This window comes from Capra hircus, chromosome 6 (genome assembly GCF_001704415.2).
Source record: "Capra hircus breed San Clemente chromosome 6, ASM170441v1, whole genome shotgun sequence".
NCBI classification, from domain to species: Eukaryota; Metazoa; Chordata; class Mammalia; order Artiodactyla; family Bovidae; genus Capra; species Capra hircus.
The window spans coordinates 113,423,330-113,545,225 of record NC_030813.1 but is presented as its reverse complement, the minus strand read 5'-3'; the positions used below and the strand labels follow the sequence as shown (position 1 = coordinate 113,545,225).

General features: G+C 49.9%; 1 protein-coding gene across 7 annotated transcripts; it reads right to left on the bottom strand.

Annotated features, from left to right (window-relative positions):
* KIAA0232 (KIAA0232 ortholog) lies at positions 225–84,286 on the bottom strand. Of its 7 annotated transcripts, none has more exons than XM_018049760.1 (9): positions 84,211–84,286; positions 51,082–51,580; positions 35,158–35,295; positions 23,091–23,157; positions 21,795–21,876; positions 16,170–19,479; positions 9,651–9,762; positions 5,178–5,275; positions 225–2,788 (listed from the first exon to the last, which is right to left on the bottom strand). In XM_018049760.1, the coding sequence occupies exons 2-9, from the start codon at positions 51,310–51,312 to the stop codon at positions 2,609–2,611; spliced, it is 4,218 nt and encodes a 1,405-aa protein (XP_017905249.1). In that variant the 5' UTR covers positions 51,313–51,580; positions 84,211–84,286; the 3' UTR covers positions 225–2,608. The 7 variants fall into 7 exon arrangements, with proteins under 7 accessions (XP_017905249.1, XP_017905251.1, XP_017905250.1 ...); XM_018049762.1 differs by having other exon boundaries at positions 9,651–9,759; XM_018049761.1 differs by lacking the exon at positions 84,211–84,286 and adding an exon at positions 66,101–66,604.

Here is a 121,896-nt window from a genome sequence, read left to right as displayed (position 1 = left end):
ACTCCAGGAAGAGTTAAATAACCTTCACCTGGAATTTAACACATTATTAACTGAGGGTGATCTCTGTGGAAATTAACACCTGTGGGTGTTACATCAGCGGGCGTTACATAACGGGATTTGTTACATAAGGGAATATGGACTTGGTTTCTGGTCAGTAAGTTGCTAAGAGGAGGCTGGTGTTCTTTTATAAGAGAATCTTTGCTGCGATAAACAAAGACAACCAATGGCTTTTTAACTTTTTTATTTGGTGTTAACTCCACAAGAAAACAAAACAAAACAAAAAATCGGTTACTCTGGTGTACGTGAAATCAGAACGATACAACCACGGGAAAAGAGTCTCAGCCCAGGAATGGGAAACTGGTGCTTCAGTGCAAAGATGTGCAACGCGCTTCATACCACAGTGCGTTTCAGCGTTTTGCCAACTTTTTAAAGAGATGCTTTTTCTTTGTGATCACTCACTTACAAAACTGAAAACCACAACTTTCAACTCTGTCGCTGAGAGCCTCCGGGCTTCAGCCACTTAGCTACGAAAACAAATAAATACGTAATCTGTTCACTCCCTCGCCCACTTGTAATCCCTTCCCGTTCCCGTGGGAGGTGCGTCGCCTTCCCACCAGCGTGAGGAAGTCTGCACGTGACCACCTGGAGCCTTTTCATGATAAAAAAAAAAAAAAAGCAGCTGTCCGAAATCACCGAGCTAAAGGTTGTGTCTGAAATCTATTTATTTGGTCTCGGCTACATGAGCAACGATTTCTAGAATGATCGTCACTGTAGTGATTTTTTTTTAGGAATTTTACAACTTCCAATTCTTTTTTTGCCTTTGCTGTTAAAAATTATATTTCAGTGCAGATGCTAATCAATTTTTAGGAAGCTCTGGAAGAAAGAAAAATACATAAACCCTTATAAAGTCTATAAATAAATAACAGCAACATAAAAACCTTACACACGCACACACACACACACACACAAACCCACTTTAAAGTGTCAAAGATGTGCTGTATAAAAACAAACCCTGACGTGTGGTGAGACCAAACCCCACGGCCCATCAGGTTTCCCACAGTGAGGACAGAGAGTGCCGGGGGAGGGGGTGACTCCACGGCCCTGGAGGGAGTTTCCTGTGTCATCATGAAGGCAAGGCAATGAAACCCAATGCTTGAAGCAAACCACGTATTCTCGGCCAGCTCAGCTCCCAGCTAGTACATGTTACGGGTCTAGTGCCCGCCAGAATTAGTGGTGGAGCTGTTTCATCCAGTTAAGACTTCCCGACGTTACAGACACGCTCAACTGATCTCACACGTCGGTTAAAAGAAGAAAAGTAATTTTAAACATTTAGGTTTTGCAAATATTGCTCCTTCTAACTTCAGCCTGTTGCCTGGCGGCGTGAAAAGCTTGAGGAAGTGACCGCTGTGAAACGGATGGGCCTGGACGAAAAGGACCGAGCCCTGGCTTCTGGATGCCACTGGCGGGTGGGCCCCGCGGAGCCGTCACAGCGGTACGGGAGAAACCAGGACTCTGCCCCCGGCCCGCCACACACACAACTTGCCCAGAACATTCTCTCAAACACAAAAGGAGATCTAAGCTACGCTAAGTCAGAGCCAGGAGCGCAGCCAGCTGCTGCAGCCAAGGTCTCTTTGGGGTCGTGAGGTGGCCTACGTTTCAGGTCAGACGTTTACAATCTCAAGTTCTGGGGCGGAGGTGGGAACGGGGGGTGGGGGGCAGCTTGGATTCCATGTCGGTCACTGCAAGAATCTCACCCGCAACTCAGGTCCTCACCGAGTATTGCCAAGACTCACCGCAAACAACCCTGACTGGTGTCTGCGGGGGTCAAAGAGACTGCGATGAGAGCGGGCCAGGGTGCCCCGCCCCGCCCTCCGCCCCACCTGGCCTCACATGCCACCCCACACCTCCAAGTCCTTGGCTGCCTCAGCTAGCGAGGAGGTCCCCGACCATGGCACTGTCCATGGTACATACTCTAGGGGAAGATCCTAAGATAGAAAACACAGTATTTTTGTTAAGTCTCTAAAAGCACACCCTTGCAGTTCCTACGTTAAATGTACATGAGATTTTTTTTACTGAATGGAGACCGGGGATGAGTCACCCGGGCTGCCCTCTGGCCTCCGGAGACAGGCACTGACTCGCTGCGGGGGCATGCGTTCACACCCCAGTTCGGAGAGGACAGAGCCTGCGTGTCCCCGAAGCTAGAGTCTCTGAGGAGTGAACGTGGGCGCTGACGCTGCGGTGCTAGCAAGGGGGGGGCGGTGACGGACTGCGGCTGGAAGTGGGGAGGGCTGCGGCAGCGAGGGGCACGGGAGGCAGTGATGCTTCCAGACGAGCACATGCGCACAGGTTCTAGTCTAGTTCAGAGAGCCAAGAATTCTAACAGCTTGGAAGGAGAAAAAGAAAGAGAGAAAGAAAGAAAATCTTCAACAGGACAGCTGTCCTCAACTCTAAAATAAGCAAGAGAAAGAGAATTACTGATCTGAACCAGTTAATTGAAGAAGAAACCTAAGTTGTTGTTTTAGATTAACAGGCCTCACAAAAGGGTACTTTCCCCCCTCACATAGCAATTAAAAAAAAATAACTTGTACTGCTCTGCGGGGGGGCGGGGTTAGAGATGAGTTCGGGAGAAGAGCGCCTCCTCGCCGGGGTCCGCCCACTCGCCTCCACCTTCCGAGCCTGAGTCCTCCGCGGCGGAGCCTGCGCTGGAGCACGGCGTGCGGTGGAAGCCGTTGGGCTGGGCTCCGGCGTCCCGCTCTGCTGTGCACCTCGCTTCATAAACAGAAGACACCTGAGGGGAGAGGGACAAGGAACGAGTTTTCGAAAGGTCACCGAAGGGCCGGGGGAGGCGCTTTTTTTCACATAGAGGTTAAGGAACACACTATTGGTGGATATTTTCCGGTGGAGAGTTACCAGACTCTGAAGTTTTCCTGTTTGAAAGCAAAACGAACAAGCTCTCCCTCCTGACCTATAAAGGACCCCGGACCCTGATTCTCCACGTTCCCGCCTTCTGGAGTCTCAGCGCCGCCTTGCCCTCCTGGGGCTTCTGTTCCAGGGGCGGACAGCAAACAGACCGATCGGCCCACACCTCTGCCAGCTTCCTGCTGCGCTGACCAGCTGGGGTGGGCAGGGAAGCGCTGATGGGGGTCCAGACAGGAGTGGCGGGGACAGCGGTTCTTTTGAGGAGATGCTGAGAAGAGAGCTGGGCCACAGAAAAAGCAGAGCTGGCAGGGACCCTGGGGGCGGTGCTTCTGAACCGGGGGCCCACTGGCATGAGGGGCGTTTTAGAGAAACTCTTGGTTGTGTGAGGCTGCCCCCCGCCCAGCAGACAGGCAGCTTCCTGGCCCTCGGGACACTAGCTGCAAGTGGTGGTCCCTGCCCAGTCACAGTACCCAGCAATGCTTCCCTGCACCCGTCATGGTTAATTAGCCACGCCATCCTCCCCTGACAGTGGCTGGGTAGTTCTTCCCGTTCCCCCAGTGATGAGCAATGCCCCTCATTCATAGTAACTAACAAGCCGCCCCCCGCTCCAGTGGCTAGCAAAAAGCCCCTCCCTCGCGGTGACCAGCACCCCCTACTTACTACAGTAACTAGCCATGCCCCGCCAGTCATAGTGGCTTAGCAACACCCACCCCCTGCCCCCACCCCCACCGCCAGATGGCAGTACTGTCCCTGGTTCAGAGCCCCCCCCTCCCCGGAAGGAGCACAGAAAGACTGCCACACCAACGGGGGAGCAGAGGGTGTGGGAGCAGAGGCGCGCGAGGGCAGACACACAGGCCTGGCAGGGAGAGCGCATCCACTCCGTGCACAAGGGCGGAAGGACGTGGGGTGGGGGCGGGGGGGGGAGGCGTCGAACTCGGGGCTGAGGGCGCGGCTTGATCGACACGCAGGCTCTGGCTGTGCGACTTCAGAGGCGTGTTTGGAAAATCTGTGCTCTTGTGTGCTCGGCCGTGTTGGACTCTCTGTGACCCCATGGACTGAAGCCCCCCACCCCCGCCCCGCTCCTCTGTCCAAGGGATTCTTCAGGCAAGGATACTGGAGTGGGTTGCCCTGCCCTCCTGCGGGGAGAAATCTTCCTGACCCAGGATCGAACCTGCGTCTCCTGCCTGGCAGGCGGGTTCTTTACCCCCTGAGCCAGCGGGGAAGCCCCTCGGCATCTTTCCGGGCCTTCAGTTCTCTGCAGACTGGCAGAACAGCACCCGCCTCCTGCGCGACTGAGGTAACAGAGTAGGGGTGCCGTGCCTTGTGGTGTGAGAGACGGGGGTGGAGGGGCAGGTGGAAGCAGGAAGCCCGCTCGCGAAGCGCAGGCAGCGGGCGGGCGGCAAAGGGGGGCGGGGGGGGGGGTGTGAACGGTGGAGGCGGGAGAGCCCGGAGGCCTGGGGTCGGCTGAGAGGAGGGTGGGCGGCGTGCGGAGGTGAGGAGGAGGGACCAGCAGCCAGGCGGTCTGGGGACTGAAGCTGGGGCGGCGGTTGAGGGCAGAACGGTCACGGAGCTGGATGCAGAGAACGCTGGGGACGCCCCAGACGCCTGTCTTGATGCGTTAAGTCCAGCAGGTCCACGGACACAAAGACCACGGGGGCGCTGGGGGCGGGGGCGCTCGGGGCAAGGACGACTTCCACAAGACTTCGACTGACACTGACAAATCACGCCGAGAAGCCAGCGGGGCTCCTTTGGACTCATTCAGCTGCCTGCCTAACCAGGCGAGATCCGGGCCCTCCCTGAGCTGACGCCCCAAAGAGCTCGGGCAGGGCAGAAGGCAGGGGCGGCAGACACACGGTGCCTTCAGCTGCGGCAGGGCCACAGCGGAGCTCTATGGGGGCGGGGGGCGGGGAGGTGGGCAGGGCACACTGTGAGGGGGGGCGGAGGGCAGGTGTGAGTGGAGGGGCTCCTTTCTGCTGTGCATTTTGAAAGATGGAAAGGGTGTCCACCCGAGCATCTTAAGGGGGAACCACGGGGTCAGACGTGTGTGGGGGGCAAACACACTCTGGCAGGAGTGAGGGACGGACTGCAAGGAGAAGGGGGCCGGGGGGAGGCCTTGGCAGTGAGTGGGAGGCAAGGCAGACCAAAGGGTCGCAGCCGCAGAGCTCGGTGCCGGGAGAGGCAGCCGCGAGACTCCCGGGTTGTGCGTGGCGCTGGCGGCTACTGCGAGTTAGTAGTAAGGAGGAGGACAGTCCACTTACCCTATTAAAATCTAACAGACGCTCTTCATTACTGGGCATTTCTTTAACATCTGGATACTCTTCTATACCATTCTCTCCCTTGGCATTTGTATAACATTCTTAAATCATTTTGAATGGAGAAGGGAAAAGAGGGAAAGGGGGGAGATTGCATTAAGACACAGTCATGGAACATACCACTCTTGTTTCATTGTTTTTGCTGAGCAGTCAGATCACGAAAAGCAGACATGGTCAGCATCAGCTAGCCAGGTGTGCGCCAGGAAAACGTTAGGCCAGTTTAAAAAAATGTTTCTAATGAATTGTTCATGGAGTAAAAAAAAAAAAAAAAAAAAAGAGGCCAACATAACCTCACAGTCTTGTTAATCCCACCACGAGACACTCTCTCAACACCATACTCACACCTCTCAAGTGACAGGCCCTGGTAACACAGGATTAAAAAGGCCCGCAAGGCCCCGGGGGTGGACGTGGTGTGGAGGGAGATGGATGACGCGCCATGAACACGCTGCTGGACAAGGGGACAAACGCATCTCAGACGAGACGAGGGGTGACGGGAGAACACAGAGCAGGCAACATCCTGTCTGTCTTTCCTCAGCTCAGCACAGCCTAAGCCATCTGACAGGGAGGGGCAGGAGGAGGGGGCTCGCAGGCTGACTGGGGGGCTTCGGACTGCACGCTGGGACTCGAAGGCATCAAGTGCCAGTCACCTGGTCCCATGGTTCTCAACCCTGCGTTCCCGTGCAGATCACCTGGGGAGCCTTAAGACCAGCCTGGAAGCCCCAGGCCCCGCCTGAGACTTCACACTTGGTCTGGGGCAGGCTCTGGTTTCAGCTGTTTCCGGCAGGGCTCCCCGGTGATCCTGATGCATGGCCAGGGCTGAGGCCCACCTTAACTCAGATCAGCCCCCAGGCACCTTCGCTGTGTGGGAAGGGTGCAGAGGAGGAGACCTGACCTCCTGTGAGTCAGCATCCTGCCAGCCGGCTGGCAGTCACTGCGCGGCGCGAGATGAGACATACCCGATGAGACGGGGACCCGCAGGGCCCATGGCGGCAGGGCCAGCTCGAGGACTGCGCCCTCCCACCACCCCCGGGGTAGGGCCTGTGCACCCTGTTTGGCCTCCCCAGGAAAGGCTGCACTCTCCGCAACCTTCAGTTCTGACAGCCTGGGGCCCTCAACCAGCCTGGGGCCCTCAACCTCCCTGGTGCACATTCATGAGAAACCCCAGGCTCTGTGATGAGACAGGCTGTCAGCTGACTCGGGGAGATTCTACTTAACTGTGCTATAACTAGGGGCTAATTACTGAAAGAGCCCCAGTGCTCTCATCTCTAGAGAAATTTCTATGCAAGTTAAGACAGGTGCGCGGCCTCAAGTGCAAGGCTGGTACACACGGTAAACGTCTTCTCGAGTGCTGCTACCCAAAGCCTGGCTTTGGGCCCACCTGCCTTGGGACAGCTGGTTAAGACGCTCCACTGAGGCAGGAACCCAGCACCCAGCCCAGGCCATCAGCTTTTCTCAGCTCGCCTGCCAAGCTCTACCATCCCGATGCCCCACGGCACTCGGCTGCCCCTTGGATGAGGTGGGAAGGTGACTATGTCCTTGGCTGGAACGCGCCAGGAGGTGGAGTGGGTCCCCCCCAACCCATCGCCGTCCCGTTCTCTTCCTGCTTTAGGGTTCTATGCGGACACAAGGGGTCAGTGGATGCCCCAGGCATCAGGAAAGGGCAATGCTGACTGTTGTCAGGGTTCTTCATGGTATCCATGGCCCTGGTGACCACAGGCCAGGCCAGTTCTGGGCATTTCAGTCTTTACAACTATTCTCTAAGAGCCATCTCTTTCAGCCTCTTTTTACAAATACAGACTGTGGAGCACAGAAAGGCTTGTCGTCACCTGAGGTCTAGCAGCTGGAGAAGGGAAGCAGTGGGTTCCAGCCCTGCTCTGTCTGCTGAACCCTTAACCGTCACCTGCACTGAGTCCCTGCAGGGCCCTCTCTCTAAGACCAAAAGAACACGCACACTTTTCGAACTGAGTGTGTGAGCCCTGCAGGCGGAAGCTCGGGACAGCCCAGGGGAGGCACACAGTCCGCTTGGCCCTCGTGGCCAGGGCCCTGGGCACAGCAAGTGCGCTTCTGCTCCCGCTGGCAGGCGCCCTGTGCATAGCAAGTGTGCTCCTGCTCCCCGCGGCGGGCGCCCCGGTGGGCACCTCTGTCCACAAATGGTCTCGGCTGTCACACGCCACCTGCCCCGGCCCCTGTGTGGACTGCGCCTGCAGCTAGTCCCGGCTTGGGTCCTGATTCCCTGGGGTCCCTGCATTTCCAGCGCCCAGAACAGCGGCTGGCATGAGATGAGTGTGCAAGAAGGCTTTACCAAAGGAGCGTGTGTGTGGACGCACAGCAGGGCAAGGGAGGGGTTCCCTCACTGCCCTCCAGGGTCGTGCTGCTGCCCTCCGGGGTCTCCGTCTCCCGACTCGCTCGGAAAAAGGGACACTCCTCCTCCCCCACAGGGAGGCTGGGGCTGCCTGGTCAGGCCCTGACTCAGAGCTGCACGGGCTTCTTATGAGGCATGAGCGGCGTCAGAAGCTTCAGGAGCGAGGGGAGTCGGCAGGCCTGGCTGCTGAGCAGGTGAGAGGTCACTTGCTCTCCGGGCTGAGCTTCTCCTCAGACTGTGCCCCGCCCGCCCCCACCCCCCACAACCCCGCCAGGCTGGAAGAACTGGGCTTCATGACATCACCACCAGGGGTAGCTGGGAGTGGCAGGTCATCTGAAAGCCTGGCTACCATGCTTTGTCCACTGAACATTCCTGCACGCCACACCGCAATTACAAAGAGCTCTGTGTGCCTCAAGCCGCGTGCAGCACCTACAACGCACGGCACGGAAAACCACAGGCCAAGAGCTGGAGCGGCTGCCTCGCTAGTGACAGGAAACCAGGCCGAGGCCACCAAGACGTCCCCGTGGCCCAGGGAAGCCCACCCGGGGTGCTTAGGGGTCACCCTGTGCAGGCCCTCACCCACCCCCGCTCCGGGCAGGCGCGTCCTGGGTGCGGGGCCCCCTGGCCCTCCTCATCTGCATTCCCCACGGCTGCAGCTGGGACTCGCTCAGCCAGGGCAGCCACTGGACTCAAGTCAGGGTCCAGTCTGCACTCCTATTGTCCCTGTATCTCCCGGGCGCCGCGTGTGGAGGCCGCTGGAGAGCACGCTTGGACCTCAGGGCTACAGCCAGCACTCAGGCCTGGGCTGAACAGCTGGAGCCGTTCAGATGGATGCACCATCTGAGGCAAAACCAGGCTTTCTGTGGGGGCTGTAAAGACTGAAGCACCTTGGAAATAAGGAAGAGTGGCTAAATATTAGCTAATGGCAGAGGAGCCGGCCTTCAGTAGAGGCTGTTAAATAAAAAAGATGCTGGAAATGAAGACTCTGCTGCCCTCATGACCCTGGGGAGGCAGGGGTGGGGAGCCACTTCTGTGCCCACAGGACAAAGAGAAGACGCGGACAACCCCAGGTCCCCCGGTCGGCTGAGGCCAGGCTGCGAGGGCACTGCCCCGCGGGCGGGGAGGGGAGACGGGACGCACAGGCGAACATGCGAATACCAACCGGAGCCCGGCCTCCTCCCAGGGCCCTGAGTGGAAAGACCTCGAGACCAGCGCTGCAGCTGGCGGGGCCTAGGCGACCACGGCAGGCCGCACAGGCTCAGCCCCGAGCTGACTGCTCGGCCGCCTCCTCGGTTCTCTCCTCCCTGAGAATGGCAGGCCACGGCTGTTTATCGCTTCCGAGGAGGCGCCCCCACCGGGAGGTTCATGGATGAGAAGCCCTTTCCCAGTCTGCCCCCACGTCCCTCTCCCTGGTCTGCCCAAGCACCCTCCCACGGCTCGCAGTCACAGAAAGTCACTCAGCAAACTCTGGCCTCCGCCACACAGCCCCCTGGGGCTGCTCTCTGCTCTCCTTCCCCCCAGGGGCCTTTATCTTGTCATACCAGACGGTGACAAGAGGCCAGGAGCCCAGCAGGTGCCCTCCAGTCCTTCCCCACTCCGATTCTCTTGCTAGAATTGCTTTAGGAAAAAAACGCACCCGACCTGACACCCTCCAACGTGAGCTCTTGCAAGCGGCCCTCTCCTTCCTGTTCAAACTCCACCTAACGCGGCAGAACTCATGAGCCTGCTGACCAACTCAGCTCATCCCCTGCTGGTCTCTCCAGCCTCGGCTGGGCCCGGGGGCAACTCTGATTCCCACCCTGACTGGCCACCGACTCTCCCACCTTTGCCCCCCTCCCTGGGGGCTTACGTGTCTCCACGGCCCACCCCGCCCTAGGCTGCTGGTGGGTGTAAGAGTGGTGTCCAGCCCACGCTCACCTCTTGTGTCCCCAGTTGCCCATGACCAATGCCTGTCACACAAAATGCTTCCGGACCGATATTCACAGCGAAAGGAACAGACTTCTCTTTAAGGAGCTAAGAGATCTGAGCGGGTGAAGGGTCCTGCCAGGTCTCCTTACCTTCACACTCCGAGGCGGGGAAAAGAGGCGAGTACAAGGCTTTCTCCCACCAGGTTTGTTTCTCTTGACTCCGGTTCATTCCATGCACATCAGTGTTCAATACAGGGAACTGCTTAGATTAAACCAAATACAGACCAAGTTTATAAACTTTCAAGATAAAAGGGAAAACTCAGACATTATTAGCTAGTGGCTGCTAACCCAGGATTTTTTAATTGGTGACTTTATTTTTTACTATTTTACCGGCGTCCCTGGTGGCTCAGCTGGGAAGGAACCCGCCTGCAACGCAGGAGACCCTGGTTCTGATCCCTGGGTTGGGAAGATCCCCTGGAGAAGGCAAAGGCTGCCCACTCCAGCATTCTGGCCTGGAGAACTCCACGGACTGTATAGTCTCTGAAGTCGCAGAGTCAGACACGACTGAGTGACTTTCACTTTCACTGTTCTACTAGACAAGGTGAACAAAAAAGCCACGTTCACAGCACATAAAGGAAGTTTTTCTTAAAAAAGGCACTGATACTGCAAATGGAATACGAAAAATACAACATTATCACAAGACAAAAACAGCAGGAAATAGCCTTGAGGAGAGCAAGTTTCCAGATCTTGGAATAGCAGAGCTAGTGGGGGTTGGGGGTGTGTGTGTGTGGCCCTGAGCCCCTTCTTCCCACTCAAGTGTGGGGAGGACTCTCTTCTCCTTCACACACTCAGGCAGGAGGGAGTCAAAGAAGCAATACCAACCTAATGGTCTTTACAGCAATGATCTGCTTCAGTGAGAACCAGAAGGAAGCTGAGGCTAAAACCAAATAACCAAACGGACAGTAATTCAGCTTCAAAACAGGAAACGTACATGGACACGAGAGGAAAGTGGGACTCTGGAGCACGGGAGAGACCCCACATCCTCTGCAGGCCCCAGGCCCTGGCACAGCGGAAGCTGCCCATGCCGGGGAGGGGGACCAAGTCCAAGCCCAGGCCCCACCCTTCACTGGCAGAGCTCTTGAGCTCCAGCAGGACCTGCCCACCATCCTGGGAGGGGCCAGCTGCGGCCACCACGGGTGCACCCTGGGATGCTGGGGACAGGGCAACCCCCCCTCCCTGCTCCTTTCCTGCTCAGCCTGACACCGGGCCCTCCAGGGTGAGGCCCGCTTTGGGCATCTCCGCACCTCCCATCGCCCCTCACAGCCTCAACAAGGGCCTGCTGGGTCGATGCGCATGCTCTGTGAACGCTCCACAGGCCTTTGTTTCAGAAGATGTTTCATCACAAGTTTAGACCCTGATCTGTTTCAGCAACCGATGATTTTCAATTCTGATAGGATTTTATTTATTCTGAACAAACAACGTAAATCACTTTATCAAAACCTTTTTGGACTCAGGAATGTGTGTTTATTAAGCTAAAGGGGAAATATATGTCAGCTCCTGATTTTCGTTTAACTTCTCAGAAACACTCTTCAATCAGAAACTGAAGAGGATTTCGTTCTGTCCACCCAGAGCAGCCACTCAACTGCCACCATTCTCTCTTGCAGTGTATTCCAACAATAACGATTAGAAAGCTATTAGACAAGTAGACACCAAGGTGAACTGCACCGATGAGGCCGGGGCTAATGCAAATGAAGCCAGCAACGTGCCAGGGCTGCGGTTAATTCGAGGTGATGATTCCTGCATTGGGCACGCAGCTCACAGGACCGGAAGGCCTCGCTGGAAAGCCTCAGCCTTCTCTGCAGGGCACACCTGTCTGCATGCAGATCCTCAGCGCTAAGGACGGCTCCCTGGACAAACGTGTCTCCATCACCCAAGGCACTACCGAGAGGCGATGGATTCAAAGGTAACCAGCTCCTACCTGTGAAAGAAAAACACCTGGGGCGGCCGTGGAACGATCGAGTGTTTATTCAGGTGGGCGCAGCTGGCCTGCTTCTCCTTTAATCCCTTCCCGGATTCAGGGCGTGGGGTGAAGAGCAGGAAAAGGGACAGGACCCGTCAGGACAGACAGGACAGGTGGGGAAGAGCAGGCTGGGGGCGCCAAGGGGCAGACAGGTGGCTGGGCAGCAAGGACAGGAGGAGATGAGACAGACACAAGCCAACCGGACAGCGAGTGCAAGGGCAGGAGCTGCGTCTCGCTGACAGGCACCCCTCCGGGAGAAGGGCTGGCACAGAGTGGGGACGCCACGGCCGCTGGCCTTGAGAAAAGCTCCCCTCCCGGCCGGAGGCCCTGATGGTCCAGCACACCGCTCCCGCGGCCCTGATGAGACCACCGTTAGTTGCGTCGTTCAGTTTCTGCCATTGTCTTTAAGTTTTTTTTTTTCTGCATCCTTCCTTCGAGTATCAATTCCAATGGCGAGGACTTATTTCTCCTGTTTTGTTTACACTGAATACGTGGTCAGTGAATCTGCATTACGTTATGACATTTTTCCACTTAGCTATTTCCAGCGTTGAAGCCTGCACGCCAAAGATGACCAGGAGGCCTTGCTTGACTAATGTCTGCTTAATGTACTAATTCACCTTCCGCAGTGGCTGAGCATGAAAAGGATGAAGACAGGCTGAAGGAGACGGAGAACAGAATGGGGCACGGCCCTGGGCGCTCCCGGCAGCTCTGTCTCAGCTCCGCTCCCTCCCCTCCAGGCTCACTGGCTACCTGGACCCCTCTGACTCTGGGGTCCACTGGGCACACTCAGCACCCGCATCCTGCCCCGCCCGCATCCGCCCCGCCTTCCCGTGGCCAAGTGCTCTAACGTGCGTGTAGCGTCACGCTGCTTATGGAATGTACCTCCAAGGATGCAGACCTTTCTCTCTCTGGTCCTTTATACCCGGCACCCAGAGCAGTGCCCAGACAGAGTGGCTCTCAACAAATGTGCGATGGATGAAGGACAGTAAAGAGGGAAGACGCGAACACTACCCAGAAAGCCTAATCGAAAACATCTGTAGCAGGAGATGTAATGGTCAGTACTTCTTCAGGAGATCAAAGCTGGGTAAATGCTCGCTGCTTTAAATCTGCACTGAACACCCCTGCATCTGGTGACCAGACTGGAGTCCGGGGCCCCGCCCTGGGTTCTGTTCTGCGAACAGAGTGCTGAATGGTGCCCTGGGTCCCAGCCAGCTCCCCTTATTCACGTCACGAAAGGAAGAGGAAGTGAAGAGACGCCCTGCGCCAGAGCGCCCAGCAGGGCCACGGCTGTCCTAGTCCTCCTTGCTGGCCGGGAAGTGCGTGGTGGTAGAAGGAACTCCGGCTCTCCCTCACGCAGGGATCCGGGGCAGGTGGCCCACCCTCCACGCCCACGTGCCCTGAGCCGTCCCGGGGATGGGTGGGGAATGTCACTGCTGGCATTCGGTAGGGGGGTGGTGGCAATGGAGGGCACAGCATCTGGCGCAGGTGGGCTGGGCCCTCACGTCCTCCGCTCGTCAGAGCCCCTGACCCCCACGGCACTGCTGCCTGTCCCAAGGAATGCCTTCCCCTGCTGGACTGCAAACTCCCGGAGGCACGATGAAGCCTCTTGCTGCTGCTCTGGGCCTTCGAGGGCACGACAGGGAGTCAGCCATCGAGCAGACACTCCTGCCACAAGGCCACGCAGAGCTGGGCACTGAGGCACACGGCTCCTCACCTGTCCTCACCTTTCTCTCACACCTCAGCTGCCACAACCACGTGCTGGCTACCACCCTGCACAGGTGAGATGCGACCGCTGCTGCTTCTGCCTGGCCTGCCCCGCCTCCTCCCTTCCGCCCTGGACATTCAGGTCTGTGCACCAGCCTCCTCCGTACTCGCAGGCTGGGTCGGTCCTCCTTGGGTTCCCACGCCTCCTGTGTTCACCCTCCACAGGCCGTCACCCCTGCCACCTCAAATTATGTGGGCTTGAACACCCTCAAAGGACTTCCTTGTAGCTCAATCAGTAAAGAATCTGCCTGCAATGCAGGAGACCAGGGTTCGATCCCTGGGTTGGGAAGTTCCTCTGGAGAAGGGAATTGCAATCCACTCCAGTGTTCTTGCCTGGTAATTCCATGGACAGAGAAGCCCAGCGGGCTACAGTCCGTGAGGCAAAGAGTTGGACACGACTGAGTGACTAACACACGTAAACACCCTCAAATGTAAGGAACCAGCTAGGAAATTATAGTACCTCCAAATGATGGAGAAAATGCAGAATATGCAGAAATAATATGCAGAAAATAAAGAAGGGTGATTCTCAATAAAGGGTCATTTCAGTCAAAAAAGAAAAAAGGTCAGACAAAAAAAAAAAAGTATGTGCTTCCACAAGCATGCAGGGTCCTCAGAGGCAACACGCTGGGACTCACACTCGCGGCTAGGAGGGGACTGGTATGCGACAGACACGCCCTCCTGGAGCGCCCGAATTGGAACCACGGCAGAGAATGCCCTGCGCGACGGAGAACAAGTCAGCTGCTCGCAGACTGGTCTTCAGGACCAGGCTGAATTCTCTCAGGACAAGGACAGCCTCTGGTTCACTCAGGGCACCTGCTGCAGGGATGCGCCCAGGACGGGTGAGTGTTTAATAAATGTTTGCTGAACTGAACTCAACTAACCTTTTGAAAAAGATCGTTAATTCATGCTCCTGGGTACCAATTCTATCAGAAATCCTACATTCTAGACCACCTGTGCTCTAAAACAGACGGGCAACTAGTGACTTTAAAAAAAAAACAGAGGCCTGCCCTCTGCAAAGATTGCCCTCACTCAGGGAAGTGGGGGGAAGATGACCTGGCTGGAGATCTCCGAGATGGACAGGCAGCATGAGAGTGAAGAGGCAAGATCCTGGCCCCAAACTGGGGCCTTTCGGGCCACCCTCAACCTTTCTGCAGCTCAGATGAAGCTACAGGGTGGGAGCTGTAGGCGACGATGCTGAGAGATCAGGGCTGAGAGGACTGGTCACGGCGAGGGTCCTCCGAGGACTTAGCTGGCGCCCCAGACCTGTCAGGTTTGCTGGGAAAGATCGAAGGCAGGAGGAGAAGGCAGGACGACAGAGGATGAGAGGGTTGGATGGCATCACCGACCCAACAGGCATGAGTTTGAGTAAACTCCGGGAGTTGGTGATGGACAGGGAGGCCTAGCATGCTGCAGTCCATAGGGTTGCAAAGAGTCAGACACGACTGAGCGACTGAACTGAACAGACGTGTCAGACAAGCCAGAGCTCTGATAACACACAGAGACGCCGACACACCAGGAGGTGGAGGCCTGTGGTGGTGGCTGTGATGCAGACTCGCTCTCACTCTTTTTCTTCCTTCTCCATCTGGTGCCAGGCGAGACACCAAGTACATGAGGGAACTTTTAAGGATGAAAAGTGGGGTGACCAGCAAACAGATGAAGGCTGACAGCGTTATACTCTTTTGCCGTCCTGAGCAGCTCAGATGTCAGGGTTTCAGCGGGATTCAATTCGTGGCTAAAGATCCCTAGGCAAGAGCCTCAGAGAGATTCTTGGGTTGCTTTGGGGACTTCCCACCATTACCTGCACTTACAGCCTCACCTAGGCACTGACCGGACACAAATGAGATGTCATCTGAATCCATGAGGAGCTCACAACTTAACAAAGAAAGGACACCGTTGACTCAGGAAAAACGGCAAATGCAACTAAGCACATGAAAATTAAAAGGAAGGAGAAATGATTTCTGCTGTGGGTGGAGCAGCGAGGAATGGGGGACATGGGAGGGAGGGGCGCCTCGTGGGTCCAGCTGGATGGAGCCATGTGAAGGCAGGTGGGCGGAGCATGCAGGACGACGGAGGCGAGGAAGGGATGACCCAGCTGCTCTCCAGCCACAGGTGGCCTGACTTATCGACACCTCCACCTGACTTTTTAAAAAGCTGCCCCTGGAAAAGGGCCGGGGGGCGGGGGGGGGGGGTGGGCAGAGCCACAGGCTTCTCCTTGGAACCTTCACTGTTACTTCTTGTACAGTTTAAAATCAGATAACTTCTCAGCAATAACAAATGGTACAATGACTCCATTAACAAAACTATTCCTATTAACCTCATTTGATAGACTGACTCATACAGTTCAGGTAACTTCAGGAATACATACTTCATAATAAGCAAGGGTACACCTGCAGGGGTTCTATGGAAGTTATTTGTTACATTTGTATAGAGGATTCATTGCTACATGTACCACAAAAAATTTCAGAGAACTCTACAGAGATGTAATTTATCTTACATGTAAAGTGTAACTTTTAATAAACTAATCAGTGTTGCAGAGACAGTCAGACAGGCTTCCTACTTCAAGAAACCCTTCGCCGCCATTTCTGAGGAGCAAGCGGCCTTCCGAAGAGTGAACAGCCATTTCTGGATTCATCAGTTGTGAAAGCTTTGCTTTAAGCATAGCACACACATGTTAAGATCACTCAGAAACACCTCATACTCCGATTTATTTAAAAATGTCAACTGTCTAGTTCAAATTGATAAACATCAAATCCAAGGATGCTAAGTTTTAAGACATTCCAGGTAAATTCCCAATAATTTAACCCTATCTTTCCTTTGCCTGAAATGGCTGTTCTTAAAGTCTGATCAAATCCTTTCACCAAGTACCGATCCCCACTGACACATACCTCTTCCAGCTGTCCTGAAGAAACTGGATTATCTTCATAAGCAGGGAGCTGGCAGCCTGCTCTGCAGCTGCAGGGATGGTTAGTCTCTTCCTCACACTGTGCCATTATTTTACAGTTCGCTTCTGGGCTTTCCAGGCCTGTCTCCAGAGGCCCGCTCATGCTGCACTCCAGACACGGGCTCCGCTCTCCTGCCGGCAGGACCCCGGCCGACTCCTCCTGGGAATCCAGGGACGTCTGGGCACTCTTCTCCATCCCAGACTTCTTTAGCCTGGGGAGGAACTTCCCAGACTCAAGCTCGGACTTCCCATAGTAATGGCCTTCTTTCTCTGCGTCCTCTTCCAGCGGTTTGAGATCTGCCTGTGGATCTTCGAATGCGTCGACTTGAGAAGGAATGGGAACATTTGCTTCGTCTCTCTCGGATTCAAATTCTGACTCGCTTCCTCCTCCGGGGGAGAGTTCAGATGCAGAGATGGGGCGAAAGTGAGTCCTGGGGGAGATCCGGATAGCCCGGTACTGCGTTCTGTCGACGTCGCATATCCTGGGGTGGAAAACTTCGCTGTCGGAATCGGAGCAGAGGATCGATTTCGGTTTGAAGCTTGGACTGAAAGACGCAATCCCTTCAGGTTCAAAGGAACACTCTACGTGGAGAACCTGTGAAAATGGATTGCTTAAGTCAAAGGAAGAGAAGGGATACTCGAGTCCAGGGTCTTCAACTTGAAAGTTGCCACAAGCTCCTAGTAAGTCTTCATGGAAGATGAAGGAAAATCCCTTATTCAATCCGTTTTCCCCGCTCTTCGGCTGGTCGCTCTGTTCGAAGGACACAAAGGGCTTCCATAACTGCCTGTGGCCAGGAGCGAAGCTGTTTCCGGGGGTCATAAAGACATCTGTCCCCGCTATGGTCACCACGTCGGAAGCGGCACACTGCAGCAAGCTCCCTTTGGCGTGACTGGGCGGTACAACTGCCCACCCCCCATCGCTGTTAAAGGTTTTGAGCTCCCCATAAACTCCTCCCAGGATGAATGAGTTCTCTTTGTCTTGGGCCACGTCCCAAGGTTTCGAGGGGGTGGTGTAGTCCCCGCCATCCACCTTGGACAGCTCGCCGGACACAAAGGCTCTCTTCTCCAGGGTCTCTTTCTGGCCCTCCCACAGATGGTATTCTGATCTCTGCACGGCCTTGCTTGGCTCCTGGAGGGGCTCCATTGGAGCCTCAGCATCCAAACAGCAGCAGTAGTTATTTACATCTGTCGGAAACAACTCATCATCAACGCTTTCTATTTCTAGCAGAGCTGCAGAATTTCTATCTGCCATCTTTGTCCAAATGTCTTTCATAACCCCTGAGCTGTAGCCATCTCCACGCGGACTGCCTTCACCACACACTTGCGTAGTTTCGAAGGCTTTGTTCTCTGTTTTTTGTTCTAGCTGAATACCACAGATAGATTCTAGTTTCGATTTTTTTTGGAAAACTAACGTTGGGATTTCTCCTAAAGTCCTACTGTTTTGCTGGCAAGTTTCATCCTGCAAAAAATCTAGGAGTTCTTCATCTACATAATTGGACGAGACTCTAGGAACTACATAATTAATGTCCTCTGCGTTAAACTGTGTGGATTCTTCAAACTGGATATTTAACGTCTCATTGTCTGAACGTGTTTCTTCTGAATGGGACCACGGACTGCAAGTTCTTGTTGAAAGATTAGAACAGTGTTCATTTTCTTCAAAGGCACTATTTTTGGTCCATATTAGTAATCTAGACTGTGTTTTCCCAAGCATGTTAGCACTAGAATCTGTATTTTCATTTCCCAAGTTGAGTGTTTCAAAAGAAAATGGTAAAACAGAATTACTGCATTGCACTTCAAACACTGAAAAACAGGAGTTTATACCAGATCCTTCATTAATATCTGAAAAGAGCTCTTGATTGCCGGCCAGCAAATGCGGATTGAGCACTGTGCTGTCTAAGGTCGGGGAGAGTCGAACCGGGGAGTCTCCCGCAAAACTCTCCCCGTCGGCATCGCCAGAGCTGGACGAACAGCACTCCCAGAACTGGGCCAGGCTGCCAAGGTCTTGCAGGAGAAAGCCCTCAGCGCCCACAGAGCTGGTACAGTCTGCCCATATTGCACGTTCCCCTTGCAACTCCATTCCATCTAACACTATGCAACATTCTGCCTCAAAATCTGTCTTCTCTTTGCTTTTTTGTCGAATCATATTTAAAATCCGACTTTCTCCTTGCGTGGTTTCTGAGGCACCAGGATCCAACATGGATTGGTCAATATCCACTTCGTAGAAGTGTGTTAATTCTGACAGATGAATATCATCCAAGTATTTGTCGTCCTCTGGCAGAGGACAGAATGAGGTCCCAGCGAGGTCGATATCCTCATTTATGACTGCAGGCATTTCTACAAAATGGCCATCGATGAAAGTACCTGCTGCGAGGTATGTTTTATGAATATTATTGTTGCTGATGCAGAGGCCGTGCACTGACTCGGACAGCTCCTCCACAGCCGCTGAGGTCGCGTCGCCGGCGTCTTGCCTGTTGCGGTATGTGGTCTCCAGCTTGCTTTTCCTGCTCAGAGGGACGAAGTACTCGGCGATGGGCTCGGTGTACCACAGCGGCTCCTCCTTGTACTCCCTGTCCGTCCTGCTCTCCAGGAACAGGTCTCTGCCCTCGGCGCCCCCCGCCTCCTTCCTGCCCAGCTCCTTCAGCGGCCGCTTGCCTCGCTTGCACAGCTGTCGGAAGGAGCCGCCGCCGCCGCTGCTGCTGCTGCTCCCGGCGGCATGCGGGCTTCTCTCTGCCTTCTCGCCGCGCTTCAGCGAGAGCCGGCTCTGCCCGCTGCGCGCACCTTTCTTGTTCCGGATCTCCCGCACCTTGTGCCTCAACTTCACGCACTTCGCGGACGCCTTGGGCTCCCCCTGGTTCCCGCTGGAGCTCGAGCCGGCTTCGCTGGAGCCGGATGACCAGGAGCGCGGGCGCGGCTTCCCGTCTGGCCGGTGCCGGCTCTGCTTCTTGGACGGCGGCGGCGGCGCGGGCCGCTCTTCGCCGGGCCCGTTCCTGAACCTGTTCTCCTTCTCGCTGTGGCCGCGGCCGCTCTGCGTTCTCTCGTGCAGGCTGGCGGGCGGCGCGTCGCCGCTTCTCTCCCGGATGACCTCGCCTTCGCTGTTGCAGTCCTTGGGGGAGGGCGTGTCTGTGCTGGCTGGAGGGGCTGTGGACGAGGAGGACGAGCTCGAGTAGGAGCCGACTGCGGACTTGTTCCACACGGTCATGATTTCCTGCAGGCAAACTGGCTTCTCGGACAGCGGTGGAAACGCTTCATAGTACCTGAAAAAAACAAGGAAGAGATTTCAAAAGTGGGCGCTCAAGAAGTCATCCAGTATAGTAACACAGCATCACCCACCTGAGAAATGGGGCATTTCATTTCAACAGAGTCAGTGTTCACACGCCATCCATGAGTTAGCAACTTAAAAAACTGACAGTACAGTAAAACCTTTAAACTTAGGTCCGTGGATCAAGCACCTTCAAAGTTCAACACCAAGATAAGCACTCCAGAAATACTTAGAGAATATGTTAAGCTGACGACTGTAAACTCTGGATTTTAGTAAAGTCACAAAGTACAAATGGGATGCTGTGGGAAAAATGCTAACATTCTGATAAGGAATGTCTGGACGTGAATCTTGGCTCACTTCCTCTGCTTGTGAGGTTAGGCTACTCGTGCAGGGCCACGGGCTGCTTCCTCACCTGGAAAATGGGGGTACCGTGGCTTCTCTCGCAAGGCTGGCGCACGCGCTAGAAACAGATGCAGGTGAAGAGCTGGAGAGCAGAGTAGTTGCGAGCAGGCGCTCTGAAGCCACACTCCCTGAGCCTGAGTCCTCACTCTGCTATCTGCCAGCTCCGTGACCTTAGGCACAGGTCCTAAACCTGCGGCCTAGAAAACAGGCTGACCACAGCACCCACCTCACAGAGCTGTGGAGAGGGGAGGAATTAACATGCACCACGAATCGCTGACTGTCACTGTGCCTCCTTCTCAGAAGCCAATACCACGCCCAGCTGGCGAAGCAGGCCGTCAGAAATGGCAGCGATCGTGGGATTCAAGGGTTCGGGAAAGGGGATGGATGCTGGCGAGGCCCGGAACAATCAGACGAGGTGGACCACACCTGAGCCTGATGCTCCAGGCACGCTGCGGTCTGGTGAGCGCCGGCTGTGCGGCGTGGGAACCAGGGTGAGGATACGAAGACACCCGCCCCATGCCTCGGGAGAGCAGTGGCTCCTGCAACACGGGGTGGGAAACCAGGAGGCTGGCGTCGGAGGGCTTGGAAACAGGGCTTCGGTTTGCTAGGAAACTGGTAGCCCCGGAAGGTTTCAGAGCGAGACAGACTAGACTGGCCAAGGAAGACTCGGGAGAGCCAGACTGGCTGCCAGAGCGAGGACTGTCACTGCGGAGGCCAGTCAAGGTCACACATGGAGTGATGCAGGGCCGGGTTCTCAAGGGCCTGCGCTGGACTCTCCTCCTCAGCCTACACCACGCTGTCTGACGGAAGCCTACTGTGGGCTCTGTAAATCATTCTTAACGTTCTCGGAATCCCGTTAGAAGCGTAAGAAGAAACAAGTGAAATTAAGTTCCACAGTGTATTTTACTTAGCCGAATATATCCACATGATCATTTTACATATACTCAATAGTAAAAATGCTAATGTAATGCTTTACATTCTTTTTTATATGAAATCTTTGGACTCTGGGGGTCAGGACGCAACCCACGCCAGACAGCGCATGCCGCCACTCTGGACAGCACACGCCACACCACACCCCACGCCCAGCACACGCCCCCCCCGCCCCCACCACGCCAGACAGCACACGCCACACCAGACAGCACACGCCACCAGGCCAGACAGCACACGCCACGCCAGACAGCACACGCCACGCCAGACAGCACACGCCCACGCCAGACAGCACACGCCACCACGCCAGACAGCACACGCCACCACGCCAGACAGCACACGCCACCACGCCACAGACAGCACCACGCCGACCACACGCCAGGACAGCACACACCACCACGCCAGACAGCGCACACCACACAACCAATGACATCCCTGCCTTTCCCGCCTTGGACAGATTTACCAAGAAGCAAAAAAAAAAAGATTGTTGGAAGATTCCAGTGACACATATGATAAGGAAGTCTGCTTACAATGCGGCCAATTTAAATACAAACCATTTATGAAGAAAGCGGAAAAGCATCTTCAGGAAACAAGTCTGACATGGGTTCATGGCTTGCCCACGTTCCCTCGGTAATCAGCAGTGGGAAGCTGGCTTCCTTATGTGTAAAACAAAGACAATCCTAATTCCCACAGCTGGCTCAAAGGACTGGCATTGAATTTCAAAGGCCATGTATGAACGGACCATAAATAATAAACTTGTTCGTCTTATCAGTTTCACAAATACTGATTCAATGTGTGTGAAAAAAAGACAAGACCATCTCATTCACCTCTGCGTTCTCTGTGTCAGGCACACAGCAAGCGCTCAACAGAGTCCTGAGTTACAGAATAGCAAGCTAGAGCGCAGAGGCCAAACTAAACCTGCGAGCCATGCAGCAGGGCGGCCACTGCTGCGGCTCGGCCACGGGGCACAGTCTGACGTACATTTCCACTTGGTCCTTCGCTGCGGGCGGTAGTTCTGCCTCTGCAGAGGGAGACCCCTCTAACTTCTTGTGAATCTTCTCTTCTGTTAAGGAAACAAGAATTCAGAACGATTTGTCTTGTATCAAGCCGGTAAATGCTTGTGTTTTTAAAAGTTTCTCAAGTGAATTTAATCAGAAATTACACAGGCTTCTGTGGCTTAAAAAGAACTCTACACCAGTTTATCTTTTTAATAGAAATCTATTTCTTCAGGGACTTCCCTAGTGGTCCAGGGGTTAAGACTCCATGCTTCCAATGCAAAGGGTGTGGGTTCGATCCCTGGCCAAGGAACTAAGATCCCAAATGCTCCGTGGCATGGCCAAAAAGAAAGAAACCTCTTTCTTCAGTGAGCCAGGGCAAACTCTGCTCAGCCACATTAACACTGGGCTGAGATCTCTGACCTCATCACTGACAGAGCACGCTAGAGGCACTTAGTTATGAGACTGAAATCCCCTGGGTGCTTATTAATTACACCGCAAGGACAGAACATCTGTTTGGATTCCAAAAATACTTTCTCACGTGATTCCGCACTCACGGACTTTGTATCGCCTCTTCCTGAGTAAAGCTGGTATGTAAAGGAAGTTCCTACAATTAGCTCTGTTACTTAGCATGTAGGGGAGCAAGGGCTGTGTTTCAACTCTTAGCTCACGATCCTGCTCTCAGATGAGAAACAAACTGTGCCTTTAAAAAGGCTCAAGACTTGGGGGCACGCAGCAAGATGACCATGAAGGGGACAAGCAAAAGAAAGACCCTTAACAGGTAATTCTCACTCTATGGGCCTGCAGAAACGCTGGGGAAAGAAGCTGTGAGAGTTCACAGATGACAACAACTCGATGGGCCTGTCGAGTCTGCCTTCCCAAAACAGTCAAGACTCACGGCAGAAGTTCCTGTGGCAACCCTGAAATGGCAGGTCACACACCTCTGCAGGCCTCACTGCCACATGGGCGAGTGTTAGTGTGGGATGATGGGGAGCAGGGGGAGGATGGAAAGACAAGAGATGATTGCTCCAGATCCAGAGCTTCATCTCCTCTCCAGGAGTGCTCCGGCAGATGAAGCCACTCCTCTGAGACCAGGGACCTCTCTGCAGAGGATGGCCATGGGCTGACCAGCAGCCTTCCACAGCCAAAGACGGGGCAGGACACCGGCTTGGCGACACGCTAGGCACGAAGACTGCGGTTCCGTGCTCTCTCTTTCCGATCGGTTCTGAAACCTGTGCCCTGCGTGGTGGACGTGGACAGCCCACAGGGACAGCACTCTCACCTTGCTGGCTCTGCAGGTCCTTCAGCCTGGAGCAGAGCTCCTCCACTAAAGTCTCAATGCCAGAGCTCTGTGGGGACAGAAACGCACACGGTGAGTGCCAGGTATGGAAGAGTCAAGCTTTTGTACGCTGTTGTCTTAACAGGAAAGCTTTACAAATCTTTCATGTTTCAAAAGAAATACATTTTCCATATTTAAATGAACATAAGAGTAGATTCAATCCAGTAGACATAGTTTACTAATAAAGCATATTTACCAGCATTTGCTGATAGAATGTAAAAACACTTATGAGACTCCTAGAGTGGCTCTGTCTTCCTGGGGGTACAGCAGCTTGCTCACGGGGGAGCCTCAGGACCTAAATGCCTGTCTTACAGCTAAGAGTCTGTCACTATCAAAAAAACATTATTCAACATCTGTAACATCTGTGTGAGCAAAGGGCTTGTACCAGGCTCAATACAAATTAAAATCACAAAAACTGCCTTCTGGTCCTCTTAGCAGTTCACGGTCTAAAGAAAACAGGTGATTTCTTTTTCTTTTTTTCTCTTTTAAAGTGAACACTCATGACTGGAACAGAAAGAGCAGATGGAAAACATATGTCATCACTGTGAACAGATGTGAAAGCTGCACTGCACGGGTCATGGATAGGGTAGTGGCCTCTGGACAGAATCAGGGCAAAATTTAAGGAGAGGGCGTGGAAGAGTCGGAAATTGGTGGGAGGGTGGGGGGAGAATAAGAGCCTCACTCGACGCAAAAACGGATGATGCAAACAGGCACGAGCAAACCTTTCACTGCGCAGACTTTCAAACTTTTAACATTCTCTCTCTCAAGGGAGGAAAAGGCAACGACCTTTCACAAGGTACCGGAAAACTGAACGCATTTCCCAGGAGCTCTGCGTTTACTCAGCAGCTGAAAAGTCCTACTTAAACTGGAACCGAGTCCCTCTAGGTGGGCATGACCTGAGCGGACACACAGGACTCCACTGCCCTCCGCCCCCGCGGGGCCTCGAGGAGCTAAAAATAGAACGTTAGCCCATTTGCTTCCCTCAAAATGACTCAGCACAAGCATTAGAGATATCCTAAAGGAGAAACCGCACAGTCACACAGTCTGAGCAGCGAGAAGGATCACAATGAGAACGGCTAATTGTACACACTGATTAAGTTACACGCTATCCACATCACAGCACAGCTTTTGACGGGAGACAGGACAGAAGGAGAAAAGGAAAACGGGCCAGGACAGAGCTGACCTTTCCTGAAGAAGCCCTAGAAACCACGGCAGGGACTAAGTCATAATATACAGAGCCCCAGCTACACAATTCCACCGGGGGACTCGCTTACCATAGTGTTCAAGGTGGGGTGAGTATGGCCGCTTTATTCCATTTCCTCCGGACCATGAACCTAACACCAGTGTCAGCTGACCGCCGGCGGCACGCGGCTCTTCAGAACAGCAAGCCTGTGTCGCCGTTTCTAAACCCGGCGCCAGCCTCCAGTGCCGAACACCGAGCCCGAGGGATCGCTTATTCCACTCCAGTCAGGGCTCTGAGCCGGCGGGCATGTACTGTCCTCCACGGGCCAGCCGTGACAACAGTCACCGGACGCTACTCGCTTTTTTGCTTTGTCTTGGAAAGTCCTTCCAAGCAACTGTAAAATTCAGTTGCTCTGGACAGTACTGCAGCATAGGAGTATTTCCATTTGCTTTCATGTGCAAATGGGAGAGAAGCAACATGCGTGCTCCATAAGGGACAGACACTCCCATCAGGCCTGTCTTCCTTCCTTGATTCCTGCAGCATCCTAACTACACTTTCACACACAGACACACACACACACACACACACACACGCACACACACACACAATCATAAGACCACTAGATTATCACATGAGCACATTGAGAGACATAAAGGGTGTCAAAAGCCGTACTGGACCCTGTCATCTCCCAGCAGGAGATTCTGAAGCGTGAATTTGGTGCTGCTAATGAGAAATCTTATCCTTCTTCCCAATTATATTAGCTAGATAATTTTAATTATCATATTTTAATAGCATAGCATATCCACGAGGGCATTCAAGAACACCTAGAGCCTACAGCATTTTAAGGAAGAAGAAGTATATTATATTCATGCTTTAGGGATAACTCAAAGGGAGAAAAATGCTGTAGATGAAAAACAAAACAAAACACTAACATTCTACCATGTAACTCAAGAACCACTTTTCCGGCTGCAAGATGGATAATACCCGTTTACCTCCCAGTATCAAACCAACATGAAAAATTTCTCTGCAGACCATAGGATCACTCTAAAATGCAAGTTACAGTATCCAAATCTTTACACTGGGAAACCACACAGAGCCTGGTGCTTTCCAGGAGAGGTCCGGGAGGCCGTCTTCCGTAACGACCGTTCACTCGTTTATTCTGCCCTCCCTCAGAACAGCCTGCGAGATGAGCCCCTCAGCCCCGGAGCTTACACTCCACCAACTCCCACGTCTCAGGAAACAGCCCGGAGCACTGGGCCTGGGCCCCCGAGTGCAGGCCTGCTCCTTGTCTCTGAACACCCCCATCTCAAGGTTCCCGAGAGGAAACCAAGGTGGGCGTGCCTGTCACGTCAAGCCACACAAACACTGGTGCCATCTCTAGACAGTGGATCTGACTTTCATTTCTCAGAGTCTCATTTTTGGATTCATTGCTTTTTCCAGCACCTTGGGGTTTTTGCTCTGAGTTTGAGGTTGGGCGATTAAGAAAGAGAAACACATCTGATCCAGAGAACGCAAGGTCCTATGGGTCCTGCCTGGACCGCACAGTGCGGCCCCTGCTGCCTTCACTCCCCCCAGGCTAGAGGGTGGACTCGGGGCACTTCCAGGATGACGGAGCCCCCGGCCAGACCCTCAGAGACGTAGCGTCCCCCTGCTTCTGGGAAAGCTTTTCTGTTGGTTTCGATCATCTCCCACCCCACAGCACGGTGCTTCTTCCTCCTCTCCTCCCATCCTTCTTAGCTAAGGATTTAAATCTTTAGCATCAAGAAAACAAAGGTGGCCTTGACTTGTCCTGCCTGGTTATCTCTCCCCTCCACATGTGGCTATGCTAATCATCTCAAAGGCTAATCTTTTACAGAGAACCTTTTTAGACTGGACAGCCCCTAAGTGCTGGACGGACAGCCCCACACCGACCGGCGTGACACGCAGGACACTCAACTGCCTGTTCCATGCAGGACCAGGGGCTGGCAGGTGGAGTCAGACAGATGCAGGTCTGAAGTTCACCCCAGGGTTAGCCACATGACCGCCTGTAAGTTATGCTCCTACTGAAGCCTTACTTTCCACATCTGGAAAGTGGTAAGAACACTGCTTCCAAATAGCTTGGATTCTGACTTCATACGTGTTAGTTGCTCAGTTGTGTCTGACTCTGCGATGGACTGTAACCCACCAGGCTCCTCTGTCAGCAGAATTCTCCAGGCAAGAATGCTGGATTGGGTAGCCATTCCCTTCTCAAGGAGAACTTCCCAACCTAGGGATTGAACCTGGGTCTCCTGCATTGCAGGCGGATTCGTTCTGAGCCACTAGGGAAGCTGACTTCTTGTGCTGATCCCCTAACTTCTCTTTTCTATTTACCGCTGCTTCATTTTTGGGTCTACTTCCTGGGAGACTTCCTCAGCTATACCTTCCCACCCTTCTTCCAGCCTTTCGTTTCCATCATCACGTTTAGGATTTTCAGGAGACCATCTTGCCAGTTGACTGTTTCTCCTCTGCAGCAACCTTCTCCTCAGTGAGGAACTCCCCAGGCTTCAGAGCTGCAGCAGCCAGGGAGAAGAAAGCCACGCGGATCCACCCATCAGGCTCCAGGTTTCAATGTGGGATCGCATACTTTCCCGCAGAGGAGCTGGCTGCTGCACTCCTGCCTGGCTCCCACCTCTCCAGAAGTACCGACAGGACGGGGAAGCCGCTCGCTGTGTGCTCTGGGGACTGGGTCTCGGGCACTCACCCCACGGGTCTGTGCAGACTCCTCGGCAAGACACTGGCAGGGGCGATACCTGTCCTCTGGGGGTGCTGACTCCTGGCTCCATCTGCCATCAGCAGAGCCTCAGCCTCGTGCAGAGGGGGTCTCGGCTCTGAGCCGGCCCTGCGGAGGCACTGGACAAGCCAGGAGGGCAAGCCCAGACGGTCCGGTCCCCACTCCGTGGGCGGCAACGGGCTGACCCCTCACACAGGGCCGGCACAGGGCCGCCCAGCGGGGCCCAGCCTGGCCCAGAGCACCGTTCAGGAAGAAACAGACGGGAGAGCAAGGAGAGCGCCGAGAGTGTACACCAGGGCTCACAGACTCAGGCCTTCCGGTGGCAGGGGAGTCATACAAGCACGTGGTGAGTGTCACATAGACGGTGCCACAGGAAGCAGCGGGACACGTGGCCACGACGATGAGAACATACCCAGGGGTAAGTAACTTTAGAAGAAAACCCAAACACTCAAAAGGCTGTCTCTGCCTTCCCGTGAGGGCTCTGCGTCCCATCCCTGAACACAGGGGCGTTGATACACACCCGCCCACAGCCTCGTCCCTGGCTCTCACTGCTGTGTGCTCTCTAGTCAGCGTTACAGAGGAGGAGACAAGAGCCTGCCACGGGCCAAGGAGGCGTGTAAGAGAAGACGATCTTTCCGGTGAGGTCCACAGCTTTCATCAGATACTCAGCCTGTGATGCCAAAATATGGTGAAAAAACAGCCGACTTGAGTTCAGCAGGGTGACGATGGCGTACATCCTTGCGGAAAAGCACTGCCCAGGATGGGGACTCAGAACCAGTGCCTGCTGTGGTCTTTACCACGGCCAGAACTGGGAAACCCCTGACAGGGCCACGACCCGGAGAACAAACAGCTTTAAGTGTTACAGTGGACAGTGAGCAGTGAAAAGAAGTAAGGTCATACTATCAACATAGATAAAATCTTTCAAAACGTTAACTAAAAACAAATTATAAAATACAAACAGGATGATACCGTTCATTTAAAGTTTACAAGCAGAACAGTCCCGTGTTTGGGTACCATCTCACAGAACATTCAGTAGAAGGATACGGACGTGCACAGGAGATGAACAACAGGTTCTGAGTGGCGGTACCCACAGAGAGAGACAGAGAGGGCGTGCTCAGGGAGGGGAGGTAGGGGCTCAAGCCCTGCTCACAGCTCCGTGTTTCTCCGGCCGCTTCCACAGGGGCTCAACACTGCTCTGGGCTCCACACCGTAGCCCCCCTACGCCTCTTTTCATGCCCTCACTCTCAGATGGTTAGGGGGGCACCTCCCATTTGTTTCCTTTTTCACACCCTCGCTTAGAGCGCTTAAGAGTTCAGGAATTTCCTATAAACACTCTCACCTTTTCCTAAAGAGAGAAGAAGACCCGGCACCCCCAGGACAGCACTCCCCAATGTCTCCCTCTGCCAGCAGCCGGCTCAGCCCCTGGAGACGTGCAAGACCACAGACTCAGTCCCCAGTCAGACCAGCATCAGGTGGGCTGTTACGTGATCTCCCGGCCCAGACCACCAGCCCCTGCACCCCAGACACACGTACCCAATTGCGTTTTCAAGATCTCTGCCGGCTCGCTCCCAGGCACCTCACATTCAAGGCTTAATTCATACGCGTCCGCTCAGAGCTAGTGTTCCTTCCCGAACTCCCTTTCCTTGGTGAGGGAAGCGTCCACTCCTGCAGTCGCTCAGGGCTGTCTTCCTTGATTCTGCCCTCCTTGCAGGGCTTGCACCCCCCGGGGCTGGGGCCGCACAGCAGGAGGTGGCAGTGGAGAGCGAAGCTTCATCTGCCCTTCCCGTGGCTCACAGGACGGCCTGAACCATTCCCCCTGCCCCGCATCCCATCGGGGGAAAAACTGTCTTCCGCTAAACCATTCCCTGGTACCAAAAAGGCTGGGGGCCGCGGCTCCACCCCAAACCCGAGCTTGTCAGCTCTGCTTCTGAATATATTTAGAATCCAACCAGACCTTACTGTCGTGGGCCTTCTGGATGCCTATAACAGCCTCTCACCTGCTTTCTGGGTCCACCTCTGCCCGGCAGCCTCCCCGGCCTCACCCGGCCCCTGCACTCTTCATGTAGCAGCCAGCAGCATGCTATCAGCAGGTAAGTCCAGTCGCATTACTCCTCTGCAAAGCTCTCCAACATTCGAGGCTTCTCCGAGGAAAAGCCGGAGCCCTCATAAGGACCTATAGGCTTCCTTGAAGGCCCAGCTCCATCTCTGCCCAAGGAGATAAGGCCTGGGCTTCCGTGGGTAGGGCTGGCTTTGAAACACAGAGACTGGGACTATCTCAGCTTTAAAACCCGCTGGCTTCTTGGGGGTCTGGCCTGTAGAGGGAGCATGGCGTCATCTCTCGCAGGGCACACAGAGTGCCCAGACAGGCCTTGCACATGTCGAAGGCTCGGTAAGTATCAACTATCATTGGATGCTCTGTGATCCAGAATGAATTAGGTTCAAATGTTGGCAGGCAAAGGAACAATGTACCTGGTCAAAATTAACCCTGACAGTAAACCGCCATGAACAATCTTACGTGTTTTTTAATACACATCTCTGTAGAGCATATAAAGAATACATATGTGAAATATTGAGATGTACTGCGAACTTTTACTGGCAAAAAGAATGTCACTGGTGAACTTAGCCCATTGAGAAAACATGAGCAACTGCAATGAGACTCCACTGCACCAAAGACACGGATTCTTTACAAGGCTCTTCTCTTTAAATAACCAGATCGAGGCAGGGACCCGGGGTAAGCAGCATGTTGTTACTTTCAAAATTAAGTTAACCGAAATAACTTACAATAAGTGATCACTGCATCCTAATTTTATTTCTTCCCCAAACAGGGCCCTTGTTGAGTTTCTAATATCCTAGTTCAGTTCAGTTCAGTTCAGTCGCTCAGTCACGTCTGACTCTTTGCGACCCCATGAATGGCAGCACGCCAGGCCTCCCTGTCCATCACCAACTCCCGGAGTTCACCCAGACTCACGTCCATCGAGTCAATGGTGCCATCCAGCCATCTCATCCTCTGTCGTCCCCTTCTCCTCCTGCCCCCAATCCCTCCCAGCATCAAAGTCTTTTCCAATGAGTCAACTCTGCACGTGAGGTGGCCAAAGTACTGGAGCTTCAGCTTTAGCATCATCCCTTCCAAAGAAATCCCAGGGTTGATCTCCTTCAGAATGGACTGGTTGGATCTCCTTGCAGTCCAAGAGACTCTCAAGAGTCTTCTCCAACACCACAGTTCAAAAGCATCAATTCTACGGTGCTCAGCCTTCTTCACAGTCCAACTCCCACATCCATACATGACCACAGAAAAAACCATAGCCTTGACTAGACAGACCTTAGTCGGCAAAGTAATGTCTCTGCTTTTCAATATACTATCCAGGTTGGTCATAACTTTCCTTCCAAGGAGTAAGCGTCTTTTAATTTCATGGCTGCAATCACCATCTGCAGTGCTTTTGGAGCCCAAAAAAATAAAGTCTGACACTGTTTCCACTGTTTCTCCATCTATTTCCCATGGAGTGATAGGACCAGATGCCATGATCTTTGTTTACTGAATGTTGAGCTTTAAGCCAACTTTTTCACTCTCCTCTTTCACTTTCATCAAGAGGCTTTTTAGTTCCTCTTCACTTTCTGTCATAAGGGTGGTGTCACTGGCATATCTGAGGTTATTGATATTTCTCCTGGCAATCTTGATTCCAGCTTGTGTTTCTTCCAGTCCAGCGTTTCTCATGATGTACTCTGCACATAAGTTAAACAAGCAGGGTGACAATATACGGCCTTGATGTACTCCTTTTCCTATTTGGAACCAGTCTGTTGTTCCATGTCCAGTTCTAACTGTTGCTTTCTGGCCTGCATACAGATTTCTCAAGAGGCAGGTCAGGTGGTCTGGTATTCCCATCTCTGGAAGAATTTTCCAGTTTATTGTGATCCACACAGTCAAAGGCTTTGGCATAGTCAATAAAGCAGAAATAGAAGTTTTTCTGGAACTCTCTTGCTTTTTCCATGAGCCAGCAGATGTTGGCAATTTGATCTCTGGTTCCTCTGCCTTTTCTAAAACCAGCTTGAACATCAGGAAGTTCATGGTTCACGTATTGCTGAAGCCTGGCTTGCAGAATTTTGAGCATGACTTTACTAGCGTGTGAGATGAGAGCAATTGTGCAGTAGTTTGAGCATTCTTTGGCATTGCCTTTCTTTGGGATTGAAATGAAAACTGACCTTTTCCAGTCCTGTGGCCACTGCTGAGTTTTCCAAATTTGCTGGCATATTGAGTGCAGCACTTTTACAGCATCATCTTTCAGGATTTGAAATAGCTCTACTGGAATTCCATCACCTCCACTAGCTTTGTTCGTAGTGATGCTTTCTAAGGCCCACTTGACTTCACATTCCAGGATGTCTGGCTCTAGATGAGTGATCACACCATCGTGATTATCCAGGTCATGAAGATCCTTTTTGTACAGTTCTTCTGTGTATTCTTTCCATCTCTTCTTAATATCTTCTGCTTCTGTTAGGTCCATACCATTTCTGTCCTTTATCGAGCCCATCTTTGCATGAAATGTTCCCTTGGTATCTCCTAATGATTCCCCAAATGGGAGATGAAATATTAGCTTTGATTCAGTTTTAAGTAGCTCAATAAAAATGAAACAGAAATATAATTATTAAAGACAAAACCAAACGATACGAAAAGCTCTAACTCTGCAGAGAGAAAATAAAACCAAGCGAACTTGAGGATTCAAGAAACAATCACTGGCACAGTTCAACTTTCTGTTTTATGTTCTTGAAAGGGGGAAAGGGGGTCCACGTCCACTTAACCACAGCAGGCACGTGCCCTTGTCCACAGCAGCTCAGGCTGACATCCCGTGTGAGAGACGCCCACTGGGGGACGTCCAGTGGCCATCACCGTGTCACAGCACCATTCCTCTCTACGGCCCAGGGACCAGCCGCACTCGAAGCGAATGCAAAATGTTATAGACAACAAAGAGTACCCAGAATTCCATGCTCTCTGCATGTGTGAATGAAGAGTGTAGCAAAGGCAGTTTCAGGATGGACCTGACAAACAACAAGGTCCATTACAGAGCAGGGTCCCCTGGAGGAGCAAGCAACGGCTCTCGCATCTTCACGGTGCAGCCAAACTGCAACCAATGTACACAGTTCTGACATGACTCAAGTTGCATACGGCTTTAAACTCTTCTCAGATGCCTACACAGCGGAGCAGGTCCAGGGGCCTGCTCTAGCGTGGGTACACCCTGATGCCAGGATTAAATTCGGACAAGCATCACATCACAGGGAGGCAAAGTGCAGTCAGAGAAGGCCGCCGTTCTGCGTAAACCACGATGCAGTTGAGAGTCTGAAGGCGGTGCGTGCTTTTACAGGAACAGCCAGCGCTGCAGCTGCAGCGGTCACATGTGAACACAGGCAAGAAACGAGAACTCATCTCACACGCGACACGTGACGTCACTGCTACCTGCCCACCTGCCTAACAGAGCGAGAGCATCACCTACGTCCCGGTCTCACGACTACGTCACTAACACTGCAACCGATCAGACCGTAAACTTTTCAGTGGCTCTGGCTCTCATCAGCTTGCAGTGACCACACAAAGCTGCACGGAGAAGGGCGTGAAGCTGGTATTAGACCCACGTGGGAGTGAGCAAAGCGCAGAACCGCAAATATCACTGTCCTCGGTACTTGGGGAAGGAACAACACACCCGCTACAACAGACACCGTGGCCGAAATAGACGTCTGTGCGGAAACTCCCCACACAGGGCCTTCTCTGCTCTCTTCTTTTCAATGAGGCAGATTCTAGAAAGAAAAACCAGGGGACTTGCAAAAGGCCTACACCAAGCTCCTGGTGAATGCCTGGCACGTCCACTTCCTCAGCCAACTTTCATTTGAAAAAAAAAAAAACACAAAACACCTTGTTAGGAAAAAGCAATGCAACAGTTTTTAATACAAGGAGAAGGAAAGAAGACATATATGCTTCATTGGTTTTGAAAACAAAAACCCCACCTTCGACAGCCAGGCTAAAGCAACAGTGCTAAAGCACTGTCTTCTCTGCCTGACCTCGAGCTCCCGTGGGCACCCCCAACCCCCCACCGGCTCCTCGCTGCAGGAGGACAGGGTTCTGTCCTGCACATCAGCTGTGTCTACTCCCCCTTCTCCCACTGACCTCAGCTCCTATCTTTTGCTCCACTTCGCCATGAGTTAAAGGCTAGAGTCATTTCTCAGCAACTTTGGTCCAAAGCAGAAATAAGATCCTTTCCCAGATTGAAACTCCCTACTCAGATTTTCCTCCCAGCCATGACTCAGCAGTAGCGTCTTTGGATTTTGCCCAGAGAACTTACCTGAACTAACCTCTCACTTTTAAAAGCCATCTGCATTTTGAATTCCTTTTAAAACTCTGAATTCCTTTCCCAATCTACTACCCCCTTCAGGGTCACACAGGAAACACTTTTTGGGTAACTGTCCAACCACCCCTTTTCTCTGAGGACTTCCTATCACTCAGCCCCTGCTCCAGGCGGCTCTGTCCCCTTGATGCAGATTTTCAAACCAAAGGTGGACAACTGGCCCGAGTCCAGCCAATCGGATTCTCCCTCTAACTGAACGGGCTTGGGTACCAGACTTCAGGTAGAGGAGGAATGACCCGGAAACAGGGAGCGGAGCAGATGAGATTCTGTAGGCCATTAGACACAGTAACTCTGCCTGTCAGTCACTGGGCTCCCAGCTCAGGCGGCGGCATTTTCAGCGAGAGACCCTTGTCTCCTTCACGAGTATGTCCACTTTGTCTTAAACGAAGTTCATTACGTTTCTTCACTCTGTAACAAACAGGTTCCTAAGACAGCCACCTGAGCGGCAATTTCCAACCTCCTAGGCCACAGTCTATGAGGCCACAGCTTCAAGAAACCTGAAGTTAACCAAGTCGAAGCGGGGAGGGAGAGGAAAGAGGAGGACAGGGTGAACGCAGAACTCTTCCTTCAGAGACTGGGGTTCACTGAGCTCGAGAGACAGTCAGTACCTTCCCGTCTGCTGGCGCCAGAAGATGCAAAGCAGGGGGATGCAAGAGTCCCGACCCAGCTGAGAAGGGAAGACGGGAACGCACAGACAAGGCTCCCACAGACGGCTCCCGGTGGCACGAGAACACACAGCTGGGGAGTGCCGAACAAGCTTGGAAAGACACGTATGGCAGGCGGCAGTCAGACAGAATATGCGGATTATCAAGTGCAGAGAAGCTGGCTACCCCAACATCAGACCACGAGATAGTTTAGGGAGGAAGTTTCTGAAGCCCAGAAACCTCTCTATAATAGACACGCTGTAGGAATCTTCTCACTTTAACTCTGTATTATAAAGGCACCTAGAGCGCCTAGGTCAAATGGCATGGTAAAAGCAAAACAATTTTCTAAGTAGTTATGATCTTAGAGATTACATCTTATGATGAGGAATAAAGTAAGAATTCGTAGCACAAATTCAAATAGGCGATTATACTCTAAAATGATTCTATTTCAGGTTGCTGAAGGACAGGAGAAATATTTCACATGAAATGTTAAAAGAGCAATAACACCATCCTACAGTAAAACAACCAAAAAGTTATGAATCAAGCAAATATAGTGATCTTAAATGTTAGAGTCGTTATCACACTTTTAGCAACATATCCAAAGGAAATAATAGAGACATGGAAACAGCACACATGAAAATATTCTAGACAGTGTAACAAAAAATTAAGAGCAATCTAAACATCCAGTAACAAAGAGCATACCAGATGGCTACTGGAATATTACTGGATAATATAACTTAGCCACTAAAAGGTAATGTAATAACGAAATGAAATATATGTTGAGTGGGGAAAAGATATAAAATGAGGTATTCTCTAATCACAATAGTACTTAAAAAAAAAACACATCATAGAAAACTCAATACATACAGAAAGATGCTACAAAGGAAAACATGATAATATTCACATAACAGTGGTAAGATAATGAGTACTTTATTTTTCTAAGTTTTTGTTTTTGTTTTTTTTTTTTTGGTCAAGATGTATTATTTATAAACTTTAAAGAAACACCTCCCCCCTTTATCTCCCGAGTATTAGAAACCAAATGTAAACTCACTTCATCAGAAGCAGATCGAAGACACTGGACAGCAGCCTGTTTTTTCATTTCTTCGAGAGTTAGATCTGAGCACTTTTTCTTACTCTTTCCCCATTTCTTATAAGCTCCTTTTTCCCAGCCCAGGAAGATGTCATTCTCCTGAAATAAAATTAAGACCAGTTTCAGTGATCAACATAAAGTTTCAAACACTTATTATTTCCCACATACTTACACACACATTTCCTCTACAAATATCTTCATTCACAAGTTGGTACACATTAATAAATTATAATAATATTATTTTATGATTATATTAATAAATTATATTATCCAGCCATAGAACACTGTCAATCAGAACAGTAATCAATAATCAACCAGACTATTCAGGATAACCCATCATTTTAATACCTATTACTGAGATTACTGAGAGAATGCAATGACACCCCACTCCAGTACTCTTGCCTGGAAAATCCCATGGATGGAGGAGCCTGGTAGGCTCCAGTCCATGGGGTCACTAAGAGTCGGACACGACTGATCGACCTCCCTTTCACTTTCATGCATTGGAGAAGGAAATGGCAACCCACTCCAGTGTTCTTGCCTGGAGAATCCCAGGGACGGGGGAGCCTGGTGGGCTTCCGTCTATGGGGTCGCATAGAGTCAGACACGACTGAAGCGACTTAGCAGCAGCACTGAGATTACTATTGGATTATTATTTAGGATTTATGATCTCAATAAATCTCACCCATTTATGTTTGTAGGAAATGCTAATAACTCAGCCATTCATATAAAAAATTATACACACAAATGTCCTCTTTTCCGTACTTCCCACCTGTCAATAGCAAGTGTTCATATTACTAGCTTTTTTTTTCTGGCCATGCCAGGTGACATGCGGGATCTCCAAACCCACGGCCCCCTGCAGTGGAAGGGCAAAGTCCTAACCCCTGGACAGCCAGGGAAGTCCTTTACTAATAGATTTTAACATTTAACAGTTGGATGGTTCATTCCTGTTTCTATATCTTGCAGTCCAGAAAGCAACAGATATAAAATATTCTATGTTAGTATTCTTAGCTTATTTTCCCCTTGATTATATATGCCTGTTATAAAAACTAAGGAAAATTTGAAAAATAGGAAGAAAGCAAATCTTCCATGATTCTACCACCAGCAAAAATTAGAACAATTTTCACACACTTAAAAAAAAGAAAAAAGCATGATTGAATTCACACTATCTGTATAATTTTGCACTTAACTTTTATTGTAAACATTACCTGCATGTTACTACAGATTGAATTCACACTATCTGTATAATTTTGCACTTAACTTTTATTGTAAACATTACCTGCATGTTACTACAAATTCTTTGGCTACATAATATTTCAATAGGTTTACTTCACTTCCCTAAACTGGGACTTGAATATTTTTAATTGCTCGGCTACTTCACTTTGCCTTTCATTTGGTAAGTTACTATTAAAACCAATGGACATACAACAAGAGTTAGGGGAAAAACAAAAAAAAAGATTAGAAAGAAAGACTAAGGCAAATTAAGAAAACTACTCCAAAGAATATCTGGCCTAGAGTAAGCCCTCAGGAAATGGATATGAATTAATGAATGAGCTGGAATAAAGAAAGAAAAGCACAATAATAATCAATTCAAAAGATCTTTAAGGATCAAATTCATATACCACCAACTGTCTATCTAGTCTTTACTTTGATCAAATACATAAAAATTACTTTTCTAACACCAGGTAAAGAGTGGGAGGACCCTTCTCTCCATACTCATCATAATTAACATACTTTTAACGTAATTTCTTGGGCACGTCTGATGATCTCATGATCCCAAAAACCATTTTCTGCCTGAGAGGTGTTGATTCCATTTGCCAAGGGAAAATGTGCCTGATGGCCAAGTGAGAGCTCTCAGTCTGTTCCCGCTTATCTAACGTTTGGCTACATGACAGCTGAAGCCTGACACTGACATTTCTTATCAGTGATATCTTCTGGAGATAGAGCTTGTCCTTTCACAGGATGGGAGCGGACCCATGACCAAGTAGAGCCAAAGCTTCTGAAGGCGGAGAGCCGTCGTAACCTGGCTCTGCTGCTCACAGTGTATAAAATAAAGATAGAAAAGGTCTGTGTAATTACTCAGAACAGGGCTCCTTTCTGTTTCAGTTGCTGAGACTGGCTTTCCCTTTACCGAGCATTATGAACACATTTCTCTACTGAAGCCATATTTAAGCTCAGCAGGATGAATAACACATTTAAAGGTCCAAATAAAAGTTTTCATAGACAGGCAGAGAACTTTCAAAATTCACATGGACACACAGTCCTCCTGGAGGGCAGTCTGACAATACACATCCAATATCTTAAACACATATATGTACTTCTGATCAATAACTCTACTTCTGGAAATTTAGCCTAAAAAAAAATAAAATCACCGAAATGTGCACAGATTTTGCTATAGTGATGTTCATCATATAGTTCTCAACAGCAAACATGGACAAACAAGTTAAATGTCAGGAGAGGAGGACTTCGTGAAAAAGTTATAACTGACCAGGCAGTAAGACACAGCCGTTAAGGAGATTATGAACACAGCTATTGACATGAGAAGCTATTCCCAAAGTACAGAAGAGAAGTAGTTCACACAACAGTATGATTTCATTTTTGGTTCAAGGACACACACACACCTGTTAATGTGCATTCAAATGTCTGAAAGAAATGTACAGAGAGACCACCAAGGAGCCTGACTCTTGGTGAGCAGGAAGAGTCGTCTACAATTTTTCTTGTAACTAGGGCAGACTCCTTGAACAGTCAAAAGTTGTTGTTGCTTGTTTTTTTAATGGAAAATTTGTAAGTCAAGACTAGAGAAATGAAAAGAGTTCCTATAGCTTCACCTAGAACAAGTGTCTGGTACTTGCTTTGTCTGTCACATACCACAGACAATTTACTTTTAAAATAGACAATTTTAAATATACAATTCAGGGGGTTTTGGTATAATTCATAGGGTAATATGAAATCATCAGTATTTTAAAACATTTTCCATCACCCCAATTGGAAGCCCTGCGCCCCCCAGCAGTCACGTCCCATTTCCTTTCTCCCCCAGCTCACTGTTCACTACTAACCTGCTGTCTCTATGGATTTTCCTGTGCTGGGTGCTTCGTATAAATGAAATTACACAATCGACTTCTTTTCCCGCCTGGTTTCTCTTGCTCAGTGTAATACTTGGACGGCTCATGCAGGTTGTGGCGTATTACCAGTACTTCGTCGTCTTTTATGACTAATGTTTCAGTGCATGGATGTACCGTATTTCGTTTATCCATTCATCCACTGAGGGACATTGAATTCTTCTCACCTTTTGGCTACTGTGAATAATACAGCTATGAACACTCAAATACAAGCTTTCCTATGGACATGTATTTCCAGTCTTGCTGGGGATATATCTAGGAGTGGAACTGCTGGGTCACATGGTTAACTCTAGGGTTCAACCTTCTGAAGAGACACCAGGCTTGTCCATTCACTTTCTTGATGCTGTCCTTTTACGTATAAAAGCTTTTCAGTGTGATCAAGGCAATTTACTGATGTCCTCTTTGGCTGTTTGTGCTTTGGTACCTTATCTAGAGAATCACTGCCTAACCCAAGTCATGAAGATTTATGTCTTCTCTGAAGTTTTACAGTTTCATTTCTTACATTTAAGCCTGTAGCCCATTCTGAGTTAATATTTTTATGTGGTATGAGACCGGAGTCCAACTTCATTCTTTACACATGGTCGCCCTGTTGTCCCAGCACCTTTTACTGAAGGCATTTCTTTCCCCACTGAAGGGTCTAGTTAGAAATTACAAAGGTTTATTTTTGAGCTCTCAGTTCCGTTATGTACAGCCAGTCACATGTAGGCCAGGAACAAACCGTCTTGCTTATAGGGGCCGTGCAGTAGGTTTTAAAATTGGAAGTGTGAGTCCTCCAACTTGTTCTTTTTAAAATTCTTTTGGCTATTCTGGGTCCCTTGCATTTTACATGAATTTCAGGATCGGCTTGCCAATTTCTCCAACAAAGGCAGCTGGGATTCTGACAGGGGTTGCCTTGAACCTGCAGATCAGTTTAGGGAGCAATGAGACTTTATTGATACTAAGTTTTCTGACTATGAACATGGAATGCTTTTCTATTTATCAGGTTTTCTTTGATTTCCGTCAATGATGTTTGTAACTTTTACTGTGCAAGTCCTGACTTTTGTTAAACTTATTCCTAGTAATTTAATTCTTTTTGATTCTACTGTAAATGGAATTTTTCTAATTTCCTGCCTTAGGATTTTCTATTATAACACTGTATCATGTCATTAGAAAGAGTTTCTGTTTTTCCTTTCCAACCTGATGACTTTTTTCCCCTTACCTAACTGTCCTGTTAATGCTGATTTGTAAGATTTTATGTATCTCATCTTTGAAAATGTCTTTTCACACAAATAGATACTGCCGAATATGGGTATTAACCAACAGGCATGGGTTTAATGGTAACTATTTGTTGCTTAGAAGGCATTTATAAAATTCTGCTCGCTTCCTCTCTTGATATGTGCATTTTCAACATGTTATCACATTGCAGATCAATCACTCCCAAGTGAAAGTGAAGTGGGAGCTTTGCATTGAACCGTTACACAGATTCCAAGATAAGACATTTTCCTCTGCACCGTGTTAAGGCGTGAAAGATGCTGCTGGAACTGCACAACATACCCAGTGCAGATTTGTGTGGGAATCGAAGTTTTGCTTCTTGTTTTAACTTCTAACATAATGACGCAACCTGACATTAACTGTGACTCAAGCACCGTTAGCTGTCAGAGTGAGTCTACCTTATCACAAATTTTCATTTAAGTGCTATTTTGCCTTGTGACTTTTGGCTGAATTCATGAAGCAGCAGCACCAAGTCTATAGGCCAAGCTATACACACACTAGCATATGCGATACCTGTTATGTATTCTGCTCTTCCCATTTACTATATTTGAGAGCTCCCTTTTTCTATTTTCGGGCTTCATGTACTGTGTGAATGTATTATGACTTATTAACCTTTAGAATTAAACTAGCAATCAGGTTTTAAAAGAACACAGTATAAAAAAATCTCCATACTTCTATTGTTATATTTTCTATGCTGCAAACTCATTAAAAGTCCACTTAGACATGAACATATAACATTAAGCGTGTGCAGAATATGCTCTAGGTAAACTCAGGAAGGCCTGGCATGCTGCAGTCCATGAGGTCGCCAAAGAACCGCACACGACTGAGCGACTGATCAACAATGAATTCACTAAATCAAGTTATGATTTTTCAAAGTCATAACCTCGAAGATAAAACGCAATTATCAAGTCCCCAAAGAAGCTATGGCTGAGAATCTATTATGGTACTTCTCCGGACACTACAGCGAGGGAACTTAAGGCCAGAGTTTTGACTGACTTTGTCTGGCTGTCATCTACCACAAAGGCAATTGAGAGCTGGAGGAAGAAAAAGAACACAACATTCTGAAATACAGCTGGGATCAGTGACGTCTGCTGTCGCCGCCCACTCCTTCCCCTTAGCAGTCCTGGAACACCAGAACCACCAGCGCCCGAATGGGACTAAGGCTTCTCCCAGCTCTGGGCCCTGATTGGCTGAATAGCAATCAGCACGTTTCATGCATCCTGCCATAGGACTGGCTGAGAGAAAGGCATGTGGCCAATCAGAAGCGAGCAGTTCAAATAAAGCACCTCCCTTGCCCCGAAGGTTTCTGCTGGGAATGCAGGAACCACACCCTCTGGAGCGTGTGGTTCAGTTCAGTCGCTTAGTCCTGTCAGACTCCTTGCGACCCCCTGGACTGCAGCACGCCAGGCCTCCCTGTCCATCACCAACTCCCGGAGTTTACTCAAACTCATGTCCATTGAGTCAGTGATGCCATTCAACCATCTCATCCTCTGTCGTCCCCTTCTTCTCCTTCCTTCAATCTTTCCCACCATCAGGGTCTTTTCAAATGAGTCAGCTCTTCGCATCAGGTGGCCAAAGTATTGGAGTTTCAGCTTCAACATCAGTCCTTCCAATGAATATTCAGGACTGATTTCCTTTAGGATGGACTGGTTGGATCGCCTTGCTGTCCATGGGATTCTCAAGAGTCTTCTCCACCACCACAGCTCAAAAGCATCAATTATTTGGCGCTCAGCTTTCTTTATGGTCCAATTTGCACATCTATAATGACCACTGGAAAAACCATAGCAGGTGGACAGGACGTTGGCCAAACGTGATGATCACCTTCTTATGCCCTCCAGCCCCAGGGAGTAGCTGCAGAACCAAGCTTATGGGGAGGAGGGGGCCAAGCAGACACCCTGAGGATACCCAGGGAAGCTCTGCTGAACCAGGCGGGGGCGGTCCTGATTCCGGACTTCTAGATATATGACATTCCTTCCCAATTAAGCCAACGTATGCCAGATTTTTGACTGCGTGTGAATGAAAGATGCAGTTAGAATTTGAAGAGAGGCCTCAGTAATAAATTCACTTCTAACAGCTCAAAGGAACTGTAAATTGCCTCTAAGTGAGTAGCACAAATTAAATGAGCATAATGTCACCTTAAGTACATCCATTTTTCCTACTAGGTCATCAGCCAGCATGTTCCTCATCGGCCTTCCTGCTTTCAGTTGCCCAACCCAGCTCACCCACCACAACGCTGCTATTTGGCACGGCTGACTAAATACAGCAGCGGGTCTTCTTGTCTCTGGGACTAAAATATCAATCCCCCAGTGGAGCACAATGACAGGTTCTTGCGAACTGGCTTCCTGCTCACCCTTCCCAGGCCAATCTCCTCCCTCCCCTCACTGCACCCCCCTGGCTCCCAGCATCAGGCCCTCCTGCCTCTGTGACCACTCGTTTGTCTCCTTTCAAGGCTGTTTTGCCCCAGACTCTGCAGCCAGAGCATGGTACGGACCCCTAGCCTGGCAGCTGTCTCCCAGGGCCCATCCCCAGTCATCTCCACCATCCTGCCGCCATCAATGCCCAGCATGTCATGGGCACTCACGTGGTGAGTAAAAGCCTATACATGTGCACTAAATGCAGTATTTCTAGTCAGACCATTCTCTCTATTGCATGAAAAGATTTTACTGAAAAAACCCCACCCTTTTTACTATGGTATCTGAGGGAGTTTTCGGACATGAACTTGTGCACCCACCACTATTACTAACTCCTACTCCTCATGTATCAAGTTAACTTAATGTCTGTTAAGTGAATGGTTGTTGAAATACAGTATATGCAGCAAGAAGCCTGAGGAACGTAGGATGGGTCAGTGGCTATCGTTACGGATTATGGTAAAGGAAAACACTGCAAATACCAGCCTTTCCAAGCCATGAAATGCTAAGCTAACAGGGATATACCGCAAAGTACTTTACAAGTGGGCTAAAAGAACAAACAAGTTCTGCTGGATACAGAAATGATCCATCTCAACAAGCAATTAGTACTAGGATTCTTCTTTCTTAACCTGTAGGAAAAAACAGAAAATGCAAAAATCCAGCTATATTTGTAGAATGATGGACTCTGAGGCAGAAGATACAATTAAGGGATTTAAAAGAAACTGAAACTGGGGCTCTCCTGGTAGTCCAGTGGTCTTCTGTACTTCCAATGCAGATGGCTGGAGCTTTATCCCTGGTCAGCGAACTAAGATCCCACATGGCACATGGAGCGGCCAAAAAAGAGACAAGAAACTGTGACAAAGCGACAGAAATCGAGACAGTGAGGTAGTGGTGTAAAGACGGACATACAGACCAATGACTAGAACAGACAGCCAAGTAACACACCCTTACCGTCATCCTCAAAATGTTTTTCACAAGGGTGTCAAGGCCATTCAATGAGGAAAGGGCAGTCTTGTCAACAAATGATGCTGGGAAAACTAGGTATCCACATGCAAAAGAAGGAACTTTGATTCTTAACACACAACATACATAAAAGTCAATTCAAAATGGATCAAAGACCTATACGTAAAAGCTAAAACTTAGAAATGTTGGGCAAAGATTTCTTGGATGTGACACCAAAGACACAGGTAACAAAAGAAAAAACAAACTGGGCTCATGAGGTTTTTTAAATTTAGTGCAATGAAAGACACTACAAACAGAGTGAAAAGGCAAACCCCACAGAAAGAGGGGGAAATAGCCACAAATCACATATCTGGTAAGGGGTTAGTATCCAAAACCTGTAGAGAATATCTAAAACTCAACAACCACCAAGAGAGATTCAAAAATGGGAAGAAGACTCGAGAGTCTCCAAAAAAGATACACGTAAACGGCCAATAAACACGTGAAGAGATGCTCAACGTCATCACTCATCAGGGAAACTGTAAGTGAAACTGCAAGACGCCGATTAGGATGACTACTGTGAGAAACCAACAAACCGACAGGACAGAACAAGCGTTGGCGAGGGTGTGGAGAAATGGAACCCTAGTCACTACCGGTGGGAGTGCACCAGAGTGCAGCTCACGTAGAAGCAGAGTAAGCACAGGTCCAGCAGTTCCACTTCCGGACAACACCTCTCAAAGCTGAAAGCAGCGTCTTGATGAGGTATTTGCCCACCTGTGTTCATACAATAGTACTGCTCATAGCAGCTTACACGTGCGAGAAACCCGAGTGTCCACTGTTGGATGGATGGCTGAGCAAAATGCGGCATATCTGTATGATAGACCACTACTCGGCTTTAAAAAGGAAGGAAATTCTGACACCTGCTGCAATACGGATGAACCCTGAAGACGTGCTGCACAGTGAAATAAGTCACAAAAAAACAAGCAAATATCGTACAATTCCACTGAAAAGAGGTCCTTAAGAGGGGCTTCCCTGGTGGCTCAGAGGTTAAAGCGCCTGCCTGGTAATGCTGGAGACCCAGGTTCGATCCCTGGGTTGGGAAGATCCCCTGGAGAAGGAAATGGTGACCCACCCCAGTACTCTTGCCTGGAGAATCCCATGGAGGGAAGAGCCTGGTGGGCTACAGTCCATGGGGTTGCAAAGAGTCGGACACAACTGAGCAAGTTCACTGGTTAAACAAGTGTTATGAAGGAAAATAAGGGAGAAAAGACTGAGAAGGGAAGGTTTCTTTTTAAATATGGTGGTCAAAGAAAGACTGAGGCTAAGACAAGCCAAACGCCAAACTAAACAGGTAAACAAAGACCCTCTTTTAAAAAGTAAAGCAATTCAAGGCGTGGCGGGAAGCGGCTGGCGGCACTGCGCCTGGCCTGCGGTCCGCTCTCTACCCACAGGAACACGAATGCCAACAAGATGAAGGCACCTGCGAGCAGGACATCGACGACCGAAGGAGCAGGGCACAACCGAGTCAGGAAAAGAATCGCCATTTCGTGGCTGTCAGAGTGACAACAGATCCAGGTGGCAGCCATCCCTGGTGGTAAGCTTCTCCCTTGGACAGGCGATCTGGAAACCACACAGCGAGGTGCTCAGCTTCGTGGTGCAGAAACCTGGTGGCCACCAGCAGAGCCAAAGTCAGCGTCCGCCAGAGCGAGACAGGCTGGTGCCGCGTGCTGTCCGCCGGGACGCACCAAGAAGGAAGCTCCCCACCTGCGCAATGCCACTGCCCCGAGGCATGAGCGGACTCTAAACGGGAGGAAGCAGACGCACCCATAACAGGGGACACTCTGCAAGATAACTGGCCTGTACGCTTCAGACGTCAGCGTCATGAGACACAAAGGAAAGACGAGCAACCATTCCAGATTAAAAGAAATTATACAGAGATGCGACCCCGAAAGTCAATGCATGACCCTAGGCAAGGAAAAAAATTACAATGGAGGATATCGCTGAACATCAACAGTATACTAGGTCATAATGTGTTGGAGTTAATTTCCTCGATTTTATAATTGTCCTGTGGCAATCAACAAATAATATGCTGGTTCATGTAAGAGAGATGGGCATCAAAAGGAGAGGGGAGAAATAAGCAAAAGTGGGGAAATGTTAGCAGTAAGGGGCTGACTGAAATTCTTTGCCCTATTCTTCTAATTCTTCTGATGTTTCAAATTATTTCAAAAAATAAGTTAAAAAATTTTAAGATGATTATATGATTTCTGCCATTAAACATCTTATAAATTACTGGGAGAGACACATTCAAATAACCATAACAAAGAGCAGAAATACGCTCAGGTTTGGAAGACGACGACATTGTTTTCGTCAGGAGCCATCAGTAGTGCATTCACAGAGAGAGGTGACCTGGGCCTTGAAGGACGGATTAGAAAAGTGCTTTATATTTACAGCTAAAAGTAGTTTATAGTGAATACCTGGTTTATCTAAGCATACGTTTATCCGAATATGGTAATCTTAACCAAAAAGGAAAAAAAACGGAAGGAAACTTTGTGGAAGTAAAATTGCTGTGACCCGCAGGATCCTCTATGATCCACCTCCCAGAATTCTGGAAATAAAAGCAAAAATAAACAAATGGGATCTAATTAAAATTAAAAGCTTCTGCACAACAAAGGAAAATATAAGCAAGGTGAAAAGACAGCCTTCTGAATGGGAGAAAATAATAGCAAATGAAGCAACTGACAAACAACTAATCTCAAAAATATACAAGCAACTTATGCAGCTCAATTCCAGAAAAATAAACGACCCAATCAAAAAATGGGCCAAAGAACTAAATAGACATTTCTCCAAAGAAGACATACGGATGGCTAACAAACACATGAAAAGATGCTCAACATCACTCATTATCAGAGAAATGCAAATCAAAACCACAAGGAGGTACCACTTCACACCAGTCAGAATGGCTGCGATCCAAAAATCTGCAAGCAATAAATGCTGGAGAGGGTGTGGAGAAAAGGGAACCCTCCTACACTGTTGGTGGGAATGCAAACTAGTACAGCCACTATGGAGAACAGTGTGGAGATTCCTTAAAAAATTGCAAATAGAACTACCTTATGACCCAGCAATCCCACTGCTGGGCATACACACCGAGGAAACCAGAATTGAAAGAGACACATGTACCCCAATGTTCATCACAGCACTGTTTATAATAGCCAGGACATGGAAACAACCTAGATGTCCATCAGCAGATGAATGGATAAGAAAGCTGTGGTACATATACACAATGGAGTATTACTCAGCCGTTAAAAAGAATTCATTTGAATCAGTTCTGATGAGATGGATGAAACTGGAGCCGATTATACAGAGTGAAGTAAGCCAGAAAGAAAAACACCAATACAGTATACTAACACATATATATGGAATTTAGAAAGATGGCAATGACGACCCTGTATGCAAGACAGGAAAAAAGACACAGCTGTGTATAACGGACTTTTGGACTCAGAGGGACAGGGAGAGGGTGGGATGATTTGGGAGAATGGCATTCTAACATGTATACTATCATGTAAGAATCGAATCGCCAGTCTATGTCCGACGCAGGATACAGCATGCTTGGGGCTGGTGCATGGGGATGACCCACAGAGATGTTATGGGGAGGGAGGTGGGAGGGGGGTTCATGTTTGGGAACACATGTAAGAATTAAAGATTTTAAAACTAAAAAAAATAAAAAACTAAAAAAAATAATAATTAAAAAAAAAAATCCTCTAATTTATAAATACATTTTAATTTTTAATCTAACTCCAGTCAAGAATACTGGAGTGGGTAGTCATTCCCTTTTCCAGGATATCTTCCCAACCCAGGGATCAAATACATTTTAATTTTTAATCTAACTCCAGTCAAGAATACTGGAGTGGGTAGTCATTCCCTTTTCCAGGATATCTTCCCAACCCAGGGATCAAACCCTGGTCTCCTGCATTAAAAAAAAAAAAAAAAAAAAACTGCTGTGACCCAACTACAGTGTCTATATATTAGAAGGCGGTTGCTGTCCAGGACTACACAGGCATCAGCTGATGCCACAGCGGTACTCCCAGCCCCACCCAGATCAGAGGCTCACACTTAAGTGTGGCTGCCTGTCAGCCTCGACCTACGTGAGGGCCTGATTGGCTGCACTTCCTACCCCGTGGTCCAGAGATGCTGGGACAAGTACAGACCTGTTTCTTAGACCTCAGGAGCTCTCTATTTCTTTTAACCAAAACTGGGAAAAACCAAGAATTGATTATCACAAATAAGGCCAGTAGTTGAAGCCATGACCTTAAAACTAGTCATTTTCAAAGTCAGGCTAATTCAAGGACTGAGGGATGAGAAAAGATGTGAGGAAACAAACATCCCCAAAGCGGAGTCATCTGACATCCAATGGATAGGGGTGTGTGTGTGTGGGGGGAGGGGCAGTGAGGCCACCCTGGGTGTGACTCAGGGACCAGGGAGGTGGCACGCCTCCTCGCCTACAGCGGGCTTCCGAGCACACCTGGCCGCAGTCTGAGCCACAGGTCAGCTCAGCGCCTTCCGTGGCTCCCTGCCCTAACTCTGAGCATATCCTCCTCCTCCTTGAGGCTCGGAAAAGTTACCGAGGGGCTGGCTGACCCTTGCGTCCCCTCCTATGAAAGGGCATTTCCAATATGACCTTCCCCATCAGCACGAGACTTATTGGCACTGTGCTAGCCTGGGATGAGCAGAAAAGGGTTTCAGGATCCTTCTGGTTCCCAGTGGATTCTCCTTGTGATTCTAGGCATGCTCTGTTTCCACTGGACTTCATCTGTCCTGTGTCCTAGACATGAACCAGAACAGGGAGGCGCAAACACGGAGCGCGCTGACAGCAGCCAGGACCCCTGTCCCCAGCTCCCTACAGCGAAGAACGAACTCAGGGGTTCACAAACAAGTCTGATCACATAAGTGCTCAACTGGAATCTCAGCAGCAGTCCTACGCTTTTTCCCCTTTCAATGTCCTATAGCATCTAACACTTAAATACTTCTGACTTGTTTCATATGAGCATATATTTACAACTGAAGTATATGATTTCTGAGTTAACAGAAACACCTTTCTCATTTCTGGAAATAATAATTCTTGTACTTTGGTTGTTGCTCATTGTTCAGTCGCTCAGTCAGTTCTGACTCTTTGTGACTCTACGGACAGCAGCACGCCAGCCTTCCCTGTTCTTCACTGTCTCCAGGAGTTTGCCCAAACTCATGGCCATTGAGTTGATAATGTCATCCAACCATATCATTCTCTGTCAGCCCCTTCTCCTGCCTTCAATCTTTCCCAGCATCAGGGTCTTTTCCAGTAAGCTGATTCTTCATATCAAGTGGCCAAAGTACTGGAGCTTCAGCATCAGCATCAGTCCTACCAATGAATATTCAGGGTTAATTTCCTTTAGAATTGACTGGTTTGATCTCCTTGCCATACAAGGGACTCTCAAGAGTCTTCTCCAACACCATTGTTAGAAAGCATCAATTCTTTGGTGGTCAGCCTTTTCGATGGTCCAACTCTCACCTACATGCCTACTGAAAAAACCATAGCTTTGACTAGACGGACCTTTGTCAGCAAAGCAATGTCTCTGCTTTTTAATGTGCTGCCTAGGTTTGTCATAGCTTTTTCTCCCAAGGGGCAAGCGGCTTTTAATTTCATGGCTGCAGTCACAATCTGCAGTGATTCTGGAGCCCAAGAATATAAAGTCTCTCACTGTTTCCACTATTTCCCCATCTATTTGTCATGAAGTGATAGGACCAGATGCCATGATTTTAGTTTTCTGAATATTGAGTTTTAAGCCAGCTTTTTCACTCTCCTCTTTCACTTTCATCAAGAGGCTCTTTAGTTCCTCTTCACTTTCTGCCCTAAGGGTGGTATCATCTGGGGTTATTAATATTTCTCCCAGCAATCTTGATTCCAGCTTGTGCTTCATCCAGCCCAGCGGTTTGCATGATGTGCTCTGCATACCAGTTGAATAAGTAGGGTGACAATATACAGCCACGATGCACTCCTTTCCCAATTACGAACCAGTCTGTCCAGCCTGTTGTTCCATGTCCGGTTCTGCCTGTTGCTTCTTGACCTACACACAAGCTTCTCAGGAGGCAAGTAAGGTGGTCTGGTATTCCCATCTCTTTAAGAATTTTCCACAGTTTGTTGTGATCTATACAGTCAAAGGCTTTAGTGAAGTCAATTAAGCAGAAGTAGATGTTTCTCTGGAATTATCTAGTTTTTTTCTATGATCCAACAGATGTTGGCAATTTAATTTCTGGTTCCTCTGACTTTTTTATATCAAGTTTGTACATCCAGAAGTTCTTGGTTTACATACTGTTGAAGCCTAGCTTGAAGGATTTTGAGCATTACCTTGTTAGCATGTGATATACGTACAATTGTGCAGTGCTTTTTGGGACTGGGATGAAAACTGATCTTTTCCAGTCCTGTGGCCACTGCCGAGTTTTCCAAATTTGCTGGCATATTGAGTGCAGCACTTTCACAGCATCATCTTTTAGGATTTAAAATCGCTCAGCTGGAATTTCATCACCTCCACTAGCTTTGTTCATAGTCATGCTTCCTAAGGCCCACTTCACTTCACATTGCAAGATGTCTGGCTCTAGGTGAGTGATCACACTATCACAGTTACCCAGGTCATTAAGACCATTTTGGTACAGTTCTTCTGTGTATTCTTGCCATATCGTAATACCTTCTGCTTTTGTTAGAATCATACCGTTTCTGTCCTTTATTGTGCTCACCTTTGCATGAAATGTTCCCTTGGTATTTCTAACTTTCTTGAACAGATCTCTAGTCTATTTGGCAGATTTAACATTTTGCTTGCCCCTAAAAAAGTATATTTATATTTATTGGAAAGATGATGGAAAATAATAGAGCTTTGGCAAGAAAATTATACAAAGTATTAACCACCAAAATAACACATTTTCTGATGATTAGGTTTTTACATGTCAAATCCTTCAAAACCTTACTTGACCCAGTTGTCACCAGGTAGGCCAGGAACCAATCTGGAAGCAAGGAAAACGTAGAAAGGACGAGAGAACACCAGCAGTGAAGAACACTTGGCACAACTGAAGCGTGGCGAGTGTCGGGCTTGCTGTGAAACCCCCCGTATTTATAAGACTCCTCTGGGGTTCGGAACATCAAAGCCAGTTTCTTCTGTCAATGAAACTGTTCCTGCTTTCAGTATTCCTAACAATGGTTTAAAACAACAACTAAAAACTGCCCACAAAACAGTCAACTCTCTTTTCCGGCTTGTCTGCGCCTCGCCACATGTGGGATCTTAGTTCCCCAACCAGGGATTGCACCTGTGGCCCCTGCAATGGAAGCGCAGAGTCCTAGCCACCGGAGCACCAGGGAAGTCCCAGCCACTCCCTTTCAGGTGAAATCTGTGCCCCGCAGTCCCTCAGAAACCACCCGCCCGGTGCTGAGAGCTCTGCTTCCCTGTCAGCAAGCCTCGCGCTCAACAGCTTCTCCTGCTGAATGAGACCAAAGTTGAGATCTTTGTCAAGAACACAGATTTGTTTGCTTTATTCACCTAGGCACCTAAGTCAAGTAATATGTATAATGGCTCATTTAAGGTGCTTTTGTTATCGTTCAGTCGCAAAGTCGGGTCCAACTCTTTGCGACTCCATGGACTGAAGCATGCCAGGCTCCTTTGTCCTCCACTATCTCCCAGAGTTTGCTCAAATTTATATCCACTGAGTATTCAAGGTTATATGCTTTATCAAAATTTTAAGTCTCCTGATTCAAAACACACACTTGGATTAATAAGCAGCTTATCGTCACTGTTGGAGATGAAATATTAAAGTCTGAAACGTTAAGGAGTGTTAATAGACACAATGATTAAAACTTGTAATCATGTCTCATTTTCCTAAACCAACATTCTGGAGCAGTGCTACTCCAAGGCAATAGGTAACCTAACTACTACCGTCCGTGACAAGATCCAGAGTCTGCCAGAACATGGAGAAAGTCTCAGAGACAGTGACCGCATCAGACGGTGTGCTCGGTGACTTGGCTCGTCAGCTTCAAAGTTTCTGGACCACAGCCGTCTACCTGCTCCGGAGTACGAAAGCACTCTCGGGAGGAAAAATGCACACACGCAGACACAATTGTGAGCTTTCACAGAACATTTACAGAACGCAAATACCTGTTCCTGCAGGTCGTAGTCACAGCTGTCATGCAGCAGAAGACTGAGGACGTATCGAGTATAAATCATGGCATCAATGCCACATTTCTCCAGCTCTTGTCCCAGCCAGGTCTGCACGGGACCCAGAGCATGAAGCAGAGACATTTCAGAGACAGAGACGGGGCCGGGGTAAGAGCTGGAGGAGCTTGCAGATGGAAAACCGTCCACAGCAACTGCACAGACAGGGCGCATGAACTTAGGCGGCTGACATCCTTAGAATGCGAAGCATTTCCTGCAGTGACGCTGTGTTGGTATCTGGAGGGGATTTTCACTCCAGTAAAAAGGAGAGATGCTGGACATCTAGGGTACACATTTATTTCTGCTGGCAGTCAGCCGTCTACAACTGAATTTCCCTCTGCAGGCATGACCAATGAATCAACATCCTGATATTAACATACATGTAGATACGATTTTCTACTTTAATTTCACATCGAGGCCAAATGTAAGTCTCCAGCAGAACCTACAAAAAAAAGAGAGAAAAAAAGGGAGCATTATGTATAGATATAAATTATTGATCTTTTGAAAAAAAATCCAAACGAACCATTCCTCTTTGACTCTCTGATCACTTGCGATACATGCCACTCTTTTAATAGCTTTTCCCACTAGATTAACACTTTCAACATGCCAAACTAATATAATACTGGCTTTATTAAGTCATAATATTCTTTATGCTAGAGTTTTGATTGATTTATGCCACTACAAAATGAAAACTAACAGTAATAGGTAAATCTCATTGGATCAGCTTTTATATGAATCTTGGTAGATAATCAGAGGGCTACCAAAAATGACTTTTAAAAAATGTATGAACAGTTATTTCTAGTAAGACCATCAAGCCAGAAAGACAGACATTCCTTACCAAAAATTTAAGACTCAGCTTCCTGCATTTCATCTAGAATTACACATTAGATGTTACATACAAGTTTAAATCCACCACAGGACGATGTTACCAGATTAATGCGTCACTAGGTTACTATATTCCAGGCTTCCCAGGTGGCACGGTGGTAAAGAATCCACCTGCCAACACAGGAGACACAAGAGATGTGGGTTTGATCTCTGGGTCGGGAAGATCCTCTAGAGTAGGAAATGATAACCCATGCCAGTACTCTTCCCTGGAAATTCCATGGACAGAGGAGCCTCGCAGGCTACAGTCCATGGGGTCAGAAAGAGCTGGACACGACTGACCATGCACACAGTCACATGGCTTCTGCCACTTTCTAAAATCTTCCTTACCATACCATCTTTTCTGAATTATAAAAACTAGATAAATCAAAGCAAAGATTTTCTATGTTTTACTTGCTAAACTTTTCCAGCTGACTCTCAAAACATCTTCCAAAATTCTTTTAACACCTTTGGATCTCAAGATGCCAGGTGGATCATCAATTAAACAGTACATTCAATTCGGGACACCACCTGAAGCAGGTCAGTACTCATCCAACGAAGGTCCCCCAGGACGATGTGGGGACGCAAAGCAGTGGCTCTAGGAAGTAGGCGAGAGAAGGTAAGGCAGCTGAAGATCACAGAGAAAATGCACCAGCGAGGGGAAAGCTGCCCAGAGGACATCACCAGACACTAGCAAAGGGCTGCTTCTGCACCTCCAGCTGAGTGTTAATCGGGGCATGCAGGCGAGGACCCAGCCTGTACACAGGGAAGGATCATCGTGCAGGAAAGGCGGAGCCAGGCCCAGGGCTCAGGGACGCTGCTTGCTGCCGCCAGTCGGGGCTGGAAAACCTCACAGTTCCGGCCACATCAGGCAGAGGGCTCAGCGGATCTCAATTCTGTAAGGGGGAGTCACTAGCCTCACAGTAAACACTGTTCTGGACTCGCCTAGTACATCTTAAAATTCAAGGCCCCACAGGCCACACTGCTTCCAACCATTTTCACTAAGGCCCCCGAAAAAAGTTCAAGAAATTTACAGGAATGCAGAAATACCCACCAGCCAAGAAGATAGAATTTACCACATCTGGCACCTAATCAAGATTAGCAGACATGGGAATTCCCTGGCGGTCCAGGGGTTAGGGCTGTGCACTCTCACTGCTGAGGGTCTAGGTTCAATCCCTGGTCAGGGAACTAAGATCCAACAAGCTGCACAGCGTGGCCAAAGACTAGACAATTAGGAGGCGTGTGGAGAGATGGAGCAGAGGGAGGGGGAACGAGAAGGAAACGAGCTGAAACCAACCCAGAATCCACGCAGAAGTTAGAAGGAGAAAAAGACTAAACAGTTAGGAGGCGTGCAAAGAGATGGAGCACAGAGGGGGTGGAGACGAGGAGGAAACGAGCTGAAACCAACCCAAAACTGACACAGAAGTTAGGAGAAAAAGGCTAAAACAGCAATTATGACTACATTCCATAAGTTCAAAAAGATAATAAAAATCAAATATCTAAAGATGAAAACTGCAATGTCTTGAGATTAAAAATATAGGATACAACTATGGGCATACCCAGACCACCTGACCTGCCTCTTGAGAAATCTGTATACAGGTCAGGAAGCAACAGTTAGAACTGGACATGGAACAACAGACTGGTTCCAAATAGGAAAAGGAGTATGTCAAGGCTGTCTATTGTCACCCTGCTTATTTAACTTATATGCAGAGTACATCATGAGAAACGCTGGGCTGGAAGGAGCACAAGCTGGAATCAAGATTGCCAGGAGAAATATCAATAACCTCATATATGCAGATGACACCACCCTTATGGCAGAAAGTGAAGGGGAACTAAAGAGCCTCTTGATGAAAGTGAAAGAGGAGAGTGAAAAAGTTGGCTTAAAGCTCAACATTCAGTAAACGAAGATCATGGCATCTGGTCCCATCACTTTGTGGGAAATAGATGGGGAAACAGTGTCAGACTTTATTTTTTTGGGCTCCAAAAGCACTGCAGATGTGACTGCAGCCATGAAATTAAAAGACGCTTACTCCTTGGAAGGAAAATTATGACCAACCTAGATAGCACATTCAAAAGCAGAGACATTACTTTGCCAACAAAGGTCCGTCTAGTCAAAGCTATGGTTTTTCCAGTGGTCATGTATGGATGTGAGAGTTGGACTGTGAAGAAAGCTGAGTGCCAAAGAATTGATGCTTTTGACCTGTGGTGTTGGAGAAGACTCTTGAGAGTCCCTTGGACTGCAAGGAGATCCAACCAGTCCATCCTAAAGGAGATCAGTCCTGGGTGTTCACTGGAAGGACTGATGCTGAAGCTGAAACTCCAACACTTTGGCCACCTCATGTGAAGAGTTGACTCATTGGAAAAGACTCTGATGCTGGGAGGGATTGGGGGCAGGAGGAGAAAGGGACGACTAAGGATGAGATGGCTGGATGGCATCACGGACTCGATGGACGTGAGTCTGAGTGAACTCCGGGAGTTGGTGATGGACAGGGAGTCCTGGTGTGCTGTGCTTCACGGGGTTGCAAAGAGTCGGACATGACTGAGCGACTGAACTGAACTGAATGGCAGATTAGAGAAGAAAAGATTACTGAATCTTAAACCACACACACACACAAACTACATAAAACAAAATATGGAGAGGAAAAGAATTTTTTAAAACTGACAGTTTTAATGAGCTGTGTGATAACTTTAAGAAAACTACATATTGGAAGACAGAATTGTTACATATTACAATTACTTAGTGGAAGAGAGAGGAGGATAGAAAAAAATATTTTGAAGAAATAATGGCCAAACTTTTTCCAAAATTGATCAAAACCGAAACATACAGATCCACAAAGTTCAATGAACTCTAAGCACAAGAAACACATAATGAAAGTATTCAAATCAGTGATAAAAATCTTAGTTGTGGAGGGTGCAAAGCCCGTTTGGGAGAACAGAACAAAGATAAGAATGACATCAGATTGTTGGAAACAATGCAAATGAGAAGATAACCGGGCAGAAACTTTTAAAGTACTGAAACAAGAACAACAACAAAAAACCTGTCAACTGAGAATTCTCACCAAAAGCGCATTTCAAAGTGAGGTTGAAAAATAAGACTTCTTCAGACATGAAAAAGCAGCAAGCAAGCATTACCAGCAATCTTGCCCTGAGACAAATGTTAAAGGAAGTCTCTCAGGCAGAAGGAAAATGAACAGAACAAAACGTGAATGCACACAAAGGAACAAAGAGCACCAGAAACAGGAACTTAAAATTTTCTTGCTATTTAAATATCTTTAAAGGATATTTAAAGATTGGTGGCTCAGAGGTTCAAGCATCTGCCTGGAATGCTGGAGACCCAGGTTCGATCCCTGGGTCGGGAAGATCCCCTGGAGAGGGAAATGGCAACCCACTCCAGTACTCTTGCCTGGAGAATCCCATGGAGGGAGGAGCCTGGTAGGCTATAGTCCATGGGGTCGCAAAGAGTCGGACACGACTGAGCTCACTCAAGATATTATTAGTGCCAGAATTTATTTTGGGGGGCTCCAAAATCACTGCAGATGGTGACTGCAGCCATGAAATAAAAAGATGCTTACTCCTTGTAAGGAAAGTTATGACCAACCTAGAACATTACTTTGCTGACTAAGGTCCGTCTAGTCAAGGCTATGGTTTTTCCAGTGGTCATGTATGGATGTGAGAGTTGGACTGTGAAGAAGGCTGAGCACCAAAGAATTCATGCTTTTGAACTGTGGTGCTGGAGAAGACTCTTGAGAGTCCCTTGGACTGCAAGGAGATCCAACCAGTCCATTCTGAAGGAGATCAGCCCTGAGTGTTCTTTGGAAGGACTGATGCTAAAGCTGAAACTCCAGTACTTTGGCCACCTCATGAGAAGAGTTGACTCATTGGAAAAACCCTGATGCTGGGAGGGCTTGGGAGCAGGAGGAGAAAGGGACGACAGAGGATGAGATGGCTGGATGGCATCACTGACTCAATGGACGTGAGTCTGAGTAAACTCCGGGAGCTGGTGATGGACAGGGAGGCCTGGTGTGCTGCGAATCATGGGGTCACAAAGAGTCAGACACGACTGAGCAACTGAACTGATGAACACAGAAGCAAAAAATTCTTAACAAAAGTTTAGGAAATTGAATCCAACAATATACATCCAGAGTACAGTGGAATCAGAAAAACATCATTAATGAAGGGTATGTTAATTGTCTTGGCCAGAGAACTCCTAAAAATCTGTTTCACTGTGAACAACTTAGTGGAAGGCTTTTCTCCATCATTTAAATGCATAAAGACTTTAAAAATTCACACAACAGACTCAGTTCACTGTAAAGACTGATTAAAACCAACAAACAAAAAAACTGTTTTAGTGTACTATGCTTATTTTAAAACATGGTTGTGGGAATCTCTCTGTTGTCATTAAGAGATTTAGCCAAGGGAAAGGATCCAAGAAATAGGTGAGAGACAAAATAAAGCAAAACACATTGAATGCCCATAATCTCATCAAAGCCAGTTAACACCTTGCATCATTACCCCTAAGAGATTCTTGCTGTAATGTGTTCAGTAGTCGACTTCATATAAATTTTGAATCGCCCATCTCCTTACAGTCATTAGGGGCAACAGTTTGTTTTTACTGTCTACGCAGAACAGACTCAGAGGACTGGAGGAAAGAGAGGAAAGGCCGCCATGTCGGGGAGGAGGGGCATTGGGCTATGTGGTCAGCTGGGCAGCACCAGGGAGAGGACCCTAACAACAAGGGCCTGAGACAGAAGCACTCCAGTCACACAACGACAGGTCTAAATGTTCCTGAAGCTCCTTGCTGTGAATCTCAACTGTTAACAGGTGACCCAGGTTTAAATAGTGGGCTGTTAACTAAGCTTCCCTTCTCCTAAGCTGCAAGCCTTTGGCAGAGGAGCAAACATTTGACCCAATGGAAGCCTTTATATTCTAGTTCTGAACTGAAAGTTACCTGTTTAACCACTTGGCCAAAACAATGCTGGGATCTAACAAGCATATCGGAGAAGGTGATGGCACCCCACTCCAGTACTCTTGCCTGGAAAATCCCATGGGCGGAGGAGCCTCGTAGGCTGCAGTCCATGGAGTCGCAAAGAGTCGGACACGACTGAGCGGCTTCACTTTCACTTTTCACTTTCATGCACTGGAGAAGGAAATGGCAACCCACTCCAGTGTTCTTGCCTGGAGAATCCCAGGGATGGGGGAGCCTGTGGGCTGCCGTCTGGGGTTGCACAGAGTCGGACAAGACTGAAGCGCCTTAGCAGCAGCAGCAAGAAGCATATGCAAAACCCGCTTATCATTCACCTGGCAAGTTCAAGAACACAGCTGGCAAACACCAAAATGCCAAACTCTGTCTATTTGCCTTCACACTCATTTCAGAACATGAAGTTGAGTCAGCATGAAGGTAAACTGTATTTAGTTAAAATTCTCTAAGAAAAAGATAAAGCACAACCATATATATTCAAAGGCTGTTTTGTCCCATTTTTCCAACTTCTTCTTCTACAAAGGTTTACACTGAGAAAAAAAGAACCTTCAAATTATCTTGAGCATCCTTCTCCCACACAAAATTAACCCAAACCATCCTAAAGAGTGGGCTGCATAAACGATAATTTTAAAGGCCCAACAATAATACTCTCATTTTAGAATTTCTTTTGTCTTTTTTACTTTAAATTTTAAGTGGTTTGAAACCAAAAAATACATATATAGCTAATCAAATGCCCATGGAAGGATGCACCTTCTTTAATTCATGAAGACAAGACAGACGAGTGGGAAGCACACCAACCTAGGTTTGGTGCCCATAACTTATCTGTAAAAGAGAATAGTAAATCCTTGCTCTCCCGACCTCTCGACTTCTCACAAGGTTGCTGCAAATGAGCAAGTGAGAAACGCCTCCAACTATTTGTGGCCTCTGCATTTCATGAAATGTCATACCAGCGGAAGGAGGTATTATTATAAACTCCCCTTGTCAACTGTCCACTTACTCTTACAGGATTCTTCACTAATAAGATTATCTGAAGAACAGCAATTATGTAAAATACGTTAAGCTTTTAGTACAAAAAATACTCAATTACCTCACTATCCTTAAAAAAAAAAAACTATGAAATCACCTTCGTTTACAATAACCTAGTTCTAGTCATAGCAGCCTTTGCTTTTGTGAGGAACAGTCTGGTCTCTAGCACAAGTTCCAATGGGACTGCGAAGAGCTTAAGTGGTGGAGTGCAGAGGATGGACGCAGAAGCGCCATAGACCCGTCTGCCCCGTTTCCCGTGTTCTGGCCTGTGCGCATCTGCGTAAGTACCATGGACCCATCTGCCCCGTTTCCCACGTTCTAGGCCGCGCGCATTTGCAGAAGCGCCATGGACCCCTCAGCCCCGTTGCCTGTGTTCCGGGTTGTGCGCATCCGCAGGAGCACCAAGGACTCGTCTGCCCCGTTTTCCGTGGTCTGGACTGCGCACGTCCGCAAGAGCACCTAAGACCCCTTGGCCCCGTTTCCCGTTTTCCGGGCTGTGCGCATCCGCAGAAGCGCCATGGACCCCTTGGATCTGTTTCCCGTGTTCTGGACCGAGCGCATCCGCAGGAGCACCGAGGACCCCCTCGGCCCGGTTCCCGTGGTCTGGACCGTGCACAGATGCACTATTAGGCCACACTGTCCCCAACAATACAGGCGCAGGCGCTCAGCACACACCACTTTCCTTGTGCGGCCCACTGTACCGTTTCTACGTGTTTCAAGGGCTCTAGAATTAAAAATAGTCCTGGGAGTGAACGAACATCACCCCTCAAAAGACTTTGGGGTTGAAGAGAGCCTCCGGGCCAAGTTATTACTGTGAGCCCAGTGGAGTGGGGGGGGCGGGGAATCGTCCGTCAAGCCTTGCTCACTCCCACGCCCCAGCCGCCCCCCACACAAGAAACCCCACGTCACCCTCCGTCTCCAGCAGTCAGTCAGGGCCCTGGGGCCTGTGACAGCTACGATCAGACCGGGAACCAGAACAACAAACTGAATCCTAAAAATGAAAGCATTTAATTCTGTAATTATCTGGTCCACATGTTTTCAGAGTGATATAATTAGTCCCAAATGATTTCTCTATCTAGGAGAAAAGAAAACACATCTTAAGGACCTAAGTCATTACATAAGAACTTTTCCAGCAAACTGCCAGACAAAACATGGTAATGCCACCATCTTCAAATGAGTCATTTAATGATGAAGCAGTCTTTTTCTTTCTGGCAGGTCTGGGGGTGCTAATGGGGGGTTCTGAAGAAGTCCACTGACCTTTCAGATTTTCCTCTCCTATGTAACAATGTTGTAAGAAACACAGTGCCCTGGCCTTACACTCTTTGTGACACCACAAACAGTGATGAAAACAATCCAAACCGCAGCTCCCATCAGTGTTCTCAAACAGCTACAGGAGACACTCTCGGTAGCTCAGCTTCCTTAGTGCTCAAGTGGAAAAGACACGCAGCAGAAACTAAAACATACCAAGGTACTCCCCACCACTTCTTTTTTGGTGACATACATATTTTTAGGTTTGCACAAAAACTCATAAAAATTATTTCAAAAAGCACATTCTCTGACACGGAACATACGTGTTACTTGTGGGCTGTCTTCTCAACTCACCTGTGTCACAGCACAGCTGATCACAAAGAGCACCAGGCCGTGAACAGTCGTAAACCTGGCTTCTCTGGGCAAAGTGAAAATCTTGCACAGCCCTGCTCAAGCAAATATTCACTTGCTGAAGCTTTCTTTCGGGGTCTCGGAGCCCTTTTCTTTATGCACAAGTTTATAATACACATTTTTACTGTAAAGGCTTTTTAAAGGATTTTTTAAAAATATGGAAGCAGAAGGGCAGACATACACAATTTCTCCAGTCTAGTTCACTGTTAGTATACTGGTATGACTGTCAGTGTCTGTGTGACTATTTTCACACAGGACTTAAAAGCTTTCATTACTTCTACTTATTAAATATGAATATATACTTTCATATCCTGCATTTTTCACCTAAACATTATGTCACCCCAGTGTTGCTCCAGAGCCTTACTACGTTGTCTAATACAGTGGCCCCTAGTCACACTGGCTATCTAAATAGAAAAATCAGTTCCTCAGCCACAGTTCAAGTGCTCTTACAGCCATACGTGGCTAGCAGTGGCCCTACAAATATGAAACACAGGACATTTCTCTCATCACAGAAGTTCTACTTGACAAGGCTGGCTTTGACGCTCTCCAGCAGATGACTGTGTTGGGCTAAATGAGAACTGTCAGCTCTTTTTCCTAGAGTTCCCACGCCCCTCACGTGCCTGCAAACTGCACAGACACTCCTCCTCATACCAGAAGATGGGGTGCCTGCCTGCGTCCCAGAGGAAGTGTGTGAGGGACCTGGCAAAGCGCCGCCCTCAGGCCTGAGAGGCCTCACCCGTCTCAAGTAGTCAGATCCCACTGCAGCAGAACATACTATACAGTTAAGACCGTGGAAGAACGAAACCAGACTGTAGAGAGCGGTCAGAGACGCAGTGGACTGCAGTGCTGGCAAGGGCTCTCGAGGGGCCCCTGGACTGCAAGGCGATCCAACCAGTCCATCCTAAAGGATATCAGTCCTGAATACTCACTGGAACGATGGATGCTGAAGCTGAAACTCCAATACTCTGGCCACCTGATGCGAAGAACCCACTCACTGGGAAAGACCCTGATGCTGGGACAGACTGAAGGCGGGAGGAGAAGGGGACGAGAGGATGAGACGGTTGGATGAGACTGTTGGATGGCATCAGGGACGTGATGCACATGCGCTTGAGTAGGCTCTGGGATGCGGTCCCTGGGGTCGCAGAGAGTCGGACACAACTGAGCGACTGAGCCGAACAGAGCAAAAGACAAGACAGAAGAAAACAGGACAGGGGGCCAAGGGCAACATCTGGGAGGAAGGTTATTTAGTCCAAGGGAGTGGGTGTGCTGCAGAAACCACTCCCAATCGCTGGAGACGAACACCAATGCCAGTATCTTGCTCATGCTCCATGTCCGTCCTGGACGGACAGCGGCGCCTGGCACAATCACTGAGCAGAACCACTCTGGGCCATAGGATGACCCTGGCCGTCAGCCCTGCACCCTGCCAATCCAGAAGTGGGAGGAAAAAAAGAAGAGACTATCTGAACCCAAGTGTGTACCTGAGCTCTGAAAGCTTCTCCTGGAGCAAGTCACTCCCCCCTCATCAACCAAACCAAGTCTCAGGGGCTCACTTCATTTACACAAGGGGTGTGTGTGTGTGTGTTGGGGGGGGTGCCAGGGAGGAGAAGGGCGGGCAGCAACAGGCGTCAACAGCCCCAGGCCTCACTGTGGCTTCAAGGGGCAACAAATAGGGGGCTCGACAGGAAACAACTCTACAGTCTGACATGGTAAGTCTAACGCTGACCCAGCCATCTGGTAAACTCAGATGGAACATTCAAAGCCACGGATGAATTAAAACACTGCAAAAAGAAAAAGAATCCATACAAAAGAGACTCATTTTAATGCTCAAAAAGGTTTCTGGCAGGCACGAACGCTGCAGAGATGAGTGGCTAGGTGGTAATGGGGTGGAGTCCCGCCCTGGGCCCCTAAGCAGCCTTCTCCGCAAAGGGCGATCTGTGCTCTCCAGCGACACTGAGGCCTCTCGCTGTCCTCAGCAGCCTCGTCCTTCAGTGACCCCCCATTCACACGCTTCTCCAAGCGCCTCTGGTGCGGGGGTTCCCTCCAAATGCGGCTGGTCTTCAGGGCCTAGCCTGACATGGTCCAGGTGCTATACAGCAGAGTGCTGAGCCCTTTGGCAGGTGATCAAAACTGTCTGGTCAAATACTCCCCAATCTAACAGGGGGAATGAATTCTGAAGGAGAGAGTCTGGGAGAGAAAACAATATCCATACACTGGCATGGGAGGGGGGTGTTGGGGGGGAGGGCACCCGGGAAGCCCCAAACACACACACGCCTCCCAGAGGCTTCCTGCGTCCTAGGCACAATACAGACTTCTTCCCACTGAACCCACTGCCCTGTGACCTCGTATGGGATAATTTATGCCTTCACTCTATTTTTAACTGGTCCTTCTTCACTACCAGTTTCATCAAAAAATTGTTAAAAAGTACTCTGCTGCTGCTGCTAAGTCGCCTCAGTCGTGTCCGACTCTGCGACCCCATAGACAGCAGCCTACAAGGCTCCCCCGTCCCTGGGATTCTCCAGGCAAGAATACTGGAGTGGGGTGCCATTTCCTTCTCCAATGCATGAAAGTGAAAAGTGAAAGTGAAAGCGCTCAGTCATGTCCGACTCAGTATTCACCAAAGGGGCCTACATTACCTGTGAATAATTTTTCCATTTGGGTGTCCATAGGATTTTCACATAAAGAAAAGCCTTTGAAGAGGAAGGGTAAAGGGTATAAAACAGAAAAAACAACACAGAAACGAGAATAAAGAGATGGATGTCTGAACACTATGATTCTTCATATTCTACTACTTTCACAAAATTCCTAAATAACATTTGCCAGGAAACCAGAGAGGGCACTCACATAATGAGGGAGTTAAGCATATACATGTAATCCTTGCCAATTATTTTCAGATCTCAGCGCACCGATTTGGAACACAAGGTGCTGCTTATTCTCTTTAGTAGGTAGCCTGGCTCCAGAGCCAATGTATGGCTGGAATGGGAAAACCCACAGAGAATCTATGGATTCTCCCCCACAGCTCTATCACTGAGGACAGGATCAGGGGCTAAAAGCTGGTCATTTACACCTGTTTAGCCATGTAACTGGAAAACTACATAGAAATGGACAATCAGATCTACAGTCTCTTCCCCATCTAGAAGTGTGTCCAGACCTAGGAAACGAATAAGGCTCCATTATAAAATAATGCAATTAACAAATCTAGTGCAGGACATGAGTTCCTTCTGTGCAAGCAGGAAGCACTGCGTAACAGACCAAGAAATCCCACTTTCACTGGCCAGGTAACCAGCAACGATCAGTGTATATTCTTCAGGGACAAACAAAATGAATTTTTTTCATGAAGGTAGGATAGTTCTCGTAGATAAATAAGAACTACCGCTTGATAGCAAAAGTAACTAGCAAATGCCTTAATAAACTGCTGCCATGTAACAGACCTTGGTTAATATCTATGTTTAAAAGGAAGAGCCAACTATACGAAGGTAAAGTACAGGTGAAAGCGCTCAGTTCTACTAAGAATCAGAAGTACCGAACAGTCTCCCATTAAAGCGAAACAAATCAGACGCAGATCAAGTGTGAGATGAGAATGAATAAAAGGGAAGAACTGTCCAACTCGGAGGAATTCTCTACTGACTGTGCTGTTGTCAAATGCTTACAGGAATCAAAGTCCAGACCAGCCTTTCTGTTCTGACAGCTGTAACTGGGCTACACACGGAGGAGATGAACTGCTTGTGGCACGTAGCCCTGCTTTATTTCTAAGTTTTTCCTGACTAGCAGTTCCTTGCTGATTCACTACTCACCACTCAATACTTCCGGTCTGAAAAGCTGAACTGCTTTTTCAAAGACTGTAATTTATTTGCAGGTTGTCACAGTACAGTAACCAATGAGGTGTTTAGCTTAGACCTCAGAACTCTTTAGCAGGGCTATAAAATAGCAGTTTTTATGCCTTTAAAAAAGTCTTTACAGAGACTTAGAAAAATGTCCCCTTTTCTCCTAAAAGGGGCAAATTTCATGTCATACAGTTTGCAGGATTAAAAAACATACATGAAGCCATCTGGGTCAAAAGGAAAGTGAAGTTGCTCAGTCGTGTCCAACTCTTTGCGACCCCATGGACTGTAGCCCACCAGGCTCCTGTCCATGGGATTTTCCAGGCAAGAGTACTGGAGTGGGTTGCCATTTCCTTCTCCAGGAGATTTTCCCAACCCAGGGATTGAACCCGGGTCTCCCCCATTGCAGGCAGACACTTTACTGTCTGAGCCACCAGGGAAGGGAGATGGAAATGTATATACCTGTATATGAAGTGAAGTAGTAGTCTCAAAGATTACAAAGCAGCTATCAAAGAAAACCCAAAAATTCAAACAAAGTTCACTACTATGAAATTCTAGACAGCTTTTAGAAAAAATGTTGGAAAAGAGAAGGAGCAACTAAACTTTAGGGACCTAGAAACTTCACTTAGGAGCAAGTTATACTAATCCTACTCTAACAAATGCACATTTTCACAAACCCAAAGTGACTTTGTTAGTTTTGTTTTCACAGAGGTCTTCCCTGACCAGGGATGGCAACTGTGCCCCTGCAGTGGAGTGCGGATTCCTAACCACTGGACCGCCAGGGAAGTTTAAAAGCAAGTTTATTTGGAAACGAAACGAAACAAAAAGAACAGGCAGATTTTTGGAATTTTTGAAAATGCAAAAAACTCCAACATAATGAAAACTACTCTGTCAAGGATGAAACATTCTATCAAGTGAAAGAGTAGATCACTGTGTATTACAGTAAGTTTTAAAAGTGATACTGCTGCTTGTCAAAATGCCTATGTACAAAAACTTTACAGCTTTCAACTACTCATCTCAAAACTACAAAGTAATCTATCTTCTGAGTTCCCTGAGTGGGAGAAAAATGGCCGGAAATCCTACAACTCACTAAGAGTAAGACAGTGAGCCAATTTGTTGGTAGTTACTATTAAAAGCCGCTGTATTACTTAACACATATTGTTGTTGTTCGGTCACTAAGTCATGCCCAACTCTCTGTGACCCCGTGGAATGCAGCATGCCAGGCTCTCCTGTCATGGATCACAGACTTGTTATGGAAGAAGGGCTTGTGTTAACTCAACAAAGCTATGAAATACGCCGTGCAGGACCACCCAAGATGGACCAGTCACAGTGAAGAGTTCTGACAAAATGTGGTCCACCGGAGGAGGAAATGGCAAATCACTCCAGTATTCTTGCCTCGAGAACCCCATGAACAGTATAGTATTAATACATATTACAGTTCTCTAAAATATACCTAGGTAAGAAGCAATATTTGGGTAATGTTTCAGGTCTGTCAACGAAGGATACCTAATTCAGTATAAAAATTTTATACAGATTATCTGACTCGTATCTTACTAGTTAGAAATTTTAAAGCATCAAAATAAAATTGTCTATTTGATTTTGCAAAATGATATAGATTTGAGAACTCAGAACAGGTTTGCTGTACATATTTTCATTCTGCATCCACTAATTACATGCTTCAGAGATTAAATCAAGTTTTTAGATGCAACTCTTAAGATAGCCACAGTATAGCCCCTAGGAAGCTATTTAAATGAACAGTGTCAAGGTTTAAAAGAGAGCCTGCTAGATGACAAAAAAATGTATCACTTCTATTATAGAACTACCTCCTTTTTGCATGAGTTAGGAAAATACCAGGGCTGAAATAAAGGCAGTTTTTCTTTTTTAATTTTAGGACACCTTGAAACTTTTAATATGGTAGTAATATGCCTGTGGCACCTCCAGGAAAGAGACAAAGTAGCATCTCCATACTTGCTAAAGACCTGTTTTGTGTTCCTCAGAATATGCTTTGGTAAATATAATCTTCTAACCACGAAGAATTAACATTTTCTCTAAGGCCCACATTGTAAGCAAGACCTAGACCACCTAAGGCCCTCAGAGCCTCAATTTCCGCAGGACTGAAACGTTAACCTGGGACTTCCCTGGTGGTCCAGCAGTTAAGACTCCACCTGCCAATGGAGGGACAAGGGTTCGATCCCTGGTCTGGGAAGGTCTCACATGCTGCGGGACAATTAAGTCCGTGCACAACCGCTGAAGCCCGAGTGCTCCAGGGCCTATGCTCTGCCACAGGAGAAGCCCCCGCGATGAGAAGCCCGGCGCCACACAAGTGCAGCGTAGTCCCCGCTCTCTGCAACCAGAGGAAGCAGCCACAAGACTGACTCAGTGCAGCCAAAACAACAACCTTCAAAAGTTTCTAATTAAAAAAATTTTTAAAAAGAAAACTGAAGATTTAGGAATGAGATCATTAGTTGTATCCTTCTCCTTTTCTATAAATCATCTGCGTAAATTGTACTATTCTATTTAGTAAAATCAATCAGTACTCCTCTGTGGCATCGGAAACTTCCAGAGTCTCCCTTTTCCCCAGGCATGCCAGGGTCCTCATCTGTTATCTTTGATGACATACACGGAAAGGCTGCTGGCTGATGCCCGCGTCCTCCGTGCTGTGACGATCTCCTGGTGCCCGAGACAAGCACGGCGGGAAGGCAGGCACCCGAACACCGTGGGGAGCCTACAGCCACTGAGGCGGGCTCAGGCGTGTTTCTGCTTCACACAGCCTCCAAGCTGTATTTTAGGGGATCAAGGCAGACACCTGGAGGTGCAAACACAGGAGGTTAAGGGCAGAACCACCGCCAAGAGTGAATCCAGCTGGCCAGTGGATCCACACTGGAGGGAAGAGGATCATTCTCAGGGGGTACACTCTGGGGCTGGTGGAGACGCAGGCTAGAAGTACGGTACCTGATCTAACATATGTGCTGAAAGCCTCAGAAATGCTACTAAGGAAATGGCAACCCACTCCAGTATTCTTGCCTGGAGAATCCCATGGACGAGGAACCTGGCAGGCTATAGTCCATGGGGTCGCACAGAGTCGGACACGGCTGAGCTACTTCAAGTGTACTTTGAGGCATTCCTGAATTTGGGAAACACACTAAGAGGTCCTATGATATTTGGAGCCCAATGACGACTTGTCTTATGTAATTCTCCTTAGATCAGTGAAACAGCTATACTTTTCTAAAACCCCCAAAATATAAGTACTTTAAAGACAGGCTAACAGTACAACATTTCTAAAAATATATATTTAAAATACTGTACTCAGCAAAGTGTGATACTCTTCAAGGTGATACATTTTGGGTTGGAATTTTACAGTAATTAAAACTCTCTGGGATTTCCTTGGTGGTCCAGAGGTTAAGACTCATGCTTCCAATGCAGGGGGCGTGGCTTTGATCCTTGGTTGGAGAACTAAGATCCCACAAGCCACAAGGTGCAGGCAAAAAAAAAAATTTTTTTTTATTTAAAAAACAAAACCAAGTAACTTCTTCCCTCAAAAGACAGAGTGAAATGATTTCATTTATATAAAGAGCCGCAGTACAGGTCAAAACTTTAAAATTTCATGGATGTGTCCAAATCGTAAGCTTTTTACACGGACCGTGGCTGTGAGCTTTATTCCCAGATACCAGGTTCAGCTGCTCCTAGGTGCTCTCCACGGCCGTCATCTGCGCCGGCCGACGGCTCTGCTCCCCGCATCCCGCCCCCACTGACGCACGGTCTGGGCTGCGGAGCGCCGGGAAGGGCAGCGGCACCAGCGGGGCGTCCTGCGTCGTCTCCGCGATTATACAGGAAACGTTTCCACACTTCCTCACTAAGAAGGATGCCTCTCTAGGTTTTCCGCAGACATTCTTTATTGGTTAAGCACATTTCCTGCTACTTGACATCTAAGATCATAGATACAGCTCAGTCACCTGTATCCAGAATGAGTGAGCAAAGATCCTTTCTTCCTTGTAACAGAAGCTGTGGTTTTCTTCCAGCAACAGAAGCAGCTTATGCTTACTGAAGCCTTACCATCTAAGTGTTCCCTTTTTTACAGATGAGGAAACTGAAACTCAGGAAATGAATATCCCCAAACAGAAAGAAAAGAGGAAGAGTTGGGATTTGAAAGCAGGCTGAGCTGACGCCAGAGTCGAGCTCCTCACCGTTGCAGACCATCCCATAACGACTCACAACAACCCAGAAGGGTCCTTCTGGGCCCAAAGGGGACGACCTTAGCGGCACTGGTCTGCATCTAAGTCTGGCTTTCCAGGGATTCCGCCCTGCTTGAACACAGCACAACTGTACCACAGATTCTGGAAGAGAGCCTATGATCATCAAAGCGGGATGAATCAGCAGGGGAAAGAGAGAGGCAGGATTAAATGAGATGAGAATTTAATTCACGTTATACAGGGTTTCAAATTTTCGAGAAGCTGTGGCTCCAAGGATCTCCACGTGACTGATAAATATTTGAAAACACGCAGAAAATCAAGGAAGTCTAGACCACACCAAGAAAACAGCAGGTCAGCATAGATAACACATGAAATAAAGTAAGTTTCAGGAAGCCAGTGCGTTTAATCTGGGAAAGAAAAGCTTAACGTGCATCATAACTCTGCTCACCACCCAACCCCCCCACATGCACACTACACACGTGGTGGTGGGAGTCACCCCACACACATGCACATGTTATACACATGCACATGCTATACACACGGTGAGGGGAGTCACCCCACACACACGTGCACATTTTACACACATGGTGGGGGGAGTCACCTCACACGTACATGTTACATACATGGGGGCGTCACCCCCACACATACATGTTACACACACGGTGGAGGTGTCAACCCCCCACATGTGCACACTACACACGGTGAGGGGAGTCACCCCACATACACGTGCACATTTTACACACATGGTGGGGGGAGTCACCTCACACGTACATGTTACATACATGGGGGAGTCACCGCACACACACGTTACACACATGGGGTTGTCTACCCCCGACACACGCACATGTTACATACACAGTGGGGGTGTCAACGCCCCCCACATGTGCACATTACACACATGGTAGGGGGAGTCACCACACACATGTACATGTTACACATGGGGGCTGTCTCCCCATACACATATGTACATGTTACACACACGGTGAGGGGAGTCACCCCACACACACATTACATACACGGTGGGGGTGTCACCCAGACATGTATGTACATGTTACATACATGGTAGGGGGTGTAGCCCCTCTCACACATGTACATGTTACAGTGTACATATGTACGTGTTACATATACAGTGGGGGTATCACCCTTGCACACACATATGTACACATTACATGCACAAGGGGTGTCACCCCCCTACACACATATGTACATGTTACACAGACGGTGAGGCGGGTGTTGAGTGGAATCAGAGACAAAGGGGAACAGCCCTATCCTGTATTTTTCCAGAAGGTCAACCGGTAAACCAAGTCACTCAAAAGCACTCTAAGAAAAATGCCACCCTACTGGCCGCACTGTGCCCCTTCCCAGGACTGCCCCACGTGCAGTGACTGACTGGCGCGCATACGCGGCTCCAATCTGGGGCAACTGGAGCTCCACAGCTCCCCGTGGCGGGAGGGGAGCAAGGTTGGGCTGGGCCTGCCAGGCAGCCCGACGGCCCAAGGCTCTGTTCCACGTGCAGGTGCGGCCCCCTCAGGCAGGTCCGAATCCCCACTCTGCATGCTAACCTGTCTGCACCTGCTTTCCAGAGCACCCGCCCACCAAAGGACTCACAAAGGAACCGAAGGCCCCATCAGAGTCACAGGCCCCTCAGCTGAAACATCAGAAACAGTCGCCACTTGGGGTAAGCTACTTCGTGCAAGACACCATGGGGGCACAGGCAGCGTCAGCGGAAGGCAGTGGTGGTGTGCTATCCAGTAATTTAAAAACCTATGACAACGAGACTTCAGCACATGCATGAAATGATCATGCTCGCACATCATTCGCTCTGCAGAAAAGGCAGAATCCACGATTCCGCTCTATGTAAACACTGTTTTATGTTTAAGAACACAAGTATGCTAACCAGAGTTCTAGGCAATGTAATCACTTTCAGTTAGTAACTCCTCTTCATTCTCTTACAACCACCATTCGTTTTTCTATCTACCTCGGTTTAGACGCTGTGTCAGTGACTGATGTCCTCAGAAGGAAGAGGAAATCTGGGCAGAGACACTCAAGGACATCACATGAAGGCAGAGGCAGAGACCAGACTGGTGTGCCTGCAGACCGAGAAATGCAGTCCCAGAGGTTAGGAGAGGGGCACGCAGCGGCTCCTCCCGCAGAATCTCCAGGAGCCAGCCCTGCCGACGACAGGGGACTGCTGACCCCAGGACCGAGCAGGAGCGTCTGTGGCTCGCAGCTGCTGGGGCGGTGGGGCCCTATTTCAGCTGCGCCAGGAAACACAGCCCATCTGCGGCACGGCCCCCACTACGTGTGACGCCAAATGCGCTTCTGCTCCTACAGCTTTTATCCTGGTAAAAGGTGTCCAGGGAGGTGACAGGGGAAGCCTTGGAAGCACCCCATCTTCATGTTCAGAGAGGGGTCACCTGATCTAGGGCTGTTCAAACATTTCCCCAAGTGGTAGAAAGTGAAAGTAAGAGTCGCTCAGTTGTGCCCGACTCTTTGCAACTCCACGGACTATACAGTCCATGGGATTCTCCAGGCCAGAATACTGGAGTGGGGGACCCTTTCCCTTCTTCAGGAGATCTTCCCAACCCAGGGATCGAACCCAGCTCTCCCACACTGCAGGCGGATTCTTTACCAGCTGAGCCACCAGGGAAGCCCAAGAATACTGGAGTGGGTAGCCTAGCCCCTCTCCAGGGGAATCTTCCCAACCCAGGAATCGAACTGGGAGTCGCCTGCATTGCAGGTGGATTCTTTACCACATGAGCTATCAAGCAGTAGATCCCAGGACTAAATCTGACAGGGGCTGAAGGGGCACAGCCGAGGGAGGGGTGCGGGGCCTGCCCATCACCCCAGCCCCTGCCTCACGCAGTAAGTCACCTGGGCTAAGAATTCTACCCATTCATTCATTCAGCAAACGTTTGAGCCCCTAAGTTGTGCAGATCCTGCCTTCACAGCACCAACAAGCACCGAGTTCAGCCCAACCTCGTCTTATGGGTTAAGAAACTGAAGTGAGCACTCAAAGGTTAGGATTGGGGTCACTGTGGGCCTAGGTCCAAAGCTGTGTCTCTCCGCAGCACCGTTCACCCCTCATTTGACTTGCAGCCTTGCCGGCATAAGATTTTGGAGAGTCAAAGACAAGCCATTTCACTTCGCATCTAGCACGTCCTTCTTTTTATTAGCCTCTTATCTGGTTGTGCTGGGTCTTCACTGCTGCGCCCAGGCTTCCTCTAAGGTGAGGCCAGCGATATCTGGTTGTGCTGGGTCTTCACTGCTGCGCCCAGGCTTTCTCTAAGGTGAGGCCAGCGAGGGCACCTCTCAGCTCCAGCGCCCAGGTTCCCCGCTGCAGCGGCTTCTCCCGTCGCAGGGCAAAGGCTCTGGGACTGCGGCTTAGGCAGTGGCGGTGAACAGGCTCGCTTGCTTCAAGGCATGTGCACCTTCCCGGACTAGGGATCGAGCCTGCGGCGCCTGTGTTGGTAGCCAATGCTCACCCCACCCCACCCTCCAGCACATCTTTCTTAGTCGTGGTTTCTGGATACGCTTCACTGTCCCCACAGGTCTGGAGGCATCTTGAGAAGCTGGGCGACCTGAGGCCAAGCCAGAGAGAAAGCGAGATGGGCTCTGCTCCAGTGCAGCCGTACAGACGGCTGGGTGCTCCCTGAGCCCTTTCAAGGCTACGGCCCGCCTGCACAGGCAGGGCCTGAATATGTTCCACTTAAGATGCATTTCGCTTCTGTGACAGTGTCTATCGCATGGTCAGTGAAAAAGCTTAGAAACACTGTTCTTTGATTTGCACATGTGCTTTTCTGGAAACAAGAGAATGAAATGAAGGGGAGGGGGGAGTATAACATCTAAGAGCAAAAACACTCGCCTGATGTAAGTTGTTGTTTACTTGCTAAGCCGTGTCTGACTCTTGGTGACCCCATGGACTGCAGCACACCGGGCCTCCCTGTCTTTCACCAATCTCCCGGAGCTTGCTCAAACTCATGTTAATTCAGTTGGTGATGCCACCCAACCATCTCATCCTCTGTCGCCCCCTTCTCCTCCTGACCTCAATCTTTCCCCAAATCAGGATCTTTTCCAATGAACTAGCTCTTTGCACCAGGTGGCCAAAATATTGGAGCTGAAACATCAGTCCTTCTAATGAATATTCAGAGTTGATTTCTTCTGGATTGACTGGTTTGATCTCCTTGCAGTCCAAGGGGCTTTCAAGAGTCTTCTCTAGCACCACAGTTTGAAAGCATCAATTTTTCAGCTCTCAGCCTTCTTTAAGATCCAATTCTCACATCCATACATGACTACTGGTAAAACCATAGCTTAGACTATACGGCTGTCTCGGTTTGTCAATAGCTTTCCTTCCAAGGATCAAGTGTCTTTTAATCTCACGGCTGAAGCCGCCGTTCACAGTGATTCTGGAGCTCAAGAAAATAAAGGCTGTCACTGCTTCTCCTTTCCCCATCTATCTGCCACAAACTTCTGGGACCAGATGCCATCATCTTCGTTTCTTGAATGTTGAGTTTTAAGCCAGCTTTTTCTCTCCCCTTTCATCCTCATCAGGAGGCTCTTTAGTCTCTCTTCACTTGCTGCCATTAGAGTGGTATCCTCTGTATTATCTGAAGTTGCAGACATCTCTCCAGGCAATCTTGATTCCTGCTTGTGAGTCATCTAGCCGGGCATTTTGCATGATGTACTCTGTATAGAAGTTAAATAAACAGGCTGCCAGTACACAGCTTTGATGTACTTCTCTCCCAATCCTGAACCAGTCCATTGTTCCATGTCCAGTTCTAACTGTTGCTTCTTATCCTGCATACAGGTTTCTCAGTAGACAGGTAAGGTGGTCTAGTATTCCCATCTTTACGAATTTTCCAGTTTGTCATGATCTACACAGTCAAAGGCTTTAGCAGTCAGTGAAGCAGATGTTTTCCTGGAATTCCCTTGCTTTCTCTATGAACCAGTGGATGTTGGCAATTTGATCTCTGGTTCCTCTGCCTTTTCTAAACCCAGCCTGTTCATATGGAAGCTCTCAGTCTACTAACTGTTGAAACCTAGCTTGAAGGATTTTGAACATAACCTTACTAACACGTGAAATGAGTGCAACTGTGCAGCAGTTTGAGCATCCTTTGGCATTGCCCTTCTTTGGGACTGGGATGAAAACTGACCTTTTCCAGTCCTTGTGGCCACTGCTGAGTTTTCCAAATTTGCTGGCATAGTGAGTGCAGTACTTTCAAAGCATCATCTTTTAGGATTTGAAATAGCTCAGCTGGAATTCTATCACTTCCTCTAGCTGTGTTTGTAGTGATGCTTCCTAAGGCTCACTTGACTTCACAATCCAGGATGTCTGGCTCTAGATGAGTGACCACACCATTGTCGTTATCTGGGTCACTAAGACGTTTTTTTGTATAACTCTTCATGTATTCTTGCCACCTCTTCTTAACCTCTTCTGTTTCTGTTAGGTCCTTACTGTTTCTGTCCTTTATTATACCCATCTTTGCATGAACTCCCCTTGATACCTTCGATTTTCTTGAAGGGATCTCTAGTCTTTCCCATTCTACTGTTTTCCTCTATTTCTCTGCACTGTTCACTTAAGAAGGCTTTCTTATCTCTCCTTGCTATTCTCTAGAACTCTGCATTTGGTTGGGTATATCTTTCCCTTTCTCCCTTGCTTTTTGCTTCTCTTTTCTCAACTATTTGTAAAGCCTCCTCACTGCAGTCCAGTTGCTCAGTTGTGCCCGACTCCTCAGAACACGACTTTACCTTCTTGCGTGTTTTTCTTCCTTCCGGATGGTTTTGGTCACTGCCTCCTGCACAATGTTACAAGCCAGGCTCCTCCGTCCACGGGATTCTCCAGGCAGCAACACTGGAGTGGGTTGCCACTCCCTTCTCCAGGGGATCTACCTGACCCAAGGATTGAACCCAGGTCTCCTGCATCTGCAGGCAGACTCTTTACTCTCTGAGTCACCAGGGAAGCCTGGTACACTTACTGACATATTGAAAAGAAGCCCCCAAGTGGCACTGGGAAACCCTCAGACCGCCTACTGCCAGTGAAGGCCCAGGCATGCTCCTCAGCTCCAGAGCCCTGGGCAGGCCAGAAGTGGACTTGGGGGTGGGGAATGGGGGTGGGTGGAAATCACGCCGAGGAGGTACCAACCACCTGAGCTAACTGTAAACCAGAAAACCAAATTAGAGGTTTAGGCAGCAGATGGTAACGTGGTAGCGAGGTTCACTCCGGGGCTGAGAATGGGAAAAGGAAGGCAACGAATTCTCACGGTCGTTTCATCAGGGGAAGATTGCAAGATGAGAGGAAGCCTCGGGAGCAAGGCTTTGAGGGTTACAGCCACTTGCCTGCGTGAACTGCGTCCAGTCCTCTGAATGTGGGCTCCTCCCTACTGCCGAGGGCTGCGTCCGCAGAGGCTATAACTCTTGTGGGAAAGGCTGCCTTCTTGTCCTGATGAGACGCACTTAAAACACAAAAGCAAAACAGGGTAGGGAGATAGCCCACTAGACAGCCCAGCTCCAAGCCTTGCTCACTCCTGGAATCACGCCCATCTGGGAGAGGGGCTCAGGGCGCCCTGCTCCCTGGCACTTTTCTTTCCCTCAAGCTGCAGAGACTACAACCATGCCTGCCCCCACGCTGCCCCTCCTCTGCCCTGGCCTCACTGGGACTTCTTTATTTACACTCACTTCCTCCTATGGCACGATCCAGCAGCAAAACCCAAGTCACACCAATGTAATCTAAAAGTTCCTAGCAGCCATATTAAAGAAGAAAAACAGATGAAATTCATTTTAGTAATATATTTATAACTTGAGACCCCAAATATTATCACTCCAAATATAATCAAGGTAAAAGTCATTAGTGACCTATTATACGTTGTTTCCCCCCATACTAAGTCTTTGAAATCTGGTGCATATTTGACACAGAACATCTCAAGTCAGTCTAGCCCCATTTCACGCACTCCGAAGCTGCATGTGGCTCAGGCGGCTGGCTTACTGAACAGCCAGGCCGAGCTGATCTCCACTCCCGAGACTGTAATATGTCTACACAGAGGCCACTCCACTTCCTCTCACCTCCTCCTCGCTCTTGAATCCCAATATTATAAAGCCATCAAGCTACCAGACAGGTGTCTAATCGGTATCTCAACTCACAACATCTCTTAAAAAAAAAAAACCCAAAAAAACCCACAAATTCTTCACCACCATCACTAGCATCCTTGCCATGACCTTCCCACCGTCAATCAAGGGCAAGTCCATATGTTCCGGCTACTCAAGCCAAAGGCTCTGGAATCAGCCTTGACTCCTCCGGTCCCTCTCCCATTCCACATCACCCAACCCATCAGCAAGTCCTCCCGGTCCTGCCTTCACGATGACCCAGGATGGGGGTCTTCCGCTTGCTCTGCCCTCCCGAGCGCTGCTCTGCCTCTCAGATGGCTCCCCATCTGTCTCCCTGGTTTCCCCCAGGCCTCTGCTCGAGGGTCTTCTCACCAGGGAGCTGTTCCCTGTCCACCCTAAACCCACAGCAGCCCTCTGGCCTTACGTCTTCCCGTGGCCTGTGTGTCCCTCTGCTGACTCTCCCCCACCCCCACCCACCGGCACAGGACGGTGTGGGGGGCCATGGGTGGTCAGACAGCCCCCCAAGACCACCTGCCGTGGGGAGCCCAGCTGACCAGAGCCTGTGGCCGCTGCACACGCAATGTCACGAGGGCCAAGACATGAGGTCACGTGTCCCTCGGGCTGCTTGCTCCCAGCAGTGCTGACCAGGAGGGGGTGCCAGCCCTCATCTTCCAACAGAGCCTGAAGCCTGGCCAAGGCTGACTCTAGACTGCCCAGCCTTCCGCCACCTCTCCTTCCTTCATGAGCAGGATCTCACCGTGGGGAAGCCGAGGGCTCCTCCCAGCACCGCTGCTCCCTCCCTCATCCCCTCGTGGAAGTCTCCCACACGTCTAACCATCTTGGCATCTACGCCTGGGACACTGTGAGCGCAGCCAAGTACTGTGGAAACGAATGACTCTCCAGGAAGAGCCAGGCCATGGAGAAGACGTCCATTTTTAAGTTACCAAGACACACGCTGGGGCTCCTGCTCTGCCATGCGTCATGTGCTAACTTTAGGGAAGTGTCCTGAGACCTCTGCGCTCCAGCTTCCTCATCTGTAAAATGAAGACACCACCACCTCTCTCAAGAGCTGTCAGGAGGAGTACAACGGACAGTTCACCTACGGTCCCCAACAAGAGGCCTCACGTGGAGGAAGTGCTTTAACAAGCGTGAGCTCACTCTCCTCTGTAGCTGCTTCTAAGAATCCCTTGCCTACCTCCACCACCAACTCTGACCACTTGTCAACTAAATAAAGCCCCAAATAACCCTAAGCACCCTAAGGACTGTCACCCTCAGCGACAGACTTTATTTTCTTGGGCTCCAAAATCATTGCAGATGGTGACTAGAGCCATGAAATAAAAAGATGCTTGCTGCTTGGAAGAAAAGCTATGACCAACCTAAACAGCAGAGACATTACTTTGCCAACAAAAGTCCATCTACTCGAAGCTATGGTTTTTCCAGTAGTCATGCATGGATGTGAGAGTTGGACTATAAAGAAAGCTGAGCGCCAAAGAATTGATGCTTTTGAACTGTGGTTTTGGAAAAGACTCTTGAGAGTCCCTCAGACTGCAAGGAGATCTAACCAGTCCATCCTAAAGGAAATCAGTCCTGAATATTCATTGGAAGGACTGATGGTGAAGCTGAAGGTCCAATACTTTGGCCACCTGATGTGAAGAACTGACTCACTGGAAAAGACCCTGCTGCTGGGAAAGATTGAAGGTGGGAGGAGAAGGGGGTGACAAAGGATGAGATGGTTGGATGGCATCACGGACTCAATGGACATGAGTTTGAGCAAGCTCCGGAAGTTGGTGATGGATAGGGAAGCCTGGCATGCTGCAGTCCCTGGGATTGCAAAGAGTCAGACACCACTGACAGAATGAACTGAATTGAATCCTCACAACTACTTCAAAGAAGAAAATGCCCAGGCTGATGTCTAAAATTATTAAAACTAATAAAGCCACCAAGAAAATGTTTAATATGATGATTTAATTGATCATGTTATTTATTAATGATCACAATCATTAATACTATAATTATGATTATGACAATTAATATGACCATAATCATTAATATTATCAATGATAATTTAAAGAAATTAGAAGCTGGCTGGTTCGTTTTTCTTTTTTTAGGCTGCCTAGAGTAAGGGGGGTTTTTCAAGAGAGTTCACCAAAACATTATGTACAAAAATGTTCACTGTATTACAGAAACAACTTGGAAGTCCACTCCATCAACTAAATTCTGGCACATCCACAGCACAGAAAACCAGGCACAGCAAAGAAACCACAGTGAAGTGGGTCTATACAAGCGGTAAAGATACAGATGCTGACACAGAAAGCACTCCAGATGCCAGTGCACATCACACTCTCCACGACGACTCCACAAGTCATAAATACAGACGCAATTTTTTTTCTATGACATCCAAGAAGTTTATCAATCATTTTTCAAGATGAGTACAGGATGGGCAGGGAGTGAAAGAGGAGATTTTTCTAATCAACTTAAACTTACTGCTTTTTTAGATTTAACATGTACTTAAAAAAAAAAGGCTTAAAAAAATAAACAAATAAACAGGTTTTAAAAGAGTTGTCTGTATTCAAAACAGGGGCTTCCCAGGTGGCTCAGTGAGTAAAGAATCCACCTGCAAGGCAGGATAAGCAGGAGACTTAGGTTCGATCCCTGGGTCCGGAAGATCTGGAGGAGGGCATGGCAATCCACTCCAGTACTCTTGCCTGCAGAATCCCATGGACAGGGGAGCCTGGCAGGCTACAGTCATGGGGTCGCAAAGAGTAGGACACAACTTAGCGACTGAGCACATACACATATTCAAAAAATGTTTTGGTAAATCACACAAAATACAGTTTTAATAAATTAAGTTTTATATTTTACAAAAATAAGAAACAGCTCTGATGATACTAACAAAAAATTAACAGTATGATCAGTAATCATTATCTAGGGTGGTGATCAGAGGAAGTAGTGGCAAGTCACCACCACCACCACCGGCCCAGAAATGCATCTCTTCAATTTCAGCTTTCTCCTGGTGACATTCTGTCGATGTGTACAAATAACTGAACCTCTAGTCGTGCGACCAAACCTAATCCAGTTTTGTAAGTCGACTATATTTCAATGAAGTACTGTTTTCAACTTTCTCACCATTAATACCTTCAAGGAAGATGCTAACGAGGAGCAAAAGGTTATCAGACACCTAAGAAAAGGCTAGTAACTGAAGGAAAAATAAATAAAGAGCTTGACCAAACGCCCAAACTTGGGCAAACAATTTTGCAGTAGTCCTGTGTCCTGGCTCTTAAGACGCCACAGGCACTTTGGGGAATGTGCTAGGGCTAGAAACAGACTCCTGGCTGGAGGGGAGACAAATCCCTGCCCGCCTTCCACCTCTCCCCGGTACTGAGGTGAGCAAGCGTTATCACCGGAAAGGAAATCTGAAGACATGCCGAGGCTGCCGCCTCCGCCTCCACACACGACTGGCTCGGGCGTGCACTGGGCGCTGAGTGACCACTCCCTGTGCCGCACTACGGAGACCACACACACGCGCACCCACCCCCCCCCCACACACACACACAGTGCCTGGCCTTGCTTCCTGTCACATAACCACATACAGACACGCACACGCGCACACACACAGAGCCCGCACTCCCAGGACGCACATTCTCTCATCACTCCGTTGACGAAGGACACAGACACAAAGCCACACGCCTGCAGTTCTGCAATTATGCGTCTTCTAAACTGTCCTACCGCTTTCAGTTCTAACTCACACCAGGCTCATCCCCTGGGATAGGCCTATCGCCCTCAGTTCTCTGGGTGGGTTTTAAGAGAGACTGATTAGGAATATATAGATTTCCAATGATTTTTTTTTTAAGTTCATAATCAGAAGTAAGGTCAACGTAAGTAAAGTAGCAATCAACACACACACTTAAGCTGCTGCAAATTTAGGGAATTTCTTATTACAGAATCAAAGATACCACGGTGGATACAACCTGTCAAGCAGTAATGTGTATAATCTTCAAAATAGTAACTAAATGTTTAATTAAAAGTTTCAGAGTTACAGCTGGCTTTCAGCACCAAGCTTCTCCCTCTCCAGCCTGGGAGCAAGACTGCTGAGCAGACACGGGAAGAGACAGAGAGCTACGGAGAAGGCCAGGGGACAGGAAGGAGCTTCGGAGATGATGTCACAAACAGCTGTGATGACAGATACTGCATGAGGGTGGCCCTCTGGCTCAGTGGTTAAGAAGCTGCCCGTCAGCGCAGGGGCCGTGGGTTCAACCCCTGGTCTGCGAAGAGTCCGCACGCTGAGGGGCAGATAAACCCGGGCGCTCCACAGGCCGAAGCCGCAGTCCTCAAGCCCACGCTCCGCAGCCGGAGGAGCCCCCGCGGTGATGCGCCTGGGCACTGCGACCGGAGCGGCCCCCACGCGCTGCAACCAGACCCCGAGCAGCCAGAAAGGAAAGCAGAAACGTAGATGTAAGATTCTACTGCCAGATTACAACAAAAACACGTGCTCTACTAAAAAACAACAGAGGAGAAAACACGGCAATCCCTTTTCCACTTTCTTAAGCTCACTTACAGAAAGACTTACTCGGTCTTCAGAGTAATTCTGTGCAAAAGCTCCCTCCAACCCAACACTCACTTTTTTGCTTATTCCCAAAACCAATGGAAGAGTGAAGGTGGGGAGACCAGATGATTATTTTTCCTTTACACAGGAGCCAGAAATAAATCTGGGAACACTATTACAGTAACCAACGTATACACTCAATCGACATACCTACCCAACCACTAGTGGTCTCTACACCTGCCGCAATTAACAGGTGGAGGTTGCCACTCCCCGAGCACTGACTGCGCGCTGGGCCCTGCTCTGAGTGTCCCGTGGATTCATGAAGCTCGCACACACAGCCATCCCAACCCTACTCCCCTTCTGCCTCGTTCGGAGAACGGAGACTGCTCGGGTTCACTCAGCCCAGCAGGTACACCGGTAAGAAGTGCGTGAGACACCATATGACACACTAGAGGGAGGCCAAGAACCTCCTCTCTCCCCTTAAGGAGTTTATGATCCACGGAACGAATAAACTAAAGTCAGAAAGAAAAAGCAGCTGAGTGGGGGCAGCCTCAAGCACCGTGTGGGCAGATACTGAGGAGTTGATTCTGAAAGTCAGAGGAGGCTTCTTCCATAGACGCAGCGGCACTGAAGTCAAGCCTTCGGTATTAAGGATTCTGCTAAGAAGAAAAAAAAAGGCAAAAAAACCATTCCAGAGTAAAGTAAAAGCCATTCCAAATAACCATGGAAGTGGCCAGAGGTCTAAGTGTCGAAACACCAGGTGGTGAGAGATGAAGCTGCAAGTTACAGTGATGCAGATGGCACAGGTCTCAATGACTTCCTAACCCTTTAACACGAATTCTCAGCTGGCCAGGTGGTGACGCCTCCGAGGTGAAAATCTTTGTGGGAGTAAGCCTACCAACAGAACTAGGTCATACCCCTCAGGTGTGATGGAGTGGAGGGAGATGTTGAGACCTCTGCTATACACCTGGGGCGGGGGGGAGGGGGGGCGGGCAGGTGTGCTATGGCCTGATTTTACACATTGAATAATTCTGCTAACAGAACACAGGAGGACTCAGGAAAGGGAGGCCGGTCAGCAGGCCTACCTACAGGAACAACCTCCGCAAGGACAGACAAGAGCCAGGGAGGGCAGGGACGGAGGGACTGCTGGGGGGAGGAAACAAACAAAAAGAGGCTGATGGAAAAGACACACAGAGGCAGACTTGGTAAAAATCTCGTCGAGAAAAAGCAGACTCAAGAAAGTTTCCAGCCCGGGGGACGAGGAGGACGGACGTTCTGAGAAGTTATGCAATCCTTCTTACCTTTTATCTGAACGAGGCCACACAGTACACAAAGAGCAGCCACTTTAAGTGACACCGCAAAGCAAAAATAGCACAGACTTCTCACAAAATAAAGAAACAGAAGTTCAAGAGAGATTTAGCTAACTTGCCGACGGTGACCCAGGGGTGAGGGATGAGCTGAGACACAAACCTGAGTCTTCCAAATCCGGACCTGACGGACTCTACACAGGCATCCTCAAAAGCAGTTTACTTTTTATGAGTATAAAAATCTCCAAAAAATAAACCCACCAAAAACGTTTTAAACAAAAAGCTGGTAATCCACTGGGAATGTAACTATATTTCAAAGGTAAGGAATGTTTTAAAACGTGTGTTCCAATCCCCTCTCCCAAGAGACTGACTTCAGTCAGCAGTGCTGACTGCTGACTGTGAATGTGAATGTGAATGTGAACCCTGAAACTTTCCACACACAGGGCAGAGGTGGTTGTTTGTTATTTTTGTATAAAAATACCACTTGGTGTTTTATGAGAGATCAAAAATAATTGAAAAGAAATATGCTCAGTATCTTCAACATCCTAAAACCTCATTCCCAGATTCCCAGTGCTGTGGTTGGTACTGATATTTGTTATTAAAATACTTTATAATAATAATATTCTTCATAAGGTGGATTACAGACTTTGGCTTCATTCAGCAAACATTTAGACATTTTCATGTTGGGGATAAAACAATGACATGGTCACCACAGCCAGAGTTTAACAAGCACAACGCGTGATACAGGCAATAATGAAAGTAAAAATAGAGGACTGTGACTGCAGAAATGAATAATTCACTTTGATAGGGTTTCCAAAGGGCTCCAGAGAGGACCTAAAATCAGATGTGGACTTTTAAAAAAGTGGAGTGGGTGGAAGTGAGACAGGGCATTCCAACTGGAGAAAAAGATTACAAAAGGGATGAAGCAGCTAGGCTGATCCGAGAACTGAGAGCCCTCTCTCGGGGCAGTGTGAGAAGGGAACCAGGACGACAGGTGAGGTTCAGAGCGGCTGGGGCCAGACTGCAGGGGGCCTTAAACGCGATGCTGCCGGCTCTGGATTCCGGTCTCCACACAACAGGCAGGCTTAGCAGCTTTCTGAGCCAGAGACTGACAAGATCCAATCTGTGTTTAGGAAAGATGGCCTGACAGCCGGGCAAAGTGCAGGTAGGAAGGGTCGGGGAGGAGCCTAAGAAAGCTGTAAGCCAGGAGAGGAATGGGAAGCTTTGACACATTAGCACTAGCTAATATTTTAAACAGGACTGAATCTTGACAGAACGACTTCACATCTCCCCTCACCTAATCATTCCAACCATCCTGTGAAACAGGTATCATTACTCTCCCCATTTTACAGATGAGAAAACTGGCTCAGAGGGCCATTAACTGCTCCAAGTCAAATGCTGCTACAACAGGGAGAACCTAGGCTCCGCAACGCTCCACACAAAGCAAAATAAAAACAATCTTACTGCTTTCAAAACTGTTACTGCAAAATAAAGCACAGAGTGATCTTTGACATCTTTAAAAGAGTTGCTAAAATTCCATTTACTTTTCTTAAATGGTTGCAACTTGTGTAGCAAATAAGCTAATTATCCTTAAAATAGTTACAGATTTGCCTTGTGTTAGCCTCACAGGAAAGACCTGTACTTTTCCTGAAAAACAAGGCACCTGTACCTCTACTTCCATCTTCTGCAATGTTAAATATTTAAGAGTAATATTCTCTACTTCCTTCAATGTTTCAGTGGCCAAACTAGATGACACAGGCTTATGTAAAAACTTACATGTGCCCAAACTGAAACAGTAAATATTTTTTGAATTACTAAAAATTAATTATTTAGCAAGTACAGTAACTGAATATAGAACACAATAAGTATTCATTGCAAGAAGCTTACATGTAAGTATAAATGTTAGTCGTTCAATCGGGTCCAACTCTTGGGGACCTCAAGGACTGTAGCCCGCCATGCTCCTCTTGTCCATGGGATTCTCCAAGCAAGAATACTGGAGTGAGTAGCCATTACCTTCTCCAGGGGATCTTCCCAATCCAGGGATCAAACCTGATCTCCTGCATTGCAGGCAGATTCTTTACCACTGAGCCACGAGGGAAACCCCAATAGTGTATACCTACGCACACATATAGGTATGTAAAAACACAATTTCAGGAATCATTTCTGTCACAAAGAAATGTCATCAAGAACCTAAAAACCACTTATGAATGGATCAACCCAAAATAACCGATGGAAGAATATGTGACCTTCAGGCTGCAAAGTGGGAGAACTCCCCATGTCGGATTCAGGTTTATTAACTGGTCAAGGTGCTCTGGCACCTAGCTAGCTCTAGGATTTGACTGTATAGTTAGTTTTACCCAGGACATTACCTATTATCAAAACTGCTTGCACCCAACTAACTCTTCACCGATCTTCTACCACTGTTTTGTTTTTTTTTTTTAACAAGCAAAGACTCAGACACGTAGAGCTCCCTCTTAGGAACCTGGACGGAGTATCAAATATCCAAGTATCCTAGACATCCAGGGGGATTCGCTGGTGGCTCAGTCGGTAAAAAATCGCCCTGCAATGCGGGAGACCCGGGTTCGATCCCTGGGTCGGGAAGATCTCCTGGAGGAGGGCATGTCAACGACACCCCAGCATTCTCGCCTGCAAAATCCCCATGGACAGAGGAGCCTGGAGGGCTACAGTCCACGGGGGGGATCGCAAAGAGTCGGACACACGGCTGAGCACAGCACACGCGCACGGGCTAGACATCCAAGCATCCACTCGCAAGTGATGAGCAGAAACCATATTTAGTTCTGTCCCCCCAACCCGCTAAATCTCCTACAGTTTGGTGTTTTGTTTTTTGTTTTTTTTGCTAGGTTGGCTTTCCTGAGCTTGTCTCTAGAGGACAAAAACTGAAAGGCGGCCAAGTAGAGAAATCGAAAACCCGGGTTCTGCCACGATTTTGGTGGTCTGCCCCTGGAGCCGGGGCAGGCCCGAGTACAAGCGCGCGCCGCCCCGCTCCGTCCCGAGGCTCAGGCATCTATCTCTCCGGTGACCATCCCGCTGCTCGGGGCGCCGGGGTTCCCGGGGCGCAGGCATCTCTCCCCGGCGACCACCCCGCTCCTCGGTGGCGCCGGGGGGTACGCTCGCGCTGGCGGCCAGCGCTGGAGGCCGGCTCCGGCCCTCCGGAGCGCGCGCGCGCGCGGCCGTATAACCTTCGCCGGACCTGGCGCCGCAGGGCCCGCCCCGCACGCGCAGAGAGCCACAGGCCCGCGCGCCCGCCCCCGCCGGCCGCTTCCCTTCCCCGGGGTCGGCGGGGAGCCCCTAAAGGACAATGCAGGACGGGAGGGGGCCAGCGCCGCCGCGAGCGCCCACCCCGGCGGCCCGGCCCGGCCCTCGGGGCCCCGCGCGCCCCGCCTCGCCTCCCCGGAGAGCCGCTCCCAGCGCGGCCCATTGTGCGCACTCATCGTCCGGCCCGCGCGCCGCCGCCGCCCGCGCCCCCCCAGGCGCCGGGGTCCCGCGCCCGGAGCGCACCGCACGCTGGGGGCCTGGCCCCGCCCGCCCCGGCCCAACCCCGGCCCAGCCCCGGCCCAGCCCGCGGTACCTGCCGAGCGAGCGGCCGGGCGGCGCGGCGGCCGCGGCGGGGGCGCCTCCTCGCTCCGCGGGCTCCGAGCGGCTGCCGAGCGCCGGGCGGGCCGGGGCGGGCGCCTGACGTAAAGCAGCGGCGGCGGCGGCGGCGGGCGGCGGCGGCAGCGGCGGCGGCAGCGGCGCCACTCGGCGGAGGGCGGGGGGCGGTGCACCGCGGCCGCTCCGCTCCGTTACCCGGCAACCGGCCTCAGCGCCCCGCCAGCCGGCCGCGCTCCATATCCTTCCGCCCAGGCGCCGGGATTACATCAGCGCCGCCGCCCCGCCCTGGCCCCGCCCCTCCGGCCGACTCCGGGGCGCCTCCGGGGGCGCGCGCGCGCACGCCGGGGAAGCCTGCTCTTGGTGGGAGCGATGCAGCCGCGGGTGGGTGCTGGGGTCGCAGGCGGGGAGGGCGTTGGAGGGCTGCAGGCGGGAGCCCCACCACCACCATCCCCAGTGTACGGGGCGTCGGAGCGGAGATGCACACCCCCTCCCCCGCCCCCGGGTGCAGGGGCGCGTGGGGCTCCTGAACTCCGTCACCGCCCCTCCCCGCCCCCGGGCCGCCGCCGCCCGGGTCCCCGCCTTCGCGGGCACACGCTCCACCTGTCTGTGCACCGCCCGCTCTTCCCCACCTCCTCGCCGCGTCCTGGGATGGCTGCAGTGGGCGGTTTAAAATACCGGTTTAAAAAAAAGAAAAAAATCCAGAAGACAAGCTAAGGAAATGCGACAGGGCTCTTTTTATTAAGGAGGCAAAAATAAATTCTGGAAGATTCGGAAGTGGGAACCAAAAATAGGCACTAACCTTTGAAGCAGAGTCTCTTCACACCCACCTACTTTTCCTAAATGTGATTCCTAGACCTGTCCTGAAAAAAGGCACCAGACAGGAAGGAGCCCGAGAGGTTACCTGCTTAACTTCGGAGGGAGGGTGACCTGCCTAGACGTTATGGTGCCATGTTGGATTTGTTGAGCGCCTACTGGGTGCCGGGCTCTGAGCTTTGTTGTTCAGAACTTGCAAAGGCAGTTTCCCGAAGCAGTTCCTGGTGGGGGAGAAGCTGACCTGCGGGCTGAGATGGGGAAAACTGGACACTATGAGCTGCAGGTGCTGGAGAAACGACCATGAGCTATTGATACCTGCACAGTCTCTGCCCAGTCCTTCTCTGTACACCTGTGTGTGCTCTTGAGAAGAATGCTGGATCAAGGCATGATCATCCCTCCACCTGAGGCTCTGAGAAAGTAAAGGATTCCACCTCAACCTCTGGCTTCCCTGATAGCTCAGTTGGTAAAGAGTCTGCCTGCAATGCAGGAGACCCTGGTTGCGTTTCCTGGATTGGGAAGATCCGCTGAAGAAGGGATGGGTTACCCACTCCAGGTTCTTGGGCTTTCTTGGTGGCTCAGCTGGTAACCAATCCACCAGCAATGTGGGAGAGCTGGGTTCGATCCCTGGGTTGGGAAGGATCCTCTGGAGAAGGGAAAGGCTACCCACTCCAGTATTCTGGCCTGGAGAGTTCCATGGACTGTATAATCCATGGGGTCGCAAAGAGTCAGACACGGCTGAGCAACTCTCACTTTTACTGTTCCTGACTAGGTGAGGTTTTCTGGCTCCCCTGAACTGCACTCTCTTACAGGATTTGAACCCAGGCATCTGGCTCTAAGGTCTGGGGTCTGTCTGCTCCTTTACACAGCTCCCTCCCTTCATCAGCTTGCTCCCCCTTTTATTTCAGTTGAGTGTGTCAACGTGAATCACAGTGCATTCAGCCAGTATCTTCTGAGCACCTATTCTGGGTCTGGCTGGAGGCCAACCCTGGGTGGCTCTGCCCTCTTGGAAATCAAACTCTGGAAAGAGGGAGAGGATGAAAGGGTGTGGGAAATCCAGGATGACTTGGGTGCAAAGAAGGGGCAAATAATGGAGTCTAGTTTTTAGGTGTCCTCAGACCTGGGATTTCACAGACCTCTGAAATTCCCTACCAATATAAGGGATTGGCAAAGAGTGGTCAGCTTTTAATTTTTGCCACACTGTTAACTTTGTTGTCATCTATACTGATTATCATCGACTCAGTGGACATGAATCTGAGCATACTCCGGGAGATAGTGGAGGACAGGGGAGCCTGGCATGCTGCAGTCCATGGGGTCGCAGAATTGGACATGACTCAGCAACTGAACAACGACATGCTCAGTATCTAGTGAAAAGGACTTGTTAACAGTAAATAATAAAAATACAGTCGGCCCTCTGTATCCGTGGGTCTGCCTCTACAGATTTAACCAACCATGGGTCAAAAATATTGAGGGGGGGGAATTCCAAAAAGTTTCATAAAGCAAGATTTTAATTTGCCACAACAATTTACATATCATTTACATTGTAATAACTATTTACATTGCATTAAGGATTATAGGTAATCTAGAGATGGTTTAAAGTATGGAGGAGGGGAATATGCACGGGTTATATGCAAATACTGTGCCATTTTGTATAAGGAACTTGAGTATCCTCCAGTTTGGGTATCAAAAGGGCCCTGGAACCAACCGTGGCTGAACAGAGGGATGACTGTAGTAACAATAAATCTCAGAGGGTCTCAGAAGAGAGGGAACACGGTTGGCAACTTTGTACACACACACACATACACACACAGACAGGGTTTACTGACTTTTTTCTCATTTTGCCACAGACACGTTTTTATAAACCATGAACTAGTAGAACCAGAAGTCTTCTTTGGTGGAAGAGGTATTTAAGCTGAGTAGGAAAGAACTAGGACCAAGTATGATTTTGAGGTGGCGGGGGAAGATTACAGGTGAGAGAATGAAAGCATCTTGTTTACTGTTTCCTTAATAGAAGTGCCCCCTTGCCTTCAGATTATTTGTTTTAATAAAAGTCATAGAAGACTTGGGTGACTCCAGCCTCGGACCTTAACACTTGCTGATTCCTCTTCACAGAACCCTCTCTCCCCAGATGTTTGCACAGCTGGCTCCTCCTTGCTCAAGGCTCAGCTACAGTGTCACGTGGGCCTTTATACTTGCTGATTCCTCTTCAAAAATCTGTCCTCTCTCCTCCTTGCTCAAGGCTCAGCTACAATGGCACCTGCTCAGAAACACCTTCCCTGTTCCCCACTTTAGATAACCCAGCTCCCCAGTCACAATGTTTTATTTCGGCTTTTTTTCACAGCTCTGGTCAGTATCTGAAACTATCTTGGTTATATGTGTGTTTAGTCCTTAGGCTCAGCCTCCCTTCCACCCAAGACCCGTATCCTCGGAGAGCAGTCAGCTTGCGCGTGGTGCTCACTGACCCACCACTGGCTCTGCAGTTTGTAGACAAGGACTGAACGATCATCTGTAAAGTGGTCCAAGCGGACACGCATGAGAAAACAGCTCTGTGTTCGTGGACGTGGTCGGGAACAGCGTTCCCAAGCACGAACCCACATTCTTTAGTGTGCCAGCCCACCCTGGACATTCCTTACAGCCCCTGGGTAGAAATCAGCTTGGACAGACTGGGGATTACCGTGGCTTCTCTGCTCTTGTGGGGCTGAGGTCCCCAAGGAGTGCAGAGGGGGCCCAAGGACTCTGGTATTAATGCACAGTTGGTGTGGAGTCAGAGGGGTCCCGCTGCAGGCCTCTGTGTCTGGCTGCCATCATTCATTTCGCCAGCCTCAAAACCTCCAGCCTGGGCTCTCTGACCCCTGTGTGAGGACAACGCAGCAAGAGTGCAATGTGACAACTCCAAGTGCCCTCTGACTTGGATGTTCGGGATGCCAGCGAGGATTCCCATGGATGCCAGCTGGGGCGGCGCTTCTGCAGCCTGCGTGGGGACCAGGCTGAGTGCAGAATACTTGGTGATGCTCCACTGCCCCACGCTGACAGAGAGCAGGGGCCGGTCCTCCTTGGCTCTGTGACCTTGGGTGTGTAATCTCCTGCTCTGGGCCTCAGTTTCCCCTTCCCAAGGGACTTACGCAAGATTTCAAAAGTCTCCTTTTTTTTTTTTTTTTTTTTACTTTTTCCTGTGAACTTTGGAAACAAGGGCTTCCCTCATGGCTCAGCTGTTTTAAAGAATCCACCTGCAACATGGGAGACCTGGGTTCAATTCCTGGGTTGGGGAGATTCCCCTGGAGAAGGGAAAGGCTACCCACTCCAGTATTCTGGCCTGGAGAAGTCCATGGACTGTATAGTCCACGGGGTTGCAAAGAGTCGAACAGGACTGAGCGACTTTCACTTTTGGAAACAAAATTTCATCGAAGCTACCCTTTGATGAAAGCGGGAGGCTGGGGAGGAGTAACTGGAGGTGTATGGGATATTTCTGACCTTCCCACTCAATTTTGCTCTGCACCTTAAATTGCTCTAGGAAATAAACCCTGGCTTGAAAAGTAAAAGAATGCGTACACTCTTCAGCTGCGTGCAGCCCTGACACCACCAGGCCCTTTGCTAACACGCCTCCCCACGCCCAGCCGAGCATCAGGTACCTTTCTCACAGCATTCCGACCCCCACCCCAGCCAGCAGAGGAAGACACAGCTAGAGCCACGCGGCTGTGGAGGGGTTAGGTGGCCCCAGGCCACGCTGCTGCTACCGGAATTTGGGCACCGGAATTTGACTAGCCTGCTCTTTGCCTTGTGCTTCACTCTGTCCTGTGAGTCCATCCCAAGCCAGCTTTTATTTATTTTTTTAATTCAATTTCTTAGTTGCAACATCCAGGATCTAGTTCCCTGACGAGGGATCAAACCCGGGGCCTCCTGCATTGGGAGTGCAGAGTCTTAGCCACTGGACCACTAGGGAAGTCCGAACAGTCCGCTTTTGACTGAATGATCTCTGACCAGAGAAGCTCCCCTTTGTGTTCCTTCGCTTCCTATAAGATTCTCGGCTCGGACGCTGTCAGTCAAGGAGGCCTGCTGGGCCTACAGCCCCTCCCCACCAGCCATCCCTCCTCTGAGTGGTCCTGCATTCCTCTTAGGGGTGGCAGACACACTTCCAGCCTCTGAAGAGTTGAGATTAAGCCTCTGATGCAGCCTTCTGGTACGATCTTGAGGAGCCCACGGGCTTCACAGGGCTTCCCTTTCTGTGAGCAGATGGAGGGGTCATGGACCTACCCTGCTCAGCTGTTGGTTGTGTTCAAAGCCAAACAGAATCCATGATGTGGTGTCCTCTGCAGACTCTAAGATACCGTACAAATGTCAAGTCCATTATGCTTCCAAATTTGGTCCGATGGCTGCTGGCTTTTCCCTCATTCCCGCCCCTCTGCCCCAATCCACAGGGAACCTCAGCCGCGGTACCAGGGACCGTCCAGTGTAGATGTCGGGGACCACGATGGTTAAGCTGACTGGGTTGAAGCCGTGATCCATCGCTCCACCATGGAGTTTTCTGACATGCATGAGCTGTTTAGCCTCACCAGTTTGCTCATCTGCAAAATGGTCTCGTAATAAAATACCCAGTTGAGAGGGCTGTCGTGTGGGGGATGTGCGAATCCATGGAGAGGGTCAGGATAGTGCCCGGAGCACAGGAAACACTCTGTCCACACCAGCCCTTTTACTTGCTGCCAGCCTGTTCCAGCTCTGGCCTCTTCTTTCTTTGCCCTTCCTGCCCTCCCCCCCCCCCGCCCCACCTACTGCTTCACCCCATTGCTCAGCACACCCCTGGGGCAGTTTTATGCAGATGAAGGACTCGTGTGTCTCTCTCTTCACCCTGATCTCTGCCTGAGGCCTCAGACTTGCACCCTGCACTTGTCACCTTGCTGGTGGGGCCCCCACCGCAGCGTGTCCACGGCTGACTCATCGCCTTCCCCAGTCAACCAGTGCCTCTTTCCCCCGCCCGTCATGGTCCTATTAAATTTGCTCTGGCGATGCCCTTGCAGTCCAGCTCCAAGGTCCAGCAGACCAGAGTGGGAGCCCAATGCTGCCATTTGGCCACGGTGCAACCCTGAGCAAGTTACTTCCTCTCTCCGAGCTGGCTTTCAAACCTCAAAAATAGAAGCACCCTCCAGGAGCAAGCACCGGTCTCTTGATGGGGCTGCCCGGGATCTGAAGCCCGTCCTGAGATTGGGGAACACCCCCGCCTTGTGAGTCTGGGTGGAAAGAAAGGCTGATATCCCTCTCCAGCCACCTAGAGGCTAGACATTGACTGCACTCCCAGCCTCGGCGCTGACAGTGTATTGTTATTAATGATGGGGGCTTCCTCTGCACCGGTTAGCTCTTCCATGCTCAGCAGGACCCTGCATCTGGGCGACTGAGACACAAAGAGCTTGGGGGTGATTCTTAATCAAGGGATTATCTCAGCAGTTAGGAATCCTCCAGCAATGCAGGAGACCTGAGTTTGATCCCTGCGTCAAGAAGCTCCTCAGGGAAACTGGCCACCCACTTCAGCATTCACGCCTGAATTCCATGGACAGAGGAGCCTGGCGGGCTACAGGCCATGACGTTGCAGAGAATCAGACACGACTTACCGACTAAACAGCAATTAAACTGTGAGTATAGCCTACCAGCGGAGAAGGCAATGGCACCCCACTCCAGTACTCTTGCCTGGAAAATCCCATGGATGGAGGAGCCTGGTGGGCTGCAGTCCATGGGGTCTCGAAGAGTCGGACACGGCTTGAGCAACTTCACTTTCACTTTTCACTTTCATGCATTGGAGAAGGCAATGGCAACCCACTCCAGTGTTCTTGCCTGGAGAATCCCAGGGATGGGGGAGCCTGGTGGGCTGCAGTCCATGGGGTCTCGAAGAGTTGGACACGGCTTGAGCAACTTCACTTTCACTTTTCACTTTCATGCATTGGAGAAGGCAATGGCAACCCACTCTAGTGTCCTTGCCTGGAGAATCCCAGGGACGGGATTCTCCTGGTGGGCTGCCCTCTATGGGGTCGCACAGAGTCTTAGCAGCAACAGCAGCAGCCTAGCCTACCAGCAGCTTGCCAGCACCCAGGCTTTCTATAGGAGAGGATGCTCCATCCAGGTGATATTTAAGAGCCTGGAGCAGGTGAGCAGGAAAGTAGTCATCTCATCAGAGGGGCTCCCCAGCTGCTGTCCCAGGGGGAGAGGCTGGGAAGTCATAAAGAGGACGCTGCTCAGAAGAGCAGGTCCCAGGCCCTGGGAAGTCTGGGCAAACCCGAATTTTCTCCGTTTACCTCCAGGTCTTGGGCTGGCCCAGCTCTGCCCCGTTCTTGTCAGTGCACAACAGGGAGGTGGTTCCCAGCCAGGCAAGCCCGACAGGATGTGGGCCCTTGACCTCCCAGTGCTCAGGGCACAGGGCCCTTACGAGGGCACCCTTGTGCTTGACTCCCACTTCCTGACTCGGGTCAGAGCCTTGCGACGAGGATCAGACCCTAAGGCGCTTTGAGGACTGCACCCTCCCCCTGGGCCTCCATGTATGTAACAGAACACGACAGAGCGAAAAAGGAGGAAGGCACGCTGACCTGACACTGGGTGAGCGCCTACTGCATCCATTTCCTAGCGCTGCTGTAAAAAGGACAGCAGAGATCTGTGGTCTTGCAGCAGCGGAAGCTGAAGTCTGAAATCGAGGTGTCAGCAGGCCTGTGTCCCTCCAAAGTCCCTGGGGAGAACCCTCTCTTGCCTCCTCCAGCCGCTGTTGTTTTCCAGCCATCTTTGGTGTTCCATGGCTTGCAGACCCATCAATCCAGTCTCTGCTTTGGACATCACGCAGCCATCTTCTCTACGTCTCTCTCTTCTTATAAGGATGCCAATTGTATTAGAGTAGGGCCCCAGCCTGCTCCAGTATGAGCTCATCTTTACTAATTATATCTGCAAAGACTACCTCCAAATAAGGTCACGGAGGGGCTGAGGATTAGGGTCTCGACCTGTCTTTTTTAGGGAACACACTTCAACCCGTAACATGGGTTTGCGTATTCCACACACTGGGCACATGTGCACGCTCAGTCGAGTCCGACTCTTTGCGACCCCGTGGACTGTAGCCCACGAGGCTCCTCTGTCCATGGGATTTCCCAGGCAAGAATACTGGAGTGGGTTGCCATTTCCTTCTCCAGGGGATCTTCCCGACCCAGGGATGGAACCCACATCTCCTGTGGCTCCTGCATTGCAGGCGAATTCTCTACCACTGGGCCCCCTGGAAAGCTCATTACACAGACTATCTCATTTAATTCTCATAAGAAAGGAGAAACTATTATTATCTTTGTTTTATAGATGGGGAAACTGAGGCTCAGGGAACTGAAGTAATTCTCACAAGGTTACTGGTCTGCTGGTTCAGATTCAGGACCAGGAAACAGTAGGTCCTTATCCTCCCAAATCTAGTTCTCTTCCTTTTCATCTTTCTGTCTACTGAGTCAGCAAACCTGGCAGGCATTGATGGTAGTCACTGGTAAGTAAAGCGAGCATGGCTCCATGAAGCCTGCAATCTAAGGATGGAGATAAACCAACTATAAAAAAAAAACACATAAATATACCATCACTAACTTGGACAATAGAAAAGGCTGAGGGCTGAAGAATTGATGCCTTCAAACTGTGGTGCTGGAGAAGACTCTTGAAAGTCCCTTGAACAGCAAGGAGATCAAACCAGTCAGTCCTAAAGGAAGGACTGATGCTGAAGCCAAAGCTCCAATACTTTGTTTGGCCACTTGATGTGAAGAGCCAACTCATTGGAAAAGACACTGATGCTGGAAAGATTGAGGGCAGGAGGAGAAGGGGACGACAGAGCATGGGACGGTTAGATAGCATCACTGACTCAATGGACATGAGTTTGAGCAAGCTCTGGGAGGTGGTGGAAGGACAGGGAAGCCTGGTGTGCTGCAGTCCATGAGGTCACAAAGAGTCAGACATGACTGAGTGACTGAACAACAACAACAACATGATAAACGCGACAAGAAGACATCAATAGGGGGAATCTACTTAGCCTTTTATCAGCAAAAGGCTTCTATGAGGAAGTGATATATACCTTGAGGTTTGGAAAATGAAGAGAACCCAGGTCTTTCTTTGCGATCAGTATGGGAAGGTAGGTTGAAGAGAGCATTCCAGGAAGAGGAATAGCAAATACAAAGGTCATTAAGCAGGGCAGGTCATAGTGCAATGAGAGAGTGAAAGCAGTTTGGCACGGCTGGAGGATTCTAGAAGCCACTGGAGATGTGTGTGTGTGTGTGTGTGCGTGTGTGTATGAAGGGAGTGCAGGTCAAACCTGGCCTTGTAAGCTATGGCAAAGAGTTTGGAATTTATTCATAGAGCATGACTCTGTGATGAGTGTGCTAGGGAATAATTCATTCACCTTTTCTGTGCATTCGGATTGAGCCCATATTATATGCTTCATGCTATGGTTGGTTTAAAGCAGAGAAAAATTAGTTCTTGGGTTTGTGAGGAGTTTCCGGTCTCCCAGATGCCAGTTCAAGTATCAGTTCAAAAATGCCCCCAAAACAAGGCCACCATTCAGGAGCTGTGCAGAGAAGAAATCTGGAGAAAGAGCCAGGTTTCCGAGTCTCACCAGCTGGTGATCCTGGGTGAGTTATGTCCCTTCCTGGGGCTCCTGCCTCCTCCCTTGCAGAGCTGTTTGTGGGGTGTGTTCCTAGAACCTCTGAAAGAGAAAGAAAAGCTTCCTCTCAGTGATCCTCTGCCCTTGACTTCTAACCGTATCTCAGACTCCTGTGACGTGGCAAGTGTGTATCGTGCCAAGGGCCAGACTGTGGCCAATGCTGTCTGGGTGACCACTGAGCCTCAGTTTCCTCTTCTGTAAGAGAGGCTTAATAATATGTGCCTGGTGCAGAGAATGAGCATTCAGAATGTTTGCCACGCCTGGAATTACCTCCAGGAAGGCTGTACATATTTGGACTGTTGGCAATGGATGCTTTTACTGAGCACCTACTATGTGCACGGTCTGTGCAAAGACCGTTTGACTATACTATTTCCCTTCAGTCTCACCCACTGCCCCATGAAAGCCCCATTTTGCAGGAGAGGACACTGAGGCTCAGAAAGATGAAGTGACTGGTCCCAGGTGACTGGACCAAGCATCACAACCCATCTTCCCCCTCCTGGTGCTCCATTCACTTTAAATAGCCACAGGGGACTTCCCTGGTGGTCCAGTGGCTAAAACTCCATGCTCCCAGTGCAGGGGGCCCAGGTTTGATCCCTGGTCAGGGAACTAGATCCTGCGTACCACAGCCAAAGATCCTGCATGCTGCGCCTCAGACCCAGCACAGCCAAAAAACAAAACACAGAAAAAACAGCGTGGGTGTCCCAAGGTGGGCCTGAGCTTCTGAGGGTTGGTGAGAAGCGTCTAAGTGGAGTGTCTGTATGCGGTCTGATCATTCAGCTGAGACCCTACAGGAGGAGCTACTGAAGCTCTTGGTATGGGGTCTGGGCTGAATGAGCTCCAAGGGCTCCTTCAGTCCTGCAAGTTTGGGACAATAGGGTTGAAGACTGGCTAAAGAGAGCACCAATTAAGCTACAGCCTGGGGAGGAGGCAGAGAGGGTGGTGGTTACAGCTGGAGTCTGGAGGCCTGGGTCCCAATCAGTTAGGATATAGCCAGAGGCCTGGAAACTTCTGACACCAGAGAGGACACTGTCGAGTCTCCCAGCTGCACTTGGTCACTTCCAAGGCCACGTGAAAACTCAGTGAAAAGGGTGATGGGCAGACGCCTTTGCCAGCTCACGCCTGTGCAAATACTTATCGACGCTTCCCCACCTCTGTCCAGTTGAAGCTAAATTGACACTCTCGCCCAAGTTCAAAGGACTGACTCCTCTCTTTGTCAGATGCATGGCCTTGGGCAGAGTCCCTGCCCCTCTCCAAGCCTTAGCTTTCTCGTAAAACAGGTATGAGGGTTGTCGTTTCCACTTCCTAAGATGTTATGAGTTTGGAGGGAGACAGATAATCTACCTAACTGCCTGCTCACGGTCTGTCTCCCCGTCTGAACCATAAGCAGATAATGTGGACAATGATAAGCGGGAAGGCTGGAGTCATTTCCCAGGGTTTGCAGGAGGCTTTGTTTGGCCGTAAGAGACTTGGGAGAGAAGGAGATCCAGTAGTCTGTCAGGGAAGCTCAGAAAGGAACTGAGAAGCATAAGGAGGAAAGCAGGGGCCTTGCTGGGCACTGTGCCGCGTAACTGCCCTCTGTTTTCCCGTCAAACCTTCCATAAACCATAAGGCCTTGCGATGCTTTTGGAGTTGTGTTTGACTCGGAGTTCACGTCAAGGGGGCTTCCACAGCCCCACTCCCTCAGTCTACTCTCATCTCAGCTGCCAGAGTGGTCTGATTACAAATCACACCAGCTCATGTTACCCCTCCTACCCCGAACTCCCCAGCAGCTTCTCACGTCACACAGTAAATCTCAGTCCTTTCCCCACCAGGCCGCTTCTGATCGTCTCTGACGTCTCCCCCCGCACCCCCCACACCCTCTGCTGTGGCCGTATCAGCTTTTTGCTGTTCCCTGATTCTGCACAGTCAGCCTCAGGGCCTTTGCGCTTGCTATTCCTTTGACCTGTAATACTTTTCTTCCACACACTTGCATGATTACTTCCTCATTGCTTCTGAGCCTCAGTTAGAAATTATGCGTGTCCCTCTGCTGTGTTTGAAGTGAATAACCAACAAGGTCCTACTGTACAGCACCGGGAACTCTGCTCAGTGTCATAGCCTGGATGGGAGGGGAGTTTGGGGTAGAACGGATGCATGTATGTGTATGGCTGAGACCCTTTGCTGTTCACCTGAAGCTATCCCAACACGGTTAATCAGCTAAATGCCAATATTAAATAAAAGGTTAAAAAAAAGGGAGTTAATTACATCAAGAACATACGCACATACACACGTGTATACAGCTGAATCGCTTTGCTCTGCACCAGAAACTAACACAACTTTACAAATCAGCTACAGCTCAATAAAGAAAAAAATTTTAAGGAGAAGAAAAGAAATGATGTGTGTTTATTTCCTGTGGCTGCTGTGACAAATGATCACAAACGGGATGGCTTTAAACTGCAGAAATTGGTCCTCCCACAGTTCCGGAAGTCAGAAGTCCAAAGTCAAGGTGTCATCAGGGGCCATGGCCCCTCCAAGGCCTCTGAGGACAAGTGCCTTGTCTCTTCAGCTTCTGGGGGCTCCAGGCATCCCTTGGCCTGTGGCCACATTGCTCCAACCTCTGCCTTTGTGGTCACATAGGGCCTTTACATGGCCTTCTCTTGTCTTCTCTTCTTCTTATAAGGACACTTGTCATTAGCTTTTGGGCCCACCTGGATAAGCCAGGATGAACTCATCTTGAGATTTGTATCACCAATTTAATTCCATTGGCAAAGACCCTTTTTCCAAATACGGTCGTATTCACAGTTTCCAGATGGACGTATCTTTGGGGGGCACCATCAGACTCACTACACCATGGCCCTAATAACCCTTCACGGTCACAAATGGCACAGCCCCTTTCCCTCCCAGGTGTGTTGTCTGGTTTCGTTCTTCACAGCGCTAATCACATGTGTTTTCCCACATATGGATACGTGCATCTCTTGTTTTTTTTCTCTGTTTCGTTTTTAAATTTTTGGCCGGCTCATGGGGATCTTAGTTCCCTGACCAGGGGTTGAACCCATGCCCCTGCAGGGGCCACGTGGAGCCCTTACCACGGTACCTCCAGGGAAGTCCCCAGGGCTCTGTCTATGCTGAGCACGGCTGCATTCCCAGCCCCTAGCAAAGGGCCTCCCACACAGCAGGTGCTCACAATAAATACCAGTTGAGCGAATAAATAAAGATCAGAGGATGCCAAAGATTTACAGTCCAGTTCGGGTCAATCCTAAGAGACAGAGCTGTCCCTCACAGCCCATGTGTTTACAGGGGAAATGAGTGTAATTGATGCCTGTTAAAATGGATATGATATTACAGCTTGTGTGCCATAATTATGTCACAGTCTGATGACAATGCTTAAGTACTCTTAGCAGAAGCTGGCGTCTTCCAGAAAGTGGTGACCTGAGGTGAGAAGACACGTCAGGTAAGGCGCTTGGCACACAGCCTGCTGCAGAGCAAGCTGCCAGAGGCAGGGGTCTCCGCGTCTCAGAGCCTCTGCTTCCCACGTGGACAAGTGGGACTGGGCGGCAGATCCCCGAGGTCCCTCCCGCTCAGCCTGGGAGACCTCGGTAGCAGGAGGTCCACCGGCCCTGCCTGTTCTGACCCCAAGCGTTTGGGGTGGGGGGGGGGCGGGCACTTCTCAGCTCTGATGAGCACATCCATCCTCCAAACCTCGGCTCACGTGTCTGTTTGCCCAGGAAGCTCTCCCATCAGACGGTCTGCCGCCTCCCCCGTTCCCGCCCGCTGTTCTGCAGCAATGCGTTTGTTGCCATGTCTGTCTGCCCCGCAAGACTGGGCCCCTGACGTCTTTATCTCTCGCACGTCCAGTTGGCTGGCACAGTCTGTGCTCAGTATGGGCTTGCGGAACCAGGTTTAAAGTTGGGGGCCCAAATGCCATCTCCTCCTGAACGCCTCCCTGGGGCCCCAGGGAGGGCCGCTTCCCTCCGCAGGAGATCTGCTGGCCCTGCCAATGAAGACACCCTGCCGTCTTATTCATCTTTGTTTTTCATAGACCCGATTTCTGTTTATTTGTTTATCTAGCATCTGTTCTCCCCAATAGGACACCAGCCCCAGGGCAGGGACCTGGCCCAGAATGGTGCTTGGTATTAATGCATGGCAGGTTCCCCCGGGGGAAAGGCAGTCTCCGGCACCCAGCAAGGACCTTCAGGTGGGGTGGGCACTCAGGCCTGCTGTATCTGTCAGCGTGTCCCTGGCTGTCTCACCTCACTCCTCCCTAAACCTTAGAGCTGGACACATCCAGATGCCCTCTGACCTAACCCTCATCCAGAAGTGCAGAGAGGGTGAGTGGTGTGCCCAAGCTCACGCAGAAGAAGTCGCCTGACACCCCACCCTCCTCATGTCATGCCCCCTGACTGCTACTCTCTCCCAGGTCACATTTTTTGTGTCTTTCCTCAGTAATATATTCAGCAGTCTGTCTTGGCCCCACCCTCTTCCCCTGAATTGTACCCACTGATCAGACATACGGCAGGGAGGTTTTGTGTTGGGGAGCCACTGGCTGGGTAGGGCGTCACTCTGTCCTGAGTCCAAACCCTGCCTTTCACACTTCTCAGCAGAGGAAGGGACCTGGGCAAGTTGGGTCATTTCTTTTTCTTTTTTTTTTTTAAAGTCTGGAGGCTCAGATGGTAAAGAATCTGCTTGCAATGTGGGAGACCTGGGTTCAATCCCTGGGTGGGGGAGGTCCTCTGGAGGAGGGAATGGCAACCCACTCCAGTATTAGTGCCAGAGAAATCCCATGGACAGAGGAGCCAGACGAGCTATAGTTTTACAAATATTTTTAACTGTAGTAAAATACACATAACATAAATTATACTGTCTTATCCATTTCTAAATGCACAGTTCGGTGGTATCAAACACATTCATAATGTTGTGCAACCATCACCACCAACCATCTCCGTAATCTTCGCCTTGCAAAACCGAAACTGTATGCATTAAACAATAACTTCCATCCCCCACCCCTGGCCCCTGAGCCCTTGGCAACCATCCCACTTTCTGTTTCTATGAGGGTGACTACTCTAGGGACCTCGTGGAAGTGAAATCATACAGAGTTTCTCTTTGGGGGACTGGATTATTTCGGTTAGCAAAATGGTCTCAAGGTCCATCCGTGGAGCTAGTGTCAGAATTTCCCTCCTTTTTAAGGTTCTGTAACATTCCATTGTACGGATCCACTTTGTTTATCCATTCATCCTCAACGGACTGTTGATGAGGTTCTCCTTGGCAGGAAAGTTATGACAATTCTAGAGAGCCTATTAAAAAATAAAGACGTCACTCTGCTGACAAAGGTCCGTACAGTCAAGGCTATGGTTTTTCCAGTAGTCATGTACAGATGTGAGAGTTGGACCATAAGAGAAGGCTGAGAGCTGAAGAATTGATGCTTTTGAACTGTGGTGTTAGAGAAGACCTTTGAGAGTCCCTTGGACTGCAAGGAGATCCAACCAGCCCATCCTAAAGGAAATCAACCTTGAATATTCATTGGAAGGACTGATGCTGTAGCTCTAATATTTTGCCCTCCTAATGCAAAGAACTGATTCATTGGAAAAGACCCTGATGCTGGGAAAGATTGAAGGCTGGAGGAGAAGGGGAGGACAGAGGATGAGATGGTTGGATGGCATCAACAACTCAATGGACATGAGCTTGAGCAAATTCTGGGAGATAGTGAAGGACAGGGAAGCCTGGCGTGCTGCAGTCCATGGGGTTGCAAAGAGTCAGACACAACTGAGCAACTGAACAACAAGCAACTCAATGGACCCTTGGGTTGCTCCCCACTTTTGGTTACTACGAGTAGCGGTTCATTTCTTTTTAAGCCTCTTTCCTTATTTGGAAAATGGTGTCCCTGTCCTGATATTTTAGATGAATTAATTTCCTCGACATTTGCTTAATAAGCCACGGAAGTCTCATAAACGGGGTAAAAATGCTTGTATTTGCCGAGTACTCTCTGCCTGCCCGGTGCCCTTCTGGACTTCACGTGTGTTGACTCATCAAATTCACACAACCCTGCAAGGCAGGTGCCATTGTTATCCCATTTTACCCAAGCAGAGAGAAGCAGTGACCTTGCCCAAGGTCGCAGCAGGGAAGTGGCAGAACTGAGACAGAAAGTCACAGGCTCCAAAGTCCAGTATCTGTCAATTACATATTCTCCCACATGATTAGGTTTTTCCTGTCCACGGTGCCTAAAGGCAGTGTGTCCACAAATTCACAGGGAACTGTCCTTATGACCCCTGGCTACTGACTCCCTGGCTCATCCCAAGCATTCCTGGTGGTGGGGAGCAAGTCACTGAGGGGGTCAGTCCTGGGAAGGAAGATGGAGAAAAGCACCAGGGGTCTCTGTGGACAATCTAGTCGGCAGAAACGTACCGAGATGTTCCGAAAAGTAGAAGTGGTATGGAGCTAACAGAAGCAGAAGATATTAAGATATTCCTTTAACCCAACTTTTCTTTTAATTTAAAATTAAAAAGAATTTTTTTTTGCCATGCCACGTGGCATGTGGGATCTCAATTCCCCCACGAGGGATTGAACCTTCCCCCCTTGTGTTGGAAGTGCAGGGTCTTAGCCACTGGATCACCAGGGAAGTCCCTCAACCCAGCTTTTGGAAAGCAAAAGAACAACAAAACGCATCCCAGAATCCTGTAGAAACTCCTATTTCACACATCTCCTTTGAATAAGAGGCTAAAAACCACATTCCATCTAGTTGACATCATCAAGGGGAATATCTAAGAATATTCTTAGGGAATAGCACATTAATTTAATGCCAAGAAACATAATACTCCACCATTTAACTTTATTTCCACTGTCAAATGGGAGGAAGAGTACACGTTTCCAGGGACGACTCACCTGAAGGGGAAAGTTGATGTACAGTCAGACATCCTTCCCATCTGGGGCTTCAAGAAGAGGCTTGGGATTTCTCCTTCAACATCATCTGGCCTAATTACCCTGCTGGCTGGCACAGGGCCCACTTTTAGGACAAAGGTGCCTGTGGGTCCTCTGAAGAGCCCTCTCCTTCTCCTGCGTTGGCCCAACATTTCAGCTACCTTCTGACCTGTTCTGGGATAACTGTCAGTTGCACCAAGCTTGGAGAAGTCAGCTGGTTCTTGGCATCCAGGAAACTAACATGCTTCTTCTTCCCTGGTGGCTCAGAGGTTAAAGCGTCTGCCTGGAATGCTGGAGACCCGGGTTCAATCCCTGGGTAGGGAAGATCCCCTGGAGAAGGAAATGGCAACCCACTCCAGTACTCTTGCCTGGAGAATCCCATGGAGGGAGGAGCACGGTAGGCTTCAGTCCATGGGGTCACAAAGAGTCGGACAGGACTGAGCGACTTCACTTTCACTTTCAGCCCCCTAAGCGGATCGGCAGTTCAGGGTGGTAGCAAAGCAGTTGTTTATTTATCATTGCTATTTTCTGGAGAGGAGGTAGTAACCACCTAGGGCTAGAACCGCCTGGTCCCTGACAACAGCTCCTGTTTCCTAAGAGCCCTCTGTGCCCTAGGCACTTTCCACTCTCTAATCTACTTAGTGACCCCTTGAGACTCCTCCCTCCTTTGCCTGGTGAGGACAGGCAAAGGGCAAGGAAGCTGCAGAGGCAGGATTTGAACCCAGCTCTGGCAGTGGGAAAGAATCCACCGGCAATTCAGGGGACATGGGTTTAAGCCCTGGGTCGGGAAGACCCCCTGGAGGAGGAAATAGCAACCCCGCTCCAATATTCTTGCCAGGGAAATCCCATGGACAGAGGAGCCTGGAGGACTACAGACCATGGGGTTGCAAAAGAGTCAGGCACGACTTAGCCACTACACAACAGCTGGCAGAGACCAACCCTGAGCCCTTTTCTCATCCCAGGTGTGACTCCAATTCTCTGCCTGGCTTTTCACCTTGGTTGTCCTAGATTAAGAGAGACTTCAAGGGCTGTGGGCGAGGCCTTGGTCAGGGGGTGTGGACTTGGAGGAGGCAAGTCATGGTGAAAGGTCAGCTAAACCCAGTGTCTGTTGGAGCTGAACTGCCAAGATTCTCAGAGAAGGGGGAGCAATGCCGACTAGAGCTGGGGTATGAAGAAGGGGGCCAGATGCCCTCAAGTAAAGTTTGGCATCTTTAGTTTAGGGCCCCCATTTCAGACCTTGGGGCAGGGGTTTAAGCGCAAGTGGCTTAGTATCGAGATGGGTCAGTAGAATAATGGCTCCCAAAGGTGTCCACTTGCTCCTCCTGGGAACCTGCGAATGTGTTAGGTTACAGGACAAAAGGGACTTTGCAGATGTGAATAAAGTGTGGACCTTGAGAGGGGGAGATTATCTTGAATTATCTGGCCAATAACCTAATCACATGAGTCCTAATATAGTGACAGAGGGAGGGGGCTTCCCTGGTGGTCCTGTGTTTAAGACTCCCGAGCTCCCAATGCAGGGGGCCTGGGTTCAATCCCTGGTCAGGGAACTAGATCCCACGTGCCACAACCAAGCATTTGCATGCTACAAAGAAAGATCCCGTGTGCTGCAACGAAGCTGGAAGATTCTGCATGCTGCAGCTAGGACCCCGCGGCAGCCAAATAAATAAATAAAAATGAATCTTTCCTTTAAAAAGTGGAAGAGGGAGGACAGAAGAGTGGGTCAGTGAGAGGAACTTGACCTGCTGGCTTTGAAGATGGAGGGAGGGGCCACGAGGCAAGGATTCAGGAAGCCTCTGGAAGAAAGTGAAAGTGTTAGTGGCTCAGTTGTGTCAGACTCTTTGCGTCCCCATGGACTGCAGTCCGCCAGGCTCCTCTGTCCATGGCATTTCCCAGGCAAGAACACTGGAGGGGGTTGCCATGCCCTCCTCCAGGGGATCTTCCCAACCCAGGGACTGAACCCGCGTCTGTCTCTTGCATTGGCAGGCGGGTTCTTTACGGCTGGTCCCACCCGGGAAGCCTCAAGAGTTGCAGGTGCTGAGAACCAGAAGACGCCTCCGCAGCGCCTGGGGCAGGTACACCAGGGACGGGTAGGGGACGGTGGAGTCTCAGCCTCCGAGAGGCTGCCAAACGGAACGCGGGAGCCCACAGCCTTTCTAAGATGCTGATCTGACGTCTCCTCCCCTGGCTGCACGTCCTCTCCAGGCTCCCTACTCCCCACAGTCCCGTTGGCCCCTGTCGTGGGCCACCCCCCCAGCAGCCCCCCCCCAGCAGGCCGCCACCCCCCCCCCCCCCTAGATCTCGTGGCTGAGAGCACTTCTGGCCTTTGCAGACGCTGTTCCCGCTGCCTGGAACGTGCCCCACCCCCCTCCCCGCCTCCCCGTCCACACACCTCTCCTTAATCCCCGCGTTCACCCACATGACCTACTTCTGGAAGCCTTCCCGCCCCACCCCCGGGGCTGGGCCAGAGGCCTCTCTTGCACAGTCTGCTGCACCCGGCCAATGCGGCCCCTCCCGGCCCCCGCCCCACCGCAGGGCGCTGCCCCGGACGTGGCCCGCCCCCGGGCAGCTGGGCCTGACTCAGCGCGGGCCCTGGGGCCTGGCACGCAGCAGCCTCGGGGAAGGACTCTGCTCTGCAGAACCCAAGTCATGGGAAAGGCATGCCTTGCTGCCCGCAGCCCGGTGGCTGGCCGCTCGGCCCGGCTATTTTTACTTCTTCCCCTGCAGAGCTGAGGCCGGCGGGGCAGGTTCTCAAACAGAACCCGCGAGACCTGCCAGACCCAGCGAAGACACTGCCCCCTCCACCCGGGAGGCCCCTCCCCGGGACCGAGCGACCGCAAGCAACCCGGAGAGCTGAAGGCTCCGAGCCGCCAACCCGAGGCCCCAGGAGAGTCCTGTAATATGGAGCTGGGTTTGGGGCCTGGATTAACCATGTCTTCCCTGAGTGACCTTGAGCAAGTCATGGCACCGCCCTCCTCTGCCAGGTGGGCGGGAGTCTAGCCTGCGCACGCTCTCTCTCTCTCACAGGTCATCCCGAGGACAGAATGATCAGAATGATAAACAGATAGGTCTAATTTGAATGAGACTTTAAATAAGCAAGTAGAGTCTTCCCTGGAGGCTCCGATGGTAAAGCGTCTGCCTGCAATGTGGGAGACCTGGGTTCCACCCCTGGGGTGGGAAGATCTCCTGGAGAAGGAAATGGCAACCCACTCCAATACTCTTGCCTGGAGAATCCCACGGACGGAGGAGCCTGGTAGGCTACAGTCCATGGGGTCGCAAAGAGTCGGACACGACTGAGCGACTTCACTTTAAATAGGCAAAATGGTCACATGACTCAAAATTCAAAATTCAAAATATAGAAGGGCTATTTACTCCCAAGTCCAGACCTTGTGCCCAGACACACAGCTACCCTCCCTAGAGTCCCCTTTCCCTGCTTCCCTCTCTCCTTTTCTCTCTGTCTCTCTATAGATATGCAGATGTAGTTAGATAGAGAAATATAGATAGATACATAGATAGAAAGGCGCAGAGAGGGGCTTCTTGGTGGTCCAGTGGTTAAGACTCTGCACTTCCACTGCAGGGTTCAAGGGTTCGATCCTCGGTTGCGGAAATAAGATCCCACATGTTGCACCATGTGGCCTAAAAGAGGGGAAAAAAGGGACGGAGAGAGTCAGTCAGAGGTTGTTATGAGAATCCGTGTGTTTATGTTTATACACAGGTAAACAAGCCCCAACTGGGGTGCTAGAGAAGACTCTTAAGAGTCCCTTGGAATGCAAGGAGATCCAACCAGTCAGTCCTAAAGGAAATCAGTCCTGAGTATTCATTGGAAGGACTGATGCTGAAGCTGAAGCTCCAATACTTTGGCCACCTGATGCGAAGAACTGACTCCTTAGAAAAGACCCTGATGCTGGGAAGGACTGAGGGCAGGAGGAGAAGGGGACGACAGAGGATGACGTGGTTGGATGGCATCACTGACTTCATGGACATGTGTTTGAGCAGGCTCTGAGAGATGGTGAAGGTCTGGGAACTCTGGTGTGCTACAGTCCTTGGGGTCACAGAGTTGAACACGACTGATTGGCTGAACAACAGCGAGGCGCACGCCTCGTTACTGGGGCAGCTATTCTGAGCCACACGCTTTGGCACGTAGTTGTGCTCATAAATGTCAGCTTTGATGCTTCACCCTCTGATATCACCAGCTCATAACTGTCAGTGTCAACTACTGTTTATTTACTGAGCACCTACCAGACACTGTACTGGGTTCCCTGAAAATATTCCCATTTTATGGATGAGGAAACGGAGGTTCAGGGAGGCTGGGTGACTTGACAAAGTCACATAGCTGGCTGATGGCAGAGCCAGGAATCAGCCCTGGTTTTTGATTCCAAAACCTAGTGCTCAGAGCCACTTGGCTTCTGATGACCCGGCTCCAGGCAAGTGTCCCAGGTTCCAAGAGTGTCAGGCACACCCAGGCTGTCCCTGTGAGGGCCCCACGTCTCTGGACAAGCTTTAGGGAGGAATGTGTCTGCCCAGCCACCCACACATCCAGTGGGGCCCCACCTTCCTCCTGAAGTCACCAGGGTCAGGCTGGAGGGCCCCGTGCCAGGCAGCCCACACCCTTGTGGTGCCCAAAAGTCCAGAGATGACAAAGCCTCGCCCCAAGTCACATAGCAAGGGAGTGACAAGCCCAGAACTGGGGTGCAGGGCAGGCCCTGAACAGCCCTGTCGTACGGGAAGTGTCTAATCGACACCAGTATGGAGAGGTGTTCACCCATGCCTTATCAGAGCACCCCCAAAGCACCACCGGGACTCTGGTTCCCATCTAAGGTGCCCTCATTAAACCCCTCCCTGTGGGAGGCAGGGCCACCCACAGCTTATTCCTCATGGTGAGTGCCCATCTCCACCCTGCCCATGCCAGGACTCTTGGGACGGGGCCTAGAACCAGGCTGGATGGGTGCACGAAAGAATTCTACTCCCCAGACATCAGGTATCGCTGATTTGAATCTTAAACTCTTAAAATAAGAACTCTCAGCATGTTTGAATCCTGTAACATCGTGTTCCCTCCACAATAGGATGTCCCGGACTTCTATGAATTCAAGTTGTCGCATTTACCAGCTGTGTGACGTTGGGCAAGCTGCTTAACTTCTCTGAGTCTCAGTTCCTCACCTGCAAGATGCAGTTAATGAAATCTACTATACGGGTTGTGGGGAGGGCAAAATCAGATAGTACAGGTAAAAGCACCCGGCAGATAAGGCTAAAATCATATTAACCACAACAACCCTAATACACTTTGGGCCCCATTTCTGAGCAGATATTGTGGTGGGCTCTCGATATCCTTTCTGTGGAGGATGAGGTCATTCATAGAAACTTTGCGGTTTGCTCTGATGCTTTCTAACTGTGGTGCTGTAGAAGACTCTTGAGAGTGCCTTGGGCAGCAAGGAGATCAAACCAGTCAGTCCTGAAGGAAGCCAACCCTGAACGTTCATTGGAAGGACTGAAGCTCCAATATTTTGGCCACCTAATGTGGAGAGCCAGACTCATTGGAAAAGACCCTGATGCTGGGAAAGACTGAAGCCGGGAGGAGAAGGGGGTTGACAGAGGATGGGATGGTGGGATGACATCTCGGACTCAGTGGAGTGAATTTGTGCAAATTCCAGGAGATGGTGAAGGACAGGGGAGCCTGGAGTGCTGCAGTCCGTGGGGTCACAAAGAGTCAGATATGACTTATTGACTGAACAACAATGAGTATTTGCACCACAGACATTATCAGATGCTGCAAATCAGGGCTTCTCCCACCCTGCCCCTATCCTGCCTGCTCACTGGTGCACCGCTGGCTGTAAGAATACAAGGGACCAACTTAGATTAGGGGCTGAGGGGACTCAAGGAAGGCTTCTCAGAGTGACTGGCATCTGAGTGAGGCCCGAAGACGAATTGAGACTGAACTAGGTGGGGAGTGAAGGGAAGGGCAACTGGGCAGAGGGAACAGCATGTGAGGAGACCCTGAGACGAGAAAGAGCTTCCTTGTCTCGTCACCATCTCTCTCATCTGCATTTCCCTCCAGACTGGAGGCTCCTGGCACGGGCAGGGAACCTGTGGTGCCCGGCGGAGCTATGCTAAGCTAGGTGACCTTGGTCTCACCATCACACCCAGCTTCCTCGTCTGAAACCTGGAGGAGAGTGGCAGGAGCTGAGGGTGGAAAGATCAGCTTGAAAGAAGGAAAGTGAAAGTCGCTCAGTCATGTCTGACTCTTTGTGACTCCATGGACTATACAGTCCATGAAATTCTCCAGGCCAGAACACTGGAGTGGGTTGCCTTTCTCCAGAGGATCTTCCCAACCCAGGGATTGAACCCAGGTCTCCCGCATTGTGGGAGGATCCTTTACCAGCTGAGCCACCAGGGAAGCCCGAGGTCAGCTTGAGGTCAAGGAAGGCGTGCAGGTTCTTTCCCAAGGTCAGCGGGAAGTCACAAGGCAGAGACACGATCTGATTAATGTTTGTAAAGCAGTACTGAGGCTGCCGGGAGGGAAGCGGAAGCCAGGTGAGCTGCTAAGAGACCTGTCGCATCCCAGGGGGAGGAGCAGCGACTTGGTCAGATGAACAATGATGGGAAAGAGGAGAAGTGGTTGCATCAGGGATTTATTAACAGGACTGCTTGTGGGGCTCACAGATGAGAAAGAGCAGGTGGAGGATGCCACCCATTTCTGGCATAAGAAACTGAGGGATGCTGGTACGTTAACAGAGATGGGGAGGGTATGAGGGGATATGGGATTGGCATCAAGAGTTCTGAATAAGCTGGGCAAAGCTGAATGCTTTATGGTTGAGGTAGATAAAGGTTAAGCCACCCGTCTGCCTGACAGCCTTGGACTGCTGGCCACTGGCTTGGGATCAGGAACAACAGACCTGTCTCTTTGCTCTGCTTGCCTGAGTCCTGGCCTCTAGCCTGGGTGTCACTTCAGGGTCCAAAATAGCTGTTGGAGCGCCAACCATCATGTCTTCATCCCAAGTGTGAAGCAGGAGAAAGAGGAGATGGGCAAAATAAGCCTTTACCAGCTCTCTGTCCCCTTTTCAATGAGCTTTCTGCAGAGTCCTACCAAATTCTCCTATGGCTCACTGGTCAGAACTAGGTCACAGGCCACACACCTGGATGCAAGGGAGGCTTGGAAATGTAGTCTTTGGTGGAACAGATTTAAATCAGGGTTTCATTGGAAGGGAGAAGAAGGATGCAGCCATCTCTGCAACACTGTCTTTCTCCCACAGCCCTCCCACTCCCTGGCTGAAGTATCCCCTCTGCCCCTCATGTGGACACGTAAAATTCAGACTTCTTGCTCAGAGCAGCAAGCTCTTCACTATCGAGCTTCTACTGCCATGCCCCACCTCTCCCTAGGACTTTCCTTTCCTTGTCCCTGGGCCTGATTTTCATCCCCAGGTGAAAGTCCTGTGGCAGTCACTCCATGTTATCTTCAGTGTTCTGACCCGGCACTGGCAGCAGGCCAAGGCCAAGGTATACAGAAGGAACAGTGTGGAGGTGCTTTCCAGGGCAGTGCGTGCTCCCGGGGTTATTGGTGACGTGGAAGAAGCTGTTCTGTTCACTGTGGGGGAGTTGTCACCACGGTCCCCTCGGGGTCCTCCCTCCCACACCCTTGCAGATGGAAGCAGCCGAAGGACTCTGAGAGATGGGAATGCAAGACCGAGCCACGAGCCCTGGAGCGAGGAGGAGCTGCCGACTGCACGGTCCCAGGAGCTGAACACGGCTCAGCTGCGGATAGCTGTGAACTGCAACGTGCACGTGGAGCGCAAACAAGGAACGTTCTCCGGGTTGATGTGGCCGGGGCAGGCGGCGCGATCAGAGGCTGGTTTGGGGCAGATGATCCTTGCGGAGCCCACGGGGGCCTCTCTAAGCTGCCATCAGCCCCTCGTCCCCATTCACGGTGAGGAGGGTGTGGTTCAGAGAGGAGGGGAGGGAGAGGCCAGAAGGGCCCGGGAAGAGCCCCTGGGCACCAGGCTCTGTGCAGGGATCAGGTCTTGGATGTAGCAGCTGGAGTTCAGAGAGACTAAACGGCCTAGCTGAGGTCACTTGAGGCTGACTCCTTCCATTTCTTTCTCTTTTATTTGTTTTTCTATTTTTGGCTGTGCTGGGTCTTTGTTGCTGCCTGAACCGTCCTCTAGCTGGAGAGAAGCGGGGCCGCTCCGGCTGCGGTGCGTAGGCTTCTCACCGTGGTGGCCTCTCTTGCTGTGGCGCACAGGCTCTAGGCTCTCGGGCGTTAGTAGTCGGGGTGCGTGGACTCGGTATCTGAGGCTCCCGGGCTCTAGGACGCGGGCTCAATAGTTGTGGCCCACGGCCTTAGGTGCTCCATTATCTCACTGCCTTTTTCTTCCCTCCCTCCCACTTTCCGTCTCTCTTTCCTTTCTCTCTCCCATCCTTCGCCCTCTCCCCTTCCATCTCTCTCCCTTTTATTTTGCTTTTAATTAATTCATTTTTACTTGGAGGAGAGTTGCTTTATACTATTGTGTTGATTTCTGCCATACAGCAACATGATTCAGCCGTAGGTGTACATGTGGCCCCTCCCTCCTGAACCTCCTCCCCACCTCCCGCCCCGCGTTCCTTTTTGTAGGAATAATTTCATGCAGTAAAATGCACAGAACTTAGCTATTTGACAAGTCTCTCCAAACATATGCACTCTGTAACCTCCGCTCCCAAGAGAAAGAGTGTTTCCACCACCCGAATGACTCCACTGCCCTCATACCCCTTCTAGTGGACTCCCCTCCTTTTCCAAAAGCCACCCCTGTTCCGATTCCTGCCCCATGGGTTTGGTTTTCTCTGTTTCTGAACTTCATACGCATGGATGCAGGCTGGCTCTTCTTTTGTTTCCTGGCCAAAGCCGTGGGGAATAGCAGGGTTTCTGCAGAAGGGCTGTGGTCAGGGATGGTCAGCTAAGGGCACCGTGCGGTCTGCCCAGAGCATCCTTCAGGCCCAGCTCCCCCAGGACTGCGCGTCCACATCACGCCTCTGCCTCCCTGCCAGCCGGGCTCCCGGCCTCCACAAATACACCGCCCCACTTTCTCTCTGGGAAGCTTCCCTGACTGCCCGCCGGCTGCTGTTTGCTCCCCTCACCCAGAACTTTCCTTCAGGGCCCTCGGCACAATCGTGATAATATCACTGTGTTCATTTTTTTTTTTTTTTGAACACCTGTGTCCCCCACGCGAGGTCAGATGTGTGCTGGTCAGATGTGCCTAGGTGGAGTTGCCCCAGTGCTCACACACGCTCAGTGAAGATTCATCGAGCAGTTGATTGTAGGAGAAGGTGTGTATGTGTGTAAGGGGCGTTCCCGTGTTGTTGTCGTTGTTCAGTCACTCGGTCGTGTCCATCTGTGACCCCACGGACTGCAGCCTGCCAGGCCTCCCTGTCCATCACCAACTCCCAGAGTCTACTCAAACTCATGTCCATTGAGTTGGTGATGCCATCCAACCATCTCATCCTCTATCGTCCCCTTCTCCTCCCACCGCCAATACACTTTACCCTCTGAGCCACCAGAGAGGCCCTACTGTATATCAGATTGCTGAAAAAATATATAAAACTGTATTGCCTGCTCACTCAGAGGCAGGCTCTGGGCTAAATCTACTTGCACAGATCATGTGATATAAAATGTACATTTATATTTGACATTTAAAATGAATAAATGCAATTAGGGTAAAATCTGCAAAAATACTGAATCACTACGCTGCACGCCTGAAATTAATATTGCTGTACCCTTGAAATTAGTATAATACTGTAAATCAACTATACTTTTAAAAAAGTAAACAAATATGGAAGTAAAATCACGCATATAACACTTACAGGAGCTGGGCTTCCCTGGTGGCTCGGTGGTAAAGAATCCACCTGCCGATGCAGGCGCCTCGGGAGACGTGGGCTCCCTGGGTTGGGAGGATGCCACGTGCGGAGGAGCCGTTAAGCTCGTGAGCCACAACTTCTGAGCCTGTGCTCCGCAGCAAGAGCAGCCACTGCAGTGAGCAGCCAGCTCAGCGCCACCGGAGAGCAGGCCCTGCTCCCCACGGCCAGCGAGAAGCCCGGGAAGCAGCGAAGACCTAGCGGCACAGCCAGAAATCCACAAACGAGTACAGTTACTTCTGAAAAATGACAGGAACTGCGCTTCCTCTACTGGACATGCTGGTCATGGGGACATAGTGTTTGGGGAACCTTCTGGTCCCCACCTGTGCCTGTGTCCAGGGTGGCCCAGCTCAGCTCAGCCCAGCCCAGCCCTGCCCTGCAGGACACTCTATTTCAGGTGGGCTGCCCAGCTCTTGATGAATCAGAGCCTCAAGCCCCCAGCCTGCATGTCCCCCTCCTGGCCCCTCTCCCCGCTGACTGCCAGGCCTGGCTTGGGGAAACTCTGAAGGCTCTTGGTGCATTCCTGATGCCGGAAATGGATCAGCTGCCTGAGTTCAAGGCTCAGCCCAGCCTCGAGGCCCGGAGGTGGGAACCGGGGGCTGGGTGGTGAGAGGTCAGGGCTGCACAGTGAAGCCGAGTAGCCACTGGGCTGGGGGACAGAGCTGCCTGTGTCCTTGGCCTGCCAGGAGGTGCCGCCCCATGGAGGCTGGAGGACAGGGTGCACGTCAGGGTGGAGTTTCCCTGTCCCAAAAGTGGAGAGGGTGGGGACAGTGGGGTGGCAAGAACCACAGGGAGGTTACAGGCCACTAACACTAGCCACAGGGAGTTACCTAGTCACAGGCAGGTCAGTGAGTAGAAGGTGTCACGGCCATCTGGGCGTGCCTAGGAGTGGGTGTGGGTAGAGAACACTTGAGCCATACTTAGGTATATCCAGCATCATCTACCCCAGCCTCCCTACTTAGCAGTGAAATTTAAAGATGCTTGCCTTTTGGAAGAAAAGCAATGACAAACCTAGAGAGTATATTAAAAAGCAGAGACATTACTTTGCCAACAAAGGTCTGTCTCATCAAGGCTATGGTTTTTCCAGTGGCCATGTATGGATGTGAGAGTTGGACTATAAAGAAAGCTGAGTGCCAAAGAATTGATGCTTTTGAACTGTGGTGTTGGAGAAGACTCTTGAGGGTCCCTTGAACTGCAAGGAGATCAAACCAGTTAATCCTAAAGGAAATCAGTCCTGAATATTCATTGGAAAGACTGATGCTGAAGCGCCAATATTTTGGCCACCTGATGCGAAGGGCTGACTCATTAGAAAAGACCCTGATGCTGGAAAAGATTGAGGGCAGGAGGAGAAGGGGATGACAGAGGATGAGATGGTTGGATGGCATCACCGACTCAATGGACATGAGTTTGAGCAAAGTCTGGGAGTTAGTAAAGGACAAGGAAGCCTGGCATGCTGCAGTTCATGGTGTTGAAGAGTCAGGCACAACTGAGTGACTGAACTGCAATCATTCTGCTTTTGAAAAGGGGAAGCCGAGGTCCCCCGAGAGAAAAGTCTTTTCTGGGCTCACACACCAGTGGTTTCCGGGATCCAGTCCAGGCTGCCGTACACTGGGTCTGGTCTACCCCTCAGCGACCCTGTGCTGTGTGAATTGCCTCCCTTTTTACCAGCCCACCCCTTCAAGGCTCCAAGCAGGGGTTGGTAGGGTGGGGAGGAGGAAGTGAACTCTGACCAGGGGGTTCTTTGTCTCCCAGCACTCTGAGAAGTGAAAGTGAACGTGGAAGTCACTCAGTCGTGTCCGACTCTGCGACCCCGTGGACTATAGAGTCCATAGAATTCTCCAGGCCAGAATACTGGAGTGGGTAGCCGTTCCCTTCTCCAGGGGATCTTCCCAACCCAGGGACCGAACCCAGGTCTCCCACATTGCAGGCGGATTCTTTAGCAGCTGAGCCTCCAGGGAAGCCCAAGAACACTGGAGTGGGTAGCCTATCCCTTCTCCAGTGGATCTTCCTGATCCAGGAATCAAACCGGGGTCCCCTGCATTGCAGGCAGACTCTTTACCAGGTGAGCTACCGGGGAAGCACTGTGGGCATGTACTCAATTCTTTAAAAAGGAAAAATATATACATTTATTTGGCTGCACCGGGTCTTAGTTGAGGCACTGGGGTCTTTGGTTGCAACATGCAGAATTCCTAGTTGTGGCACGTGAGATCTAGTTCCCTGACCAGGGATCGAACCCAGGCCCCTTGCATTGGGAACAGAGTCTTAGCTGCTGGACCACCAGGGAGGTCCCACTTACTCAGCTGTAACAGCCACCTGACGATGGAATGGACGCATGTGCTCTCACCCCATTTTACAGATGCAGCCTGAGGGTGAGCTGCGATCACCCAGGGGCAGGGAGTGTGCAGCGTGGGGCAGGAGCTGGGGGCAGGCAGGACCAGAGCACAGATGGCGGCTGCTGTTCAGTCGCTCAGTCGTGTCCGACTCTCTGCGACCCCATGGACTGCAGCACGCCAGTCCATCTCCCGACTTTCCTCACACCCATGTCCATTGAGCTAGTGATGCCACCCAACCATCTCATCCTCTGTCGCCCCCTTCTCCTCCTGCCCTCAATCTTTCACCGCATCAGGGTCTTTTCCAATAAGTTGACTCTTCCCACTAGGTGGCCAAAGTATTGGAGCTCCAGCTCCAGCATCAGTCTTTCCAATGAATATTCAGGACTGATTTCTTTTAGGATTGACTGGTTTGATTTCCTTGCAGTTCAAGGGATTCTCAAGAGTCTTCTCCAACACCACAGTTTGAAAGCACCAAGTCTTTGGCGCTCAGCTTTCTTTGCAGTCCAGCTCTCACATCCATACATGACTACTGGAAAGACCATAGTTATGACTCTATGGGCCTTTGTTGGCAAAGTGGTGTCTTTGCTTTTTAATACACTGTCTAGATTTGCCACAGCTTTCCCCAATTCCAGGCTTTTGTCTCTAAATTCAAAAAAGAGAAATAAAACCTACCTTGAACCATGTCTCACTTTAACTGTAAACAATATTCACCCATGGATATCATGAGCTAATTCAGCCTTAGCAAATTTAAAGCAAAATTTTACTTTTATGTTCAGTAATTATTTATCAAAATGTATCACATATGACATTTTTATTAAGCATTTTGGTGTTGATAACCCATAAGTAAGTTTTTTTTTAAGCCCGTAGAGTTTTGAAGTGAAATGAAATTAATTTCAATTTATATAAGGATTTTTTGTTAGAGAAAAAATAATGATTGGATAACTGTAAATTACTCTAAACATGCAAATATCTTCTATTAAATTAGAATAAAATTCTGGAGGGAATAGGATGAAAATATAAAGTTACAGAGGAAAAGAAACAAATCTATATATTTGATTGTCAAAGAGCTTGTTGCAAATTTTTAAGTGGATGATAAGTGGGTATCAAAGAGCTATGGAATTTAGAGTGCATGGATTATATTTGAGTGATGTAATAATTTTATTTTAAAATGTCAATATTGCCAATACTTTGGAAGTTACATTATTTGTAAATTGAGGACTAGAAAATTGAGAGAGTCATGTTTACAAAGGAGGACATTGAAGGGAGCTGGGTCTCTCCTCCAAATTTTTTAAGGCTTTATATGAGCAAAAAGAAAAAAAAATTGAATCAAGACTCGAAGAATAACTCTTCAAAAGTCAACCACAGAAGGATGGGCTTATTTCCTTGAAATCTCTTCAGTCCAGACTGTGATCCGTGCTTTGTGGGTCTCTGTTTTAAAGCACCCAGATGAGGGACTTCCCTGGTGGTCCAGTGGCTAAGATTCTGTGCTCCCAATGCAGGGGACCCGGGTTTGATCCCTGATTGGGGAACTAAACCCCACACACGGCAACTGAGTTCTCATGCCGCCAACTAAAAATCTGAATGCCTTAACTTAGACCCGGAGCAGCCAAACAAAAAAAGTCGGGGCGGTCAGGGGAGACAGTCAGCTGAAAACACGTTTGCTAAGCACAGTGGGAGGCTGAAGTCAGCCTGCTCTGGATAGGCCTGGCTCTCCGGCAGCGCTGATGGACCAGGGGCCAGCTGTTGGCCTTTGGGCAGGCAGGCCAGTCGCCAGCAGGACCAAAGGGCAGCAGCCAGGCCAGGTGCTGCTCCTGAGATGGGCAGAGCTCCTGGAGGCCCCCCGGCCCTTCTGGGCAGAGCTGGAGGCTGGTGTGGCTCAGCTGGTAAAGAATCTGCCTGCAATTCAGGAGACCTGGGTTCGATCCCTGGGTTTGGGAAGATCCCCTGGAGAAGAGAAGGGCTACCCACTCCAGTATTCTGGCCTGGAGAATTCCATGGACTGTACAGTCCTTGGGGTCGAAAAGAGTCGGACACGACTGAGTGACTTTCACTTTCCCAACTCTCTCTGCGATGGGGGGGGGTGAGATGTCAATTTTCCCACAGGGCAAATGAGCAGATGCTGCGAAGATCACCAGGAAGGACACACGGACCCCAAGCTCCTGTCTCTGTGCCCATAGCCACCGGCTTCCTCTGAGCCGGGCACTGGGTGGGGTGCTTGTGCCAAATTCTCCCACAGCCTCTAAGTGAGAAGTGATTGGAGACCCTGGCAGCCCAACTCCAGGAACATTGTGTATCAGGTGCCAGCGTGAACCCAGACATGTTCTGGACTCCGAAGGGTCTTTTCTCCTCTACTTACAACTCTGTGATCTGCAAGTGAGGCATTAACCCTCTCTGCCTCGGTTTCCTCATCAGCAAAATGGTCCAGGCTAGGGCAACGTCTCTGCCTGGGAAGTGAAAGGGAAAAAGTGAGGTGAAAGTGTTAGTCGCTCAGTCATGTCTGACTCTGTGATCCCATGGACTGTAGCCCGCCAGTGTCATCTGTCCATGGGGATTCTCCAGGCAAGAATACTGGAGTGAGTTGCCATTCCCTTCTCCAGGGGGATCTTCCTGGCCCAGGGATCAGACCCAGGGATCAGACCCAGGGATCAATCCCAGGTCTCCTGCATTGCAGTCAGATGTTTTACCAACTGAGCTACCAGGGAAACCCAAGGAAGGACTCTGCCAAGTCAGAAAAGCTTGAGCTGAGACTTCCCTGGTGGTCCAGTGGCTAAGACTCTGCACTCCAGTGAAGGGGGCCTGGGTCCGATCCCTGGTTGGGATCCCACGTGCCACACCTAAGAGTTCGTAGGCCACCACCAAAGATCTACATTACCATAAGCAAAGATCCTGCATGCTGCAACTAAGACCCAGCACAGCCAGGTAAACAAACACAAATAAACATAAAAAAAATAAAAGAATGAAAAGTTTGTGTCTAAATTTAGAAGGCTGAAATCTCAGTTTTGAAGTGTCAGATAATACAACATAGGAGGACAGACCACCCTTGTTCCTGTGGCTTTTCTACTCGGCTCTGCTGGAAGCAAAGTCTGGCATTTTCCATGCCCGGGGCATCCCCAGGTGCCTCTCAGGGCCTGAGCAACCTTTCCTCCCAAATCCCAAATCCTGTAGCAGCTGCACCAGGGCTGGCAGCCATTTGGACGATTCCCAGGCGTCCTCTTTGGGAAATTTATGGTGAGTGGGCAGGAACTGTGTTCCTACAACCTGGAGGATGAGGCCTGTCCCAGGGACATGAGAGTGTGTGTGTGAGGGGGCGGTGGAACCCAAGTCCAGAGACCTGGGTCTCATCTGACAAAACCACTCTCTGTGTCATCTTGGGCAGATGCCTTAACCTTTCAGAGCCTCATCCCTTCACTCAGCTGTACTCAAGGCTGGGCCCTGGGGATGCAGGCATGAGTCACACAGGCCCTCCCCTGCAGGTCCTCCCAGTCTCACGGGAGAGGCCGCCAAGGATATAGACAGTGACAGGCAGTGGGTTCCTGCCTCCTGAGAGGCAGCGTGCCTGGACACCAGGAGGACTTCTTGGAGGAGGTGAGTTTGGGGCACCATTTTCCTCTTCTGTTAATTGAGAAGGCTAAAATAACTAGCATTTTTAAAATTTGGAGAATTTTAAAATTTTAAACTATTGTATCATAAACGTCATGCGTGGACTTCCCTGGTGGCCCAGCGGTAAAGAATCCACCTCACAGTGCAGGCAGCGTGGGCTCAGTCCCTGATAAGGGAAGGTCCCACATGCCTCTGGGCAACTAAGCCTGAGCACCACAGCAGTGAGCCTGTGCACCCTAGGGCCCGTGGCCCCCAGCAGGAGAGGCCACTGCAGGGAGAAGCCCGAGTACCACACTGGAGAGCAGCCCCTGCTTGCTGCAATCTGAGAAAGCCGGAGCACCGCGATGAAAACCTGGTGCAGCAAAAAACAAACAAACAGAAAAACACAAAACAAGCTCCCGATGAAAACGTCCCAGAGAACAGAAATGTATTGGGTGCAAAGCCTCCTTCCCGGCTCGCTCTAGAAGGAAGTAAGTAGCGTCCACAGCTTCTTGTGTAGCTGTCCAGAAATGCTCTATGTGCATGGAAACCTGTGTGGGCAAAACATTAAAAGCCCCAAATTGCTCAGTGGTAAAGAGTCCGCTTGCCGATGCAGGAGACGCAAGAGATGCAGGTTCGATCCTCGGGACAGGAAGATCTTCTGGAGAAGGAAACGGCAACCCACACCAGTATTCCTGCCCGGGAAATTCCGTGGACAGAGGAGCCTGGCGGGCTACAGTCCCTGGGGTCACAGAGTCAGACATGACTGCACAGGCACAGATGATAACAATAGCTCCCAGTTGTTGTGTGTATTTCTCAGGCGCCAGGCTCAACAAGGAAGCTTGCTTACTCTTATCAATTAACATCTCTCAGACATATTCCCTCATCCATAACCAGCTCTTCAAGACATTGCAAAAGTACGGGACTCCAGGCTTCACACTACAGGGGGCGTGGGTTTGATCTCTGGTCAGGGGTCAGGGAACTGAGCCGGTACACGAAGAGTGGTATAGCCAACAACAACAACAACAACAACAACAACAACAACAACAACAACAACAGAGAATATTTTTCAGGACCTTTTCCAGAACTGTCTGAATCCCACTGAAACCTTCCTTTGGTTGAGTTACTGTTACCTCGATTTTCAGAGGGGGAACATATGCCCAGCAAAGTACTGTGAGGATTTGAGTTCTCACGGTGACCAGAGGCAACTTCATGTCCTGATTAACCACATGGGCCTCTGGGGGCAGTGGGAAGCCACCCTGTCCTCACATCCTGGTTTCTGGATGAGAGCAGGGTTAGAGACAACCCTGGCAGGTAGGAGTCGAGTGTCCAGAGCCCTGGCTTCACCAGAAAGTGCAGGCCAGACGGCCAGCCCGTCCTCCACCCTCCCGGCTCTGGGACTACCTGCACTGGCCGAGCTCTCGGGGTCCAGGCTGGTGGCCCTCGCTCCGGCCCACCCAGGTGCCCACATAGGGTGAGGCTCCGTCCCCAAATGCGTCACTCTGCAGCTGTGACCCCGTGACTCTGCTTCTGGAAATTGGGGTCAGGGTGATGGGAGTAAATCTCGATAAACCAAGGGCTCTGCAGCGTGGACTGAAAGTGGGTCCCGCAGGAGAATTGTCTTGGCTACTTCGATCGTCACTGGCTGCGTGACCCCGATGACCCCGAGCCTGGGTGTGTCACTGGCTTTTCTTGTTTTCTTTTTTCCCCTTTGTTTTTAAAAATGGCGGTCCAGTGGTTAGGACACCGGGCTTACACTGCAGAGGGCAGGTGTTCGATCCCTGGGCAGGAAACTAAGATCCGCACGTCTCTTGGTGTGGCAAAAAAAAAAGTTGAGGTGAAATTCTTCCAACACCAAATTCACTGTTTTCAAGTGTCCAATTCAGTGGAATTCAGCTCATTCACAATATGCAGCTGCCCCTCTATCTGCTTCCAGAACATTTTTATCCCCAAGGGAGACGAGCTTGTGGAGCAGTCACTCCTTGCCCCCCACCCCAGCCCCTGTCTGTGTCTATGGCTTTGCCTGTCCTGGTTGTTTCCTATGAATGGAACCACAGGGCTTCCCAGATGGCTCAGTGGAGAAGAATCTACCTGCCAAGCAGGAGACCCAGGGGATCCTCCGGAGAAGGAAATGGGAACCTGCTCCAGTATTGTTGCCTGGGAAATCCCATGGACAGAGAAGCCTGGTGGGCCCTGGTGGGTCCATGGGGTCGCAAAAGAGCTAGACACGACTTAGAGACTAAACGACACAGGTACATACTATGAGTGGACTCACATGATACACGGTCACTTGTGATGGGCTTCTTGCACTAAGCTTCATGCTCTCCAAGTTCATCCACATTGAAGCGCGTGTCAGTGGTTCATTCCTTATAAGGGAGGAATATTGTTCCACTGCACCAATAGACAGAGAAGGCAACGGCACCCCACTCCAGCACTCTTGCCTGGAAAATCCCACGCACGGAGGAGCCTGGCAGGCTGCAGTCCATGGGGTCACTGAGGGTCGGACACAACTGAGCGACTTCACTTTCACTTTTCACTTTCATGCATTGGTGAAGGAAATGGCAATCCACTCCAGTGTTCTTGCCTGGAGAATCCCATGGATGGAGGAGCCTGGTGGGCTGCCGTCTATGGGGTCGCACAGAGTCGGACACAATTGAAGCGACTTAGCAGCAGATGATGCGGCCCTTTCTCAGCCTCTGTTCCCACATCTAGAAAATTCGGGTAATGAGAGCCCACCCCACGGCGTCCCTCTCCCCACGGGGGGGAGGGGCCGTACAGGGGTAGGGAGGTAACAGGTACAAAGTATTAGGTATGAAATAGCTATAAGCTGGGGCTTCCCTGATAGCTCAGAGGGTAAAGAATCCGCCGCAGTACAGGAGACTGGGGTTCGATCTCTAGGTCAGGAAGATCCCCAGAAGAAGGAAATGGTGGTGGTGGTTTAGTCACTCAGTCGTATCTGACTCTTGCAACCCCCTGGACTGTAGCCCACCAGGCTCCTCTGTCCGTGGGATTCTTCAGGCAAAGATACTGGAGTGAGTTGCCATTTCCTTCTCCAGGGGATCTTCCTGACCCAGGAATCGAACTCGGGTCTCCTGAACTGCAGGCAGATTCTTTACAGACTGAGCTACGCGGGAAGCCCCTGAAGAAGGAAACGACTTTCCAGTGTTCTTGCCTGGAGAATTCCACGGACAGAGGAGCCTGTCGGGCTACAGTCCATGGGGCTGCAAAGAGTCGGACACGACCGAGAGACTAACACACACACACACACACAAGGTATAAGCTAGACAGTATATTGTGCAACACAAGGAATGTAGGCAGTGGTTTATAATAACTATAAATGCAGTATCATGTTTGAAAATTGTGAGTCACTGCATTGCACACCTGAACCTTATATAATATTCTACAGCAACTGTATTTCAATTAAAAACTTTTTTTAAAAAATGTATCTACTGTGTGTGGGTTCTGGGAAGATAAATTGAGTTATGGCTGTAAAGTTATTACCTGGCATGCCGTGGCGGTAATGCACAAGCTGACATGGATTGAGCACTTACTGTGTACTCTTCTAAGCACTTACCTGTTTTCAGTCACTTATGGAAATACTTTTCATTCATTCGTTAATTCCTCCAGCAACCTTATGGGGTAGGTCTCTCTGATCAAGCCTGCTTTACAAAACAGTGCGCCCAGAGGGGTCAGTAACGGGCTGCCTGTGGCAGAGGGATCTGAAGCCAGCCGCCCTGATCCTGAAGCCAGCGCTGGTCTGCTCTGGTGAGGGGAGTGTACACACCTATCCGTTGTGACCTTCCAGGTAGTTGCCTTCTGGCTGGAGACTGTGGGGGCACTTTCACTTTCTCTTTTCCCATGGACTTTCTCCGTTGCACATCTCTGATGGTGCCTGATCTGTTTCTTTTTGCCATGAGCAGATTGCAATTTTGTGATCGGGAAGAAGTTGCAATGATTTTAGATGCTAGCATGTTAGATGTTATGTGAGAAGAGCTGAACACAAAATTCCAGGTACAGCTTGATCCCAACTATGTTGAAAATTGTACAGGAAATGCCCAAGGTGGGCTGACTGTCCACATATTCATATGGTTTGTCAGTAGAGGGCCGGATCAAGTGGTTACATGATTTTTTGGATGAGTTTGGTGTCTTTCTAGCTTTTCCAACTTAAGTTTGACATCAAACAAGTGTCCCCCTTTTAAACGAGTGTGTGTCTGCTCAGTCGCGTCTGACTGTGACCCTATAGACTGTAGCCTGCTAGGCTCCTCGGTCCTTGGAATTCTCCAGGCAAGAACATTGGAGTCAGTTGCCATTTCCTTCTCCAGGGGACCTTCCCCACCCGGAGACTGAACCTGATTCCCCTGTGTCTCCTGTCTTGTAGGGTGGACTCTTTACTGTTGAGCCACCCCGGAAACCCTTCTTTGAAAAATATTTATTTTCATGGATTTAGCTGGGCGTGCCAGGTCTTCATTCTGGCACTCGGGATCTTTGACCTCCATTGCAGCATGTGGGGTCTTTAGCTGTGGCATGGGGGATCTAGTTTCCTGATCAGGGATGGAACTCAGGCCCCCTGCATTGGGAACGCGGAGCCTCCGCTGCTCACGAGATCACCAGGGAAGTCCCCAGTGTATCACTCTTATATTTAGAGAGAAAGTGATTCTAAAAGCAAAGGACAGAAATTCTCAGCTGGGACCCATGGCTGTTTCTGCTTTGGACCTGTGCAGCCAGGTGGGTTTGACCGGCTGACAGGCCAGGGAACTCCTGGGGCAGCCATCAGATCGGGGTTCCTGCACTGAGCATCATGCCCAGGGCTTGCCAGCCTGACCGCCATCTGTCACCTCCTCCTCTCCCCCTGCCCAGGGACGCAATGAGGACACGCCCACCCCAGGGCTCCCAGCACAGCCCCCAGAGGAGGGGCACCTTGGCCTTGGGCTGTCCCTGTGCTGCCCACTGTCCAGCCGCCTTCCTTTGCTTCCGCGCCACCTCCCACCTGGAGTCCCCCTGCCCCTGGGGTGCACCGTCCTCAGGCACAATCAGCAGGGCCCTGTGGAGTCTCGATGGGTGCCGGTGGTGAAGAATCCACCTGCCATGCAGGAGACACCAGGGACGCGGGTTCCATCCCTGGGTGGGGAGGAGCCCCTGGAGAAGAGAGTGGCTACCCACTCCAGTATTCTTGCCTGGAGAATCCCACGGATGGAGGAGCCTGGTGGGCTACAGTCCATGGGGTCACAAAGAGTTGGACACGACTGAGCACATCCACTTCTGTGGAGCGTTAAACAGGGCTGTGTGCCTCCGAAAGTATGTGTCCTGGCTGGGGTGGACAGGGCCGTCTGCTGCCCTCAGGTGGTCCTCCCCACCTCCCAGGGGGGCAGGCCTGCCCTCATCCCACCCGTGTTCCTGGTGCTGGAACAGGGCCTGGCACAAAAGAGGTGCTCGGTACAAGCTGAATGCATGGTACCACCTCCTTCTTACTCTAGAATGCAGACAGCTGAGGCCCAGAGAGGTTAAGCAACTTGCCTAGAGCCACACAGCCAGCAGG

What these genes read in the sequence shown, in the direction of transcription:
- KIAA0232 (XM_018049760.1), bottom strand. Translation starts at nt 51,312, where the DNA reads ATGCGCCCTGTCTGTGCAGTTGCTGTGGACGGTTTTCCATCTGCAAGC. An exon ending in CCCCGCCTCGGAGTGTGAAG is followed by an intron (nt 5,276 to 9,650) that starts GTAAGGAGACCT and finishes AAATGATTTAAG; the next exon opens with AATGTTATACAAATGCCAAG. An exon ending in GTCTGTTAGATTTTAATAGG is followed by an intron (nt 2,789 to 5,177) that starts GTAAGTGGACTG and finishes CTCTCCCCTCAG; the next exon opens with GTGTCTTCTGTTTATGAAGC.